The 144179-nt window shown below is 43.3% G+C and overlaps 1 protein-coding gene across 1 annotated transcript; it reads left to right on the top strand.

The window, feature by feature from the left end:
* Window positions 1-70792: 70792 nt before the first annotated feature.
* TET2 (tet methylcytosine dioxygenase 2) lies at window positions 70793-139167 on the top strand. The gene is made up of 10 exons (XM_082281376.1): window positions 70793-70869; window positions 118179-121566; window positions 123739-123829; window positions 127286-127379; window positions 128494-128702; window positions 129522-129672; window positions 131838-131927; window positions 134449-134586; window positions 135920-136277; window positions 137491-139167. Exons 1-10 carry the CDS (start codon window positions 70840-70842, stop codon window positions 138903-138905), a joined length of 5964 nt encoding a protein of 1987 aa, XP_082137502.1. The 5' UTR covers window positions 70793-70839; the 3' UTR covers window positions 138906-139167.
* Window positions 139168-144179: the final 5012 nt, after the last annotated feature.

The raw sequence follows: 144179 nt of genomic DNA, 5'->3' as shown, positions 1-144179 counted from the left end.
ATGTGACAAGCACTTCAGATATACCTTGACATATATATTTACTGTCACTCAAAATGACTTACAAAGCATCATATTTTATAAAATATTATATCTTATTCACACTTCTAATTTTCTTACAAGACTGTCTTTTCATACGGTTCTTACCGAACTGTAACAAAAACTGTCCATGGAACAGAGATACACGATTCTGGTGGATTCACCTCATTCACTAAGCTTTTTATCCTTTCAGAGAAAAAAGTTAAGTTAGTTCGTATTACTTACTTTTAATAAATCCATGCTGCCATCTATTTACCACCCATATTGCTGTAGTTGCTTCCAAACTGATTGCTTTACTAATAACTCCAGCAACGTGCTTGGTACTGAATTAAAATTAAATGCACTGATTTGAAATCATCAGATTGTCTCCTGTTCTCATTGGCAGGCAACTGCTGTTCACCTCAACAAACTGAAAAATTCGAGTAACAGCACCCGTGTATTTTACATTACTGCATGTGTTAAGTTCCTCAGAGGGATTTCCCAGCCTCATACATAGAAACCACCAAAGCACTTTTGCTACCACAATTAGCAGTGGGCAGAACAAATCTGTCAGCAGTATTTTGTACTGCTTGGAATACCACTGAATTTCTAACATAAAAAAAAGTTTCCAGCAGTTACAGTTTAACAGGGGGTTGAGTTAACAGTCCTTGAGTTACAATTTCTACAGGGAGCAGAGCCACGTTGTAGTGTCATGGTTAAACTACACAGAGGAGTGGTATCAGCATCTGGTATGTGGTACTAACCCCATTTCTTGCCCATACTCTCTGGCTATGCAGATGACTTCAGTAAAAGGCACTAGTGTGCTTCAGGTAAGCCAGCTCAAGTTAAAAATACTAATAATTGTGTATTTGGTTGCAAATAACTACACTTTTTTGTTATTTTTCTCTCATGTCTGTTTGAATCTATAGCAATAAATTGTATCAATACAGGCTGGTGCATTTCTTACATGGGACCTTTTTGCAAGCAACTAGAGTAACTGTACAGTGAGGGTGAGGCCTTTTAAAAACTAAGACCAAATCCTTGCTTTTACTGGAAAGTAAAACTGTACACTGTATGGAACAGGGACAGATGCCTTCAAAATGACAAGAAACAATACCAGCTCTGTCAAAACAAAATTTTTGGGTCCAGGGAACTTACCTACTTCAGGCACAGGAAGCAGTCCTGCATGGTAGTTAGCACTTTGACCTGAATGGAAGCCAGTCACAAGCTGTGGTAGTGCACATTTTATGGAAGACACTTGGTCCCTCATTCCCCCACAGACAGCAAAAACCATAAATCATATCCTCTGTAGAAAAAAATGATGTAAATTCATTCTGAACAAAACTAGAAATATATTTGTAAATGTTCAATTCACATGAAAAAAGAAAATTATCCCTTTTCAGAGGATTTACACAGTCAATATTAAACTACTGAGCAGAAGAGCTGAAGATATTGATAGCCAGTAATGCAGATAAGATTGCTGTTAATTGTTAACATCTCCTGGGCTACGCTTCCTATGTCCCTGCACAGATGATGAATAAAATTATTTACCTATTCAAATAATGAGAGCTATGCATTTTGATATCCACATACACGGTAACTCAGACCTCCTCTGAGACCCCTACCTGTAATTAGGAACAGATGTAGGATCTTGTTCCTGAATTGATAAAAACAAATTTCAGCCCTCCAATGATATATGGCTTAGTGGCACAGTAATGGGAAGAATACCTCTGCAGAAGAATTCCCCTTTGGGCACTGGATCTACTCAGCTTCCCTCTGGCTCAAGAACCCTACTACTTTAGATCCAGTGCTTTTCCATCACTGTTTTGGGACACTCACTGAAGCACAGGTGACACAGCAATGCATAGCAAGAAAGTGACAAGCAGTGTTTATATGGCTTCACCTCTGATAAAGAAAACCACATATCTGTACCCTTCAAAACCACAGTAATTCTCTAACACTTCTCCATGATGGAGCCATTTAAAATTAAGTATACACCACATTATGTGCTTTCAGCAACAATTCTCACAGCTCAGCATGTGCAGCTGGGGAACACTCTTCAAATTATTTCATGGGGGAAACTCAAGATGACATTCAGCATAACATACTCCATTCTCCAAATGTCACACTACTGCAGAACACACCCACCACAAAGGTTTCATGAACTGAAAGTAGCTGAATTTCTTACTTTGCATCAGCTGGCTGAAATAACCCAAGGGATTCAGGTAACCTGCCCATTCTCTTGCTCTCACACATAGGTACCAATAGCTATGTATTGGCCCAGCAGAGGAGTAAAGGCTCTGAAGGGAATTTGCCATCTATACATGCTGCAGGCTGACCCTTCCCCAGTCAGATGCATCACTTGGACTACCCCATGTGTACTAGCCCCTCTGGATACTCCAACAATAACAAGTCACTGAGGGCCTATGGCCAGCCCAACCATTCACAACACTAGACCTGGAGGCGTTCAAATAAGTTGCTGTGTTCATTTCCATCAAGTGACAAGTAAAGCTGCCTTCCTTCATGTTCCTTTCCTGACCACTAAATGTCCCTCACTTGATTTACCCTCATCCAGCAAAGCTTAAAATTCCCACTGGCTCCTGGCATAGGTGACTGAAATTATGCCTTGTGAAAACCCAGAAGAGCTGCATCTCCTCTGGTCTGTAGAATAGAGACAGAAATTTGTATTTACTGAGGTCACCTCAGTACAAGAAAGTTGCACCACTTTCATTTAAATCTGACTGAAACAATTCAAGTTAAACTGATGTGAATGCCTTCATACATCTTTATTTAAAGATGTTAAATGGGAGTTTACTTGATTTCAAACCTAATCCAAAACTAAAAGAAGTGACCAGATGAAATAAGACTGTCCATGCCACATTTTCCATTGGTTTAACTAAGCAGGCTTACCAGTAATCTTCGTGGAACTCCCTCATGTATACATGGTCTGAAAATACATTCGCTCCCAGCATTACCCTTCTTCATGCCAGGAGAATTTGCAGCTGGAAGGGGCTCTGGGGAATCTCAGTGCCTAGAAATAAAAGGATTGTGGAGGAGAATCATAGCTGCTGTGCTCACCAGCCCTCCACGGACATCGCCTAAATTACCGTAATTAATAAGGGGGAATATTTCTGCACTCCTCAGTAGTTTATAAATGTTACAAAAAAAGGAATGTTTTATATGTCCCCTGATGGGTTTTAAATGTTAATAAATGATGTGCAAGGAGGTATTTTACATCTCTCTATTTAACAGTGAGCTGACAGCTGCAATTATAGGCCAGTCTCTGACCCCAGGAATCAGGAACCTGAGGAGTAAATGGAGTAACTTTCTTCCAGAATAACACAGTGCATTGGGATGCTGACTCAGTGTTTAAACATCCAGACACAGAACCAAGGTGAGACATTTCTGACACCCTGGAATCTCCCTTGGCTGCAGTATGCATTTGCCAGTCACTGGTACCTGCTTACTTTGTCACCAGAGCCCAGTGCCACTCTTCCAGTGGTAGCAAGAGCTCGTCATCTTACAGGTACAGGAGAGAGAATAGAGCAACCAGTCAACTTGCTATATCACTCATCTGCTGTGGACTAGAAAAAGAGCAGGAAGACTTGGCACGTCCAGGATAGCAGAGGTAGACAGGGGCATTGCATATGTCACGCTTCACTTCATGTGCTCTTTCACTCTTTTGGCCAAAAACCTATAACTATTGAAACACTGCAGCATCCTCTCTGGTATGAGGTTTCTGTCCCTGCACACGTACCTGCTCCGGCATGAAGAGTCTAGGAGCATCCCTATCCTTTCAAAAGGTAGCAAAGTGACTGCTCAGTAATGCATGCCCCAGAAGAAAGCCCCACTAGTTTTCAGCAAGCCCTAGTTACTACTCTTCCCTTCTGCTCTGCCCAGCCCTCAGCAGAACAGAGCTTCTACGAAGTTAAAGGCAGCTTGAAGCAGGATTTTAGCTATTTATGTTTCAGGTTAAAACCTTTGTTGCACAGTAACAGCAGAGGAAGAAGAATCTTTGTTTTTGCCAAGGACCTAAATCTGCTCACAACGCTATTCCTGCATGGCTGTGTATTTTCATCTTCTTCTTTGTCTTACCCAAAAATAACCTTTGGTCTTGATCCTTAAACTGGCTGCATTCACTGTTGTTAGTGTGCACATTCATTATCCCTGTTAACCACTGAGGTACTGCCTAAGGCAGCACACAGCTGTTTTGAGGCACTTTAGTCCACGCTGTATGCGCTGCTTCACTCCATAGGAACTGCACCCCACTGACAACAAAAGGCAACTCTGACACTGAATGAAACCAAGCAGAACTGTGAGTAGCATCTTGCATTTCCACTACATCATCACAAAGGTTGAGGAATGGGTTTTACAATTCCATTAAAATCCAACAATGTAGTATTTTTGCCACTGACAACCTCTTGCTTTCTTTTATTTTAGAAGGGCAGAAGCCGAAAATGCAATATATTTGATTTATTAGGAAAACTAATTTTTTTATTATTTCGCACCTTTTTTTTTCCTACATGAGGGGTTGTAACTAATTTCTTTCCTCCTCCACTTTGTAGTGTTGGATTGGAATAGGGTTTGCTCAGCTATTAGAATTATAGTTTTCTTTCAATTACGTCCCCAAGTGCACCTCTGCAAAATTAGAAGAAATTTTGGGTGGAAAGAGCAAAGGTTTTTTTCAGATTTGGACAGAATTAGGTTAACATTTTCAGGGCATTTATGCTGTATCCAATTACAGACAAACACCATTTAACATCCTTCATATATATATTCCTTCTGTTTTGCACAAAGGTTTCTCAGCTGTGTCTTAGGCATTAGGGTCTTATTAGAGTCTTTAGTACAGAATTTCTTGGACTAAGTCATAGCTGTTCTTCAGTTCCTGTCTGCGTTTGGTTACACATTTCTTCTGGCTTGCATTAACTCATATATAAATGATTATGACCACTCTTTCATTCTTTAGAACTTTACTGTTATTGATTACGGAAGGGTTTCCAGAGCTTTTCAACAACAGGGACCACATGTTACTACTGAGTTTGTCTTAGGCATCATGTTCATCTCACTTGAGATGGCATATGTCAAGCACATTTATATTAAGTCAAATAACATTGCTTTCGCTACTACAGACATTATTTACCATGAAGCATGACAGTAGGTTATTACATTTGTCTGTCTAGATATTATAATTGCCTCGTAATTAAATTTAGGTAATAAAATGGGTAGAAGCAGCACCACCATATGGCTAGTCATGTCTCCATGGAACAACGGCTATAGGTACTGAAACTTAGCTTGAGAGTGAACAGCCACAAGTGTGTGGTAAAATCTTCTAGTGTCTAGAGACAGCAGAACTCGTGCAGAGCCAGGTACTGAAAGCTGTGGCACCAGGAGGGACATATGCCTGACCCTTGTGCCCTTCAAAGCCAAATCCCACAGGTGCTGGAGGTTACCCCCTCACAGGACCCCTCACTCAGCCCAATCTCTGAGAAGCAGCACATACAGCCCCTGCTACTTTCATACCTCTAACTCAAGGTGGGGGAAACCAATATTGTGCATGCCTCCTTGAAGGATTGCCAATCCCTGCAGCAGGAGATGAGGTAATACGGTAAGGAAGGCCAACAGCAGTTCAACAGAGAGGGCTGGATCTTCTTAGCCCTAATTATTGTGCAGCCCCATCAAACCAGCTGCTGTTCTGCTGTCAGCTACAGCCAATAGTCAAGACCAAAGAACAGAGATTACACATCCTGTCTCAGCTGCAATGTATTTTTTATGCTACAGCACTTCAGCGACATTCACAGGGTATGTCCTAAAAGTGTCTCACTCCTGCGCAATCAAGTTAAAGTAATTCAGCAATGGCTCGTTTGCTGAAATATAAACATGGCACATGTCTTATATTTGAAAGAGTGGGATTTTTCTATAGGGAAAAGTTATTTGCCATGGACTTGACTGATTTCGCAAGTTCTCTGTTTAGTAATAAAACACAGTTCTTTCACATTTACAAAATACAGTAATAATACTTACCATCTTATGGGCTGCTGCGAGGCATAATCCACTAATTCTTCTGAAGTGCCCAGAGGTCCTCCAAAGAATACAATCAAAAATAAAATTGCTGTTACAGTGCAGATACTGCAACATGATGTATCAGACGAGGCCCATGGAAAAGAAATATCTATGGACAGATTCATGGTAGCTGTTTCAGAGATGTTTATTTCTCCAGCCGCATGGCCGGGGCTCTGCCCAGGAACTGTTCCAGTCACCGGACCAAGGGTCCTTTTGCCCATGCAGGGAACACAAACCAACCAATGGGAACGAGGCTGAGCAGGGGCAGGGAAACTCCGTGTCTGTCCCCTCAGGGCCCCTCTCCCAGGGCTACATGGCAGGGGAGGGACCCCAACATCTCACCCATTTATTTTTAACAAAAGGAGATTTAAAACTTAACATTGAAAACAACTGGATAAACATGATATAACAAGGACAGTTTCAAAACAGAACAAGCCACCCTCCTGAGTCTTTAAATGTCCAAACAGATTCTCAGGAATATCTTAAGGCTGACAGAAGGGAGACAGGACTCTCTGTGCACACTTTGTTGGGGAACTGAGGCAGGAGAGGGTTTAAGTTCTTCCCTCCCCCTTTTCATCCCCCCCCTCGGCATCAGAGAGGAGTTGTAGGGAAAGGGAATTGTATAGGGAAGCCATGGGGTGAAAAAGGGATTAGGAATAAACTGGGGATGGGGTAAACTTAGGAAAGGGTTCATATTGGGTATAGGGTAAAAGGGGAAAGTAGGTTGTTGGTAGGGAAGCTGCTGGGATGGATATTGTTTATAATTTTGTGCGTAACGGCTGCCTTTGACCGGAATACCCCCAGGCCCAGTAACATTTGCTGCTTGTAATCCTTTTCTACCTTGCACAATTTTGAACTCCACCACCTCTCTATCTCCCAAGCTTGGGATGCATTTTTCAGGGTTATTTTTTTTAATAGCAGTTCTATGAACGAATATGTCTTCTTGGTTGTCACACCTCGTTATAAAACCATAATTTTGTTTAACATTATACCATTTTACTATTCCTAAAACCTTAGCTATGGTGATTTTTTCCTTTTTCCGAGTAATTGCCATTAGTACATATGAGGGATTTATTATATTCATCTCCATTCTCCATTACACTGGTGGAGATGACTGATTACAAATGACTGATTCTGTGTACGAGAGCAAAAGCTCACCACATTTTGGTATACCTCCGTGGTACCAGGAATCACATTACTCTTACCAGTATTTCTGCTTTTATGTTTTTTTCTCTAAAACAACACCTAAGAATTTCATTCAAAAATAGAAGCCTCGCTAGGCAAAGTAAATTTGTGCACTTGTCAAACCCACAAAAATTATATAATTCCATAATATGAAAGATGTAACAAGTGAATTTACACATTCACAAAGCAGTATCAGGCACTGCTAGACACATACTGAAGGTGATATGAACTGTTGCTTGGACACAACTATTTCTTTTCACCGGATTGCAGGAGAATCCACAACAACTAAGATCACTAGGCACATCACCAACATGCCTAACATTAGGAGGCATTTAGAGTCCCCAGATGCAACAGAAATTATAGATTTAAACCTACTTCAAACTAGACAGAGTACCTTCAAACAAGTTGAATGCCTCCATGGAAATATTTTACCAAATTTTGCTCACCCTTGAAGGTGAGTACATTATAAATCAGGAGAGCTAAGCTGGATTTCCATGTCTGCCACAAGACTCCAGTATGACTCCAAGCCAATACCAAGTAAGGGATTTTCTGGCATCCCAACCAAAGGTAGGGAGCTTGTACCACCTGGAAGCATCCAATCCAACCTGCAGCTTTAAAAAATTTCGTTCAATCCCTCTCTGCCCCTCTAAAATGGGTGTCATGTTTCTGTCTCTCATATCATGTATAATTGGGGTGCTTAATACATTGGGCCACTAATCTCAGCCCTTATGAACTAAGGGAGAACAAGCACAGTGATGACACCTCAACAGTGGCAACTACATATCCACATGCTGTCCACAGAGACAGAGAAAAGCCTGCCCCAAGTACACAATTTGAAGTGCCAGTCTTTGTTGAACAGGCTTGCAAGCTTAAAAAAATGCCCCTCCGGGCCTCCATGTTTCTTGTCCTTCAGTAATTTCAACATATATATTCACTACAAGGAAATCAGGAGTGGAAAGAGGGGGCACTAATTAAGCTCTCCTGCTCCCCAGTTTTTGTGAGAAAGTCAGCTCAAAACAGGTTTCTAGTCCAACAATTGCATTCTGTTTTTATTACATGCTTTACGCATTCCTAGACCTCACCTAGATTAGAAGTGGATGAGCCAAAGCAAACACACATGTGCACATACACACAGAGTGCTAGCTGCATTTTTCTGTGTGAGAGAGAGAGAGTTTGCTTTCCCAGTCTTTCTGCATCTGTAAGCAGGAAGGCTTAAAAACATTGCAAAGAAAGTGTGTTCCCATGAGAATTCCTGCCTCACTCTCTGCAGATTAAAAGAAGCAATCTTTGCCTACTGTGCATGGGAATCCCAGTATTTTGGCATGGTTTTAACATCAGCATCATTAAAAACATTGATTTATTTTAATTGTCACCTTGTATCCTACACTGCCAAATGCAGTCAGAATGTCAATTCTTTATCAATGTGAGCTGTTGACATGGAAACAGATCTGCTGAAATGGAAGCAGTAAGAAAAGATGTGTTACTCCTCCAAGTTATACTTAGAAGTGGTAAATCTGTGTGTGCCAAAACAGATTTAAATACTCAATAAACTACAGAGAAGAAATAAACTATTTGGGGTGACAGTCATTTTAGTTGTTTACATCATAGACTGCATTTAGAAAATCTCCAGTGTTACTATGGTAACAGCTTTTGCTTAAACGTAGTTGTGGACGCACTTAAGGTATGATCTAAATTAACTGAAGATGGAGGAACAAAACTGGGCAGCAACTGCTGAAAGAGTGACTGGCTGCTTCCTATCAGCCCGTCCTATCTGCTGCAGGCACTGGCAAGGGTACAGCCAGAGTGCTACGTAGCATAGACACCTTGGCTCATCCCTGTCCGTGCTCTCAGAGAGGACCTGAAGTAGCTGACAGACTGCACCAGGTAGGTTTTAGAGATAACAAAGGAAAACAGAGCTGCTTATCATCCCCACACAGCTTGTAGTACATCCCAGAACTGCTTGTTCTCTCCCTCTGGTCACCAGATAGGTGATGGGAAGAGGAGGCAGGCAAATAAAGGAGCCTTTAAGAGGGGCTGGAGGCCTCTTTGGACATCTGGCATAGTTTGTGGCTTTCCTCTTTGGGATCTCTCCCAGGAAAGAGAGCAGGGCTGCAGAAAGGCAAGAGTGCAGCACAAGCTTTCAGCCAAAATCTGTGACTTGGAACGGACACTGCCTCACAATTAACTTCACACAGCTAAGAAACTGTCCTAAAAGATGCAGTACAGACCTTTGACCAGCACTACATTTCCACTAGAAAGATTAAATCTCTCTGCTGCTAAAGCTAGTTTCATAGTCATAGGGAACAAGGCCAGAGGGGCCACTGTGATCTGCTGTTCTTAATAGGGATTAAAGGAACCTATGGTCTCCTGCACACCTGCCTCCAACCTGAAAGCGAACAACGGTGAGATGGAGATCACTCAGGAGAAAATTGAAGGAGAGGCTCCTCTGCCCTCTTGCCAGATGCCAGGGCAAGGGGCACCAGAAGGAAAAGACACATTTGAAACAACTTCTCTGAACAGGATCACGGAGGCATTGGAGCCAGACACTGTTCAAAGCTCATGGATCCCAGCAATGCTGTGAGGCAGTGCCGTTTTGAACTTGCCTAGAGCAACCCACTCCCACTCCCACTTCAACTGTGATATCAAGGCATGCAGATTTTTTTTCTCTTTTCTTCCCTTTTCCACTTTTCACATTTCTGCATGATTATAAACATCCCAAAAGCTTGTGGGTGGATTAACAAGAGAAGGAAGGACACACATCATTAATTACACACAGGCCTGCGAAACATGGACATAGGATATGGCATAACATTCTAAAAATAGCAGGAAGGCCTGCCTTGTTTAGGTCAAATTTTATTTGAATTCCCATAATAAAGCAGCTGATATTAAACAATGAAGCACCACTGTTTAGCTTCAACAGGTGTTCCAGACAGATCTGCTATAACTTAATCCACACAGCAAAACGCAAAGCCAAGGAATGTAGGTTTATGTGAGCATGAGACAAAATAGTGCTTTAAACTTCTACAGCATTTATCAACCCAAATTACTCTACATACATATACTAACTTAAATGCTTCCATCTGTATTGTTATCTTACTCCATCTGTATTGTTATCTTGTATTTTGGTGAGATTCATGAGGTGTTGGGTTAGATGCTGGGCCAAATTGCTGATATAGCTCCATGCAGTCAGATGAGGAGACAGGTTGCTGGCTGTCATAGTTGTTCACAGAATTCTGCTTTTCTTAAACAGGGATGAGGGAACAGAACTGGGAAAGAAAAGGACCTGCACTGCATGTCTCTAGGTACAACAGCTCTACATCAGCTTTGGCTTTTGAGTGGGATAGCATAATATTTCTAGATCATTGAGGCATGGATATTGGTGGCATACATGGAATAAGGGACATCCTCTGTCTGAATCTGCTTCTAGGGGAAGTGGAACACACTGATGAAGGAGGCATAAAAGCATTTTGCTTACACACACACTCTTCAAACAGGAAATAGTAATTTGCAGATGAGAAGAATGTTACAGAAAAAAAAAAAAACCAAAACCCAAACCACAATTGCCCCCAGGAAAAAAAAAAAATTCTCACATGCATCCACAAAGCCTCCTACTTTCTTCTTCATCCTCTGGAGTGGATTGTGACTCCCAGAAATACATATTGCAGAGGGACAAAGGAAAAAACTATAGTGGAACTATTAGTGCACACTCATACTCTTTTGAAACATGCCCCAGGGGCAACTTGGCTTCTAGTTAGAACACATAAAATCATCATATTCAAAGCCTCATTTGAAAACATAAATTATGATCTTATGCTATACTAACAGCAATAGAATCAGCAACCCTCTATCTGTGTCTCCATCTTCAACATTAGAAGCCAAAGGTACTGTTTTCTAATGTCCCTTATACATCTGAAAAGCAGATGATCTTGAAAGCTGCAGTCTTTTGATCCTACATAAATTGGATGCTTTTGACAATGTCACCCAGAATTTTCATGTCAGTCCAAGGAAAACAATCTCAAACAGAGGATAATTTTGATTTTCCTCCTGGCTCAGCACAGAAGATAATTATAAATGGAAAATTAGTGTTCTTGAGGGTAAATATACCTGCTGTAATCCTACTGCCAACTGCATTAAGGTTTGCCTGCTGCAGTAAGGCGTATGCTAACTTGGCTGGAGGAAAGCTAAGACTTGTCAGTTTTAGAAGTCACTGGTGATCCTTTCTATGTTATAATTCAGTATTTTAGAGCATAAAAACCAGTGGATGAGAAGGGAGGGACAGAGGTGAGAGAGGGATGAGGAGAGAAGGAAGGGAAGGAAGGGAAGGAAGGGAAGGAAGGAATTTAGTTCTTTCCTCTGCCTTTGGTTATAAGTGACAGCAATAAAAGAATCCAGTAGCACCACAAGAAACTGAGGAGAGTGCATTCTTTTCTCAGAATGGTTGTGGTTGGAAGGGACCTCTGAAGATCATCAAATGCAACACCCCTGCTAAAGCAGGTTCATCTAGAACCCACCTCCACATCAAATCCAAATTATTCCTCTTATTGACTGGTAACATGAAGCAGCTTATTTTCTCAGGTGCTCTGCAGCCTAACCATGACTTCTACCTCCAGAACTGAAAGAATTCCTTACATCAAGCAAGCACAGACAAGCTATCATTCAGCAGTGATAGCTCAACACTGATTGAAAGTCTCCTTCATTAGGGGGAAGAATTGCAGGGTTTCTTTTTAAATTAACACAGCGAAAGAAAAAGATATTTGTCCAGACCTACTTGCTTTTTCATTCCTCCAGCAGCTGCTATTTTGAGAGAATTTTAAACGGTTGGCCTTTATGAAATGAACTGGTAATCACAGCTCTGTGCCTCACACACAGCAGACTGGTAACAGGATAAAGCCTTTTCCTCAAAGGCTGGAGTTCAAATTCAGAATAATCCTTAACTTCATGAACACCTTCACTATATGATGGGCATTTGACTGTTACCATACAATGAATCAGGTGTTTTTCCTAGCAGAAAAGTATTCATGCCACAGACAACATACTAATTATTGTCAGTAATTAGCAGCACTCTTGGCAGTGGCAGTAAAGAGACCTGTAGAAAATTGCCCATTTGTTCATCCCTTGGGGGTTGTCATCTCAAGGCAGGGGGTCAGGCCCTTCAGTCATTGTGGTGATTCTTCTAGCTCTTTCCCACCCCGGGTATGTTTCGCAGATAAGCAGAGTTCAGCCTCCAGAGCTGCCAATCTACACTTTAATACTGCTAAATTACTTTTGTTTCAAATGCTGGAGGCAACTTTGAATGCCGGCTCTAATTAGATTGTAATTGTTTGGAGATCTGAGCAATTGTGGCAGATTTGGGTGGAGACTTTGGTGGCTTTTAATATTTGTGCAAATAGGTTTCACAAGCACAAAACCTGCAGCTGCTTGTAACACTGGGCATTTCCCTAGAAAATTTACACTACTAACCATCTAAGCCAGGCAGGAAAATTTTTGAATTTCAGTGTGCAGAGTGATCTGCAAAATCCTTGTGCAAGCAGCCAGCTTCACGGGTCAGGCAGTTTTCATGAGCCCAAGATGTTTTGGTACAAACAGAAGAAGATGAGTTCAATTAGGAACAAATATTTTTGTACAAACAGAACAAGGTATACTGACCTAAGCAAGAACCCATAGCAGAAAAGATATAGATAGATATAAATACAGACGACATGGACATAGATATAGATATAGATACAGATATAGAGCTCACCATATTTTCAGAACTATAAAAAGCCACAATCTAAAAAGAAAATAAATTTCAAATATACATAGGAGTAAATCCCAGCATTTAGCACTAGAAGCCTTATCCTTCCCTTAGGAGAAAAATACTTGTGAACAGTGCAGAAACTCCATGCCCTGTTGCTGAATACCATTATTGCTCTTCCTTCCTTGGGGAAACCATAGACCCCTCAACACTTTGACCCCCTCTAATATAACACAGTCCAGAGATCTGCAGGGAAATCCTAAGGATCTGAAAGTGAACATTTAAAGGCCAAGAAGCTTCTGCTAGGAGACCCCGTGCTTCCATGTAATCTCCTGAGGTCTACCCGTCATAATGACAACATTACCTCTTCATGCAGCTCCAGGGAGTGCTGTGCAAATATTGGATTATCTGGTTCAATGGCCAAACAAAAAACAATCATGGGCAGAAAAAATTTCAGTTGAATCTACCTGAAATAAAAGCTAGGGGGTGGTTTGGCTAAGGGAAAGAAAAACCAAACCAACCAACCAACAAAAAAAAAATACAACAAAGGAGGAAATGCTTGCCTTTAAAATAGTAAATACTCTGCTCCCTATTTTTTACCTGAAAAGGAAAAAAAACGCCCACAAAATTAATTTTTTTTAATATTCACTTCTATCCTTTTCTTTGATTTGGGGGGAGATTTTTTTGTAAAAAACTTCACCAAATTTCATGTCATACCAAAGTAGATCTGCCCTCCCTGAGAGAAAACCTCTTACTTAGAACACTTTGCTAAGATCTACCTATAGGAAGAACTATACAAGCTGAACTACAGAGATCCAGTAACCACATTTTTGTCTAAGAATCAAGTTTTCAAGTAAGAAAACTCATCAGTTCCATCACTGTGGATCAAAAATGTGATTGATGGAATTTTTTCCCAGAAAGAGGACCAAACACTATTCTGTGAAGGACAGACAAGCAGCCTCACATACCATAAGTAGTGACACCTTTGTTTAGTTCTCCTGTAAGCTCCAGCTGCAGTAGCTATGTGAAATGAAAGGTACAGATGGATTCCACTGGTGGCAGTAAAATCCATAAGATACCACAGGTACATTTCCACAAGTTTGTGTAGCTTGTTGTATGTGTGGCTGGCACTTGGAAACCACTCTGGGTCCTGGTTATCCTACAGCTCTACGAGGACTGGTGGGGTTGGTAGCTGGCTCCTTCACTTCCACAGAATCAGCTAAATTGGATTCAAGAGCTTCTGTAGCCAAGGTATTTCTGACTTTATTAAATACCAAGAGATACCCTCTACTACATACACCAAAATTAGAATTAAATTTGTTCAGGAGGACAAAAGAGAAAAAAGTTTAAGTCCTTACACTTTCGCATTCCTCACATATAGCACTAGTACTGACACCAGTAAAAATGAGCAGTAACAGTCACTAGAGGAAACAGATATGTAAATGCATATACACCAAAACTGATGCAAAATTTGCTCAGAATGACAGAAGTGGGTGTAGTGGTTTGGTCCAAAATACTCATTACTGTTTATCTGCTGTGAGATAAGAATTAGGAGAAATGCAAAGCAGGCACCAAACTTGAAAGAATATAAAGTTTATTAACAGACCTAAAAGAGGGAAGAAAAAAAAATTATACCACCTTCAGAACTCTCCTCCTCCTCCCACCTTCCTCCCTTCTCCCACTGACAATGTGAAAAAACAACCCTTAAGATGTTCAGTCTGTTTACCACTTCCATAATAACCTTGTTTAGTCCATTTAGAAAGAGAAGTCTCTTCTTGCTCATGCTATGAAAACATTATCACAACGAGACAGCCGCCCACTTCCAAATATTGTTCAGTCCATTTAGGAAGAGGAGTCTCTCTGCCTGCGTGTGAGTCCTTTCCCCTGACTTGCAGCTTTTCCCGCAACTGCTTTCGAGGGTCCACTCTTGAAGTTTCTTGGGGTACAATTTTAAGGTTGAGCCGTTCAGAAACAAAAACAGAGGCCCTTCTCCTTCCCTGGGAGCAAAGGGTCTTCATCATCTTCATCGTTAAGACTATCTCTGGGAGCATCTCTAGGGACTGAGGTTTTCTCCTTTCCCGTTTGGAGCAAAAGTCCTCATCTGGTTCATCTCTCCCTGTCCAAACTTCTCGTGAAATTACAGCTGCGTCAGCATCTGCCTATCTCAGCACAGGTGCTTTTGCTTACGAGTTGAACACTCCACCCCCCATATCTTCATGAAATTACAACAGGATACTCTGATGTATCATAGCTTCACAACAGAATTTCAGCTTTAAGCATCTCCTCTCTCTCCTCCCTCAGGTTTTCAGCTCTTCACAGCAGTAAAAGGGTTAATCTCACCTCGGCCTTGCAGCTTTGCAGCTGGAATGTTGAATGTTTCTTATCGCAGTGGAGAGGGGGGAGAGCCGAGCCGCTCCGGCTGCCCACGGCAAGGCAGTGGGGGGGGTTCCATGGCTGGAACAGGTCCATGGCTCCAGGATGGCCGTGGCCCGGCCCGGCCTGGCCCAAGCAGGGCCTGGCCGGGCCCGCTGGCCCCCACACGGGGCCTGCAGCCACCTGTGCCAGCGCCGGAAACGAGAGAGAGCTTGGAGGGGGAGTTTGCCTATTCTTAAATGTGGATCACAGAGGTGTTCACAACTTTAAGTGGCCTAGAGAATTGTCCATATTCAAACTGGCCAGCTGATAGGTTATATCAGTTCCCAGAGGAAACTGTAAGCACCCCTTAGCAAGGACATCCCTTCTGGGACTATGCTTGCTAACCCATGACAGTGGGAAAGATTCAGAAGTGTCCAGGTCAATCCCAAATCATACAGTCCAGTCCCCTAGACTTTATCAAGCCACTGTTGAATATAGCAGGGTCAAAGAAAGAGAAAAGCTATATCAATACAGAAAGCAGTTAGAAACCTCTGTCAAGCAAACCTCCTTAAGGTGTATGATAAACAATGTTCCCTAGGTGGCCACTAGAAGAAAAACAGAAGCATTTGAGAATGGAATACTCTTAGATGACAAGTTTACCTCAAGTCCAAATGCAGAAACAGAGGAGCAGACTAGTGTAGCTTCCCCTCATGCCTGTTCCAGGCTCATGTAAAGGTCAGAGATTCATTGTCCCAGTTCAGTACACAGCTATTTGCTGGGATCAGGGAGCATGTTAAAGTGAATGGATGGGAGAGACCTTCATCAATCCCACTAACACACAACAAGAGCCCAGGGAGTGGAAGAGCTGCCCAGACCTGTCGGAAATGGCACTACTACCTGTTGTAAAGGACTGAAAGAGTCCTTACACTATGGCACAAGCAATCAGTAGAAGGTATGGCACCAGTGATTACAGGACCCACCTAGAGATATAAATCTGCACCAAGAGCACAGAACTGCCAAAGAGTATGTCCATTAATCTTGCTTTAATAGCTTATTGCACACATCCAGAGACATGCAAAGGCAGGTAGGTCCCTGTAAAGCCAATCCATGTCTATAGCACGTCTGGCAGTGCATCTAATATTGTAATTCTACATCTAAGGATCAGATTGTGGGGACTTGGCCTTTAAGACATCATTAAAACCTGTACAAACATTCACGCCTCACACAGGCTCAGGGGACCTCAGTGCCTCCTCAGCCATGTTCAGCTGGAGACCAGCAGTCGCAAAAGGAAGAATATCTGCTCCTCAGAAACTCTGCATATTACAGCTGAAAGCAAGGTGCCTGGCTTATTCACCACCACATTATTTTCATTTTTCTGACAGTCAGCTGTATCTGTTCACAGAAACGCACAATGGTTTTGTGCCACACAACTCTTCTTTCAGCACAGTTAACTTTAGATTTACATCTGCTTAAAACGAATGTGGAAACAACCTTAGAGTCCAAACCTTTAACACTGATCTTGAACAATTAATATTTCCACTTCTGGCAAACCTGCAGAAGCACACCATCCCTAGCAAGATGAATTTGCGTGCTCACAGGGAGAGGAAAAAATGAGTGCCTACATGAACAGAGAGACAGATAGCAGTCATCTGATAATGCCAGCCAGAGAGAAGGGCTGGGAGCCAGCAGGGAAACCCTGGTATCTCTGCTTTATTGTCCCAAACACACGCATGCGTTGCAATGGCTCTAGCACTTGAGGTCCAGGGGCCCTGCACAGCCCAGGAGTAACATCGGCGTGTACCCTTTGTTCAGAGTGCATAGAGAAAAAGAACTCTACCTCTCAGCCAGAACCCAGGCAGATGCTAATGGGAGGGAAGAGACAGCACTTGGCAGCTTTTCCTGCTGTCCAGCAGCCATGCTGAACTCCTCAGCTCCTCTCCTGTGCCATGCCAAGAGCTCCGACACAACCTGGAAAGTCACTGGTATTGTTAATGGGAGCACTGGTGCGCACATATGCACGGGCTTGGAGCCTGACCCAGTTGCTCCGATTCTTCCCTCAAATACCACTCGGCCACAAGCAGCGTCTCCAGCAAAACACCGGCTGCAGCACGGCACAGGAACGCGCACGGCCTGCGCGGTGGCGGGCGAGACACCACCGACCTTGCGTTTACTTAAGGCAGGCTCCGCTGGTGCCCCGAGCCCAGCCGCTGGCCCACCGCAGGCGGAAGGAACCACATCCCCGGCATCCCTATCCTGCCCTCCGGGGAACCGCGGGCAGCCGAGGCATCCCTCGCCTCTGCGGGAATGACGCCAGCGCTCGCACGCGGCAGCGCCAGGGCTACGTGCGCCAATTAACGCCACAAAGGCGCTTTCGGCGCTCTGTTATTAACCCGGGGGCGGCGGGCGTCTCCCCCGCGCCTCCCGCTCCGTCACGCCAGGGGACAACATGGCCGCCGGGCCCCCCGCGGCGGGAGGCGGGCAGGGGCGGCGCGGCGCGGCCCGCCCGGCGGCAACACCTGCCCGGCTGCGGCGGCGGCTCCCCCGCAGCGCCGGCGGCAGCGCCCGCCCAGGAATTACGAGCCGGCGGGGGGATGTCGGAGGATTATGGAGGAGCCGCGCGTCGGCTCCAATTAGGATCAACGCGCCCGCCACCCCCGCGCCGCCGCCGCCGCAACGGCGGGGCCGCAGCGCCCCCTGCCGCCGCCCCGCCGCGCCGCCCGCCGCTCCCGCGGGCACATCGCGGGGAGGAGGGGGCGGGTTCCGTCTGGGGTTTAGCGATCTTTAAATTGAAATCTCAGGGCGCCCCAGGCCCCTCGCACGGAATGGTTTGGGCGGGAAGGCAACATAATGACCATCTGTGCTCCATCCCCCCGCTATGGGCCAAGGACGCCTTTCACTAGAGCAAGTTGGTCGAAGCCCCATCCAACCGGGCCTCGAACGTTTCCAGGGATGGGGCACCCACAGCTTCCCTGGGAAACCTGTTCCAGTGCCTCACCACCTCCAGAGTGAAGCATTTCTTACTTACGTCTAACCTAAACCTATCCTCTTTCAGTTTAAAACTGTTGCCCTTTGCCCTGTCACTGCAGGTCTTGGTAATAAGTCTTTCTCCATCCTTCTTACAAGCCCTTTTATATATATTGAAAGGGGTCAAAAAGGTGTCACTTGGCCTTGTTGAACTCCATGAAGTTCACACAGGGCCACCCCTCCAGCCTGTCCAGGTCCTTCCCTTCCCCCAGGCAAATCCAGAGCACCTTCTGCTTGCTGTCAACCACAAACCTGCCAAGGCAGCACTGGCCACCACTGTCTGTTGCAATAATAAAGATATTGAACAGTTCCAGTCCCAATACGGACCCCTGAAAGAGACCCCTTGTAACCAATCTCCATTTGGACACTGAGCCATTGACTGCAAAATTACTGGGGTGCAGCCATCCAGCCAATTCCTTGTCCAGTGAATAGTCTGCTCACCAAACCAATCTCTTTTCAGTTTAGCAACAAGAATGTGGGCAGGATCCTGGCCCGTTTGCCTATTGCTGATGAATGAGGATGGTGCTTGTGTGCAGGGACAACTGGCCAACTGGCTTTGGAAAACATGAGGTTGCTACCCCGAAAGCTTCAGCTAGAGCACTTGACACGCTGGCCAGGGCCACCATTGGCCGGGACACAGCTGGCTGTGTGGGCACAGGGTGGCCAGCCCCCAGCAGCATCCATGCTCACTCACTCTGTGTCCGCCTGCATGAGAAGAGTATGTTCCCCCCAAATTACTCAGCAAGTAACGAGCAGCAGCAGCAGCCACTACAGCAATATAAATCCACGGCAAAGGATTTTTTCCCTCCCTTTTCTGAGATAAAAATCTCAGAACAGCAGAGGCTACACCGTTGACTAGGCTATTAAAATGATATTTATGAGGTAATCACTTATTTTAACTGCCAGCTACATAAAATTTATCACAGAAAAAAAAGATTCAGGGAATTTTATAATTATAATTTACATTTTCTTAAGCCTATTTAACAAATCAAATTTGCAATCCCTCCACCCAAAAATACATCAGAAGGAACAGAGAAAGAGAGAGGCAGCAAATGGGCAGTTGACTCATCTCCATGCAGGGCTGCAGGGGCACATCTCTGTTTGTCCAAAGCCAGTCCCTCCTGTGCACAAGAATGCCTCTTTAATTGGGGCTAGAGAGCAGGGGATGCCTTGTGCAGGTCTGGTGCACCACAAGCAGTACTTTATGGTGCCCCCAGAACTCCAAAACCCAAAGGAGGAGACTGTGATACAGGGGAGAAAGGAACAGATGTGCAAGCAGTCAACAGAGTTGTTTTGCAATGAAATACACTGCTTTGTGCAATGAAAACACCTTCATTTCTGGAGGAGGGTTGTTGGCAAGGTAAGAGCAGCATTCTGACAGCTGCCTCAGGCCAGCTCATGGTGAACAGGGAGGGGTGAGAAAGTTTCGCTCAGGATCCTTCTGGGAGAGATTCAGGACAGGACTTTCCTGGATCACTTTAGGTCTAGTGGAAAAGAGATACTCTTAAGGAGTCTCTGCAGGCTCAGTGCAACACACAGGCTCTGCCAGAGAGGTGCTGGTTTTCCATACAGCACCCCCTGAACACGTGCTTGTAACATTTCCCAAGTGCAGATGTTGCTCCATAGCAGCACACTCCCGCAATACCTGACCACCTGCTCCTGCCATAGGCATTACACCTGTGTGCTTCCACACAAGGAAAGGGAGGTGGAAGGTTGTTGAGGCACACAGGTGCAGCCCCACAGAGGTCACCAGCAGAGCAAGACTTAGAGCCAAGGTTGTGGCCAATGCTTCAGTCTACACCAGAACACTGACGATGTGCAGCTTGTTTGGCAGCTGATAGGCTGGCGCTTGGGATCCTCTGCCTTGGGAAGGCAAAGGGAGGGCAAGGCAACAGCAATGAGAGTAGGGGTTAAATACAATCCGTCCATCCACCCCATGGACCACATGCTTTGTTCTGGTTTCCACTATCCCTCCTTCGTCCAGGAATACTCTCAGCGCACTGCCCCGGGGCCACCCGGTCTCTCAGACTTTGCAAGGGTGAGTTACAAATAACCAAGTAAAATGAAACAAGTTAAAACAAACACATGGTGTATCTTGCCTCGCTCAGGATCTGTTACACCTTCCAATCTTTCCCCTCAACTACTTTGTACAAGGTAGGCGTACTGGATTGTTCATTGGTTCTTGATAAGAAATTCATATTAATTCAGTAGGTCTGCAGAACTCAAAGTTTGCTATGCCACATGCTTGATCATACTTTTAAATTTAAATTGAAAGAAAACAACCATCTCCCAACTATGCAAATAAGCTATTTAGAGTGCCAGACTGATCATGGTATTTCTTCAATGTTCTCAGTGTCAGAGCACATTTTTGTCCTTTTGGAAAGCATTCCAATTATTTCTTGCACTTTTAAAAAAGATTTCGTTATCTTTTTAGTTTTAGAAGAGCTTCCTGAGTATGCTGTGTAGGTAGCAGCATGCTGGAGAGCAAGAAGTTTTGATTTCAGTATTCCTGAATCAGTTTGGTATTTGTGGTAAAAACATGTAACTTCCACGTGTCTGTTTACATGTAAGCATCCAAATATTCCGAGCAGAGTTTAATGCTTGTGTCGCAGTAGGGCTCTATGGGTCAAATGTGTCCCACAGGGACAAGGCATGGAAATGATGGCTTCAGCATGAGGTAGATTGTGCCATCAGTACACAGAAGTGGTAGAGTTCTGTCATTAATAAAAATATATAATTTACAGTAGGTGAAGCTACTTCAGGTATCAAACAGCCAGAAAAAAAACCCCAAACTTATTTCATTCATTCCTACTTCTGCTGAAGTGCACATTTGTCACAAGACAAACTTGGCTGTTTTAAAGGCATACTATTAAATCCTTGCAAAAGGGGATTTCATTCTGGAAGGAGGAAAATTGGGCAATACAGCTGTACGAGTCATAGAGAAGAGCATATAATGACTCATTATTTATCAACAAAGACACAGCCATGAGCAGGATGTGATGGGCTGGGATGTGCTGATGTCACAGCAAGGAGTGGGAAGACAAGACAATGAGACTATTATGACTATCTTAAACTACATAATACAATCAGATACTTTATTACTATTATTAGTCACTGCAATTCTGTAATTCTACAAACCCATTCCATCCATGTACAAAGTTGTGAAAAATTTATATAGCAGATCATTAATTTTTCTTACAAATTCCTTCTCATTTAGTTTTTTTAAGAGATGTCTAAACTGGGCAGAGAAGTTTTGGAAGAAAAGCTCTGAAGTTTTCCCTTAGGGAACAAAAAAATACCGTATAACCAGTGCAATCTGTTCAAAAGAATGAATCAGCCTCCTGGAGAAAGGAGTAGTTCAAAACATAGGACTAAATGAAAAAGCCTCCTCATATTCTTTATATTTGCTTCTCTTGCTTTGCATACTTTGGGCTTACACTTTCACCCTTTTCTTTGCAATCACGGCAGCTGGAAACTTCCTTTTTTACAATGGAAAATGAGAATCCAGTTTAATCACACGAAACCCAGAGCTAGGGCTTCAAGGAAAGTTCTTTCCCCTTCAGCTTGTGATTTGGCAGTGCTGAAGGTATAGACAGACAACTCTGAGACTGACAGGGACAGTCTGTAAGAGGTAAGCATTTAATAAGCAACCTTTGGCAATACTAATGGGCTCTATATGAGCAAATTTTCATCCCTCTAAGAAGAGCGAGCTGAGAAGTACAATCTAACTTTTTTTTTTCTTTTTGAATCATGTAGTAGAAAAATGAGGCAGACTGTAAAACCAGGCAGCTGGAGTATACACATCTTGCAAGGCTTAGCCCTTAAAGAAAGAGGCAAAGGGCTGTCCAAGGCCACCCTTCTGCCTTTGGGGAAGGACCACTCTCAGCCTTCTGTTCATGCACCAAACCTGGCACAAACCTGTCCTTACACAGCCCCTCTCCTGCCTTAGGTGGGCATCAACAAACCAACAAAGTCAGTATCTGGTCAAGCTCCCCCTTGGCCATCACTTGGGTATCACCCCTTTACCAGAGCCAAATCTTGGCTCATGCCCAAGTGAGCAGTCACACCACAGGGAAGGATGGGCTCTCCCAGTCTGTCAGGGACCTGACTCTTAAAGGCTTATGGGTGTTTGTCCTCCAAGTGAGTGAGGTACGATGTCTCTGATGAGGAACACTAGCAGCTGTAAGCAATTTGTGCTGCCCACTGCAAAAAACTAAATGAGGTTATTATAATTCACTTTTTCAATTAATTTCTCCACAGTTTTTTTAGACTGCTGCTGTTATCTTTCATATACATTTCTATAAGCTGTTTCCAGTTAGGTGGCTGATCCATGTGAAGAAGTTACAAACCAGTAACTCTTGAGAGGAAGTGGACACAGAAGGTCTATCAGCCCCCACTATGCAATAATCATGATTGGAAAAAAAACCCAAAATCTTAGATACTCTTTACCCAGTGAACTAGAAATCAGCAGCCCCATAAGCTTTAAAGCACAGCTTGTCAATACAGCAAGTTTCTCCCTTGTACATTACCCCAATGACATCCCCAACAGAAAAATAAATCACAAGCCTAACTTTGGGGAAGCACTCTGAATTCAGTGGTCATTCTCCCCGACGTTGGGCATCAGGGAGAGAATTACATGTCTGATTTTTCTCTTGCCCTTTCCTTCTGGAAGCCCACACATCTTTCCATTCTCTCCTTTCCTTGGGTATTATTTTCTGAAACAACAAAAACCTATAAAACTGAAGCCATTTTTATTGACTTCTGGAGCCACATATTACATCTGCTCTAAGCTTTTCAATTAATCAGTACATCTCTACATCACACCCCCTTTAACTCTACTTAATAAGTCACTGGCAACAAAATCTGTTTTACCATGCCTTCTCACAAATTTCCATGTCCCATCCAATTGTACACTGGCACCATCAGCTCCGAGCAGAAACTTAGGGCATTACATGGGGGAAGCAGGAACAGAGAAATTTCCATTGCTGGGTGTTTTGAGCCTGCTTGATTTCAGCACAGGGAATGCTTTATGTCAGGGGTACCTGGTGACACTTTCTGTGCAGCCAGCCCATGCGAGCCAAGGGAAGCTGTAGCAGTGCACCAACACAGGTGTCTCCTACTCCCTCCTGAAGCACTTGGTCTGGTTGGCAGGGTGGGCATGCCAGGACTGGGGTTGGCACGGGGGTCGTCTGGGTCTGGTTTCAGCAGATTTTGTTTCATGAAGCTCTTGGGCTGTTTTACAGTGCACATTCCCATCCCTCATATCCTGTCCTGGCACCAGTCACATGTCCCAGCCAGCAGGGAAAGCAGCAGCTTTTCTCCCCGCTGCAAAATTAACACGTGGTGGCACAGCACACGTCCCCAGGTACCAGCACGCCCGACCACTGCAAGTGCCATGATCTGCTGGGAGGGCACAAACTGCTGCCTGAGTCTACCCTGCGGGAAAGCAGCAGGCACATGAAATGAGGTTTTTCGTCCTTTTCAATTTAACAGTCTCTTGGTACTACTCAGGTAATTATACCAGTGTGTCTCTTTGTAAGCTTTTTTTATTGTCCCTAGTATTCCCCCTGGCAAAGAACTAAGGAAAATATCAATTTTCTAAAAGCACTCTGGCTTAAGCTGGCCACTGGTGATGTAACGTGGCCATCCCTGAAGTCCAGAGTGTACAACTATAACCAAAATTAAGTTATTCCTTGTTTCCAGAACAATTTCTTTAGCACTGTTAAGAAAGGTCTGTAGAATAGAAAACATACACTGAACCACTTTGCTTTTTTTTTCCTCCTTGAGTACAAGAAAGCATTTTTGAGGGTTTATTCTAAAAGGTATTTTGGTAAAATGCTTACCTAACAAAACTCAGTGTCTGCTATCTGGCCTCTACCAGTGGAGAAATGCATATTCTCAGCCTCAGTGCTTCCAGCTTTGTATTGGTGATGAGGACAGTTATTTTCATCCCAACAAGTCATTCTAGCATTTATTTGCAAATGACGGACAGAAGGGTTTTGTAGTGAAAGGAGCACAGCAGAGCAGCATTATTTAAGATGAATGATGGCCAGTTTTGAGATGTTCAGTAAGATAACGATACAGAGGTTCTTTTACTCATCTCGTAATAGATATTTGAAATTTCAGGAACCAGTCCTTCCAGTACAGGTACTAATGTTAATGATAAAGAATAAAATGTATCAAAGAGCTCAAGCTATTTGATTGCCAGAGTGTCTAATTTTGCTCTCCTGAATGAAGCTTTTCTTTCAATTTTTAAAACAAGCCAGACATCAAGCTGACCAAAGCTAATATATTTAAAGAAAACTTTTAAACTACAACAGCTTAACATGACCAGAAACAATATTCTGTGGTACCAGTACATTCTTAGTTATTTTTGTTTTCCCCTTTAATAAGCACATTGCTCCTGCCCTTATGGAGAGCAAATAAGTCTAGTGAAGTTAAATGAACTTACTTCTCTTAATAGTATAGCTATATATTTGCAGCCTCTTTAGTGTCCCCTCAAACTTCTAGAACTGTCCCTCTGAACTAATCCCATTCATTAAAACACTTTCCAAAAAGCCCAGGTAATTCCCAAACCTCATCCTGTGGCATATAGATTGGCCACCCTGAGTGTTACTGACATGTTTGTAAATGACCCCTTGGGTATCTTCACCATCAAATAATTTTGGAAGATAGCTGGGAGATGTGAATTCCCCCTTCTCAAAACTGCTGTGAATGACTCTTATGGTATAGGAATTGGGTACTGACCCATTTGTAAATGAGGATTTACAGTGACTTTATAGTTCCCACAAATCCTTACCCAGTCTTGGGAGCACATATGGCTGGTATATACTGCCCTGGAATCTGCAGGTGGAATTATACCCAGCCTCTGCAATCCATCCCACTGCTCCTCTGATCTATCCGGCCGCCTCTCCGCAGCCACCCTTCCCTTCACAAATGGCACCAGTCTCACCCACAGCAATTGAGAAATGGCATCGCCTGCTCCTCCAGCCTTCCTCTTGTGCTGCTTATAAAACAAATGTCTGCCCTACATAGGGCTCTACACTGTACCTCTTGGCTCCCCCTCGCTGGCAAGTCTCCAGTGTGCTGCTCTTTGGTCTGGCTTACGCTTACATATCGTCACTTTCTGCCTATTGGCAGGAGACCGTCTCCTTCACTCCCAGTTAACTCTAAGGGCAAACAGGTATGTGGAGAAGTTATTGTGACACCCACACAGCCTAAAACTCCTTCTCCCCCCTTTCTGGGACCCCTTAACAACAAGTTCATTTCATTCAGACTTAACTCCAGAAATTTTTCTTTGCTAGTCTCCCAGGCTTAATGCCACATGGTTTGTTTTCACAGTAACAGGATACATAGCAACTCAGCCCATCCCATCAATGCCAGTAAAGGGGCTTGGGCCCTTCAGCTCTTACTCTAAGGAGTACCCTCATTCTGAGCCATGCTCATCCATACCCCAAGGTGTGTCCCAACTACCCTCTCCCAAAGGTTTTTCTAGGTGGTGGAGCTCCCTCTGATAGTGACACCATGTCATTCATCACATGCAATGAGTTTTCAGTCAGCGTGCACAGCACCATTCAATACAGAAGGGCCTGGGTGAGGCTGGGTCCTCTCAGCAGCAGAGATGAATAAGCACTGCACAGCAGTGCTGTGCCGCTATACTCTCTCTTGGACACATAAAGCTCCACCCTATCAAAGCTATATTGCACCTAAAGTACCTCCTGTGGCAGCCCCCAGGGCTGGATTGTGCTGCGCAGGCATACACCATTTTTCCTGGTGTGTTGCTCCATAAACAAATTTGGGTTTGACCTGCACTTAAAAACAACAAACAAACAAACAAACAGAACAGCAAGGAAGAATCACTATTTAGGCTTGTTAAAGGCTTTGTAGTGTTTCCTCCTCTTAGCTGATTCTTGGATTTAAAAAAAAAAAGAAACCTCTGGTAGGTATAATGGGTTTAAATGCTCTATTACCCCTTTATATTCTTCCTCACCAAATTCTTGAAGAAAATATAAGTCTTTAGGCACTCAAAATGCTTTCCAGCCAACAGCAGGAAAACAGCCTTTGCTGAACTGCATTTTCTACAGCATTTGCATAAAAATATAGTTCAATTCTCACTATATGCTGCAAAAAATCTGACTCTTTTATTTCCATTAAGTTGGAAACTGTCCATGTTGCCATATGTAGCCATTTTATCTTTCCTTGTTCCTTTCTTATAAAGCACAATCCTTGATGCCAGCTTGCTTTATGTTTTTCCCACTCACAGGGAAGTGAAAAAAGCCAGCATGATTCCTGAAGAGACAGCAGCAGAACAATAACTTTGCTTACAACCTGGAACAGCAAAAATTCACCAAATCTAACCATTTAAGCCACCCCACCACAAAACCAAGGCTCAAAGTCTGTGTTTTCCTAGTGACTGCTGGTTTGCAAGTGGGCTCTTAAAATATAAGTGATAGCAATTTCCCAATGTCTCACAAAGTGGGGTGTCTAAAATAAATTTCAGTCATTTAACAGAACAGAGCTTCCTATTTCTGGTTTTATGTGATACATTGTACTTAAAATCTGTGTGACAGTGATGCACTTCTGGCAGCAAAGTGGAATATCTGCAAACATTTGCAATAATCTGGTATAAAGTCGGTTCCCTTGCTGCTCAGACTGATTTCATTCATACAGACACAGATCATAGCACCAGCTTTAGCAAAGTTACAGGAAAGACATTCAGCCCTTTTAGTTTGTGTTTACAGAGTCATACATTTTTTATAGTTTTACAGGCAGAGGGATTTCTGTTTGAAGCAGCATTTTTCTGGAGAAGACTACAGCACCATCACATGATTTCAAGGTGATTACATATAAATGAAATAGATAATTCAGAAGACAGCCCCTTGTACTCTTCACGATGAGCAGGTGGCAATGATACAGAGTGTGTTTGCAAAAATGTTGAGCTTGAGAGAAGAGTTGTTTTTACTAATTGCACTGATTTTGGTCCGAATGCCAATTTTGTGTCCAGCTTTAGCATCAACAGACTGTACCAGCTTCTCAAATAGTCCCATCTTCCCTGGTATTACACATCTAACAGCAGCCACTGCTACTCAGGAGTCATTAAGTCTAGTCCCATGTCAGCCCTTATGCCTTGTTTGCACTAAAAATTAATTATTTAAGCCTTAAAAACATCTAACCTCTGATTTTTTTGCTTTGACCACACTGTGACATTAGAGAACAGAGCTCAGAGGAAAACACTTCCATTTGACTCATTTCGTTCTAACACCCTTTCTCTTCACAGAGCTGGGGTTGGGGGGTGGGGAGGGGGAGAAGTGGGGTTGGGTTTTCTCCTGTTGGATTTTTGTTTGTTTTTAGGGAGGCAGAGAGATGCCTCCTGATCACAACCAAGCGCAGCTGGAGAAAGCAGGGGCTCAGTTACGGCACTGTGCACACGGCAAGGTGTAGGGTGACGCTGATTCCGGCAGCATCGTGCCGAGAACTCCGCTTGGTTTTGGACAAGTCTCTGCAAAATGACTGTCGTGTCCCTTGGACGTCTGCAGGGGAGCCCCCAGCTCCTTGCTGCTGCCCTGGGCAAGCCACCAGCAGGCACGGGCAGGGAGGGGAGCTCCGAGCTGCCAGTATTCCCGTGTGCTGGGACGGGGAACAGCCGAGCAGACAGAGAGGGCACCACGTCGTTGGGAAAGTGGAGTGGTTGGATGGGGAGGGAGGGAAAATGTTATTTCCTGAATGAGTCACCTCGAGTTAAAGCCTCTGGGTTGTGCACAGCAGCTGAGGCTGGTGCTGTCACTCAGTGAGTAATAAAGGAGATGCCAGCTCCCGTCTGAACTAATTTTTTATTCTGGCACTCAGGGAACTCACTCATCTCAGTAACTCTTTGCAGCTCTGGCTTGTCACACATACTGGGTGAAGGCTGCCTGTCCCAAAAAAGGCAGACACCTCCCCAGCAAATGGGGAAGCAAAGCCAAGCCCAGAGGAGAGGCGTTTCGCCACGGTGCTTGTTTCGGGATTTCACATCTCAAGTGCCTGTACAGGTCAGCAAACCCTTCCCTCCTAGACTTTCACTCAGGCACAGACTCATGCACAGGAGGCAGGGGGGAAAGATAATCTTTACCCAATCTTCACCTGTGCCACCTCTAAACTCTCATTTGCAAGGAAAATAACCATTTGCTCTCTCAGGCAATAAACGGCCATTATGTTTCTGGGGGTTTTCTTGCTGCTCTTCAGCAACCACCTACTTTCTCTGTAGGTAAGAGCCAGCCCTGCTTTTTAACACTTCTCATTGTGTCCTATAAGAACCAGCAATCTCTCCCAGAACCTGTCCAGCTTCAGCAAATGATGCTTGGATCCAGTGGCACAGCGTGAACAGGGAGCTGCAACCAGTGCCATTTGGCTCCACTCATTTTGGCACACTGGAGTCCTGTGGGCAAGGTTCCCGCTGCTGGTACATTTTCAATTTTTTAAATGAAAATATAAGTGAAACAGCATCCAAACTGCAAAGCTTCCCAAGGAGGCACATTGCCAGTGCTCCTCGTGGCCAAATTGGGCAGAGGAGCAGGAATATCCCTGCAGCAGCAAAGGCACTGAGACAGGCAAGGGCTGGATGAGGTGGATTTCCCTGAACAACAACAGGTGAAAATGGAGACTTGTAGAAAAGCAAAAAGAAACAACAAACAAACGAACAAGCATTCCCCCCCCCCAACCAATCAACCAAAAAATGCCCCAAACAAAAACCCCAAAACCAAACAGAAACAGGATCAAGGATAAAGTATATAAGTGAAGCTGCATAGCAGTAAGAAGGATTATACTGAAATCCTGTCTCACTAATGCCATCATCTTAGTTATCCTTTCTGCTTCCTTCAACACCTATCAGTTATCACATCCTCCTGCTGACTTCAGATCTTCAGCTGCTCGTCTTCCAGCAAACTCTCACCTGGTTAACTACTGGGAACAATCCCATCCCAGCAAAACAGAGCTACTAATCTTAGTAAGAGTTACCACCTAAATTACTATTTCAGGACTAGGGCCCTGGCACATGAAGCTTTCCAGGCAGCAGCTGCCATAAAACCATTCAGCATCTAAAGAGACCTATACAAATCGTTTAAGCAATTTAAAACCAACCAACAGTAACCCACTGGATTTGTGCCTGGTCGCACAATGCCAGGGCTGGAGCCCTTACCTCTGCCCAGCCTCCAGCCTCACAGCAGCCCTTGGGCTTGGGGAGCACCAGCCCTTCCCAGGGATTAATTGACAGAGCTTTTGAACTTTGCCTTTATCATCAAACACCTTAGCTGGGGGTTTTATTTAAATGTGTTAATTACTTATGTGTTGTAATTGCAGCACAGCTACAAGGACATCTTGGATTTCTGCCATGCTGGTGCTCATGGCCTTCATTTAGCAGGCTTACCTGCATGCTGCCTCTGTCCTGGTAATTGAGTGAGTAATGTGGAGCTCAGCATGAACGAACTGAAAGAGGTATTCTGGTCACTGAAAAAGTAATCAGAAAGCATTTTAAGAGTAGTTTGAACCTGCGTTTTCAAGAGAACAATCATGATCCACAGCTGTACTGTATCAGCAGAATGAAAGTGGTCTCAAAAGAGGTCAAGTTCCACCAGACAGATCACTAACCCTGGATTCTAAATAAATACAACATAAAAATACAGAAATCATTCACAGAGGGAGCCACAGAGTGAGAAGCTGAAGAACATCTTGGGTGCTCACATATGTTTGTGTCCAACAGAAGGAAGGTCACCACATTGCATTGAGGGGTCTTTCTCACATGCTGAGAAACAGTCCATGATTTCCATAATGGTAAAAGAACAAAGTCCTGCCTGGGTGAATTCTGAAGTGACTGTGCAGTCTCAGAGACAACAAGCAGCTAAACCAGATTTTGCCATGGGGCTAAATAACGAAGATCAGTGTTTAGCAATTAACTTGGGCAACAGCATCATCCATGTTTCTTTTTCACGTGACAGAACTGAACTCAGAAGAGTGAAGAAATGTACATTGAGTAATTTCTCCAGATGTAGTGTGCTGACTTTGTCAGCCATGATCTGGATCCCTGAAACCTCCATACAGTGTTTCAAGCTTGTTCCCCTGACAGCCAGAAGCATGAGCACACAAGGGCTCATGAGGGATGTTACTCTGCTGGTGGGACAAGCCTGCACCTCCCCATGCTGATGTCACAGATGCTCACCTCCTCTCCTCCACACCATCCTGGCCTGCCAGGCTTATGTCTCATCTCCAGCACTTAAGGGTGGGAGAATCTCCTTCTTTCACCTCAGGGTGAGCTCTGGTCTGCTCTGCTTGTGTGTCACACTCCCACCACCGAAGTGTGGGCTGGGCAACAGGCTGGGAGCTTGGAGAAGCACAGCTTTACTATTAAAGGCTGTTTCTTGTTTCCTTATCCTTCTTTCAGATGAGGATATTTTTAAAGTTTGGGAAAGGATTCAAGTCAAATGAGAAAAAAAAATTAAAACAACCACTTCTAGGCATATTTATACAACAAGTAGTCTCTTTTTTTTCTTTTTCTTTTTTTTTTTTTTCCTACTGGTTTATTTTTGCACAGGCTGTGCTTTCATAATGGGATCTTTTTTCTTGTTTTGAGGGTTTGTTTTGTTGCCTTTTTTTTCCCTTTCAAAGGAAACCAATGAAAAAAAATCATCATCCTAGTGGCTAGTAATTTTCAGGTTAGATATGAAGTAAAATTAGCAGCACTGATACAACTTTTTGGAGGGCGTACAGAAACAGAAGCGCTGCTCATTTCAGCTGCTGCACGGTTGCGCATTTGTGGCAGGCTGTGGTCTCGCAGACCGCACGCAGTCCTAACAGCCTGTATTTTTGGTATGTAACTGTAGATCATACTCTAATGCTCTGCCTTCCTCTCCAGAGCTGTTAAATGGAGCCAAGAGGATTTTTCTGTCACAGACTGGATTCATCAGTAAATGGGCAAGATGTTCTTGGGATAAAGACTAAAATTCCCACTCCAGCTTTTTATGTCAGTCCCTCCAGCAGCATTCAATGCACAAACTTGTTTCCTGGGAGCCTTGCTGATGAGCAGGTTTTCTGCTCCAGCCATAAAGCATATCTGACAGCAAGGAAGACCTACAGCCCTGAAGTCCCTGGGGGGATGCCACACGATGGCCCAGCCATCCTTACTCAGACTATTTGAACAAACCAGCCAGTCGCCCCTTTTTGTGAATTTGCCCCCACCTGAAGCAGCTGCACAGGATGCCCCAAGCCCATTGCTCAGAGGGTGCCCTCAGCCACCACACTGTGCCTGGCTCCTGCCACCCTAATGCACTGTCAGGGCTTGGGGCAACCTTTGACTGTCTTTGATGAACATTACACGTATTTGCAGGCAATGAATCCCTGCTGTGACAAAAAATACAAAACAAGGGAAATAAAATTGCATAGGTTGTTGTTTCAGCTTGGGATAATGACTCCAGCAGCATCTGCAGGCTGACACACTGCTTAGATTAATGTCGCTTTCAAGAACGTGGCTTGATTTTTCTTTCTAACATTTGTCTTTACCAACAAGCCCCTCACCTTAGCACCAAATAATTGACTCTGCCTTGAAGATACTAGAGCTTGTCACAATGCTTTAAATATTGGGCTGCAGCTCTCCTTAAGCCAAGGGAAGCAGCCAAGGGGCTGACAAGGCCTCACCCGCCTGTGCCGTGGCGGGTTTGGGTGTGCTGGACCAGATGCCCCGGTGAGGACAAGCAGCTCCTCACCACTGCTCCCAGACTTGACTGCTCAGGCTTCCCAAAACATATCAAAGCTCAAGGGTTTCGCCCACACCTGCCTGGTGAAAGGATAAATGGGAAGCACTTTTTGTCATCCAATCCCCCACAATGCTAGGCCAGACAGCTCATCATTGGTTTCTTCCTTTTTAAAATTTTTTAATATTTTAATTAATCATTTAAATATATTTAAGTTCACTGGTAAAAGTGACCAAGTGCTATCTCTATAACAGAGCCTTATATTCATTTTCAACCACAAACCAACCATCTTCCCGTGCAGAAGAGAACCCACACCAACAAAAATCATGTTGACTACAAACTACCTTACCACTTTCTCCAAAGAGATCTTTTTCAGTGATATTTTAAGCACCAAAAAGGAAAAAAGAGAGGAAACTCTTTAAAGTCAGCAACAGAAAGGTAAGATCTGTTCAGATAAACACAAAACACGATGGCACAATTTTCTTTGGTGTTCTTTCTATCAAATCTAAAAAATTATTTTTAATTGATTCTTGAGGCAGTTTTTGAAGTTCAATAAATGCTTCAGAAATCAGTTGGGAGTCCACAAATGTTAATAGTATTTAGCTCATTTCAATAAAAATGGCCTCATTAACATGCCAGCTGCTAAAATGTGTGATACCAACTGTGTCCTTCTGCCAGCCTGCAGGGAAGCATTCCTACTTACTACTCAGTTTTGCTTTAAGAGACCATTTAGAAAACATACCCATTTTACTGTATGCATGCGTTCAGATAATAATTACTTCACTACTGCCCTACCCCCAAAAATGGCTTTAAAAGTCCCTGGCAGCTCTTCCAACAAGCTGAGCTCAGGCTGGCTTTCTTTGTGAATATTTTTTCCACAGGCAAGTAAAACCTCATTCACTTCCCCATCCATCAGCACAGAAAGAGCCAGGTGAGCACTGCACCTGTCTGATGCAAGAAGCTTTTTATTACGGCTCTGCTTGGTGGAAATAAATAATCTTCGCTCAGCTCTGCTGCTGTCAAGCCACAACCATTGGATGCAGCTACCTTGACTGTGTGTAGGTACCCAACCTCCACCTTCAAAATTTCAAAGTCACGTTGCAGTTAGCATGAGAGCAAATGCGTGCTGCCTTCACCCATCTTCATGAACTAAGGATGACCCACATTTTGACTTTAGAAACATCTCTTCAACTAGTGTTTGTCCATTGTGGTTAGATTTCTGAGACTCTTGTAACAAAAGCCATTAGAAGCTTTCAGGAGCAGGGTGATGCCTGTGCTTGAATGGGCACAGCATCCAACCCAGGTTCCGGGCAGGTATAACATGTGGAAGCTCTTTTTGAAACTTAATTTGCTGCCTTAGGCTACTTAAGCCAACTAATGCTGCTGCCACACTCCTGGCCGGCCCTGGCATGGTCGGTAAGGGCTTGAGACACTGCTGCGGTGCTTTGAGGACACACTGACAGCAGCAGCATCAATGATGTGCCAAATTAAACCATGTCATTAGGCCACAAGGTAAGTAGCACTATACAAGTATTTCCAGAGAAAATGCGGGACACTATTCAATAAAGTACTGATCAAGTCAAAAATTGATTGGCAAAATCCAACTCAGAAATGTCATCAGCAAGTGGTAACACCAAAAATTTCCACATCTAATACATATCTCCAGCATAAAGCTGCTAATAGTTCAAGATCCCAGCTCAGGAAAAACAACATGCTGGCCTTTAAGAGTCAGGGTTTGATTCTCAGATTACACGAATGCCTCTTCCTCGTGCTTACATTTGTGGCTGTGCTTCCAGCTGGCGCCCTACCTGCCAGCAAGCTGTTCACGCTGTTAAACGGCGCTGGATGTGCCAAGCAATAGTCATTTTACCCAAACCAGCTTGGATAGCAACATACATGCCAGCCTGCCCGCAAAGCCGTGTCCCCTCTCCATGGCAGACCAAAGTAGCATGTGATTGGCTGTGCCACAGGTGTCCCCCAGTGCAAGCCCAAAGGAGAGGCCAGCAGCCATGCCAAGAAACCCTTTTCTCACTGTTTTAGAGCATCCCAAATGCCTTACCATGACAATTCTATCCCATAAGAGCCAGCATAGAGGCTGTGAAGTCCTCATCATGCTCAGCTACACCTTTGATGGGGAATCACAGAGGGAACTCAGCCCCCCATGGCTGAAGAGCAGCTGTGCAGGGTGCAACCCTAAAAAGCAGGCCAGAGCCTGCAAAAGGCAGAGCAACGATAAGCAAAATTAAGCAGCGATCAGGAGCCACTGCAGCAGCAGGTCTTACACACGGCAGAAGCTGGGCCCACAACTCCTTGTCATCCTGCAGCTCCTACCCTGGATGCTGACCCAGCAGGGTGCAGCTTAGACACTTCAGTGCAAGGATCTGAGCCCATACTACCAACGGAAGTGGATTTAAACTTAAACACGAGCCACCAAATGGGCTGATTTGCCTCTACTACCTCATGCTGCAAGGGGAAAGAGGGAAAACGGAAAGCAGGACTTTGCTTGAAGCACCACAACCCACCTGACTATTTCCTGAGCCCCTTGTGCAAGTAGAAACAGTGTCATATGCCTGCCTTCATTCTCTTTTTTACCTACTCGTTTTCAAATGCCATCTAGAACTGTTAAAAAGGTAATGGATTTTCCACTGCTCACATTAGCACCTTGCTGGGTCAGAGGCACAAGAAAAACCTCCCAGCCCAGCACCCTCAGACCCACCACAGTTTCAGGCTCTGTCAAGCACCAGAGACATCCTATCTGCATCCCAGATGTTCCCCAGTCTCTGTGAAACCTTGCCAGTGAAAAGATAAAGTTAACTGCTTCATCTCAGTGCATTTCCAAAATTTAGGCAAAGTACAGCACTCTACAGCACAGGGGGGACTGGAAAGGGAAATGTGTCCTGCAACCGTGGTGAGTACACAGCCAGCAAATCCCATCTGTGACTCTGTGAGGCCTCTGACTGCTTGGTGCCTTTCAACAGAGATCTGTGATTGCTGCTTCCCCCTGTGCTGAAATAAACCTCACAGTCCTGTGGCAGGCAGGGTGACACCTGGTGACTGGTGACACCCCGGTGTCTGTCACCACCCTGGGCAGCCTGGGCAGGGGAGATGGAGGCATTAGCCCCTCCCACAGTAATCAGGGCTTCTGAAATGACTCCACTTTTTTTTTTTTGGTGGGGGGGCAAGGGGAGATTTTTTTTGTCAGTAATCAGTCTCAGGGCATCTCAAGTTCACATATAAAGCATAACTAAAGAGAAAGTGACACAGACCACAGGCAGAAAAAGCCACAGTCTGGCCGAACAGGTTAGAAATACCCAGTTCTTCTGAATTCACTGTGAGATGCTGAGCCCAAAGCCTGGCGGAGATCCTCCAAGGCCACACAAGGAATCAGGGTAAAATCCTGGGGGCTACTTAATATGCAAAGGTTAAAACACAAACAACTTTCACTTCAGAAAGTGATTAGAGATGGTCACAGAAGGGCAGCCTGCTGAGACCATGGGGTGCAATTGCTTTCATGTTGTCCTTGAGGACATCCTTGATGACCAGAGCACGGCCTCATGTCCACTGCTGGCCACTCGTGCTGCCTGGCAAACACTGGGACCTCTACCATAACTCTTGGCAGTGGCAGCCCATGAAGGCAGGGGAGAGGACACTGGAGAGGCCCCTCTGCCTCTGGCCACCCAACCAGAGGCAAGAGGTGCTGGCCAAAGGCTGTGGTGGTGTGTGGAGCTACATAGTCCAACCAGGGATTTCAGCCACCGAGGACAACTCTGCGGAGCTACAAACATTTTGCTCAACAACTAAGTACATTTTTCTTAGATTTCACTTACCAGGCTCTGTAAAAGGCATCTCAATACCTGCAGTATTTTCAAATTTCTCAGCTAAGCTTCTTCTAAAGTGCAGTTATGGGGTTTTTCAGCATTACAGACTGCCTTGAAGGTGCAGGCAGCAGGTTGGTGCTCTCCAGACCTAGATGTTAGACTGCTCCCTGTAAATCATCGTTCCCACACTGTCCGTGGCACAAGCACCCCTCCTGGGGCACCCACCACAGACTGCTGAGTCCCAGGGGGTGCAGGCGCCCCAGCCACCTCCTTCCCCGCTTCATTTTATTTTGGGTCACCCACATTTCACTGGGGAGGTCAGAGTGTAGCAGCACAGCCGCGGCTGAGGCCCTTCCCGGAGGGAGGAAGGGAGCATGCAGAGCTTTTGAAGCAACGATAAGAGAGAACACTGCAATTAGGGGTTTGCAGTTTCTCTGGCAAATTTGCATTTTAAATTACATTTTGGCATAATTGTGTTTCATCTTTCTTTTCAGCCTGACTTCTGTAACTTTTATTATTTCCTAAGGACGGTTTGAAATGCTGTATCAGACTACAACTAAAAAAGAAAAGAAACAATTTTATATCAATATATTTCTTTTTCTCAAAATATTCCTTTGAGATTAACCATTGGGGGGGGGGGGGAAGTCATCTGAGATGAGGGGGCGCAAAATAAGGTGATGCTGAAAGGAATTTCACCCTGAGGAAGGAGCTGTGGATTCTGGTGCATTATCCCAAGCTCAGCAAAAAGCAAGGGGGGCTTTAGCAAAGATTTCACCCCAGCCACCTCCTGGCCGGGCAGACACCCTGACCCCACCACGGGGAGTAATCCCAATTACCAGCCCCTTCACTCCAGAAGTTCACAGCTTGGCCCCGAGTGCTAAATCTAATTATCTCTAGGTCCCATTAAGCAAAGATACCTTGACAGCTCTGCTGTCAGGATAGATTAACCCACAGACACAGACCCCTGCACTCCCTCCACGCTGCTGCTGAATGCATGAAAAGTCAAACAATACCAGTGTGGCCGATCTGTTGCTCCTTTATTTCCTATCCCCTCCTCACAGCTCCTTGCCACTCACCAAATACTCAGTGCTGCTCTTGAATTGGGAGCAGGAGGCTTGGTTGCTGACAGGGCTATAGAGATACTCAGCCCCCACAGCTGGCTGTCCATGCCTTGGGAGAGATGTGTGAATTAAGAGAATCGCCTCAGCTGCCTCAATACACCAAAAAAGAGGATATCTAGATCTCTCCAGCATCCTCTGAAGGTCAAAGAAAAGCCACTCAAGATGCACTTCAATCCATAATAAAACAACACTGCTGCCATTGTGAGGCATCTGAATGGAGACATGAAAATTAGATGAGCCTGTGTTACATTTAATGCTGTCAAATACTGTTTGAACACGAAGTGGGGTTTGTGTTGTTGCTGCACTCCCTGCCTGCAAGGCTGTCCTGCAGTCTGAAAGGACCTCCAGCATGTAATGGGCTCATTTTTTTCATAATTGCAGAATTCTAGTCAAAAAAATGATGGGGACTTTGTATTTGAATGTCACCTCTGATATGTCACGTTAATCTTCCTCTTTTAAGACCCTCATCTGGATGCTAATGCCAGATGATTATGTTGGTATATGAAACGAACGCAAGCAGGTCTAAGTAAAAGGCCACCAATTCATATCCCATCAGGAGAGTGGCCGTGGGTTTATTGGCACAGTGGTGTCTCTTCTGATCTGAGTTAAGCCGATATTAATTAAAACTAAAAAAAAATTTGATGGTGGGGGGGGGAAGTCCATGGCTGGTATTAATCTGCACATCTCCTCCAAAAGCAGTAGCTCTGCAGAGACTAACCCTGAGTGGACATGCCCATCCCAGCCAGTCAGGCCACACCCTGTTGTTGAGGCAGGGGTGAATACTGCTTTCAGCCTTGTTTGCAGAGCTTTTCTTCATAAGCTACCTTAGTTGTTTTATACACACTGTGCTCCTGACAGAGGGGGAAACAAGATGGGGTTTTCCTCACTCTTCCCCCATCCTACAGCACATGCACCAGTTTCACTATGTCTAGATTTTGCCACTGTAACAAACCCCACTTCTGGGGTTTGGTTTCTGGGTGAGGTTTTTTTTTTTTGGTGGGGGGGCAAGGGGAGATTTTTGGGTCTATTTGGGCAGGGAAAAGAAACAACTCAATAAATCAGTGCTCTGTTTTACTGCATTGGTTTAAGACAATATCCTTAGGATACCACTATTAATCAATGATCCAATCCTTATAGCTTCTCCACAGTAGGATCAAGTTGGCAGAACAGAGAAGCTCCAGATGGAGGAAATCTTCTGCATCAGATAAGGCTTTATGAGTGACAAGCCCCTGCCACTCATGTTTAAGACCACAGACATAAGCTGCTTGTTATGCTGCAAATCAGCTAAAAATGCCCTAAATAAAAGCATTTTTCTCCTCAAAACCACCTGTTACATCAGAAGCATTCAGAACATTCTGATTTGTGTGTAGAAAACACCTAATTTTTTTAATGAAAGAAAAAGTTTAGAGCAGTAAAAAATAAGAGGGGAAAGGATGAACTGCAGTCGCAGCCCAGCTTCAAACACAGCCCATTAAAAGTTCATGGAATAAAAAGTTATATAGCACTAGCAGATCACCTGCAAGATCACACTGGGTGAAATTTCAAACTGATTGACTCACCTTTTTTCTTTTTTTCCTGCAAAAACTGGAATTTATTCTCACTTCTAAGCTCTTTGGAGGATGCAGCTCATGTAGGTTTGATGCCAAGTGCACGGTAATAATAAGCCTAATCCAGAAGCCATCAGCAAGAGCGCAGAGCTCTCTACAAGAGCTCCAGTTCATGGGCAGGAGACCTCTAAGCCAGCACCTGAAAGGCTTCTTGAACCAGTAAAATTGGCTGCAAAACCTTTCCAAAAGAACAATTTTTAGCAGATTAAAATGAGGGCAGTAAAATCCGATACAGACTGTGACAGCAATCCATTCCCATATGAGCTGTACCAGCCAAGCCACCTTCCCACACCACTTTGGCCCTTGCTTCAGTACCACAGGGACATGCACGGCTCATCCTGCTCCTTTGAGTTATTCAAACATTTTGGACTTTTCCTGCATAAGAGGGGCCCTGGGTGAGCCAGGATCTCAACTTACATGGTCAGGACTAGAATTTGCATGCACCGACCCCCCAACCCTGAGTCAAACCCAAAACCCCCACTCACATCTCCTGTTCCTAGCTCCCACAATCCCAGTTTACTTAGGCTGTAGTAACCACTTAAGCCCTCTCCTCAAAGTTACATAATCTTCTGTGTTATTGAAGTGGCCTTTTTTTAACTGATGAAGATTAAGTATTTCATTTTGCCCCTTAAAATCTGTGCTCTGTATCATCTCATGGTTTTAAAATGCCTGGTAGGATTAAACTCAAGACTTTTCTCCATTAGGACCACTAAAGCTTTTTCAATTTGAATCTGTGTTTTTTTGAGAAGACCAGAGGATACCATATAAATCACTGGAGTCTGTTATTTTTAAACAGTGTCCCCCACCCCATCTTCAGAAAGGAAAGGATAATTTGAATTTTAGATTTTAAACACTGATCTCACTTGAGACTCCTTCTATCCCAGACAGTGATGTTATGCTTGCTGACTAATTAAGGAAGAGATGGATTAAGTGATAGATTTATCGCCTACCTTGGAAATTACCATAACCATTATTATAATAGTAATGTCTACATCCTGCAGGATCCAAAAGTGCTTAACCAGATAAAAAAATCTTGTTTTCATCACACACGTGTAAAAGCACTGGCATCTGGAATATCTCCAGGCTAAAAGAAAAAAAAGAAAAAATTAAGCCAGGATTCAACATAGTGTGTATTTGTGTCAGGTGAAAAGTACATCTGAGGGGTCCTCACTCTTGTGAGCTTTCAGTGTAATTCATAGGTTTAAAAATAAATGTGTACAGAAGAAACAATAGCAATCCGACCTCCACAAAGTGAAAGGCAACTAAAAAATAACTTTGCTTGAGAGGGGTTTAGATAATTTAGGCGCCTAAATCCACAGCCAGACTTTGACATTTCTCCTTTAGGTGTTGTAGAAGTCTGTATGCATCTCTTTAAAAAATGCAGAGCTCCTCAAGGGTCTTCCAGAGGGACAGAAGTATTTCAGCCATGGTGGAGATCATGGCTAGATATTAGAAAAATGTTCTTCACCCAGAGGGTGGCTGGGCAATGGAACAGGCTCCCCAGGGAAGTGGTCACAGCATGAAGCCTGTTTGAGCTTAAGAACTGTTTGGACAACACTCTCAGGCCTGTAGTGTGACTTTTGGGGATGCTCCTGTGCAGAGCCAAGAGCTGGAATCAATGATCCCTGAGGGTTGCTTCAGCTTATTCCGTGATGTTGGTGTCCTACATACACCGAAGCCAAAAAAGGGTAACAAAAGTATTAGCAGATAAATACTTATGTGCCCAAAGGCGCTGAATGAGTGTACCCTGTGAGGCAAAGCTCTGTGGTAGCTACTGTGACAAGACAGGCTCCAGAAGGGTTTCCCTCTAACCTCATCATTCTTTATCCTTCAGGCCACAACACAGCTGCAGAAATACACCTCCTTTGCCTGCTGTTTTGCTTTTCAAAGCCTGCATTTCCATCTCATTTCCAAAGATCATTTTAGAGGCTCCTTAAGGCAGCAACTATAAATCCCCACACCTCCAGAGCAACAAACCTCCACAACACCAGGCAGGAAGACAGCACAGGCAGGGTGAAGCTAACAGGGCAAGTCCAGACTGCCTTCATGAGGCTGAGACAACTCTCTACCAGAAGAACAATGCCTTAAAACTACTGGCTGCACCTGGAAGGTGGGTGCTCAAGAGGTGTCTGTTGTAAAAAAGAGGGAGAACCTAAATGATGCACTTAATCCTCTTAATTCACAGGAACTGACAGAGAAGGAGGTTTTTAGCCGAGCATGTAAAATGAGGGCAGTTTGCAATTGTAGCTGGCTTTATTGAATTGTGTGCTAAAATCAGTAATTCTTCCTGGCCAGGAGGAAGATTATCATCTGTTGTAAATTGTCATACTTCAAAATAGCACATTAATTGCTGTGATAATTTACACAGGCTAAGAATCTCCCAAGGGGACTGTGTTTATTACTCAGCTTTGTGTCTCAGACAATAGCAGTCCCTATCAGGGATGGGGTCCTGTGGTACTTTCATCACACTCATAATAATGGAAAGAGAGATAAACCTTCTGTCTTTCCATTTTGGGTAACAAATGCATCAACTGAATTGGATTTAATTGCATAACAGTGGAAGTGGAGTCTGGAAGCACTGATGGAAATCACCTTTGGGGGTTTTCTTCCCCTTACCCCTGGCTACCTTTTACTAAATGATCATCCACATATTTATAATGCTGTAAAAAATACACACTTATGTTTCAATGCACAAATAGCCAAGCTACATTTTTCCTTTCCAAAACCAATTTTAAAAGGCGTGTAGGGAGCAAATGAGGAGGGTGTGTTGGGGTTGAACTGCTCAGCACTCGAATTTACCCAACTAAATAGTGAAAACATTTTTGGCTCGTTTCCTTGCAATATGACCTGTCAGTTGTGTTCAACTTGATAAGGTCTTTTAAAGCTAGAAGTAGTTGAGTGGGTAGGGCTGACAACACCCTGCAAAAGTTTCTTTGGTTTTTCTTTTAAAAGCAGAGCCCTGCAAAACATTCTTTATTAATGCAGTAAATGTTTTACAGAAAAAAAAAAATTGGCAACCCAAATAACCACCCTATGGTGATATCCCAAGAAAAATGTACTGGTGGGGGTTGTGGGGCTGCCTCTCCATACATCCTCCACTCTGGGTCCCACATTTGGCCTTGCTATAACCTGGGGCAGGACCAAATCAAGGAGAGACACTGGCAGGGCTGGCAACTCCCACAGACCCCTTCCATGTCCCAAGCACCAGAGCAGGGGCTGCCCCACGCTTTTAGTCACACATTGTCTAACATATGTGTTTTCTGCAACTAGTTCATCTGCAGCCAAGCTGGAGAACACTGGAATATTTGCAGGAGCTCTTTTGTTCACTTCATGGCCCCTTTCCTCCTCCCCTAATGCAAGGAGGGCCTTGATGACCTGAACAGCAGCTTGGGAATGTTTAGAACAAATGTATTCCCAGCAGCTGTCAGAGCTGTCGCTGCCTGCCAGGCAGCTGTGGGGAGCAGGGAGGGGAGCCAGGTGGGGCTCCTGAGGATGGTCAGCACCTCTAGTGTTTAAAGATCTCCAGCTTTTCTGGAGTGATGGAGCTGCTTTTCCTATAACCCATGCAGGCTGGACTTGGTCAGCCTACATGCTGCAAGCTGCAACCTTGCATGCGGGCAAGTGGCCCCTTCCCAAAACAGACATTCCATCTGTGTTGTGTGTTTCCATTTCTGCCACACTCCTGGATATCAAGAGCAAACCTGCTGCCTAATGAAGTGGTGTTACTCAGCTTCCACACAATATTTGGACACAGCCCTAATCCAGCACTGCTACCAATCTAAACTCTGATGTCCGTATTTGGAAAAAACCTTTCTTGCTTGAAATTTGAAAAAAAGAGGAACTTTGAGGCATGCTATAAAATACCTGATATCAAGATAATTTCCTTCCAAATTTAGAACAACAGTAGCAGCCATAATTTGGCTCACCCTCAGTTCCCTTCACCACCATAGTAAAAAGCCTTTCCCAACCCCCCGCATTTGGAAGACTTGTTCTTGCAGCAGGCTGGGGGAGAGGACCTCACGGGGCAGTGTTCACTATTCCCATCTCTGTAAAAAACATCTCACTTGGAAAACACACTGCAAAGGACCTTTGCTTTTAAAAAATTCAAGGCACACAAATTTGCCAATATCCCTAAGTGGGTAATCGTCTCCAGAGACACCAAATACCCCAGAATAGCTGATGTAAAGTCACTTAAAATTGGAATGAACATTCATGGAAAGCATCACACTACATTCACCCACTTGCTATAGAGCAAGCCATTCCATAAATCCTGATCTCATTCCTCTGATGATGACCTGTCACCTTGCACTGCAGGTGACAAGGACTAAGTTGCCCTGCACCTTTTTTTTCAGTAAGAATCAGGTAATTATTAGAAGTTTCACTTACTGTTTTCAATGCAGCCCAGCCTGACAAGAAAACTGGAAATACTGGTGACATTCCAAAGTTTAAAACTTCTAGTTTTCAATAGCATCTGCACCAGCTGGTACGATCAACTTCCCCAGTAAACAGGCTGAGTTGTTTGGAAATAACATTTTGAGGCATGGGAGCTGGAAAAACAGTAAGGCATGAAATAGATTTCACTCCCAGGAGCCACACCATGGGGTTAAGGACAATTCTTCATTCAACAATCCACCTGTTAGGGATCCCCTCCCTCCCTTGCACCAGCACAGGCCCTTCTAATTAATCCAAGCTACAAGAACGGCAGTTTCATCTCTTTTCCCTCAGTGCACCACCACCAGCCCCCGTGGAGCTTTGCTGTTAGGAACGGCAGATTCTGGATCCCAATGGAGCGGGTACCACCAGTTTGCACTGCTGAAGCAAGGAAGATTGAGGCTGATGAGTGATGCAAAGGGCAGCCAAAGCATCACCACCTCCCCTGCCCACTTCCAGCTGAGTACAAGGCTGTGGGAGCAGCAATTCCCTCAGGTTTGTACATGCCTAATACTAGCAAGCTGTGGTACTCAGCAAATTGTTGGTCTCAGTCTTTTTATTCCTGGTTGTTGAAGCACAAATGTCATTCCCTGTGAAAACATGTGATTTTGCCCACAACCTGTTCATTCAGGCTTGTACTCCCGGTACTGCCTTAGCAAAAAGCTAGGAGGGAAGGCGGGAAGTGTCTATTAAGCTGCAGACGCCTTTGATCTGATCAACTATGTTTTATGAGGCTTTGGAGACAGACAAAAGTTAGGGCCTGCACCTCTCACCCACCACTGTCTTGGGAGGGAGAGCAGCAACAAATGCAACTGGACAAGCCCCCCACCCCATCCTATGGGCACCCTTTGGCCCCCTTGGGGTTGTTTGGAATTTACCACGGTCAACCTGCGGACACATGGTGGGAATTAGCTCTGGAAAGGCAGGGCAGATGACAACTCTACTCCATCCTAGCCATGCAGCATTTCTGGCAGAACACTCTCACCCCCTCTGTAGAGGAAGCTTTTGGGGGCTGCAAGGGAAGGAAAAGCAGGATGAGGCAGCAGGGCTGACAACAAGCCTCCCTCTGACTGACTGTTTCTTTGCTTGGATGGACTTCACCACCACATGACTGGTCTTGAAGCTTGGTTAAAAGACAGCATGTCTGACCTTGCCCAAATGCAGCCCATTCATCTCATGGGATTGTTGACACACTTTAACACAAATTGAAATGGTTCAGTTGGGTATTTTTAATGCGTGTCATGGTTTCCTTCTGTGCAGATTCCTACAATATAAATCTCCTTAAGAAAACTTACTTTCTATTTAACAGAAAGTTAAAACATTTTCAAGACACTGCACAGCAGGAAAAAAACAATAGAAAAGTGTCTTCAAAATAGCCCTGGCTACTGGGGGAGCTATTTGTGCACTTTAGAAAACATGACCTCCTTTGGGCCAGGAGAAATAATATGGTGAGCCCATTGCGGCAAAGAGGTCAGAGAATGTGGCTCTTTTCCTTCCCTTTTGTTTGAAACATCTACAAAGGCAGCTGCTATTTTTCTCACACGTCGGCTGTGGTGTGCTCAGCCCGCAGGCTTGTTTCAGAGCTGCAGAGGATCCCGCCAGGGCCTGTGGGAAGCCAAAGCTCCACACCTCTGTGAGCCAGCACCAGAATAACCGGCCTGATGCACATAGCACTGCATGTTAGAGGCTGCTCCCGAAAGTGTGGGGCTAAGGGATGATGTTCTCTGCTGCAGAGAACCATAAAGTCAAAACGAGCTTGGAATGTATTATATTGGCCTCATCTAAAAAAAACCCCTTCTCTCTTCTGTACAGCAAAAACAAGGTAAGCCCTCTCTGCTCCAGGGAGATGCTTACACAGAGAAAACTTAGTCTCTAAAGTAACATGTTCAGAGTTTCAGAGAGTTTTGTAGCATGCAAAAATATCCAACTCTGGTTATGTTATAAACACCTGCAAAAGCAGATTAGATCAGCCTGATAAAATGCTTAAATAATACCCCAGGTTAATTTCAGTGCAATTACAATTTCCTGCAGCAGCTCATTAATGGAGATGTCAGTGACATTTCACTGCATGGCATGTCTTGCAACAGCTCCTGGTGACCCTCACCACTGCTTCTCACACCAGTCTTTGCAGCGGCAGCAAGTTTGCATCAAAGCATCCGTTCCTCTGCTTTGGATTACATAAAATAACAAGGAGAGCATCTGAAAAAGGCCTGAGCTCTCTTTTACTTGACAGTCTCACACTGACACTATTGAGGATGACTCTTGCTCAGACTGTAAACCAAACCAGTAAGATGGGAAGTCTAGCAGGGGCAAAGCATGCCCTACAAACAATAAAAATTACAGCCAGCTGTCAATTAAACTGAACAATAAAAAATAATAATAAAAATACCTTTCAGACATTAGGCATATTAGTCTTTCCTCATCAAAAAGTCTTACTGACCTTGGGAAAGGGAAAATATCTTGTGTCTGTACTTGCCCTGGCTGATCTCCCTGGCAGGGAAATCCTCATCATGTCCCTAAGCTGCCCATCCCCAGAAAGGCAGCACAGGTGCCTGTCAGCAGTCAGCCCTGCTTCCTGTGCACTGCGGTGCCTTGATGAGAGTGTCCCCACCCCATCCACTCCTTCTCTGTGTCCTCATTTTCCCATGCTGGAGAAAACCAGAGCAGTGCCAGGCTCAACATCCCTTCCCATGCCCGGCACTCAGCTCAACCCTCTCAGTGTCCCAGTGGAAAACTCCTACTCCAGTGTTGGCCTGAAGTAACCCATCTGTCTTCTCCCTATTGAATAACAAGGCAAAGGACATATTCCCTGACTGAAGGGCACTGATGTTGAAAGTCTTGCTGTACATCCAAGGAAGGAGAGATGAACTCTGCCCATTTTCCATTTAAATTGCATCCATCAGAGCCGACTCTGCTGCCTCAGAGGTGGGGATGAGAGGTATTGTTTCTTTGTTTCTGCTCAGTGTCAGTGAAAAGAAAATTCTCATATAAAAAAAGAACATTTCCCCATGTACAAAAAAAGACTTGGCTGAAGTCTCTGGGTAAGATACATCTGTCGAAGTCCCTCCAGTGGATGTAGAAATTTGTTAAATATTTCCATCTGCCAAAGAGTCTGGCCATCAATTTGTGCTTGCAAATTCTTAAGTGGCACTGGTTTTCCAACACTGAAAAATGGGAAATTGTATTTGTGTGAATACCCAAACCAATAAATATTGCACAGACATGCACACGTGCACACAGGAAAAAAAAAAAAGGGTGGCAGGTAATGCACAGGCTTGCTCTTGCCAATTAGCATGAGGGGTTTAGGAGTACTCACAAACCCTTCATGAAAATGGCCTTTTAGACAGGCTGACATCACCCAGATGTTTTTAATTACAATGACTCTGGGACTAATTTCTCTGCTTATCTGTCACTGCCCTCCAGCACTGGTTCCTGTTGATTAAATCTGCCTCAGTAACAGAGTACAACTTTGGCTGGAGATATTCCGTTTCGTGGTGACTGGGTGTTAAGGCTTCACTGAGTTTTCACATAAGCTAACACAAATGAGGGAGGGCAGATTCATAGCATGCTATCTCCTTTGCCCTTACACAGATTCAGAGTGTGCTCCTGTCCCTCTCTCTGCAAAAGGAGCCCTATGTGTCCTCACAACCCCGCAGGCCAGAAGCCAGTGGCTATGGTTTCCAGAGGTGACCAGGACCCGCAACTTCCTGTTGAAGAGCAAGATCATCTTTGAACACAAGGTCCTCTGCCCTTAGTGGTGGAAATAGTTCATCCCACAAGTGCAAGCCCTTCTCCCTCCCACAGATGGAAACCTCACAGGGATATGTGAGATTCCAAAATCTGAGACCAAGCGTGTCTCTCCACCCAAGCCAGTGAAGACATCACCATTGGACTCAGCAGGGAGAGAGAAGGTTTATGGACTGAGGTCCCAGCTCCAAACTGGAACAAAGCAGCTGTACCAACATAGCCTGGTAAGAAAGCAAAAGCAGCGTGAGTCACTGGCAGCTCAGTGTCCCAGGAGCAGCCAAGAAGCAGTAGTTTTTCTTCTAAACCCTTAGTGATTCTCCAAGTTTCAGAGCACTTTAAAAGGTCCTTATGAGAGTAGAGCAGGATTTGGGCTTATTAAATTAAGTGCAATTTATTTTTTGTAACTCTCTGGGAGGACTTCACATCAAAGCCTGATCTTGAGAGGTATTTTCAGTCATTAATTTTCACTGGCATCACTGGGGAGGTGTATCTTGCATACAGCTTGGAAACAGTGTGAGCCACTTTAAGAAAGCTACAGGGAAGAAAAGTCTCTCCTGACCACAGGTGTCCCCTCATTTGATGTCCCTACTACATGGGATCTGGGGTAGTCTCTATGTCTGTTTTGGTCCAAGAAGACCCTTTTCATGGCAACATTATTAGCTTTTATGAACTTCCCTTTACATATTTAAAGTGACTGTAGTTCCACTAATGGCTATAATTGTTCCAGACACCCATTAATTTTGATTTATTAACTTATTCAATTTCCCGTATTGTAGTCTTGCCCACTCTGTAAGTAATTTACTGTTTTAATATTGTGGGTCAATACTAATCATATCACCTGTAAGTTGTTTAATTAATAACAATTAGCACCTCCCATCAAGAGCTCATTTTCCTGAATGAACACTGTTAATGCAATTTTTCAGAATCATTACCTGTACCCACTCCCAACTGACTATTCAACATGTTTCACCAGAAAAGACGCTTTAAACAGCTACAGTAGCTTGCCACGTCCCATGATTTTATCAAGAATCTTGTCATACTTACTTTTCTTAAAGCCTTTGCCTTCCAGCTGAGTAATATCATGTGTACCTCATTTTCAATGTAATAAAAAAGTATTGATACAGCATATGAGTGTAGGAAAAGAGCTTGCAAGCATAAACAGCAGCTCAAAAAACAATGGGTAAATAAGAACTAAAATGGTCTCTCTACAGATGTGTGTGTATATATATTCCTTTCCTTCTTATGAGTTTAAGCTGACTTCTGTTTTTTCTGAATCTACCCTTTTTTTTTTAATATCAGCCACTGGCATTACTGCAGCATTTAACAAGGAAAGCATGGGTATAACAGTATTTAAGTCCCTTTCGTAAAGATCTCTCCAACCCCTCCATGGTGTGGCCACTTAGTCTTTCATGTCAGCAACAAACACAGAAATTAATATTCAAATTAGTCAACATCTATTTGCAAACCAAATACTCATCTTCTATCAGTTTTTCTCCAGAAAATAAAAGATCTGGTTTCTGAAGTTGAACTGAAATTAACCCCCCCAAAACCTTCACATTAATATGCAGTGACTTGCCCAGTGACATAGCAAAGGCAATAAGCTGGTGCACATCAACAGACATGGATTATTCACACTCATTTTAACACAGGAACTAAGCAGGAATGGAAAGGAACTTGCAGGCAGCGTGTTGGAGATGGGAAAGAAACTCATCTGCACAGTGGCTGGCCAATCCTGGCAGTATATCCTCCTGGGTGCTGGAAGCTTACATAGGTTTGAAAGAAGTTTAGATGAGCTCCTGCAAAAGAAATCCCCTCAGCACCATTATGGGGCACCTTTACTGGGGAAGTTTCTGCTGGAAAACCCCACCATAGCTCTGCTTTCCCCTGGGTGCCCAGCAGTGCTTTGGCCAGAGGACAGCTGCTGCTACACCCCCACTTATTGCTGGTTGTAATTCCCACCAGCAGTCTTCCCCTGCTGGGAAATCCGAAGTGAAGGCAAGGGCTCAAAGGTCCTGCTGGAGGGTAGGTGCTACCTGAAGGGCTCAAACAAGCACTGCTAGTACAAAACCCCCCAGCACCAATGGAAGCAAAATAAAAGACAAAATATACACACAGCAAATTTATACAACATGATTATAACCCAAGTGATTGCCTCTCATCTGACTTCCTACTCAATTTCACTATGAGGAAGGTATCTGCTAGGTGTAACCAGCTTAAGTCACTCGCAAACCACACATCACTTTTGTTGCCACATTAGCATAAACCCAGACTTTCCATGTGGTCAACAGAAATGCATACAGGACAGCAGCCCTCTCACTCTCACTGCCTTCCGAACCACCCCAGGAAATGTGGTTAACCCCACACAAAGTACAGCAACACTAGCAGTGACATAGCGAACAACATGACACGGAAAAAAAATATATCAGTATTACTATTTTTACACAGATAAAGTAATGCAAAGAGAGGTGAGTGAAGAGCTTGAGTATCATGGAGAACCCCAGGACAGACCCAAGCCAGGTCTTTCATCCATCCTTCTTTCTTGTGCTTCCCAGCATGGGACAGTCACCACTCTTCACCACATCCTTGCCTTTCCTCCCCTGAAACTGGCTCTGCTGTGGCAGGTGCCCATTCCAAGTCTGCTCTTTCCCAAAGGAAAGGGAGGCAAGGGAGCAATTAACAAAAACAAGGATTCAGAAAAATACCAGACATGGGGGTTAATACCTGTCAAAAAGATATTTACCCCAACATAGCTGGAAAAGGTGTTACAATGCAATCCTTGACAGTCGCTTTATCTTAATCTTCTGTGTTAAAAATTAAAACTATATTAGTACAATCTCTGACTAACTTAATAGTACTCTTTTATCAAGTTGATATGATGGTAGCTAATTATTAGATGAGTTAATGTATGTCTTGTTATTTAATCTACCATGACTGATAGTGAACTGTGTCAAATACTTATTAGACACTCATTCCCTCTACACCTAGCTGACACTAACGTGGCCCACAATTAAACACCCGTGCTCCCTCACTGCCAGGCAATCACACCGCACAACGTGATCCCACTAGATATTCCTTGCTCCTATATGGGAGCCTCATTCTCCATTTGCCTTATACTGATGTTTCTTCATCCAGTTCAACATCAGCTTTTTCATTAAGGTGGCAGTAACTCAAATACGGACAAGATGCTTAAGAAACCCTAGGGTTCATCAGGCCCTGGGAACCTCACTGAAACATCCTTGAAGCTTCATTGCAAGAAGCTGAGCTGGAATCCATTCAGACGTGGCTTTTGCTCACAGCACTGCCAAGAGAGATGCTTCCTTTGACTACAAGAGGTCTTGCACTGCCAAAGGACAACTGTCCCTCATCAGGAGGCAGCTGCCACAAGGCCACAAGGTACTGCGCAGAGCAAGCAAATTCCTGCCCGTTCCTGGAAGTGTTCAAGTCCATGTTGGACAGGGTGTTGAGCAACCTGGTCTAGTGGAAGGTGTCTCTACCCATGGCAGTAGGGTTGGAACTTCATGATCTTCATGTTCACTTCCAACTCAAACCATTCTATGAATCTTGGGCCACACTCTCATTGCCTTTCTGACCATTCAGTCCACCCTGCATCAGCACTAGCTGGACACAGAAAAGCCCAGAAGTAAGCCACCTACCTACTCTCTTCTTCAGCCAGACCCACTGGCCACCCCTTTTGGGGTTGCTGTTAGGGCCAAACTGAGCCTCGAGACAGGAGCAGTGAATGCTGTTGTACTAGTGCAAGGCTACTGTTGTTGGGGACAGAACAAGTAGAGAAGAGCAGGAAGGGCAAGATGCAAAGCTCAACATACCTTGCTTTAAGTCTTCTCAAGCTGCTGCTCTCTCACCACTAAAAGAACAATTGCCAGTCAAACTGACAAGCTAACTAATATTGCATTCATTTCACACACCAAAAAATACACTCTTCCCGAGCAGAAACCTCTGAAATTTCTCACAATCACCTAAAACCACCAACAGAGTGGGGCAATTTCAGACAGGCAAGAGCTTTCTAAACACCTGCATGAGCCATCCTGCTAACTCCCAAACCTGCCCTATCAGCTTGGCTTTGTTTCAGGCAGCTGAAAGTGGGAAAGCAAATGCTTGGATTCATCACTCCATAGCGGAGCTGGCTTCAGCTCGTGTCCACTTTCGAACCTCCTGGCCAGGGGAGCGTGTCTGCAAGCAGCCCTGAAGTTCCGATTGCGTGTCAGCTTGCAAATGGGATTTAGCAAAGCGCCTCTGTGTCTGTTTATACCTCTGGAAAACATCCCAGTGGGCTTTCAGAGGAATCTGAAGGCTAGGAAAATGAAGGGTTTGAGTTATTCACACACCACTCGCTTCTCTGGAGAAGTTTTTATAACTTCTAGCAGGCTTAGGACAAATCTTTATGAGGGCTTTTGGCTTCTGTATTGCAAGGTGGCCTTGCAACATGCTAGGGCATTTTGGAGGTCTTTTTACTGGGAAAAATCAAGAGTGAAGCAACTTCATTTTATTTTATTTGCTGACTTACTTGGAGGAAAGGGCAGAAGTCAGAAAGTATAATATTAAAAACCTGTCATAACTTTGGCTCATAAACAGTCTCAGGAAAAGGCTTAGTCCTAAAAATGGAAGAAAGTTGTTTGTCTTCTCGTAAAGAAGTCAATTGAATATAGATTAAAATACAGACTGTATAAGAACAGCTTCCCACCTGCCTGTGAACGCCTAAGGGAAATTACCTGAAAATGCAGAAATTGTTATACAGATCAAACAAAAGCACTTATCTATAATTACTGGACTTATCTGTTTGTCTTGGGACTAGCAGCAACAGCTCCCATTGTCAGGAATAAACATGGTGCTGTGATTTGTATTCTCTTCTTCCATCTCTTCCACCAAGATCACTCAGGAAGGACTCAGTTTATTAAAAAAAAAAAGTTTCCTTAACTTCACTAAATAAAGGCAGATTGAAGAGATTTTCCCAGATAAATGAGGGAGGGAAAGAGAGCAAGAAGAATAGCCAAAAGCTCTTTAGAGAAGATTTTCTTTCCTTTCAATAACTTTAGAGCTGGACCTGCTACTATCTCAAAGATTTTGGAAAGTCACCTGGGAAACTCCTCACATTTCAGCAGTGTTCTGGCTCTCATCCTACTTATTCAATAAATTATTATTAAAGTTTTAAGTATTCACAGAGGAAACTTCCTGTTGCTTAGACTGAGCAGGCTCCTGCCAACTTGACAAGCCAACACTGCACTGATGATACCAAAGCCAGAGGATAATTATCCGGTTTATATGAGCTGACTGAAGGAGGTGAGTGCCCTGCTGGTTTGTAATCATTCGCTGTTGGCCAGTGGCCACAGGGACTTGTCTCCATCACACACCCTCAAGTTTACAGCTTTCTTCTGGGAAAAGATGTGCCTGTGCAGCTCCCGCTCAAAGGTGAAAGTGGTTAATCATGGTCTATTAACTATTACAGTTAAGGAGGCAATTTTAAATACAATAGAATAGAATAGCAGAAATATGTCTGTTATCTGCTAGGTATGCCCAAAACACACCTTGAAGCAGAGCAGGGTACAACATCAACATCCAGATCATCTTTCTGCGTCACATTTGGCCCCACATGCAGATGGAGAGCCTTCCTCCATGAGTGGTCACACCTCCAACTGCAAATGCTCATGACCCCTATGGCTGCTGAGAGAGGACAAGCCACTCCTGCCTGAGCTACTGCCCAGCACCACTAGGTCCCCAGTGTCACCAAATGCCGAGGTTCCAGGTGAGAAACGAGATGACTGCCCCAACTCCTGCACTCCACAGCCACCCCCACATCTGCCAACACCTCCCTTCCCACCCCGCAGGCTTCAGTGCCCAACAAGAGACCAGGCATGGCCCTTGTGCTGGGGCCAGGGTGGGAGGCGTTTGCCATCTTTATGTCACATTTACAGTGTTGCAATGAGGTTCTCATGTGCAAGCACAGAGGACAGAGCGTGGGGCTCAAGCAGTGGGGACAGATGAAGATGAGAGGCATGGGGGTGTTGGAGGGATGAGGTGGGACTGCCCCAGCGGTGTAAACTGCACAGGCTCGGTGATCACAGCTGCTCCCAGCAACTTCTAAGCCATGAAACTGTCATTTCAGAGAATGCAATTGCTAGAGAAATTGCTTATTTAATCATCATGGGACAGATCCATTATAAAACAAAAAAAAAGATGTATCGGCGGGGCTCCCAAAAAAATCAATTACTGGAAATGGTCTGCTGGGGCTCCCTGGAACCACTATTGGCTTAACTGATTATTTCTAATTTAATACAAATCACACACTCCCCCTCACACTTTCATCCACCCACTTCCTGGAAGCCAACCTGATGCCTGATATTCGATGAATCCCAAATCAGTGTTGCTGCAGCCTTTCAGAGATGAGAATTTAGCTGTTAGATATTTTTGAGGACTTGATTACGCTTTTAGGTGCAGCGCTGAGCTCCTCCTCCAGCCCTCCAGACAAGAGCAAATCCCAGAAAATGCTGAGCCCATTATCCATTTCCAAGGATAGCTCCTCCATCTTTCTTTCTTTTTGTCCAAAGATGATAGAAAGTTAGTACTAAGGTGCACCAACAGCAAACTGTGGTGCTCTTCCTCGGAGAAAGGTCCAAGCTCTGGTCATCTTCCTATCACTTGCTTCTCAGAGGAAAGCTGTAAGCAGATAAACACGTGTGTTGGCACTGCAAGTCTTCAGACCAGGGTTAGGATGAATTTCTGAATCAAACACCCTTTCAGGATAAAATTAGATTTCCCACCAAGCAATTTTTTGCAAACCTTTGGCAAGCTTGCTTTTTCAATAAACTATCTAAAATCAGAATCCTTGGATGAGGAACAGGGAGAAAGTGAGAAATTTTGGCTATAAAGGTTTATATTTTAAATCTCTCTCTCCTGGGAGTCCATCTCATGCTCCCTGGACAGATTTTCCATCACAAACTGTCCCACCCAACCCACCAGTAACCCTGGAGGTGGTGCACCTGCTTAGCAATGTAGTGCTGTACTACCTACACACAAGTGCCCGTGGAGAGAGGGAGGCGAACCCCACAGGTCCCTTTAGGGAGCCCCAGTTTCCCAGGCTGCAGCCACCATCTCCTCCTGCCTCCACCAGCTCTGAGCCCAGCCTTGGCTGCTAAGGAGGAGCACTTCATCATGTGCTACAGTCAGGGAGCTGACAGGGAAAAAAACATATGGGAAGAAAACCTGGATCCTGAGAGCTCTGGAGACTTTCTAAGCAAGTATTTTTGTATTTGTAAGGAAACCAGCTTCTGCCTGCTGCAGCTGTAATGGGTATTAGGGCCAAGTTGTGGCAGATGTAAAAACCATCAGTTTGCCTCGGCACTCTCCCATCCCATGGGTCTCAGCCACTCACCCGTCAGCCTTCTCACCTTGCTTTCTCCAGCCTGACTGTGGTTCCTTACAAAACAAAGCGCTGCACACTGAGACAAATTATCAAAATTTAGCCTTTTCTGGCTTTTTTTTTCAACAATGGCTACATTCAGAGGCCAGGTGTGTTTGTATGGTGAGAGTGCAGTAGGCTGTGTGATGTCAGTGTTTTCCCTTTCAAAAGCAAGTGATACTGAAACTAGCCTCTTCTTAACTTCATCTATTTTTTGCTACCTTTGGGGTTTTCTTAATATGCAGTAGGGAGTCTTTTAGGAAACGTTTTCTCTTCACAGCTTTTTTTTTTGTCCTACAGTAACCCTTTTTAAAATGCTGAGTATATGCTTGCCCAGATAAATGTGTATCTGAACACACAAGCAATTATCCTATTTTCATATAATTAATTTTTTTCAAGTTTCTATATGCATTTCCTGCTCATTTGACCATGCAATAATTAATTAGCATTAATTATCTTAGATTGCACCTTCTCCATCTACACAAAAATTCAATTAGAAAGGCAGGTTTTTTACAGCCCACTTCAGAGGGAATACCACAAACAGTGAAAACATATCTGTGGTGAAGACATATTTCACACCTGCCAGAGTATTCTGAGAAACTATTACTATTTTTCAAGAAACATTAAAATCAAAATCAAAGCCAGAAACCCATGTGGTCTCTGCTGCATCCATGCTATGGACTGGACCTTACCCCCTCCCTCACTGTCCCCCTTTTCCACATTCATGGGGATATTTTCTTCCTGGAAGAAAGGGTATTTCCTTCCTCTGGATGTATCAGTACTTTCAAAGTTCTCTCTCTGGACCAATCCTGTGACTCTTTGATGTCCTCTTGTCCATCTCCAGCCAGTACTTGCAAATACCCAGTTTAAAGCCCTCATGCCCCTCATTCCCATTACCTCCAGCAGCTCTTTCTCTCCATTTCAGGAGCCAGCAATTATGGCTGAGGACTAATACCTAACATTGCCAGCAGCTGAAAAGGTTTCACCTCTGCGCTGCTAAAAGCTGAGTATGTGTTTTTTCACACTGGGCGAGCATTTGGGTTTCCTTCCCCATGCCCACTCAATCCAGGGAGAGGCAGCTGGGGAGGCTTTTCTGGTAGTGTAAGACATTTTCAGCCAAACCATTTCACCATCTTTACACCAAGTCCTGCAGGAGTGAGACTGGAGGATGCCATGGTAATCACTGCCCTCCTAAATTATTAGGGATGAGGTGGCAAGGAGAATTATCACTCCTGAATAGCTAATGCTATCTGGATGCCACAAAAAGCCAACCATAAGTCAACATGAAAGGAAGGAGCAAAGCTCAAAAACCCCGACAGTGCAGCTTAGCACAGAGGAAGGGAAGTGGTGGCACAATTTTCTTTAGAAGACCAACCACATAAAACAGTGCCCCCGGGACTGAAGCTTTTGAAGTACTAGCACAAGGAGATTAATCATCTTGCCATTGAAAAAAAGAAAAATAGAGAAAAAAAACACATCTAACCTGAGACTGTGCAGATGAGCATCATACTGATGCTGGAGATGAATCATCTGCCACCTGTGCTGACTCAGAGCAGCACCACGAGAAGCAGCTGGTGCCAAAGACAGTGCTGCTGAGCCCCTGCACCCACACTGGAGGAGACCACCCTAAAGCTCGCAGGAGGGAGGGAGGAAGCCACGGATGGTGGGGAACATATGCCATGATGTGACATCTCTGTGCCACCAAGTCAAACCCTGTTCACTGATAAAAGTTTTGGGTGCACATGTCATACACATGCATATGTGTGTGCATATAAATCTGCATAGATATGCACGTACGTATGCGTGACTACCTACGCAGTCATACGTGTACCCAGAGACAGTACATGTAATTTGGCAGCTCTTGGCACTGAGGGATGTTTGTGACTTCTGAGAAACTGAGCATCCTTTAGCCACATGTCATAAACTTGTCACCTGGAGAAGGGAGAGGAGTTTCCCCTCAGGGCACATAAGCAGCTTCTCATCCTGAACCTTCCCAGCAGGTCTTGGTCCAGCCACTGTCTCCTCCACTGTCTCTGAGGAGAGGATTAAGTTCCCTGGAAGTGTTTTGTGGTGCTCCTGAGATCTCTGCTTCCTTGGAGGGGAGCTGGCAGTGACATAACGCCCCTTTGCCCCTTCCTTATGAAGCCCCTTTCTGTGGCAGGAGCCATTTCCTCCCCAAACAGATGCTGCAAGGAACAAACTTGGCCTGTAGGCACGGTGGCAGGTGTGCAGTCCCCACACCTGCCCACGCAGCTGGAGGCTCAGCTGTGGCAGGGAAAGCACCACCAGCACCCCTCTTTCCCAACAGAGCCAAAAGGAGATGGGAAGAGAGGTGGGAGAGACATGCAGTAGCCACTTTTCCAGTGTTTCGGTCCGGTTCTTTGCAGAGCAGAGGAAGCAAGAGATTTGTGGGTTGCCTGAGAAGAGCATGTTGAGGCTGTATTTTGAAGTCATTAGCCTGCTGTTCAACTGGTGGTCCTAACTTTGCTCCTGGAGCACTTCAGAGTATCTACCAAAACGTCCTTTGGTTCTCCTAGGCTTCCTACATCTGTCTGAGGATTTAGTGTGTGTCTCCCTGGGAGACATTAGGCAAGCCTGGCATTCGTTTGACTCCTCAGCCTCCCCTGAGACTGCTTTTGGCAGATGAGATTAAACCAAACTGCCCCAAACCACCCAGCAGTTCTCCTTTCCATCACACACATGGGGACCAGCCCCCAGGCCAGGCCCACCCCCAGCACACAGAACTGAAAGAATGAGGGAGGACGGTTTTCACATGTTGGTGGGAACCAGGTCAAAGGATTTGCCATCAGCTGGGATGTATCTGCATCTTATGGCTTCCCAGCCCCCTCCAAAAAAGCGTCTTCCATGGAGGAAATATGCTCACCAAAGCATTCCTTAAGTCCTCGAGCACAGCTTAGGCACATGTGATGGCGCTCCTTGACTGGGGCTGTGTGCAGCCCTCTCTCAGGAGGCAGTCAATAGGATAGCTGTGGTTCATTACAGACAAAAATGAGGTTGTCAGGCTTTATTTGCTTATAGAATTTAGTAGTGCAAAGCAGCACCAAGGAGCTAAACCTTGCTGGGCAAATGATTTTTCTCACACTAGGTTAATGATTTGTATACAGATAGATATGCCAGGACATGGTTACAGTTCATTATGTCATGGAGCCATGACCAAAAATTAGAAAATATTCCCTCAGGACAAAGTCTCCCAAATCCAGCAGCTGGGCAGATAGAGTTTGTATGAAGGTTGCCCACATCTAAAGATCCTTCCCGCATAGCAGACTGAAGGATGCAAAAGCTGCCCTCAGGGTCGGCATCCCAGCCAAATCCTACAGGAAACCTCCTGACACCTTCACAGTTGTGCAAATGAGAGACTTACACATAAGCATTCAGGAGGGGAAATTCAAGTCCCTGCACATTTTAAACCCTCTGGAAATGCCTTGCCTGTAGTAAAATGGAGTAAATGAATTAGTGTTTAATGCCACCACAGGCTGTGTAAGTAGCTGGCATTCCCTGTGGTGTCTCACACCTGTGGATGCTGAAATGGCAGGTGCCAAGCAGTGCCGCTGGCAGCAGCAGCTTCTCACCTCGGGCAGCCGGGGAAGTTTGCACACGGAAATCTTCCATGAGACTGAAAGGTGACTGCAGGGGCCAGTGCTGCCAGGTGTCTCCAGCAAACATCCCGGCAAAGAGGAGGTGATGGGGAGGAGGGTGGGAGGCTCGGGGGGAGCCCTGTTCACCCAGGTAGTGACTCACCACAGCACTGGGATGTGGTCCCGAGGGTCAGGATTGCACAAATGGCTGCAGGAGAGGCTGATGGGAAGAGGGGGCTCTCCCTGCTCCCCCATGTTTTGTGTCAGGAGGAGGAGCGCAATAGTTTGAGGAGGAAGAACTTCCCTGATCATGTTAGAAGAACAACTTCACTTCACTCTCCCCAGGAAGATTTAAGTTTATCCTTGTGCCTAGCCCAAATCTCAGCTCCATGAGACCTGGCTCCCCCCACGTCTCTCATGCTGCCTCCTTGTGCCACAAAACCCCCTAAAAAGGCTTGTGCCTCTCTGGGCTGCGGAAACGCTGGCATCTCCTTCTCCCGTGTCTCCTCGGAAAACAAACCCAATAACAGACAGGGACAGAGGATGAGGATGGAGGTGGGAGCAGCACACTGACGTCTCCCACACCTAACAAGGCTCACCCTTCCTCTCAGCTGTCCCTGCTGTTGACTGTACCAGCCCAAAAGCAAGCTGTTGCTGTTCAGCCCCAAGGGAGATCAAGCCCGCCCCCAGGCTGCCCTCTGGGAACCGTAACATTTTGTCAGAACAAGAAAAAAAGCCAGAGAAAAACCCAAAATGTCCCAAATGAAGTGCTCTCAGATTTTTCTAAATGAGAATTTATATGTCTGCCAGCCTATCTTCTGATAGCAGAAAGCAGATTGCAAGTGTAACAGGATGCAATCGAGTCAGACAATTCCAGGGAGAGCACCAGAAGGCTTAATATTAGGACTACTGGCATTCACAGCCTTTGCTAATGACTTAACGATTGTTTGTGCTGATTTGGGTTGGCTTCAACATTCAGAGAACATCACTTTCTGTTCAAAACTGAGAGAGACCATAAAGGCTTTTACTGACTATCTCGGTGGCTGCTTTCTTGTAAATATATGTTTTTCACACCTTAATGTAAAAGAAATACATTGACAAAATTAACAATCAGAAGTCAACTCCCCAGATTGTACTCTCAAAGGATGGACATTTTATAGGCAATTTTCCACCCAAAAGCATTACTTTGGGAGAAAAAACATACCTGCAGGACTCAGAGGGATTTAATGCCATTGAAATCCTGCAAAAAGCACCAAAAGAACACAAGAGGTTTCTCCCGCCTAGGGCTACCTGTCTCTTCAGGGAAATCCCTTCCTAAATTGCCCCTCTTGCAACCGGGAGCTGCGCTGCTCTCTTCAATTTGGTGCGTTAAAGCCCAGGCAGGCTGGGTCACACCATCACTCTCTGACATTGCTCCCCTGACTTTAAAGTGCCTATGTACTTAAATTCAGCTCCCAGACCAGATCTTCCCCTCCTTGCCTCAGGAAAGTTTGTCCGCAGTGAGACTCAGACTCTGATCTGTTCTGAAGCTTTGATGACACAATTCATTGCTCAAAAGCTGCGCCAGAGAAGAACAGTACGAAAGAGCCAGCACATTGTAGGGGACAGGATGAATGTTATCTGCTGGGAAAACATCATGTTCAAAATGTAAGAGGAGGAAATGAGAAATAAAGAGCTTGTTTTTCAACATGCAAAGTGTGGGTCTCACCTAAGCTTGGAGTGAAGGTGCATTATATTAATCAAATTTTCAAGCTGTCTTTCCTGAGAGCATTTATGCCTACGTATGATTACATTCCTGTCACTAACCTAGTACAGACATATGTACACATGTACAGGTGGTGTCTGCCTTCGCTTGGGATCGGCATCTTTGCCCTCAGTGCAGCTGACCTGGTGAAATCTCCCACCAGATGCCCAGAGCTGTTACAAACATCAGCCTCAGCAAACATCAGCTCTGCTGCCTGTTCGTTCTCTCTAATGCAATTAGGACAGATTAACATGGGTGACTAGATGTGAAAGACAACTGCACCTCACTATCTCCATCCCACCCACATTTATTAATTTGAGTCCTGCCCTTTTCACAAACTTGTTGCTCTCTTGACCTCCCTCAGATGGAGCACCCTTTTATTTCTTGCTTGAAAATTAAGAAGAGTTCTGGCAGGGAAAGACAGTCAGCTGAAACAGTCAAAGCCACAGGAGCCCCACAGCAACAGCCCGCAGTTTCTTTGATAAGCAGGACACATGCAAGAGCTTCATGAGCTCCCTAGTGGTCTAGAAGCCACCTCTCTTGACTCCTCTGTCAATACCTGGATTCAAAAGCCCTGGAAGAACTGTGAAATTAATACCATTACAATTCTTTTGCATGGGACATCTTGACTTTATCTCTCCACTTTGGAATGCCAGGCATCTGCTCTCTGAATAGACCTCCAACAACAGGGCAGAAATCTTCAGGTTTGTTTCATGCTTTCATCACAGTAAACACACAAATGGCTTAAAAGTGTGATCCACAGACTAAACTGGGCCACACAATCATCTTTTCTGACTTCCCATACAGCACAGCCTTTAGGTAACCAGCTAAAGCACCATTACACATCTTTTAGACAAACCCTTGATGGAAAGGCTCTGCCACTTCCCCTGCTAAATTATTCCACAATTTAAGAAAAAAATGCCACTTGATCTTAAAAACGAGAACATTTCAGGCTGAATTTCTCTAGCTTTAGCCTTCATCTACTGTGTTTTGTTTTGTCTTTGTCTGATTGATTAAAGAACTTGCAGCTGCTGAGAACATTTGCTTTTCTCGACATTTGAGGACCGTGACCTTAATCTTGCCTTTCTTAAAATAAATGGATTAAATTTATTTGCATCTCTCAGAGGGAGACAAGTTTTTCTGACCTCAAAACAAAAGGTCAGAAACTGATGGGAAGATTTCAGATCCTCTCCAAACCCTTCCCAACCTGTTAGCATCATTTGGATGCAACACCACAGTCTTCCACCTTCCAACGGGTTAAACTTTCCATTAAGTACTTTGAATGTCCCCTCCTCCTTAGGTATTCCCCATAAGAATTTTATTTCCTTGACTTTACATTTACGTATTTCTGCTGTATTTAAGTAGTTTTAAAGACTTTTGAAGCTTGGTTTTGTTGGGCTGTCATCTCTATACATTAAAGAACATTTTCCATTCAAGTCACTCCTCAGTTTACAATCAGCCATATTTTTTAATGTATATTTCAATATTCCAGGTTCAGTCCACTCCCTGGCATCCTAGCAAAGAGCAAGTTATGCCCCCTCCTTCACCTGTGACAATGTGTTCTCTAACTCTCCAAGTGTGGACAGGCCAGCAAATGGCACATCTCCACTATTTATCTTACTCCAAGCACCCAGATTTTATTTTCTGCATGGTCTCCAAGTGGGACACTGTTATTCTTCCTGAGACTCTTAAAAAAGTCCATCATTTTCTTGGCAAAATGGAAATATCGGTCTGTGAAGGACTGTAGGTGGTTTCTGATCCATCCCTGGCCTCAGATGGGTAGATATTTCCTGACAGACCCTGCCCTGCCTCCAGGCAACTTCTTTAAGTGCAGAAGAATCTTTACAGTCAGAAATTATTGTCCTGGCAATAGATGTGCATGTCTGCCAATTAGCCCAGGTTTTTCTTGCTTTATTTCCAGAGGATGTGAAAGACAGTCGATGCTCAGCATTTTAACAGAATTTAACATGGAGCAGATGACTTACCATGTCCTCACAGCTGCCAAAATCCAAATTCAGCAATTCCAAACCCTTCTGCTTGGGGGAGAGCTTTGCTGTATAAGCTGTCATTCCTGCAGACCATCTCTGAACTCCCTCCTCTAATATATTACTGGAAGCACAGCTCTCCAGCTGGCTGCAGTCTCCATCTGAAGCTTCACCAAGCAGTGAACACCAGAGGATGCCTCCCCACGGCAAACACGCTGTGGGGCACACTTTGCCCTTGGACAGCACCATTCGGCTGCTGGCTCCTGTTCTGCTGATGCCAAGATTGTGCCCCTCCTGGGGACCCATGGCGAGGGGGCAGGTGCCCTTCACTGCCAGAGGGTGACTGCTCAGCAGCTGCTTGTGCAGCACCTTCCTAAACATCTCCCTTCCCATCAAGTAACAACCCTCCTCTTGACACCCCCCTCTCTTTCGTCTTTATCTGTCTCCAAAGTCATTCAATAAATCTTCCTCTTGCTTCCTCACGAATGTCAGATAAAGAACAGCCTTTCCCAGTATTTGTCACAAAATTTAACCCCTGTTTTCTCTGCTTAGTTTTCCTAAATCAGTCATGCCCTTCCATATCCATCTTTCCAAGCTGTAATCTGTCCCCCAGAGTCTCTGTGGTGCCTGTTAAATCCTGGTTTACTTCAGTGCTGAGTATTCAAATACTTCCTGTTTATTTTCTGTACTTCTGGCACGATTTCTGAAGGAATTAAAACTGAATCTATTTATCTTTCCTAAATCCCTCTGCTGATAAGGGTATTAGTGTTCTTATTTACAAATAGAAGAGCAAGGCAAAGTAGGACTGGAAGTAAAAATCTCATAAAGTCCATGAGTTGCTAATTTGAGATGTCCTGAAAGCACCCAGCAGTTGAATTTTCTGAAAATGCCAAATAAATATCCTCTAAAATTCATGCCCCTTAAGGTGCTTCAGTTTAGGGACCTCCAAGCATCCCCACTCCCTTGATACTCCAGAAAACTGAGGATCCTGCCACAGAGATGGAGAGCTCATTCACAGCTTTTTCCTGGAAGGAAATAAGATAAATACATTGCAGGCTCTGTGGCAGTCAGAGTCCTCGGTCATAGACAACCTTCTTCTATCAGAGCAATTACTTTTTAATATGTCTCCTAATTTTTCAGAGATGGAATTAGCATGGTAGAGATCATCCCAACAGCTATATTTTTTTTTTTTAACCAGCTTCATAAAATTTTTTTTCCTCGTCTCCCAACATCCCATTAAGGGAAGCAGAAGACAGGGCAGGTTGTCACCACCAAGAAGCACTGCAGCTATTTTTCATTTTGAGAGGAGCATACTACATTAGAGGCAGTGGCTGCATGCAAAGGTGCGTGTTGCCAATTTAAGGCTGACCACTGAACACACTTTGGCCTCCAGCCCTCAGCCCTGACTCAAAGTACCTGCTGATGCCAGTGACCAAAAGCAAATTCCACCTGCATCACCCCGCTGCCAGCCAGAAAGGGGCACAGGTCAGTACATTTCGATGACAGAGGAAAACTTGTGATAGTGAAAGCTGACCCAATGAGCCAGGAAGGCAGCTGCCTCTTCCTCAAAGAAGAGAGAATTTGTGGTGTTTTTAAGCTGCTCAGGGTGGCAAGGGCTTCTGCTGGTACCTCATAGCTGCCAAGCCCTGATAGTCTACTCTTCTTGTTCTTCAGATCCCGAAATAAAAATGCACCTTTTAATATCATGCAGTGATTGTGGCTCTGATGCATGTTTGCATCTTTCAGCAGAGCTTCTCAACAGCTTTTTGAAGAAGGGGAGAAGGGCAACTGTATGTAACATCCCCACATTTACCCACAGAAAAAGGACTGGATGCACAGCTCCTTCCTTGAGCTGCAAAACCCCAGGCTACTGCCAGTTTGTGTCCAAATGGGAGATTCCTCAGCTGTCTTGCCCCCAGGTGTCTTGCCCCCAAGGAGCTATGGTGCTGACTCACTGCCCAAACCAGTAGCAGGCATGTAAGAAAAAATCAAAGCAAGCTGACAGCTCAGCTAGGACCACAGACAAACTGCTCTGCCAGTAGAAGGAAATCAAAAGAGACAAAGACAGCTACAACATTTATCTTCTTTATACATTGCCTCTAGATTAGAAAATCCACACTAAAGAGATCACGGGCACGCACACATTTACTTTGCTTTTGAATACTATTTAGCTGCTTAAATGCATGCTGCAAAGCAGTTAGCTTTGCATATAGCTTTCATTTACAGGGTAAAATTGATTTAAGCAGAATTTAACTCAATATAATTGTGCCTGCACTGAGGGTATGAACAAACATGACACTTCTGCTCAAGGGCTGAGAATTTCTGAGTCTCAGGGCAATGGCAACCCCATGATTAGGTTTGGGCTTCTCATCTGGATGCACTGGGAGAATGGAAACCAACCAGTAAAGTCCTACTGAGCTTGTTAAAAAGGCAAATGATTAAAAATGAAAAGGTAAAGCTCTTTGAGTCACACAACCTTGCAGCCCCTGCCTTTCCCAGCTCCTGCCCAGGCACACAGCTAAGGCTCCTTCCAAAGACTGGCATTTGCCGTATCACATCCCAGGTGTCTGTGTGTCAACCTGTTTAACTGTTTCATCAGTCCTTTCTAGTTTTCCCTTGGCACCTTTCCCTTTGCAAGACTTTCTTAGGAGCCACCTTTCATTATATGCCTGGAAATCACAGGCTGCACTGCAAAAAATGGCATATATCCCTGACTTCTCTCAGTTAACAGCAAGACCTCTTCCTTCCTAATTGAGAGATGAACTGTAGAAAATGACCAAATTCCTGATACCTAAAGCTGTATGTTTAAATACATACATTGGAAAATATGTAACTGAAAGGGACCAGTACTGATAACTGAGACTGTCACTAGTGTCACCAGTAGACATCAAGCTTACCCGGAACACAGCCACCCTTCCTCAGGGGTACAGACACGGGGAGCCCATTTTCAGACACCTTATTTGAAAATGTGGTTTCAGGAGATCAGTGCTCAGTCACTTCTTCATCTTCTACCATGATTTTCTGAGGAATATGGAATCAGTTTCCAAGGAGAAAAGACACTGAGCCCCTCTCAGGGCCCAGCAGCTGTAGGAATTTAGCCCTCCATCCATCCTGTTCAATTTGTAGTCAAGCAAAAGTCACGTTCAGGGACAGAGGAGAGAGAGGCCCTTGAAAACAAGCCACCGTTCAAACTGGGACACTTTTTGGTAAAGCTGAGAAGGCAGAGTGAGCACTACTTGATATCCACCAACAGAAGCACCAAACTCCCACAAAAGCCCCGCCAGCCCCACTTCACACAGGCTCTGCTCACACTGCTACTGAGGACTCATCATATGCAAGGGATCCCCCTCCATCACTGCCACCAGCAGAGACCAGGAAGAGCACACAGGAGACTCCATGGCCTCATCCACCTGCCTGCTCCCTTAATGCTGCTGCGGAGCCACAGGGCAAGAGCTGCCAACAAGAGAGGTGATACCGAGCAGTGGAGCAGACCCCATGGGCAGCACATAAGGATCCACGCCAGGATGCCACCCACAATGCTGTAGAAGGCCTTGAAGATAAGGAGAAAACCAAACATCAGTAGAGAAGGCAGGGGAAAAACATCAGTAAAGGATTTGGCAGCTGTATGCTGCCCTACCTGCTCAGTCCACCTGAGCCCTCAACTATTCATGCAGCAGCAAAATGCTCACAGTTCAGGGGTTATCAAAGGATTTTAATTCCTCCAACAATCAGAGAATGGATAGATACAGCTACCAAATGTTGCTCTAGCCCAGAAAGTCAGTGAGAGATGCACATTGTCACATACACAGACTGACGCTGGTGGAGCAGTCCTGGTCGCACATCGTTGCCCAATGATTCTGCAGAGGGCTAAAAGCACAGCTTTCCTCCCCAGAGCTGGCTTGACTGATGGCATGGCTTTGAACCACCTGATGGCTGCGTAATGCACTTGACAGAAACACAGCACAGCTCACCACACTTTGCTGTGACAGGCATTTGCCTGTGGGAGAACATTCAGCCACAGCAAGCCTGACTGATGGAGTGAGACTGGTTGCCCTCTGCTCACAGGGAGGTGTTTTGAGGAAGGGCAACCATCTGTTCTGCTCCTGCCCCTCTGCTTATGTTGGTCTGTGGTACTGGGTTGATGAACTTATTTTCCCAGCTTTGCTGCCTTCCCAAAGGTGCTGCAGTCCAGGAGTGGACATACATGAGAAATGCTGGCAGGCTGGGGAGTGGGATGAGCAGAGCAGGAAGAATTGACTTTGATCCTGAATGTCACCAACTCAGTTGCATCCAGGATCTATACACACTGCTGAGTGCTCTTCCTTTGCAGGTCAGCTTCTGGCCCTTTCTTGGAAGGTTATTACCAGAAGTCAGTAAGTGAAACACCACTCATCAGGAGTAACCACAGACCCAGTGTCCATTTCTCAGCCCAGACCTTCCCCTACATCCCTTGAGTAGAGTTTCTGCTTCTCTTGCATGGAGGACTCGAGATTTTGCTCCTACAACCATGAAAAAGCAAGCCTGGGAGCCCAAAAGGACAAGTAGTACCTTCAGAAAGCATCCTCCTGCTTCACCTCTGTTTAAGCCTCCCTTACCCCTCCTCCACTGTCCCAGGGCATTCATCCCAGCCATGATCCTGGGGGCAGGAATTGCCTAGCAAATATCTAGGGTGCCAAAATTTGGGCTTTCCAGCCAAAAATGACTAAGCAATCACATGGCTACAGTCACCTTAGAGCCATAAACACTGAAGAACAGCACAAAGACACCTACACCCACTGGCAAAAGCCAAGGGTTTAAAAGCTGAGCCATTTATATCTCTTAGGAAACACACATCTCCCACCCACAGAATGACAGCACTGGGCAGACAACACATCACAGCATTGATATCACCCCTGCAGGCATCCCAGCCACTGGGCACCTCACTCCCAAACAAACAAACAAAACTGGGCTTCCCACACATTTCCTCTGCAACAACTCATCTGTGCAGTCCTGGAAAAGCCCCTTTCTGACCAGGCTAGGAATGCAAAGAAATGACAAATAGTGGTCTTTGATAAATTCAGGGCAAAAAAGTGAGGTGGGATCCTGTCATTAATGTGAGTCTGGCAGGGCCACCTCCCACTGCCTGTTGGCATGGCTGCAGCCCCAGCATCAGTGTGATCCCTCAGTTCTAGGCTGGACTCTCAAGCTCGTGAATGAGCAGATTCTCAGGACCTGAAAGAGCCCTTCTGAAAGTATTAACCAAAACAAAACAATAGCTCACTGAACTGGACTTGTTGCCTTTCCCTCACTGTGTCCCTCTAGGGCTTCTGGTGGATGCTGCTGTGATCTGGACATGGGTCCATGAGATATCAGTGTCCCTCATGACAGAGACAAATATCTGTGTGGAGAAAGGACATGAGAGATTTTCTGCAGGCCTATCATGTCACAGCAGACAGTCCTCTGGGCTCCAGAGGTTTGCTCAAGGAGGTGAAATGGGCTATCTAGAAAATTTCTTTCCTTTCACCTCAATAGCTGTTCACACTTTATTATGGGGGCAAGACAACATGGATAAAAACAAAATGAAAAGCTGAAGTCTCAGTAGAAACAATTAAATTATGGCTCTGAACTGGTTTTTGCACAGAATTTCTAAGTCAGAGTTCCATTTGTCCCTGCAAGCTATGCGAAGGGGGTAGTTAATACAAATTCTGCAATGTGGGATACAGGATGAAATATTATCTGCACTGTATGTCTCTCTGGATGTTTCGTTTGGGGCTTTGAGGAGGCCAACTATGTTACATTCCTTCAGTAAGTCAGTCAGGTTTGCTCACTGCAGCTTTAGGAGGAAACTGGCTGCAACTCTCGTCCTGGCCACCCCGACATCCTTCATGGTGAGCTTTTTCTCTAGCAAAGGGCAAGGCCCAAGCTCTTTGAAACCGCTGGATTAATTGTGCACAATTACACACTGTACACACAAATGCTCTAACTGCAGGATGCTTTTTACCTGATGTTTTGCCCATGAAAAATGGTGTGGCTGGGATAGCTCTAGAAACAGCTCCAGAACACTGTTTGAGCTAAGTGCATTTCAGCACATTTCCAAGGAAGCTGCATATCTGCTTTCTACAGCAGACACTTGCTTTGAGAAATGCATACAACTTAAGTCAGGGAACAGGATGTTTGAGAGCTAAAAAGCTTTCTGCCCCCAACTCTTTAAGGGTGAAAAGGTGTGGGGGTTTTTATGTCCCTTCTCACCGTGATCATGTTCGGTCACTTTTCTCCCCGTTTGATAGATGCAGCAAAGCCAAACGGGTCAAAATTTCTCATTCAATAAATACATTGAAGCAAACAGAACTACTCCAAGGGAGAATTTAGGTTCATGTCCCTCCCATCAGGCTGCTAACAGATACCAAGTAACATGATTGCAGAGCACGCTACATTTGACAGAGGCATGCACAACAGAAAGCCATTGCTTTGGAAGCCAAAATATCCTGCAGTTTGTCAAAATGCAGCAGGACTACGGGATGGCACTGGGTCACTTAGGAGCTTTGTAGGTCAAGATAGCTGAGCACAAGCTGGCCGGGCAGGGGAGGCTCCGGTAAATGTGCCCTGTGCTCCGGGAGGCAAGACAGTACTGCTGGTTCAGCAGGACTGCTCCTGGGTTTATTGAGCCTGGTGATTACAACAGCCTGTCATTACGGCAGTAAAGTTTAAAGAGGGAGAGAGTGAGAGAGAGAAAAGAATAGGGAATGGAACCACACCTTTGTCAAGAAGCATTTAAAAAATGCACACGTTTCTCACATTCATACGTGCAGGTAACACATGCATGAGTGGTCCCTTATCTTCAGCACAGGAATACAGTCAGAAAACAAAAAGAATCCCACCTCAGTTTCAAACTCCTGCTTGTGGTTTTTGGGTTGGTGCTTGTTGAGTTTTTTTCTTTCTTTTTTTTTTTTCTATTTTACCCACCCCATCAGTTACCCACGTTTGCAGCTGCTTGCTCATGCAAAGGGAGGATAGGTCTTTGCTCCGATGCAGCAGTCTCCTGCCAAAACCAGCCACCTGCCTTTTGCAGCCACAGAGGGCTCACGGGCACGGGAGGGATCTGAGCCATGCAAAGGACGGTCATCTCTCACAGCGCAATGCAAATTGCTGGAGAAAAGCACAGAGAGAGAGGCCCCGCCAAACCCTGTCAACGCCGAGTCCTGGTTAGGCAGAACAAGACGGTGCAGAGGATGGAGGTGTCTACAGTGCCGTAAGAGCAGCTCAGGGACCAGACAGCACTTTGAACCCACTGAGAGGCTGAGCATGTTCGTTCCTTGTAATGTCAGCTGGATGTGCCACACCAGGGGAAAAGGCAGTCCCAGGCTTTAATAAAACAGGCAAACTTCAAAGAGTTTTAAACACTGATTAAAGGCTGCTGGAAATCAAGCAAGTGTTGTGAAAGCACAAAAAAAAAAAAAAAAAAATTTAAAAAGGCAAAATTGAGGCAGGCCTTGACCATTTTTTGCTTCATTTACTTTTCCAAAAAGAGAGAGACCTAAGTCTATTTGCATAGCTTTAGGCTGCACGAAATGCTGCAGAAGTCGGCTCTGCAGAAGTAAACACAAACATCTTTGTCAGAAACGCCATGCATTTTCCTACAGAATAGGGCTAGCCAGCCCAGCACCTTTCCAAGGGCTGGGGAGAACGAGCTGCCTTGCAAAGGTACAGATCTGACACTCTGCCACCATCAAAGAGCTGTTTTAACAAGTTGTAAGGGCAAACTTTTATCTTTAGTGTGCTTCTGAAATGTTTCACAGAAATTAAAGTAAAACCAAAACTCAGAGAACAAACTATAATATGAAAAACAAATTATTCAGTGATGACCTGAACTTCCTAGAAATCACTCTGATCTGCATCAAATGCACCGGATTTGTCATCTTGCTGAAGCCCGTTTTCACCAGCTTGCCTTTGCCAGGCAGGGGACAGATGGGGGGGGATTCAGCATCTCTTGGGCACCACTGATGAACGCAGCGCTTGTAGACCTTCTCCTGACACCCCCCGGGGTGAAGGACACACCGGAGAGGGGGAGAGGGTCTGGCCGTGAAACTAATGCTCTCCTAAAATCCTCCCTGGCCCCGCACGCGTCCCGGGCAGGCCGGAGGAAAGCAGCCTGAAGGCTGCTCTATTTGGCGCAGCGGGAAGAAGAGGGACCCGCTGGAGGGGAGGCCCTCGGCTTCGTCCGGCGCTCGGGACTCCGCGCGGTGTTTCGGCGGTGTGAAAGCCCACCGCCGGTTCCCAGAGAGGCGATTTTGCATACTTTTACTTCTGCTCCCCGCAGCTGCCCAGCTGGAAGAGCTCCAGCTCCCCCGGTGAAAGGTGGCGAGCGGCGCACGGAGGGGATGGCAGCGGGAACCTGTCCGCCGCCGGCGGGGGCTGGCAGGCTCGGGGGCCACCAACCTCCGCTCTCGGGGCTGCGGGGCTGGGAACGGCAGCCGGACCTCCTTCTGCGGCTCCAGCTGTCGCGGGCACAACACGGTTTCTCCTGGGGCGAGCCACGAGCCCATAGTTTGGGAATGGTGCCGCTAGTCCCTCTCGTCACGCACTGAGCCGCGGGGCTGCAGGCGCTCCCGAGCTGGGTGTTCAGCTCATCCCGGGCTGAGCAATCCCTCCCTGGCAGCCCAGTGTCTGCGGGGACAGGGCTTCATTTTGGGGAAGCCTGGAAGCCTGAGGAGATTTTGTCGATTCCCCCCCCCCCCCCCCCCTTTTCTTTCTTGGCTTTTCTTTTACCGTGTCAGCCGGCTACCGAGCACTACCAAGCTGCACCCCCGGGAGAGAACAGCCCGGGGATAGCAGACGGGCTCTCGGGGCCGTGGGAAAGCGCCGCCGGCCCCCGCGGACGGGAGGGATGCGGGACGGGGGGCGTCCCACGGGGGGTGGCGGGGGCTGGCGCTGGAGGGCGGTACCCTGCGCCCCGCCGTGTCCCGCGAACCCCCCGGCGAAAGCAGAAGAGGCGGGTGGGGGGACAAGAGGGCGGGGGGGAATCCCCAAAGGGCCGAAAGAGCGTCAGCAGCCGGGAAAAAAGCCCCGCGCGGTCGGGAACAGGGACGGCGCCGGTGACGGTGCTGGGGGCGCCCCCGCGCCGCGCGCTGGGGGGGGCCGGGGGGAGCCGTGCCGCGCGCGCGGGGCGGTGCGCGGGGCGGGCGCCGACGTCAGGGCGCCGCGCGCATATTGATGCGGGGGCCCGGCCGCGCTCGCCAAGGAGCAGAAGGAAGCAAGATGGCGGCGCTGTAGGAGCGCGGAGCGCGGCGCCCGGGCTGTGCGTGCTGGATGTCGGCGAGGCTGAGGGACACGGCAGAGGTCAGAGCGGGATTCCCGCGCCGGCCGCCTTCTCCGCCCGGCACCACCGGGAGGTGTCGCGGGGCAGCGCAGCGCCGCGCCGCCGGGGGTCGGCGAGGAGGGGGCGCCGCCGTGGGTACCCCAACATGGCTGACTGACAGGGCCGGCGGGGGCGCCGCCGCCCCCTCCCCGCGGGGCCGGACCCGGGCTTCGCCTCGCCGCCCCTCCCCGCGCCTTTGTCTGCGGACGGGGGACGGCGGCCGGAGGCGCCCCGGCTTTGTGCCGCTCCCCGGCCCCGGGCCGACACAAAGGCGGGCGCAGCCCGGGGAGAGGGCAGGGAGGCGGGGGGCTTGCGGGGCTTGGGGAGGGCGAGGGGGTGGTGAGCGGACCGCGGTGCCGGGGGGCTCGGGAGGGAGAAGTGTGTGCGGGCGAGGCGGGGGCTCGGAGCGAGGCCTCCCTTTTTCTGTGCAGTGAGCCACACGCGTGTTTTGCCCGCGTTGCTAAACCTTGCCGTCGGGGCACAATGTGGCCACGGGATGAAAAGGAGAATCACTTTCCCGAGCGTGTTCCCCTAAAATAACGCTTTCGGCGAGGTCAGGCTCGTTCCCCGCCAGATGACAGGCAAGAGCAACAACCTCACCACGCCTGAGTCGGACGCGCGGCAGTGTGCGCTCGCTCGCTCGCATCGCGGCGTGTATCGGCGTTAAATCACCCCCTTAGACACCAGCACTCATTCTCGTGCCCAGAGTTAAAAGGAGGCTTTTCGGCTCGCGGTCTGAGTGTTGGAAATTCAGCAGACTCTTTTCTGCTAAGTAATTTTCCTTTTCGGAGTGAGGTGAAGGGAAAAGTGATGTGGTCTAGCGTGCTTTCATCGAAACGCTGCAACCAAAGATCTCATCACAAGATTTGTTTTCCATGATGAGCGGCATGCGAACGTGCAGGCTTTGAGCAGTGATCGGCAGCTCTGAATATATGTTCAGCATAATTTTATTTTCTTCTCCTTTTCAATGTGAAGTTTAAGAGTTTCAGAGATGATGCGATATATACTGTCCCTAGTGAAAGCAGGTCAGTGGGTGTTGTTTGTCGGCTAATGAGGCCGTTCTATTGGCGTGTTAATGGCAGGTTGACTTACTGCAGCAGGGGGTGAGTGCAGTCACACATTCCCTTGTGTATCCGCATGTGTATTCCACTATGGCACTTTCTCTGGAGGCTGTAAAGTGCAAAACAGGACGTGGTTGCCGAAGAATCTCAACAGGAAGATGTCAGTGGTCAGTAGTCATGTATAAGGTAGAGTTGCAAGGGGGTCTGACTGCTGCTGTAAACTCTTTGAAACAACGTATCCATCTTGGATTCCACCCCGCAGAAAATGACCATTTGGAACCAATGAAAATAAATCACTGTTGAGCAGTATTTTGTCTCTCTCATGGAAAGTGTAGTATGAACCCTGCCAGTGAAGTCAGAAAACATTTAAATCTAGAAGCCAGGGTGTAGGGAGGAGGGAAAAAAGGAAGGCAAATATGTGGAAAATAACATTGTTTTGGTTGTGGGACTAAAGTGCTGTTTATGTGAGATGAACTCAAAAGTCATCTTTCAGTGGAAATAGGTGTTTCACTTTGGGAAGTGACATTGAAACAAGACCTTTGTGAATGCATCCAGGGAACCTCAGAAAGTTGTTTTGTGTTGCCCATTCCCAACAAATCTTCAAAAGAAGACAAGGTTGAATGGGAGACACTGAGGCACCTGAATCTACCGAATTATCACTGTTGGTAGTAAGGTTTTTAACGAGAACTTTGGCATTGTGGTGATTCATTGTGGTGGCTTTTAGCCAGGAAAACTGGTATTGTTTTGATATAGTGCACATGGTCCTAGACTTTGGCATGTCAGCATTGTTTAAAGAACAAGAAACGTGTGCTTGTTGCAGAGTTATTGAGGAGTTCTTATGATGGACAGATTTCCAAGGTCTCTTGTTGGTACCAGTGCTGCACTGGGTAGCAGAAATAGGAGGTTGTAATGTTTTGACTTCTGCATGCAGAATTGGGAGAACCTGTAGTTGCTGCTGGAATGGACGTTTCAGCTGCCAAAGTTGGATGGGACTGTTCCTTCTTGCCCGAAGCACTTCAGATGCTGGGCCTGTGTCTTCCACATGATTCCGTTAAATATTAGCAACAGTTAGACAGCCCAAAAGAAAAGGGAAAAAAAAACCCTCACCGTATTTTGGAACAAACCTGCTGCTCGGATGTTAAAAAACATGAAGGTCAGGTTGCATTAATTTTACAGGGTTACAGGGAGTACCTCACGCCTAAGTTACTTGCATGGACAGTAGTGTTTTTATCAGTGTGCCTAAGCAGTGACTTTAAATCCCTTGTTCCATTTTGTTCCAAGTGGAAGATGTATTTTGTGTTTCTACAGGAGCCAAGTAAGGTCCTTTTTAAAAAGCTGACAATTTGTCAAGGTGGAATTCCTGAAGAGCTGTCAAATTTGGCTTGTCACAGCGAGTGACCCCTCTGCCTCTCTCCCTGGGCTGCCGCACAGTAGCTCTAGGCATGGTAGCAGCATCTGTAAGCCAGCTTCACAACTGGAGCTTGAAAGTGGTAGAACAAAGTTGCCAAGTTTCAAGTAGAGTCAGTGGTTATCTTGGAAACTGCGCTGGAGAACACAACCACAAATTATTTTGGCAAATAATATACAGTATTTATTTAGTCCAGCTCTCTGATTGCTGTTAAGGCAGTCAGCCAGCAGCATTAAGTGTTGTGACATCATTTTGAAAGGCAATGTGCTGGTTCTGAAATGGAGTGGGATGTACTATGATTCATTATTAAAAAAAAAAGCTGTAGTCTGAACAGAGATAAAGCATATGACTGCATCATGGCTGAAAGCCAAAAAGAGAATTGTATGAATCAATCACACTTGCAGCATTATTCCCATCTCTTACTTCATAAGGCACTGAATACCATCTTACTCATTTAGTGATATTCTGCAGCAGAAATACGCTTTTGAACACTGAACAAATAACTACTAACAAGTTGCCATAGTTCCGGTTGTTACTTTATCATCACTGCTTGCTTACATGTTCAATTGGTATACCTCGTCCCAATAATCCTAGATAATAAAACCTTACAAATGGAAAGTACCATGAGTAATCATCCTCTCAGTCACCTATTGAAAAGAAATCACTTCTGCCTTACCTTAGGGTAGATAAGTCTGCTTTAAAGAATTATCTATATGTGAGTGTGTGTGTATATATATATGTATATGGAAAATCACCCATTTTGCCAAGGAATTGCTCAGTGGGTGGATGCAGAGATGGTGGGGTTAAGGAATAAAGTTCTGAACCTCCAGCATCAGCTGGACTAATCCTAAGGACAGCTGATGACTGACCCAAAAAGGCTGTTTGGATTAAAATACTGGGAATGTGCCCTGCATTACATAGCAGGGAGTAACAGGAGGAAGGTAGAGAAAAACAAGGTTTGAGAAATAGAAAGAACAGCTAACTAATTTCACCCACATATCTCACACTGTTCTTGAAATGAAGAAAAAAAAAAAGTCCTAACTTATAGGTGGATCTACTAGTTTTTCATAGTAAAGGATTTTAAATCTGGGGTCACTTTAAAGAAATTGCCATGCTTTGAAAAACACTTTAACAAATAAAATCATAAAGATTTAGATTCGTGTCTATCTTTTCAAGCAGGCTTGCTCATCTGTGTCAAACACCTTCCAGAACTCTGAATCATCTTAGTAACCTGAACAAAATTCAGGCTGTCTTTAAAAAGCAAAGTTTTCTGTGGAGGTGGGGATTCCAAGTTGGAGTATTATTGCCTTGTAGTATACATATGGCAAGAAATCCCAGAAGGATTATTCTTTCAGATAAATAAAGGCTTGCAGTATCTGACCTAATTTCTTGTGTGTGTGTTTTTCCTCTTACCAAAACAAAAATAATAAATGAAATACAGGAGGCATTTCTGTTGCAGTGTGGAAAGGAATAGGCTTGTTCTATGCTCAAGTTCAGCAAGAAAGGATAATTCAGCATTTTAAGCCTAATCAAGTACAAGTTTTGTTAAACCACAACAGACAGAGTGAGCAGGTGAGTGTTTAGATAGCTAAGATAACCAGGAATAGCTCAATAACCAAATACCCCTTGGAAGTGTCTTCCCCAGGTACAGGGCAGTACCATCGGCACTCTGATTAAATACTATGATGCAATTTAGACAATGAAATAATCTTCACATGTTCTACAGCATTACCTCTCACCTCAAATATATTCCACACGTTTTCCCAGCATACGAATATTGGTTTTACCAGGTGTATGCATGGCAGAGGAGAAGTTTCCAGGTTTAAGTTGAATTTTTGCAGCTGTATAAAAGAACATCTGCATTCTTCACTCTACATGAGCTACTCTGTCCCTAAATGTACATTTCAATGACTAAAGTTTAAACAACTCTTCTGCCTAATCTCCTTTCCAATAATGCATAAGCAGTACAAGTTTGTGTTCCAGTGTCCTGGCGTGAGCTACCCTAAGTCACACTGTGTTGGGAAAGGATTTGGCTCCATTGCAGCGAAACCCCAGCTTACCAAGTGGGTAGGTTTAGGTCAGGAGGATGACTCTCCATGTGGTTGCGTGCACGTGGTTTGAGTGTTTACAAACAGTGTCCCAGCATCCTCGGCAGCTGCCTTGACGCAGCCAGTGAGGACAGAGTTCTAGGAATGTCCCTGGTCCTCATGGACAGCGGAGGAGGGGGAAAGGAATAAAAAACTGCACAGTTTTAAGAACACATATCATAGTTTGGGTTTTGGCTGAGCTTTCTGCATCTGTGTTGCATTCTAGACCACTGTGTCCTTTGTCAAATGCCGTTGTTTTTATCCTCTGCGCTTCAGCGCAGTCTGGGCTGTGTTGACGGGTTTGTCTGGAACAGACTGACCCAAAGTATGAGATGGGGGCTAAGGGAATTGTCACAAAGGTTTCAAGTTATTTTTGTACCCCTCTTCCCCTTTTAAAAATGTATAATTAATTCAAGTCCCAAAAACTTTTGTGACAAAACAGCTCAGCTCTTTACAATACAAGAATCCTACTGTAAATGGTTATATATTTTTTCCTTAATTAAGCATGATTCACTGCCTGTTAGGATACTAGAACAATTCCCTTTTTAAAGAACAAGAAAGAAATCATGAATCCTACTAACTTTATGAGTAAAATCAAATAGCTGAAAGTCTTTATTACTTAATGAGACATGTTGACACAAAGAGGCGTTGCTGTTACGAAAGCTAATACCACTGCAAGGCAAGTTTTAGATCTGCATTAAATGTAAGAAGCTTGGTGGAAATTTCTGCATTTACCCAACCAAGTGAATAATGGCACCAATCTGTTGCTCAAAAAAAAAAAAAAAAAAAAAGTGTGGGGAGAAGTGGTGGTAATCACTGGGGGTGCCTTGCAGAGATGCAAATTTTGTGATTCTGTGAAAATGCACTGTAGCTGGTCAGAAGCACCCAACTGACAGCATGTTTCATGCTCTACCCTCTGGACCTAAACCAAACCTGTCAGGCCAGTTCTGGTCTTCAGAAACATTTGAAGCCTATGCCCTGCATGTGCTGTAGGACCTTATTATCAGAGGTTCTAATGCTCCTTATCCAGTCCCATGCACATTTTTTCAGACTTTCTTAGCAGTTTTGTAGGAAGCACTCAGAACATTGTGCAAAGCACATCACTTGCTTTACAAAATGAATCCTAAAATCTGTTTTCTCCTCATAGGGAGGAAACAGTTGGTACAAATGCCTCTTCCATATTCTGAATTTGTCTGGATGAGTCATGGTATTCACTGTCATGCAACAGAGTAGGAAGGCTGATCCCAGATCTTGTTATACACATGGCTGCTGCTAGCAGTTGTACGTTCACATTGGTTGCTCCCATTTTATGTTGATGTCTATTACAACACTGTAATTTTGTAATTACACTGGAGTGGTTTCTTGCTCACCTGTCCTGTCATTTTCAGGACAAAATGATTTGTGTCGTATCCAGAATCTGCTCCTGTTTCAGTAAGCTCTTTACCACCTTTCATTTTCTTTTCTGGCTTCTTTTTGACCTACAGTTCCCATAACTCTTGCACCAGCTGGGTAGCAGAAGGTAGCAAGCAAGAGTAAAGCATGTGAGAGAATATGTGACAAAGGCATTCCTGAGTTTGCCCTGACTATTTGTTCCTTCTCTTGCCACTTCTACGGTTGTTAGAGAGATCAAAGGGTAAACATTAACCCTGGGCCTGATTCTGGTGGGAGAGTTTTGCCCTCAACTTCAGTGTCCTTTAGTATCTTTCCAGATTTGTCCCTTGGAATAAAAGACAACAACTGTTCATGCAACACTCACCCCCATTTCATGCCCCTGATGCTTTTTTTCATCTTTGTTTAATCTGTTTGTTCTTTCAGTGCTACTTCACTTGTGTTTGAAGTCACATTCTTTGAAGTTATAAAATTTTTATACTTGCCAAAGGACACAAAACTCTTTCAGCTCTTATGTAAGCAAAAAGGAGAAAAGAATGATTGCGTATTTTCTCTTGTGTGCAAGTAGCATTACTCTCTTCATGGTAAAATGAGGAAAAGGAATTGCTGCAGTCAAACAGGAAGGAGTTTCTACCATTTTCCCAAAGTTAAAGACCACAGAAGTAAGGCATTTCCATGAAGCTTCATGTGCATGTACAGCTTAACAAAAGGAATGCCATTTATCCCTTAAAGAAAACATATGAAAGCTGGGAAATACATGGGACTCATCTCTTCCTGGGATATGGAGCAGTGGTGGTATGTGTGTGTACATATTACAGATTTTAACATACTTTCTTTTCAGGTTACCAAATTTTTGTTCCCTCTGCACTCCTTTGCATGCTTTTATATTTCATGTCAAGTCTGTCTGCCCAAAAAGCTCTGAAGTATTACTTAAATGGCAACACTAAAAATCAAAAACATGAAAGCTGAACAACTGGCAAGGGTCAGATTTAACACTTACTTAATTTTGTATATCTAGTAGACATTTTGGGGGAAGGAAAATGTATGCTAGTGTGTTTCCCATTCCATGCACAGATAGTTGCAAATGTACACATCACATACCTAGAGCAAGTGAAAATACAGACCAAATAGGGAAAAACACATTTATAAAGATGAAAAGCGCACAAACCAAAAAAATACAGCCTTTCACTCCTCTGTTGTTTTTATGGTGCTTTCCATACTCTACATGGAACATTTATTTTCCTTAAGTAAGTTTAGAATTGTACTTTTCTGCTTCCCTGTAATCCTTAATGCAGAGCAGCTTCTGTAGGTGTGAGAAAGCAGTAAGAAAACCAAGAATTGTGCTGATCTGTTTTCTTTCTTTCTATTATTGTGTGTAGTGCCTGACAAGTGAGAAATCAGATAGGAAAATACAGATTTCTATCTATTTTTCCACTGTGTCTTTGTTGTGAAGTTGACAATACATTAAGTATAGGTGGCTTTTTTTTCCCCCCATGTCAGCTGACTTGTGATCCTGCAAACTGCCATTTTCACAAAGCCCTATTCATTTTCCTTGGGCTCAGGAAGCTATACCAGAGACACTTGGAGCAGTGAGGCACCTAGTCAGTCATATACTTTGTAGTACTGGAAAAAAGAAAAAGTTGGTTTGGGGCTATTTTTTTCTTTTTTGAGGGGACAGGAAGAAGAAATGGATGGAAAGACTACAGGTATAGAAGCTAAAATCTAATTTTTACTTAAAAACCTCCAACTTTTCAAAGCAGTTGCAAGTTAACATGTATTTTGCTATAAAACATAAACTCTAGCAGATGAATTAAAAGTTATGCTTCTGGAAGAGTGAGTCTAACTACTCAGAATAGCTGCTTTTTCTTGAAACAACAAGCTGGTTGGAGATACTTCGTTGGACAAGTTGGAGCATGAGTCTAATTCAGGATGGCAACTCTGATGCTTCTAAATATAAGGAGAGTGGATAGAGTGAAATTAATTATTGCACATTAGGAGGCACCTCATATCCCAGCCATGAAACAGAATCCCACTGTGCTTTGGGCTATACAAACATAAGCCATTTTTGTTCTGTCTTACCATTTAATTCAGTAAAAGAGGCAGAGAAAAGGGGTCTGGCAGCACACAAGGGGCCAGAGTGTTAGTAACTCTTGTTTATAGCAGAGGCAGGCAGCTCCCTTTCAAAAAACTAAATATTTGCAGTAAATAAAGCAAAGCTGCTATTAGTGCCCGCTCTGTGCATGTGCGTGTGTGTGTCAGAGGAGTTCCTAAGCAGCACTGCTGCAGCCTTTTCCCCAGGGTGCTAATGTTAATGAGCAGGCAAAACACGCAAAGAAGGAGAGAAAGGGTATAAAATTAATAAGCAACAACTGAGAACCAAAGCACACAGAGATCATGCAATGTGGTACAAACCCTGCTGGAGTCATTCATTTCTGTGCCTTTTTTTTCTTAACCCTAGAAGACCTACAGGAAAGCTGTGGTATAGCTGGGAACTGAACCCATATCTCCTAAACCCCAGTGCTTTACCCATGATACCCTCCTTCCTGCTCATTCAAAAGTTTACTGATCGTTTGCTCTGCTTACTAAGATAACAGAAGTATCAATTTTAAGAAACAGAAACTAGACGCTTTTCACTTTTTTTCAGAATTTGGTTTTCAGTAGCATTTTCTGTTGACTGACAACCTGTTCTGGTTTTGCTGCACAAACTTACGGACCTCTAAATCAGCAGTGCTTACCAAAACAACTCAGCAAATTAAAATTGAACAAATCTCAGGGAAAAGGATGGCTTTTTGTTCACTGCTTTGCAGCACTGTTTAAACCCTCCACTCCAAGTGAGAAAGGATGCAGGGAAGAATGTTATCTCGGTTTTACTGGCACTGTAGGTGTCTACATGTACCTCCAAACAAATAATTAAAATAACAATAATTAAAAGTAGTATGTTTTGTCAGTTAATCACTGTGTGTGAAACAGTTATGACATTTCTATAAGTAGGTACTCTAGTTAACTCCCTTTAATACCCTCAATCCTCCTATTCATTCAGGCAAGATTTCCCACAGTCTGCAAACTGTTTATGTACATCAGCTCCAACCTACCACACAACTCCCATTTGATCTGTTTTATCAATTAAAGGTTTGTCAGGGTCCATGAACCCTCATGTTGACATCATACTTGGTAGCAGAGCTCAACAGAGGGAAAAATACCAAAACAAAACCAATTTTAATTTGTCAGAAATCTCTACTGGAGATGGGATGCACAAACCTGCAGGTAACATTAACTATAGCAGCATTCAAAGCTTTCTGTTCAAGAGTCCCCCTTTATCTCATCACAGGGATTGGAGAGGATAAGCTTTAATGTCTCTGGCCTTTGTGAATTCCTTTGCTGTGGGTCATAGTCACAGCTCAGCCTGCCTGGTTACATAGTGCATTTAACCAAGAGCCTACCCTATTTAACTTCAGAACATTCATGGACTTGTGATACAATCCATGATGAAATGCATTTGGTAATAAAATCCAATAGGTAATTTAGCTTGTGCAGCATCTCTGGATGCTGGCAGACGCAGTTGACTGTGAAGAACAGATGGATTTTTCTCTGCCATGTTTAGAGATACAATAGCACTGCAAACTACTTTGGAAAAAGATGGAGCAGAGCATTTGGACTTGCCTCCCGCAGTTGCTCCTCTCCCCACAGCAGTTTGGAGGTTCAGCCAGGCAAGCCCCATGTGGCTCACATGCACGTGGCCATGCTGTTTACAAACACCCTCCCAGGTGTCCCCGGGCACCACTGGGTGCCACACTGCAGCTTGTGAGAGCTCCTGTTTTTCACCTACCTTCTTGGCTGCTTGTAGCAGTTGTAGCCAAAGGCAGGTCTGTGATGGGCTGTGGAGCCTGCTAGCTTGTTCAGGTTTGCTCATTTTAACATTTAAGCAATATTCAGGCCAGGGGTTTAGAGCAAGGTCGTCCACAGTGAGTCAAAAATAGAAACTTCATTGCTCGATAGCATAGTAGCACTGGAGAGCGCTAGCTAGATATACACACAACAGTGAGGAAGGTACTTTTCTGCTTTCCAGAAACATGACTAGGGAATTGGGTAACGTTTACAGTAGGGCAGGATTTCAAAAAGCCTGTGGAAATGAATGGACGCCTTTTTTTTCATTTCCCACTAACAAACCAGGGACCATTTCTTCTCCAGGTTTAAGAGATGGGGCTCAACAAAACACAAGTAGTTCGGAGCAGCTACTCTGTAAAATCAGAGTTGCATTATCACTCAGAGAAGACTGCCTTAGTTCTGCTTTGTTTTAGCAAGCCATTGGTGTACAGTAAGAAAGAGGTTTGAACAGCTGTGTGTTGCAGCATTAAATGGCCTCCCATAGCTGAGGCACAAAAAGACAAAGCCTGTTCCTTTCCAGCTGCTCAGCTAAAATTGTATTGACTTGCTTTTGCTATTGTCCTCACCAGTTCAGAGTTCAAGGACTCATATATCTACCGTACCTTGAGTTCAGATAACAAGATATAACTGCATGGAGGGAAACAAACAGAAAAGTTCCTGTTCTTCAAAGACGAGCTCTTTTTCTGTACTTGTTCCCCTGTTTTGTTTCGGGGTGTGCACAGTTTATTTTTCTCCTTTTGTTTTACTCTCCCTCCCTGCACCCCCTCCCGCTCACCCTCTGCTGCGTGCACACCCTCTTCCAGCCGCCTCTCTGGCTTGCCTGGCCGAGAAGTGCAGACTCAGCAGGGACTGGTAACACTTTAACTCTTTGTCCTATTCTCAGCTCTCCCAGGAAAGGTCAAAGCAAATGAGACTTACAGCTGCACTTGAAACGGAGGAGAGGGATATTGACCACAGACTGTTCCCCCTCTCGCATGTTTTTTCTTTTTTCTTGAAGCATATAGGGTGTGTGGCAAGGGTGAGATGAAACTTTGCATAGGTTTGGGTGGTTGGATCTGCCTATTTCTCATCAAGAGGAAATGAAAGACTCGTGACTTTTGTTTGTACTGGCCATATCGTGCAATTTCTACTGATAAACAGAAATAATTTAGGAACTACTTCCTCAAATGCCTGAAACGTGGTCTTAATTTCATCAGTGCAAAGCCAGCAAAAAGCTATTACAGACACGAAGTCTCTGTTATGTGTCTTTGAAGTAATTTTGGAAACTTTGGCAATGTGCCCTTATACAGTTTTTTTCCCTAAGAGCCACAGTTTTGCATTGTGTTCTGGGACCATATGGGCTCCAATTTTAGTGACTTAGGGCAGAAAGGAGTTCCATTTTTCTTAAGAACAATTCAGCACTGCCATTTGCTTACACTGATAGACGAACCTGTGGGGCCACCATCAACATTAGCACACGTCCACGTGTGCCATGTACAGGAAAAAGGTTCCCACTTGCCCTTCAAACACCCCGCCGCGGTGTCTCACAGGGCTGCAAGGGGTGTGCGCCAGCCGGGGTGCTGGCGCTGGTTGGCTCAGCGACATCATGCTGGCGCCAAGCTTTACCTCTCGGCTTTGGCACTCCAGGTCATGCTGGTGTCTCGCCACGTGCTTATGCGCACATGGCAGCAGTGTTTACAAACATGACCCCAGAACTCTTACGGGCAGTTATGAAAGAGGCAGCGAGTGCCACATCTCGCGCACCAGACTGACCTAGATCGCCAGCACTGGGAACGAATAGTGAGGCATTCGTACCAATACAGGCTCTGAGAGACGTTCAAAGCTGATGATTTTGCTCCCAAACTGTTTTGAAGTATCATTGCCACCATGAGAGTGTTTTCCACCATAAACTAAAAATAGCTACTATTAACTAGCAGGAGCGGCGGGTAAGTGATTCAGCAACTCAGGGATAGAAATGACTGTATTCTTCAGCACTCTAAGTCTGTTTCTGCGTTGAACTAACTCAGCACATAAAATTTTCACAACGGGAAGGAAATGCAAAGCTGGCTTACTTCGGCTAAAAGAAAAGAACACTGCATGATCATGTAGTTCCTGATTGACAGTTCCTTTTTTATTCCTTTATTAACACTTGCACTCAGGCACTAATGAGTGCTTTGTAGTCAGGCTGTGACCATCCATTTAGGAAAAAAATACCTTAGTAGTTTCAAATGAAACACCTCCATCTACAAAATATGAGTATCGCTGTATGACTGATTTGGTTTTTTTGACATGGGCCTTAAGAAAAAAAAGCATAGCCGAAACTCTGTTTCAGCAAACCAAGCACTGAATGCTCAACTGTCAAATGTCCATGTTCTATCTTCACACGTATATTTTTTACAGTACGGTGCTACTGAAAAAAAGAAAGCATCCCTTCCTCACCCTTGAAGCTTTTCAAAGAAGTTTGTATTGTATGCCAAAGTACTCCAAAGCAGTTTGCTTTCTAGAAGTTAGCAGTTTATAGTAAAGTGGAGTACGTGGTCCAAGAATTAGTTTTGGACATATTCTAGCATTCTTGAAGTTGTCTCAGAAATACAAGTGTGTGGAGGAAGACAGGTACTATGACTGTGAGTGATTGATTAAGATAATCAAAGTTTTCTTGAAAAAGCTGCTAAATGAGCAAAAATAACCCATACTTAAAAATTACTTCCAGTTTTCACTTTTGGAATTGAAGAATTTAATCTCAGCTTTGCAAAAGCCTCCTAATGATGAAAAATTCTTTTTCCCCTCCCAAATAGAAAGTTTGACTTTTCAGAAGTAGATGAGATGGTAGAAAGATGTTAGTTCCATTTTGTATTAGTTATTGTAATACATTTCAGTGTTTGTAAATATCATAATGATAAAGCCTGTAGGAAAGACACACTGTGGGCCTCTCTACACCTCTTCTGCAATACAGTTCAATCCCTCTACTGAATAAAATTTTTGTGAGTAATCATCTTTTCCAACCATAGCCATGGCAGCTCTGCATTAGAGTTGTCAAAATTCCTGCAAAGGTTTTTCACTATGTAAACAAAATAAAACAAGAGAGGCTGACACGTGTTCACTCTGGCTTGGTTACTGACTAATTTCATGTGGTCTCAGGTAGCTCTGACCTGAGCTGGGGAAGTGCTCTGGAGGTCAGCTCCTGACCCGTTGCCAGTTTTGTTCAGTCTCCTAACTACTTTTAATCTTGTATTTAGAATGTGAGCAAATGTACTTGGTCAGTTATTGATGTCTTTTCACTGCTCAGTGTTCATTACACTAGAAATGTGAAATAAGACCTAGAAATAAGAATGGAAGTACTTAAAATAGGTCACTGTTGTGTTTTAAGAGCTCTTTGTAGCATTTCTCCTGCCTGAGGAAAGCAAATGTGAAACTGTACAAGTATGGGCAGAATGAGAGAAAGGAGAATTAGAGCCTTAGTATAAAATCGTCCCTTAATGTATATAGCTTTCCTCTTGGGTATATCACCATACATCCTCTGGAGTCTTTCTTCAGAAACCCTGAAGCACTCTTTAAATTGTTCTGAATCAGAAAGTACTGAGGTTTACAAGGACTGGATTATTAGTATTTATAGTGTCTGTGGGCTTTACCAGTACATTTAACTTAACCAGTGTAAGGTCTATACAGATACACAAATTCTGTTTGGTCCATCTTTGACTCAGAGAATCTTCCTATTGTTAGCATTTATAATATTTTCTTACTTTCTATGAAGAGCTTCTTTTAGTCACCCAGTGAAGGGAATATAAGCAAAGAAGTGCTGCTTATGATGAAGATTATTTTATTCAATGCTTTTAGTTGGGGCAGGAGGGAAGGGAACAGTGTAATATTACCATTGTATGCTACAGGGTGAATACTGCCATTGTGTCAGTTTAGATGAGTATCTGAAAATAAATACAGACTCTGTCATGGGTTTGTCCTCTACGTAAAAAAAAGCAGTGGAAATCTTGTTTAACAAGTTCAACAAAAGGCACACCTAAAGTTTAATTATGTCTTCAGATGCATGGGTGCAAGTCTTACTAAAGAGTTTTATTCAACTCCTAGAGAACAGACTTAGGACTTTTTACTTTTCTTAGATGGGTTGATCTACAGTCATGACAGTGCACAGTTTGGGGAAGAAAATCCCTTGGCATAATAAACAACTATTCTCAGCCATAGTCTCTCTGCCACCTAGATGTGTGGGAGAGAGCAAGAGATTATTCACCAGTTTATATTTTTCAGTCAATACTCCTCTTCCCTCACCCCTCTGAAAAACCTATCTACCAAAAAAGCAGGGGAAGATGGAAAAGAGGTGAAACAGCACCTCTGGTATTTACCTGAGGGCTTTGCATTAATGTCTCCTGGACCCGGGAATCTTGGATACTATCTGAACTGCACATCAATTCTGCTCCAAAAGTTGCAGCACTGAATGAGGCAGTGAGAGGACTTCCTGACCTAGAAGGTAGACAGACAGGGGTCAAATTGTTCTTCTGTCTCTCTTACTCATTGTTGTCTCAGCAGAAGAGGGTTCCTTAACAGACCAACTGCTTATTGTTTTTATGAGAATAAAATGTACAGAACACCTGCTGGAAAATACATTGAGTTACACTAACAACTGCCCACAGCACTCAAAGGCAAGGTGGGAACATGCAACAGGCCTCCAAAATATATGTTCAGTATAAACTACTGGCAGAAAATGTTTCCCATCACTCTAATTGAAAACATAACAATTCCTTAAAATTCAAGAGTCACAAGAACTATAATTTGTGAAAAAGAGAACAAAAGCAATGAAAGGAACAAGGAGCGTTTCAGATTTTTTACAGCACTAGGGAATGTGTGGGGTAAAATGCCCAGAGATGTACTTAGGAAAGCAGGAAAATCCCACCTAAAAGAGTGAGTTTAAAAAAACAAAAGATGGCTGAGCCGTACCAGCAATGGCTCTCCTTCATATTCACAGGATTAAACCAGTGAGGTGCTGAGGTTTCTTCCCATATCTCTCAGTCCTACAAGAAACTACTGTGCTTTGCCCTCCAGCCTGACTTTGGCCATGGCCAACCTCCAAAGCTTCAAAATATGATGAAAGACCTATTTCTAGTAGTCAAGTTATGTATCAATGAAAGTAAGCAGCTGCATATATTTAACAGCCAAGCTGCAGAAACCCTGATGTATGAATTCAACAGAGATACACCAGAAGCAGCAAAATTAGACCTTCTCTTCTACTCATGTTTCACTATCCCAGCAGCCTTTTTTTTCTTTTTCCTAATTTTTTATCCTTGCTGTAGGTCCACAAATGTGGAGTATGGTTGTCTCAAGAAAGACAATTTTCACAAAACTCCATACAAACAATGTCATGCTTCAGTGTAAAGTTTTGATGTGGAGAAATTCGGTTAGTTTAATCTTAAGGGGAAGAGTATCTTTCCTTTGTGAGTCCCTTTTTGGCCTGTTCAAACTTGCTTGCGCCCTTATCCAGGAAAAACCTCTGCAGGATATACTAAACAGCCTCGCCCTGTACCAGTGCACAGCAGTGAGAAAGATGCACAAGCTATTCCTAAAAGTTGTATGAAATAGCCATGGAAGAGACCATTTATTCCATCTTCTTCTCCCAAATCAGCCAAATCATAACTGGCACTTCTGATAAATAGGTGGATAATCTGCTTTAGAAGACCTCTGCTAGTAGAGATTTTATACTCTTCCAAGTCTTCTCATTTTGATGAACATTTTTTCCTTTTGGACAGATAAAGTATTCCAGTTGAAGCCCTGCCAAGGCTTAAGAAGAAAAGTAACTTAATATCTGACAAAGTCACACAAAAGAGCCTGTGCAAAAATTGCCTTTTTTTCTTAAAAAGGTTGACATAACTTCTCAGCTTGATGTTCACTCTAACTCCAGGAACTCCTGTTCCTCATTCAGTGTTTTTGCTCATGATTGTTCCTGCCTTGAGACATGGCCCTCAGGTTACCAAGGCAAGAAACCCCAGAAGAACTTCAGAAAAAAAGCTAGTGTGTGAAACAAAGAAGTTGGTGTCATCAAGGAGGAGGAACTGCATAGTGAGGGGATCTTAAGTAATTACACATTTTTGTGAGGGTCTGGTGATCCATTAGAATGTGAATTTCTTGGCCAAAGGACCATGCCCATGTTACCTGGGCACACACTGCTGCTATTCTGTGCATAATGCAAAGAGTTCTCTGCCAGGGAAGATGATCTGGACAATACAATGAACAGCTGAAGTGTAGGCACTTGCTAAATGTGGCAGTAAAGAGAAGTGGGAAAAACAGACGCAACACAGTACTTAATCTTAATAGTATGTATGGCTTTGTTAAGCTGTAGTGAATGAAGATAGAAACATGTTTCAGAGAATGCAAAACACTAGAAAATATTTCTCCTCATCTGTAGTGACAGAGGTGTATGGTTTGTCCATGGGAAGATCTGAATTCTCCTCCTCTTTGTTGTTCCTGTGGCATTTTCAAATGAAACTTGCAAATTATGAATGTTCCCATGTATTCTGACTCCAAATACAATAGCTTGTGCTGGATCGACACCTCAAAATGGGCAGCACAGAGTGAGGGAGCAGGAAGTAAAGCACAGTGAAAATAACTCCGGAGTGTGAGCTAGCTAACATACACTAAAGGCACAGAAGGGCTCTCAGGAGCTACCTTTGGCTCTCTAGCACAATTTGAAGAAAGCTAGTATTTGAAGAAGGCAGCAGCAAACATATTTCAAATTGCTGAAAGGAAACAAAGACAGCAGGTGTGCTTAATCTAAAGACCCTGCCGTCCCAGCCTGTCGCTTAAGCAGGTTCCTTTGTAAGTACCAGACATTTTTGTGAATTAGGACCACGTCTAGGCTCCTGCTCCTTAAGGATGCGATCTATAGGGAGTTTAAGCCTCATGGTTTTGGCTATAAGCTGTAGGTTGGCTGAATGTATTACTGAGTGATTATACATTTCTCTGAGGCATTTGCCCTTTAGCAGACTATGGTAACAACAGACAGTTGTTTGCTTCAGTGTGGCACTTCTCAGCTGCTGCTGGCTGTTTCCCTGTGTGCTCCTTCCTCTGAAGACTTCACCACAGTATGCCTGAGAGTACTGCTGCAAAAACAGGGTTCAGAAAATCTCTTATCAGGAACATATACTGACTGACCACCTACCCAAGCAGCTATTTCCTTCATTTGTTTGTTTTTGCAACGTCCCAGAAAGTTGTAGTTTATGCCACCAGCAGCAAGTGTGGCCACTTCCACAGTTCTTTGTAAAGCAATGGCACAAACGGTTAAATTATCTAAAAAGAGCAAACAAGTGTTGCATTTTTTTCAAAGATTAGATTGAAGGAAAAAGCTCTCTCCTGTAGTTCTCTCCTTTTGTTTCTAGTTTTAATATTTAATGAACATGTGATATTGTTTTAAGTTAGTCCTGATGGTCTTGTGAAGTTAGTATTTAAAGCAGATGGCTGCAGTGCTTTAATAAGATGGTTACTATAGAAACACAGTACTGTGAAAGCAAGAGTTTCTGTAATGCATGGTTCCCTCACTAAACACTTTAAAGACTCCTGTTCTACATGTAGCAGGCCCAAAGAGGACTAACCAAGAAATGGAAAAGAAAAATAATATGCTTGGAGTATTTACTTCAACTGGGGTCCACTTAAACCTAGCTGGATAGCTAGCATTTTTGTGGCTTGCTAAAGAGCTGCTTGAAACAACATGAAACATGAGAAGAGAGATAAGAAAAAATATTGATGGAGGAGATGACTGTGGGCAGAAGACAGATCATTTCAGTTATCTTTTTTTTAGAAGGTGAGTTGGACTCAAACATTAACACAAACCAATTTAAAAACACAAAACACCTCCAGACAGTTAGCTAATACACCCAAATATTTACTTTATAATCCTTGGGCTTTTTGGTTACTTCATCCTTGCATATCTACTGTTGCCTATCAACACACTTGTTGCAGCCTAATGCATGGGGAAGGACACGTCATGTACTTTTAAGGATTTGGGCTTTTTATTACTGCTTCTGTTTTTCTTTATTTCACCAAAACTGTTTTAACCTGAAAGTACCTAAATTCCTCTGCATGTGCCAAAGCATTTTATAGGCTATGACACAGACTTTAGAAATCCTTTTAAAATGTTAATTATATATATGAATATGATTTGAACTGAATTGGGACATTCAGGGGGGTAAATGACAGTCTTTTTGGACAGGTTATGGGTTCTGTGTGCGGAACTGGGAGTGAAAGTGCTACCTCATCTGATAGTGTCTTTCCCTCCAGAGAATTTAGAAGTAGTTTTCAGCAGTCGCAGAGGGTGAATACATGGAGATATTGGTTGTAGGACTGTAGAAACTATGAATCAAAGAAGGTTATCTGGGCATCCCGCAGAAACTCCTGTCTTGCACTATAGTCAGCAACAGTGCTGACCTGGACTAGGTTCAGAGGGAACTGGAAACAACCTGGGCCTTTTCTTTGTTTTATCCTTTCTTTTGTTTCTTTCTGTTCTCCTAAACTCAGCAGGTGTTTGTCCTTGCATGTTTTTGCTTCCCTTTGCACTTTAGAACACCTAAACTGGGCAGGTTCAGTTGCAGGGTTTGCCTCTGTCAGGAAGCTGAACACATCATCATTTCAAAAGCAAGAAGGGAAAAAAAAAACCTGTGAGAAACACTCAGCTAATAGGGTTTTCCTCTACCCTGAGACTTAAATTTTTTCCTCAGTTCCTTTTTCTTCATGGTCATGTCTGACTCCTTTATGGCCTTTTTCCATGACTTAAAGCTTTCAGAGAAAGAAAACCACATGTGATCTAAAATGCCTCCCACTTTTCTGCCTTCTCACTGTGACCCTCACCACTGTCACCCTCTACACACCAGTCAAGGTACATCTTACCTACTTTGCTGTGTCTTTTAGTTTCTTTCCTTCCAAACATTCCCATTTTATACCCCATCTCACTTACTTAGTAAGCTTACCCTGCCTCATTGCTCATTGTATTTCTTTCATGCCTGTGAACTATTAGTGTGAGCAGCACTGCCCACAGCTTTGCAAGTTTAGCAAGTCTAGAAGTCAGTGGTATTCCCTGCTCTGCTTCACATACCGTCTGCTTTGGTTTAGATATATTCACAGTGCAGCAATAGATCTATAGACAGATACTCAGAAACAGGTATCAAGCCCTTATTCATGATGTTTACTGTTTTAAATAATTCTTCAGTACAGCATTCACTCTCTGAGGATGAGGAAGCTTACCCCCAGACTATCTCCACATGCACTTACATGTACATTAAACACAGGCACAGCACACAAAAACAGACATCTCTGTCTCTATTTTCATAGCAGGAATATTTTTAGTTATGACGGATACTATGAAGGAACTCTGCCTGGCTGCACTCAGGATAGATGGGGCAGGCTATTTTAGGTTATTACATAGCGGTTCTTAAAAAAAAAAGAAAGCTTTGTGACTTGCAGGCAAAAGCTGAGGGTAATCTGTCCCACAGACACCAACAAAAGGAGCCCTAGGGGAATGGGTAGCCCCTTGGTCTGTATGTAGATTTAGCCCCGGACTCTTCTGGTGGCCTCAGGAGGGCTTGCATGATCCATGAGCACCTGTTTCCAGTCCTGGCCTTTGACTGCTGCTCCATGTAGGACTGTAGTCCCTGTACTGAAAAGCTTTTCCCCCCCCTTTTCCTTTCATGAAAAATAACATGAACATGAGTGCCTTTCCACAGTGGTGATTAATTAATCTCACAAATAATGTCACTGACTGCAGAGAGATCACATGTGAGAACGTACATGCATCCATGGAAGAACTCACTCTATAGCCCTTTGGGAAGAAACAGGTAACGGTGAGGGGAATCAAAAGAACATTATATATCTTTCCAGTGTCTAACAGGAGGCCCCCTAGTTCAGCAGATGCCTGAAGACATTCCTGTGGTACATAAATAGCACATAAATATTTTTTCCGTATAATCTGTTAATTATTTTTAAGTGCAAATACTGGGTAGAAGTGCAAAGCTTGGAAGTGGATCAAGTGATATAGTGTGAAGTTGGGAAAATCCTTGCATCCTAGACCTTAAAATTCTTGCTTTTATGGTAGAATGTAAGAGTCAGAAGAGGCAGAAAACTCTTTTTAGGAAGATAACAATAGAAAAAAAAAACAACAAACCATGCTTAGCATGGCTTGCAATAGGAACATTTTGTCACTTGTCTGTGGTGGCAGTGGCTTATCCTTCACACAAGCAGAAGTAGAAAAAAAGTCTGGTGATTCACAGCCTCTGGGAGATTATCTCATAGCACTATCTGAGTTAGTCCTAAAGGACTGGAAACCTTTTACATTGATGCAGTCATAATTAAATGTGATCCCATTGCATTTGTGGAATTAACTAATCACCGGTATGAGTAAGGGGCTCACAAGTCAGCCAGAAGTTACTGTGGGAAAACCTCTGTGGGTTAAACTGAAAGCTGTTGAGAAATGTTGATATTTAAATGGCACACACCGTAGCTCAAGAACACGGGGAATAAGCAACTCTGCTTCTAACATTTCCTGGCATATGACAGTTTTGATAAGGGGATTACTCTAAACAAAATTCTCAGTCTCACGTATGTTCATAGCTTTAATTAGACCAAGCGTAGATGGAAATTCACAGTCTGCTTAACCTATTTAAATCTCTCTGATATGTCCCCTTTGCACACCTGTTTGAAATAAAGTGTGAGTGGAAAGAATAACCTCATGGTGCTCTTTCCATCTTTTATTTATTGTACAAGATAGGTGGCTTTGTCTGCCTGAGTTGCCTAGCTGCTTAGCATTTAAAGTATTTTTTAGTAGACAACTGGGATCTGTGTGTGGGGAATGCTTGTTAGTGGGTGCAGCAGAAAACTGCACGGAGCAGGCTACAAGAGGATACTGTACTGTAACCTAAGTAGCGTAAAGACTCCACTACCTAAATCTCATAAATGGCCATGATCATGTGCAACTAATACATAATCCTGTCCCAGTTCTGTCTGCAAATTGTATTTTCTTCAGTAAAACCATACTGTTCACTCTTTCAAAACCACAAATTTGAATGTTACAGGCTAAGGGAGAGAGTTACTGCTGGTCAGCAGGACCTACCCTCATAGGTGAAAGTGTGAATATCAAGTCTCTATCTGTGATTTTACATTAGCTTTTCAAAATATTCTGTGTTTGCTAAAGGGAGTCTTAAGTCTGTTTAATTTTGAAAAAACTATATGCAAGGGGGCTGAAGATCCTTACTACAAAATAAGAAATCACTATTGTGTGGTAACATTAATATGGCAGCTGCCAGATTCCAGCATCACAAGGATTACACAGCTGTACCCACCACACCTATCAGGCTGACCGAGACCACAACCCGCAAGCTATGTTCTAAATTACAGGGGTTGCATATGTGCTGACACTCTTTTTATACCCAAATCCTAAAAAGATCTTCTCACAAGAAGATGTAACCACATGAGAAGACTCTTGATTTATAAAAAAAAAGAAAGAAGTATGCTCTGTGAACGTCCCTGCCACACCCCCATTAAAACGGTGCTTTTTTGAACTTCATTCTAAACTCACTGAAGTGAGTGAAACAAATCTGATTTCAGTGATCGTGGGATCATATCTTTAAGTCTGATTAAGCAAATGCTGACAAAGTGCCCAGGTGTAAGGATATGAAGAACTACATTGACTTTTTATTAGAAAGCTCTCATTAAATTCCCACCTGAATTATATTTCTAATAAGCCCACCAACCTTTGGTATCAAAGTTTGATGATTTATATTTTAGCAGCCAGCTTGCCTGAACACTTGAGTATTCTGGGGTTTTTGCCTGCCGACTTCTCTTCTCCCCTTCTCCCTCCCCTTTATTTACTCTGTTCTTTTCCTATCAGTACGTGCCACTGTACTGTACACGGTGCAGTTACATTAGCATTTATCTGATGGAGCTGAAAGCCTAGATCTTTCTCTGTAACTTTTGTGAGCCAAACTTTAAAAGCTTCTCCTTCTCCTCCCCCTCCCAGATCCCTTCAGGGAAGAAGCAATATGAACAAGAACACGCACAGATCTCTCAAGAATACAAATTATGTTCTGAACAGAAAGTTGGCTCATGCATGTCAATTACTTGTTATAAAGAATAAAACATTCACCTATAGTTAACCTTTAGAGGGAATGGAAAACATAAAGTTATTGCTTGCTATATGCTTTTTACTGAAGTGGCAACTGGCAGGATGAACTGTGAAGGGGAAAAAATAGTTGCTCTAGAGGATTCTGGGAGAGTAATTTTGAGCCAGCAGAGTCTTGCAGCAAAAGACAAAATTGATTTGTTGCCAGGGTGTGCAACATGGGAAGAAGAGACTGCTCAGCAGTGGTGCTTAATTGTCCTTTTTATACTCACTGCACTGTCTGTAGTCAGAAAAAAAAAAAAAAAGCCCAATCCTGAGTCAAATAATGCAAACACAGAGGAGTTTGGCCTGCCTGATCCAATGGCCCTGCTTAAGCTCATTTCTTATGTGTGTTACTAAAACACCTGTGGTTTTGGTCACTAGGAGATGTGCCATGAGTTATTTACCATGCTTGTTTCTGGTGTATCTATTAGTAGGTGCCTTTTCAAAATGCTTTTTGCTTTTTCATTTTTGCCCTCAACTGCATGTTCTCAAAGCAGTAGTGTATTCAGGAGAAGATTGCATTGGCCTGTAGTGGCACAGCTGTAAGCCTGTCACTCTCATTTGACAGGATCAGCATATTCCATGACTTACTAATGTAAATATATGGAAAAGTATAATTAGGAGGGCATGAGGAATAGAAATTGCTTGGCCAGAGTGAAAACATCAGAGCTGATGGACAAGGTAGTGAAACAAGCTGCAGAAATCAGATAAACATTTTTTAAGATGATGCAAAAATACCGTTAGAGTACCTAAGCTTGATTCTTTTTTTGTCCTCCAATATTAATAATAAACTGGACCTCACTCACTTCTCCCCTTGCTAGAAGTATTTCCTTGGGATCTCTCTGGTGTCTGTGTATGGGTATAAAGTCCAGTCTAATAACAGAAGCCAAAGGCTTCTCTGTTCACAGTTCAGACCCAAGTGGGAAGTTGACATGTGAGGCACTTTAGTAGTCTAGATCCTGACCTGATGATGTGTACCTCAAAAGCCACGAGGAATAGTTCCTCTCCACACTTGCTCCAGACACTCACATTCCTGACAGAGACGGGCTGGTGCTTAACTGTAATACTATCCATGGTGACAGTCAGGTGACGGGGTTGTGGCTGGGATTGCTCAGGTCTTTATATTACTCTTGACTTATGGTCACCTTCTGGAGGTGAAAGCAGAGCACTTGAGCCAGGCATCCAACTAGATCCAACACTGGGATGTCAAGGGGTATGGGAACTACATTAAGTCATTCCTGGTTTCTTTGGGGTGGAAGGTGTTAAACAAGGGCATTTCCTTCTTTGGGAAATGGGTACTTGCAATAGAAAGTTATTTTTAGTCACTCTGTGCTCCAGGAGTTGATACATAGAGCCGTGACCTGTCTGCTGATAACACATTACCTCATTTGCAGCTCCACTGTTGACGTGTGCTCCACCATGTCCTTGCTTGAACCTGGCAGGCACCGTGTGGTACAGTTGTCACAGCATTGTCTGAAGGATTAAACTGCAGCAACAAGGTTGCTACCTTTCAAACCGATGCAGAAACCCCAAATAAAGTCTCAGTAGCAACATATCTTAACAGGAACGCTCAAGGCACAGGCTGACATCTGTGTTATACCAGGAATATCTGGAACAGTACCATTTTACAGGAGTGCAGAACAGCCTCACTGTGCTAATGCTATTGCTCAGACCTTGAGCCAAAACTCAACCAGTATGACTCTGCTGAAATCAGGGGAGCTACCCTGATCCACAGCAGTGCAACACTTGCCCTTGTCTCCCCTGTTTCTTGCAAAATTCCCAGATATTTTTGGCCAAAGCTAACAGGGCATCCTCGGCAAGTGTTCAGTCTCGTTTATAAAGCTTGTCACAAACAGCCAGTGGCTCCCCAACAGACTCCCCTCCTCCTCTCTGCCAGGTTTTCACTGCTGCCAGCACAGTGCCACATCCATCTGGACAGGCAGACAAGTCACTCCTTTTGGAGGCAGCCCGACTGCCTTTCCACAAACTGGCGTGGGGAAGGCATGGCGGCGTGCCGATGGACTGGAAGCCTTCCGCCGGGAGTACGCGCCTCACCTCTGTGACACGCTTGACATCCCTTGGCCTGAGGCCCATGGCCTGCAATCCTGAGTCAATGCTCAAACTAGGTTTGTCACCCAGCTAACAGTGTAGTGACCTTACTCCAGCACACAGATTTGGTTCCACGTGCCACAGAAAAGATATCGTATAAACCATTTGATCATTTTGAATGGGGCGTTCACAGCACACATTATGAACTAACTAGATGGGTAAATTCATCCTCCGGTATTTTTGCCTCACCAGAGACCTTTTTCGTGTGCCCATAACTGTTACCATTTGGTCGCAACCCCCCTAGCTCTTAGAAGGAAGGAAGAACAATGACTGTCATTTATAGAAAGCTGAACTTCACTATTTTGCTAGATTAGTTTTAAAAGAAAACAGAAAATCTTATTTATTATCTCATTTTTTGCCTCTATAAACTCTTCTTCACCTCTCACTTGCTCTGCTCACTTTCTGCAACTTGAAAAATATCACTGCTTTTTTTCAAAACATGCTTTTGTAAGCTTTTTGTTCCACTATCCAGAACCTCTTTTTCCATATCTAGCCTTCTCCATTTCACATTCTCACTCATTGCTTCTTGCCCTCCTTTAGAATCCTTCCTTTGATCTCACTGCTTTTTTTCCCAAAGAAGGCCAGACAGCTGAATAAGCTAACCAAGGTCTGCATCTGTATCTGGATATATACAGCGCTCTCCTTACTCAATTCTTGGCAGCTGCTTGCTCCCAAAGCACCTACACATTTTCTGCCTGTGTGACTACCCTGCTTCCTTTCACATCCTTCAAACTTCTCTCTTCAGTGCCTGCGACCAAACTTTGCAACTATCTTTAACTGTTTCGAAAACAGTTCCCTTCCCAAATTAAATATTAGGAAGGGACTTCTTCTAGCAAATTCCCAGCTTTCTGTCCCTTTTAGTTTTGAGGCTCTCCAGCCTTTCACGTATGTGTCACTTTAGTGTGTGTGAATTGTTCTCTGGGAAAACTTGTTGACTGGCACAAAATTCCTACCCTGCAGTTGCATGACTTAGCATGCATTAAAACAACACAGAATTTTTCTACACTGCACCACCTGTCTGCCCTTCCTCCTGAAGCATTGCTCTGGGCTTTACTTCTGATTTACTTTCCCCAAAACATTACTTATCAAGCTTCTCTCCATAGAAGTCAAGAAAGCTGTCAATCCAAACTCCTGTCCTCTAGCCGGTCAAATTACAGTAAGTCTGTTGCTTCAAAAAGGCTTGCTCAGTTTCACTTCTTACCTTCTCACCTCTCTCTGTGAACCCAAACAGGGTGTGTCTTCCATGAACCTGTTCCACTTGCCTCCAGAGGAGCTCCTCGCATAATCCCCACTGAGGATTGCGAGGTTCAGGACTTGTTTAAAATTACCAGTCTCTGTTGTCTCCTCTCTACTTTCAGTTCTTACAGATAGTGTTGCCTAGTGTCCTCTGACTTGTGGTTAAGGTGCTGTGTCTGACAGCTTTGTGCTGTTTGGTTTGAACATATTTCCCTTATCCATGAATACCAGCGACTGTTCTTCTCACTACCACAAGCTATTGCAGTCATACATCCCTCTTGTGACTAGAAAAATATATATTAAGCTAGTTCCCCAGCACAGGGAATAATATGGGATGATACTGTGCATATGCACATGTCCATCCCCCACAAAGGAAGTCTGATTCAACTGTCTGCTTTCAGCCATATATGACAGATTTAGTGCTTCAACTGTTGTGAAGATCAGAAGCTGAGAAAAGGAAAAAGACCCTGTAAACATCCCAGGGAGGGAGCAACAAATGCATAACTTCATGTGTTATTAAACACCAAAGAACTGCCATGGGAGAGAGCCCTTAAACATGTTCCAGCCACAGGAAAAGCTTCCTGTGAAGCAGGAGAGTTTCACTGCTGAAACTCTCAGTCACCCAAGAAAAGCAAACCCAGGGTAATCTTAGTCTTCCTGAGGCTTGGTGCTCCTGAAACTACCTGCTTGGAAAGCATGCCATGGGTCCCAAATCAGGAATAGTTCCCACTCCAGTCAGAATCATTTAGCATTTGCATTTCAGCTCAGGAGTACCAAATACTAGTTCACAGCATGTGTTCTTCATGCTCAGAATACAAATAACAGGAACAGTACCGAATGCCCTGGAGAAGACCTTACCTCTCAGGTTCACATTCGGCTCTAAAAAGCTCTGTAAGTAACTCAGGATAATGATAGGTATGTACTGATTCTGGAGGAATCATCAGCCTGTTGGGGTTATTGATGTACTGATCCCCATGTCAGAGCACACCTACTTCTTCAGCAATGAGGTTTCTGTATAACCTGCTCACTGCAGAATAATCTACTTCAATGGGATAGAGATACAGCTTTACAGGACCCTAATAAAAGTTTATTATGGGGAAGCTTCAAGACAAACTGGGAGGTTTTGAGGAAGTCTCAGACTACATAGTATTCATACTGAAATAATGACTATAAAAGGCAAGAAAAAAATCTTTTACATAGTGCAAAAGTGATTTAGAATAATCTACTCAAGGCTATACGGAAGAAGGAAAGCATATGGCTTAAAACACTCAGGAGTATTCTGGCTTGCACACAGTGTCACGCTCACTAATAGATTTATTCACATTTCTATATATAGCTCTGTGTATCCCCAAGATTGTCGAGGTGTTCTGGACAGTTTACATAAATAAAAACCCAACATGTAGAGATCGCTCTTTTCAGTTCCTGCCCTTTCCTTACTCTGAACAAAAATGTAGTTAACTATTTCAGAAGAAGACAGATTTTTGTGCCTGTAAACCAGGCGACTTCATCTTTCTGTGTTGAGGGTTTGGAGCTAACATAAAGGGAAGGTGGATTTACGTGTGGAAATATGAATCTTACTTCCTGTAGCATTTGGCTTTTCCTTATGACTAAGTTTATTTACCTGCTTAGCAAGGGAGGTCCAGTATCAAGATGAAATTGCTACTGCACTTTTTCTTTTTCTTTTTTTTTTTTTGCATAACGCTTTGACCTCAGCTTCATAAGGCTGGTTCTGGCAACTGTCCACATATTGGCAGGATCTTGTGGAGGTCACCAGCAGTCCCACAAACTACATATGGGACTGCTAACTGAATGGCACAGGCTGGTGTTATGGAGAGTGGGCTACCAAAACACGAGCAGTCCACAGCAGAGCTCAGGTATCCTGCAGGACAGTTGCTTTCACAAGCATCTGAGCTGTGCATTTTATGGTCACCAAACCTGCGTACCTGACTTCTGGTCAAACAGGCCCTAAGGACCATCTCTCCAGAGGCATTCAGATGTTTAGAGAGTCAGACTAGTACTTCTGTAATTCCACAGAGTTTCTATTTATGTTTGTAAATCCCCATGATGTGTCCATCTGCATGTCTATGTGCTTAAACACCACTGCACATTTTGGCCCATCTTTCATTCATTCCGTCTCACACTCAAGTTTTGCTGAGTGCCACACTGCCGTCCCTTCGTAGCCTCAGCAGGAATAACCACGGCTTCCCCTCCGTGTCCCTGTGCACTGCGGGCACTCACCCAGCAGTCTGGCTGTGCGTGGAGAGCTGCTTCCTCAGCAGCTGGCTCACACCCAGCGAGGAGGCTGCCTCCAAAGCACGTGGATGCGCATGCAGCTTTTTCCAGCACAGCAAAGCTGTTCCTCTCCAAGTCTAGAGATCAAGGTCCTCAGAAGGAGCCAACTTGTTTCTCCCTTAGGAGTTTGTCCATTCTGCCTACAGGAAAACTCTTATGTGCTTGAAAGTTTCACAGCAATTATTCCCAAGTTTAGACAACAATGAACACACATGCAGTGGAGTAGCAGTGAAATCAGTTCCTCAGCATTTCATGTACACACAGAGCTGATGTTAGTCACGCACAGCAGCCAGATAAAAATCCAGCCTGTTGCTTCACAATCTCTGATCACTGTGGAAATCATTCTGTTGCCTGCTTTGCAGCAGTCACCTCACCACTGTGGTTCTTCTTCTGCATTTGCTGGTTTTCCCCATTACACAACCCACTTAGCCATTTTTCCTGAATTAAAGTTACTCCCATTCCTTGCATGTTTCCATGATTACACTATGATTATCTATGATGTAATTAAGAGCTCTGCCCATCTGGCATGGTGTATACTTTCTGGAGTAACGCAGTACTCTGCACTCCTACTTGGTGCCTTCTGGCTTCCAAGCAAGGCCATGGGAGGACAGACATTCAGCTGAGCAGCAGAACGCAAAGGGTTTTCTCACTGAGAGCTAACCTTCCAGGCTTCATGGAAAATCTGTTTATTCTCCTTGCAAATACCCAAAATACTTTTGGAACAACAGAAACAGAATTCTTCTGCTTAAGCATATTTCCTCCTTTTTCACTATAATTAAGAATTGCCTGGAGTGACTCACCTTTCCCCTACACCCCCCTCTTGATGACTTCCTCCTGGACTGCACCCACCCAGCAATGCTGGCAGCCATCAGGGTGTGGAAGAAGAAAGGGACAACCACCCTTGGTATTTTCTTCAGACAAAACTGTTCCTGAAGTGTTCTTTCTTTGGTGTGTTCATTATTGTTGTCCATAAAATAATGAAAGGAAAAACGTGCCTATGTTAGCCTGTCAAGGGAAGGAAGCAGGGCAAGAGGCCTGTTTTTAATTAGTAATTTTGTGAACATTTGTGCAAGGACAGAGTCTGCTGCCAAACAGCATCTCAATTAGCATGTCCCTGTGGGCAGACCTTGCTTGGATTGATCTGTGGCTTACAAAGGTGACAGAGAAAAGACGCAGAAAGGATTCATTTGCTTTTTTTGTTACCCCCCTCTTTTTTGTGTTGCTAGGAGAGGAGACTGGTACAGTGGGTGGTGTCTAACTGGGGGCAGTGACCCAGTTCAATAAACCTGGCTTGGCTCCCGTGGGACTGGAGTGAGACAGTGCAGAAGAGCAGGCTGGGACCACATCAGGCACAGAGCAAGAAGCTGTTTCTAGTGCTTTGTTAGGGAAGAGAGGTGAAACATGAAGCAGTAAGGCAAGGATGATGAAGGATTTGAGAAAGTAAAAGTACACTGAGCAAAGACGCGCAAACCCAGAAAGAGCAGTTGGTTGCTAATTATTTGCAAAGTGTTTATCAAGTTCTCCAAACATGGAGAGGATTTTAGGGAGGGCTGCGGGAGAGTTGAAGGAAAGGAATACTTTTTTCTTTAGAAAAAGTTAATGAAGAGTATTTTTTCCTAGTGAAAATAAGGTGTGCATCCAGGCTTTAGAAATGCATGGTATTTTACCAGAGAGATATTTTAAATGTTTTGGTGTTTTTGTCACACAGCAGAACAGTGTTTTGCATCACTGAAACTCCCTGAGGAGTGCAGTAGCATTTCTCAGCATGTTAATTGTCACATAGTGCAGCGGGTAGCTTCTGCTCAGGAGAGGGGAATAGCAGTGAAGAGATTAAAATGATGATTCAATCAGGAGACTCTCAGAAATCTGCCTAGTGACAATTTTTTTTTAAAGACTCAGGCTCTGTGGCATAGTTACAAAGGAGGAGTCTTAATTAAAATTAGCAGGCAGACGAAGCATTTGAATGGGCATCTTTCAATTCTTTTTCCCTTTCAGCTCACAGTAAACGCTCTTCTCCTTTTCTGTCTTTTCTCACAACAGCTTAAGTTTGCTTGAACAGTTTTGCTTGTCCATTTTCTTTCCATCACAAAAAAAACCCTTTAAATTGTACTCTCTCTAGAATGCCATGCAAATAACTTGGCATTTCTATGATTCCTTTCAACCAGGAACAATTTAGCGGCAGTTCTGCTTATCAGCCTGTGACTTAGTCTGTGTATCACTCACTATCCTGTTTACAGTTTGTGAAACAGGCACAGAAATTAACTTAAGGTCTGCATCACGATTAGCTCTTGCTGGGTGTCCCTAACAGAAGTTATACATGGTTTACTTGCAAGTTTATCAGATCAGAACAGAAATGGTGCTCAACTCTGGCTCCAGCTGCTTCTGTTTCTAACACCTGTTGACAGTTAGGGATAAAATTTTATGCACTAGGACAGACAAGCAGAAACACAAATTGTGAAGATCCTAAAGCTAAAATAAGCGCTTCAGCTTTCATGCACACACACACATATATAAACCATGCAAGATTTCACTGCTACTAGCAAAAGTCATGCCATACTACGTGACTTCAGATATAGGTGTTATAAATGACGGTAATCAACAATTTAATTTGCACCTCCTGTTTCACTACCTTTTCATCATGCAGGAAAAGCAGGAAAAGTTCCATTGCCTGCTTTCACCAGAGAAATGAAAACCCAAACCCATTTCATATCCTTAAACCACATTTTCCTGACAGAGCAGATAGCAAAGAAAGCACATACTCTTGAGTAAGTGACAACATTTAAAGGACAGACAAATGAAATCTATTTTTTGATTACCATCATCATATGGTTAGACAGAGCACGAGGCCAGGTAACTTGGCTTTTAAGGTTGTTACATTCCTAGATTTTGGAACAGCTTTCAGCTCAGCAACTTGCTATGTGTGTACTTTGCCAGACAGAACAAGCCAGCTTGCTGTATTTCTTGCAAGGGTTTGGAATTAAAATGTAGATTCAAAGCAGATGGGGATGTTTCTGCAGCAGCTGAATAGAAGTACACAGAAAATGAGAAAACTCGTCCCTCCCCTCCCCTCCCCCTCCCAAACAAAGTCAGCTATCATCTCCTTCTGACAAAGGCCTATTCTTCTGCAGACCACATAAAATTATCTATCTGGTGAAGATCTGAATTTATGTACTATCAGGGCCCTTTGTGAAGTGCTGGTGAGCCCTTGGGCCAGCAGAGCCACATTACTCACAAGGCCGCTCTTCGAGAGGAGCAGATCAACCTCTATTCAGGAACTCCTTCAACACTTGTTTTACATACAAAGGGAAGGGAAAACAAAATAACGAGAACCAAAATCAGTGAAACAGAAAATGATTTCCTAGATGGCTGGTACCTCATCTGCATTCAGTCTAACCTGTTCTGTATTGGAGCAGCACAACAAAGCCATCCTCCTGGATTAGAGGTTAGTAAGTACAGACAGCTGGTCTCCCCCTGGATCTCTCCCCTACACTGACCTTGCACAGGGAATCCCTCCCTCCTTTATCCTTAGATAAACTCCCATCATCCCTGAAACTGAAATAACCGTGCCATCTCACACTCACATTGCTTCTGCATCTGTCATGTATCATTGTGAACCACCTTTTCAGCAGGGAATTTCAAGTCATTACCTGCTTAAAACAGGGTTCAATCAATGTTTTAGTGACTCTGAGAGTTTTCTTTACTGAGGCACAGGAAGATTTCTTGTATTTGGATTTTTCTTTTCTTGACTATTAACTAAGCATTTTATCAGATGATGACTTAAAAAGCCCAAACAAAAACAAACCCAAAAACCTCATCCCCCCCCTTTCTTTCTGTAGAAAGCCAGCAGATCAATTCAGTTTCAAATCAGAATGCTAATCTCTGCCGTTCTACCCTTGGTGGGTGCATTTTACTTCTACAGGTTTTGGATTCCTGTCTTCACTGTTGTTCTTTCTTTTTCTTAGTCCTTTCAGTGTAATTAGTCTCAGCTGTGATACTACATATTTCCTTCTTCCCCTGGGCAAAAATCCCCCCCAGACAGTTTCTGTCTGTTCTTTCTCTCCCTCTTTAAACAGTAATTTACCTTTTGAGAAAACACAACTGCCTCCCTCTGTGATACTGTCCTTATCTTCTCCATGCACAGCAAGAACAAGAATTTCTACTTCTTGAGAAAACACCCATAAGCTCCAGGAGAGAAAAGGTCAACTCCTATCTAGAAAGATTCCTATTTTATGTCTGAACTACAGAACTAGTGTTTACCCTTACAAAACCAAAAATCTTGCTATACCACTTGTATCACCTGCTACAAGGTGATGATACTGTTCTCCATTATGACAAAGGCTTGTTTTTCTGAATAGCTAAAATTCCATTTAAAGCTAGGAAATAATCCCTTTCCTTCACCCCTAAAGATAGCCAAGAAAATTCTTAGCTCTGTTTTAAAATTGGGAGGAATAAAAGAAAAAGGGATACAGAACATTTTCTGTGAGACACAAGTGTAAGCATGAGATTGGCCTAGATTTTCTTTCTTCCTCACCAGCTCTCAAACACAACTAAAGTTGAAATGAAAACAATAAAAGCAACCAGCTGTGAGGACTGTAGAACTGAGGAAAGAAAGATTTCTGCCCATCCGACAGTGATTCCGTTTTCTGCTGTAAAGCATTTTCCAATTAGGCTTGTGAGACAGACGCTGAACATGGAGCAAAGTCAGATGGGGTATGAATTTACACACCTTTCTGGGTATGGGGAACCTTTCAGGAATATACCTCTTATCTAAGACCTTGTGCTGTCATTTGGACTTTCCTGAGCTCTGCCTCAAAAGCTCAGATGCTAAATACGCATTCAGGATCACCATCGTACAGGGCAGGAAACTAACAGATCTACCTTGTGCATTTTAAAATCACCAAAGATTTTAAGTGAAGAAGCACAGTTTCTCATTTTTCATCTGGGGTGACTTGACTTTAGCTAAGTTTTGTGTCATGAGTAGAGATAATAAGTGAGAGAATTGTGTAAATCTTCCCAGTAGATGATCTATTTGACAGCCTAACTTTGTCAAATGCACTGTCTAACTATAACACTGAAAGAGAAAGCTGATGATCTTTGCTCTTTTGAGGTGTCAGGTACTTAATATTATCTGTCTTCTTCATTCAGATACTATAAATCTATTTTTTTCCCTTTGAGAAAAGAGAAGATTAGAATGAGATGAGAAGATGAGAAATACAGAAACTAGACTTAAAAAATAAAGGGATTTTTTCTGTTATTTTTTAAAAAGGCTTACAGAAGAACTTCCCTTCAAGCAAAAAATACAAAGAATGCAAAAAAACATTGTCAAGCCATGAAAGACTCAGTATTACAACAGAAGAGCACTGTGGGAGTTACTGGGGCATGACCAATATACAAAATACCACCACCACTACTTTTCCTGTAGCCGATGGTAACACCTGTAAGTTACTAGAATCTGTAATGTTTCTGTGTAAAAATCTGATTTCTGGCCTAGTCAACGTCAGTTTTTCCATCCATTGCACTGGATGCAAAAATTTATGGTCCTCTTTTCCATGTACAGTCCATGGAAATGAAAGTATTAATAAAGTAACAAATAATTTTGCACTTAGGTAAATTGTTGTACCTAAAACTAAATCTAAATTATGATAAGGCCACAAATGCGAACAAGTTAATAACAGATGTTACAGCTGCTCCTCTTTTCAGTCAGCTTATTGAAAACCCACTAAGTCTCAAGTCAAGTAAGTTCATTTAAAACTTAAAAGCTTAGCTGTTTGTTTTACAATGCCTATGAATAGTTCATCCCTGAGCTTCCGGTTGGAAAAAAACCACCCTGTATCCTGTCCTATGTGCTCAACATTTTGCCACGCCACGCTGTACACAGCTCATGCCTGTGGCCACTGTTTTACAGTGTCTGGCCACCCTGACTCCCTCAGGAAGGGTTACTCAGTTATGCTTAGCATTACATGCACTAGTCACTGTTCATGTCTTCATGTGTGAATTGCAAAGCTACTCCTAAAAGGTCATGTTGGCAGTTCTTGCCTTAATTAACCTGGTTCTGTGTATTATAAATACGTATCTATAGCTTTAACAGAAAGAGGCAACAATGACACTCAAAGTGCGTACACAAAGCGTTTCCTGCATTTTGTGCGTTGTTATGTATTGGTTACTGCAGTTCCCCGCGAATCTCTATCTGTGCTTGTGACCTATATGAGCAAAATAACTGGCAAAGGCTGCCGCCCTGTTGCACTGGAGCGTGAAGGAAGGCGAAGCGGTGTCACAGGCAACCCCCAGTATCATTCAGTAACTCGCTGTGGGGAGCCGGAGGGCAGAGACAGCCTCAAAGCAGTGGCTTCACAAACCCCACAGGTGGGATCTCAGGTCAAATGAGTGTGTGCTGGTGCCAGGCTAGATGGGAGGAGAGTACTCCAGTGCAAGTAAGCAGAACTGGGAAGGCATGCGGAGCTGCTCTGGACTGGGAGGGGTCAAAGGGTCGTATGGGCCAGTTTCTATAAAGACTGATTTGAATCAAAGTTATTGCAGTTACTTGGAGATGAGTGCCATAGCTGCAAAGCATGAGCTTAAACTTTCAAATAAGTCAGTGCAAACTCTGCAGTACGTTCCTAGTGGGCTAGGTCCCAGGGGAAGCCTCTGTAATTAACACCCGACAAAAGGTCACTGCCTGTCAATTCCAGGGTTCAGAGGCCAATCCCCACAGGTGCTGCAGGAGCATCCCAACAACAGAGACTTGAAGACTCTGTTGGTTGTTAGTCCTTGGTAACTTCATCTCTAAAAACTACTGTCAGTGTTTGTAGCCATCAAAACTTTTAGCCACAGTCTCTAGATGCTGCACTGCCTTCCTCCACCTTCAGCTTCCTGCAGTTCTGTGAAGCACATTCCCTCATCCCCATCCACTTCCTCTTGTTAACCTTGTAATGGAAAATCTCTCTCAAAATCTCTCTCTCTCTTTTCCTTGTTGCTATCTGAACTACACCAATCTTTCCTCCAACACAAATACAATCTGACACAACAAACAGAGGGAGAGTTATTACTGCTGACCACATATTTAATCTTTTATAGCAATTTCCTTTGGAATCCTGATTGAGCTTTTCAGTATTTGGTAGACACAGGCTGTTCCCAATGTGTCTCTTGTAAAAGGGACTGCAAATCCTTGAGCTTTGTATTTCCCTCCTTTAATTTAAAGCAATAGCAGTGCTTACCAGCATCTAGTTATTTCCATGATAGCCTGTTTGACCAAGTCAGGATTTAAAACTGAACATCAAAGAAGCATCTTCTATATCATGGAGGTTTGATTCATTTACAAGGCTGTGCACACTTTTAGAAAGCAGTTCCTCAGTCATTAGCCCACAATACCAGACTGGTTTTAGCATAATCTTAGGATCTTTTCTCTAACTCATTGGCAGCAGCACCACTAGAGTTAAAATGTTTTGGTGTCCTGTTTTAGCTCGAACATCTTTTTGCTGATTTCTGAGTATCTTGTTTTACAATAGCCTCCTTCAGGCAATAGAGTCCAGAGCAAAATTTAATCTTCAGAGAGCATAACAAAAGGAATCAGCCTTCGTTACCAAAAGATCATTAAGTAGTACCAGCTGTTTTCAAGACATTGAATTTTTTCAATGAAGACAGAAAAACTGAAGCACAGACTGAGACTTTTGTGCTGCCTGGTTATATTGCAGTGTATGAGAAAACAACTAACAACTCTGAAGACATCTCTACCTCCACAGCTCCAGGAACAAGGGCTGGGGCAGGGAGCACAGGCAGGGGAAGGTTGGGAGCCGCTGGGATCCCCATCAGTTTCCAGGATGGGACTGGGGGCCTGCTGCAGAGTGCTGACACATGCCCTATATCCACTGCATGTTTGGCTTGCCTCTCTGCTGGAAGAGAGGAGCACAGTTTTGTTGGGACCTCTCAGTGAAAGGACTTTAAAAGTACCAGAGGGAAACGGTAGGAAATAGGATGGGCTTGGAGCCATCAGCACCCTGAATCATAGAGTCCAAAAGCTTCATGACGTAATTTCTCTCTGTCATGCTGGACAGTTGATGCACAGCAGTATGAGGACATATTCTGTCTCTAGCACTCACCTGGTTTGCTTTAGTCTTCCACATGTTTTTTTAAAGGTTAACTGAAGGTACGCCAGAATATTTTTTTGCCCATCTTGTTCTCAGTTCTAATTTTAGGTGCAACTAACTTTTCAGAACATTTGCTTAATCACCAATACCTATCATAGACTCTTAAGACAATTTTGGTTGGGAAGCTGAGGCACACATCTGATTTATTAAACACCATTTCCACAGACAACTTTTGTGAGCTAGATGAGGCTGTTAGGAAGGTTTGTTTACTGGGGAGTAAAATAAGCAGATAAACTTTGCCATTCATCCTTGTCCCCCACCCTTCCCACAGTAAAATTACCTCATTTTCTCATAATCGACCTGGCTGACCCTCAAAGGTTAACAAACCAAAGATAAAGTGCCCTTATATGCATTTGACAGTGGTATGCATGTTAGCTTAACTGACTGCATTAGACATTAAGTATCCTGATAGATGTCTCCTCTCTTCTCCCAACTCCCCCTGGTTTGTTTTTTTATAAGAAAAAGCAGCTGTTCATTGCCCCCAGAGGCTGTATAGAAGTAACACTACCAATCACAGACTGCGCTGTATTTCTTCTGAGCAAAAACAGTTGCATATATCAGAGCTTAATGCCTATCATCCTTGCTTTGCCCCCAAACCTGTTCTCTCCCTGATGTGTTTTGGGGCAGCAAGGGTCACAGAGGGAGTGTAGGTTTGTGTTGGCAAGAAAAGCAGGAACTGTGCTGTGCAATCCACTTGGTGTTTGAGGACACACACACACTGACAGGAACTCAAGCACACAACACAGGGCATTCTTTCCTACACCTGCATTCCTGAGCTCAAGACCACCGCAGCTATGAGGCTGCTGGCTGAAGGACTAGCCTGGCAAACACTCAGCACAACCTTGCCAGGTAGAAGCAGTTCTGCAGGGCTTGTGGGATCAAGTCCTCATTGCTGGAGGTGTGGATTTAAAGAATGAAAAGTCACCTGACTCTTTAGAGGAGAGCTCCCCTGCTTAGGTCCTCAGGAAGACTAAGGAGAGGCATTTAAAGCTTCCATTAACTTTCGTCTGTAGGAAAGATGTTGACTTAAGCTGAAAAATGTCTCAGCTATGATTTATGAGTTTCATTCAAAGTAGTCTCATATCTTACATTCGTTTGTTGTTCCCAGCTTTCTAAATCCAGTTGAGTGTGTACTTTACAATGGTGAGCTTTTCATCCACACTGCTGCTTTGTGCACTAAGAGCATGACTGTGTTGTGGACAGACAATAATCAATTAGTGAAACGGTATCTCATGACTCAGAATATGAAGTGGGCTTTGCAGAGGCTGACAACAGCTCTTTTAACTCACCCGTTTCTGTATGTCTCTTAAATATCCCAAAATATCAAAGGTCTTTCATTAGAGCTTCAAACTCTCTCAAATCCATGCAGGCCACTAGATACCTCAGAAGACTATGAACTGATGTGAGCCGGCAGCAAGTGGCGAGTTGCCAGAACGAAGAACAACCGACTGTTTTCAAAGCTTTGAAAATATTTGAAAAGGAAGGACAGAGAAAGAAGTGTTGCAGTTCCCTTCAGGACTGCTCAAATGCTGCTCTTCCAAGTGTCAGCTGTGGGAGTCTAAAAGTCTTAGTGAGAGTTAAATCACAATCTGCCAGTTCCCCTGGCTCCTTTTAGCTTGGCAGCAGTGAACTTTCTGCCTCTTCATGTTGCATCCCGCCACAAAGGGAAAAATTTAAACAGGAGAAACAATGTTCCTTTGAATTACTGGAAATTAAAGGAAAGCAGGAATGCCAGCTCGTTCTGGGGTCCCAACTGTTTCTCAGCACAGCAATTCCAAGCTTTTATCCAGTCTTTTAATTTGGTTAAAGGGAGAAACTTTCATGCTACAGCTGTGTTTTGAAGCAAACATCCCATTCACAAAATCCAGACTTGTTACTGGTTTCCAGTTTCCCTGGAATACTGAAGGGATAATCCAGAGAAAGGAAAAAGCCTGTATCCTTGTAATAATCTTTTTTCTCTAGTAGTTTTCTTACATGTTTCTTGTCACAAAATACATAGAACTCCCCATATACTGCCCATTTATGCTTAAATACTAAGAAGTTTTAAATGGCTATACATAAACCCCACATCCTTTGTAAGTGGGGATAGAACAAGGTAAGAAGGAACTGAGAAATGGCCTCAGTTGTGTGGAAGCATGAACTGGAGCCTATCACTTTATCCTCAGAACAAGATTAACAGTGGCCTTCTAAAGAAAAACCTAAAAACTCTATCAGCAAGCGATATAAAGCTAAAATTAGAAAGGGAAGAAAATTACTGTAGCCAAGATGATAACCACAGAAAATGTGTTTTTCAAGCCAGGCTTAAGAAGCTAGGCTGTGATTTCTCAGTAAATGCTGCCATGATATGAAGCTGGTGTCTCTTGACTGACAATTTGTTTGGGTCCTGAGCCCTTTTATCTAAGAAGATCAATGACCAAGTTCTTCCCAAGCTTGTATGTTGAGTATTCAAAATGAAAATGCAGTCCCACATCTTCATCTCCAGCCTAAAGCTGAAGGGGATGGCAACAGTACCCATGCCAAGCTCCCTTGTGTGCTCGGAACTGTGGTAAGGCAGCACCAGCTCCCATGTGCTGTTTCTCTCCCAGTTTTGCTTTTATCAGGATTAGATCTCAACTACTCTTAGGTCGTCAGCTGGCTCTGGTCATCAAAACCACCTTGTCTTTCATCTCTGGTACATCTGGAGAGGTAACTATAAGTGTTTTCTCAGATCTGGATTTCAGCACAATAATCCGTGCCATTGTTGTGTGTAGATTGCAATAACCCACATGCAAACTGCTCCTGAAGACCACACACGAATGCAGAAAAGCTGAATGGCAACCACAGCTCCAGGGAGCATCTTCTCATAGACATCTAAAAATGCATTCGATTCTTATCTTCTGTGGTGCCTCAGCAACAGTGGGAGTCAGAAGAGATGTTTGTGCGAGTAGCTCGAAGACTTAAGCACACAGAAAGATTTTAAGGAAACAACCTGTTCTATAAAGCTCTGCTAGAAGTAACAAGCCTGTTCTGTTGATTTCAGTTTGATTTATACAGTGAGGGAATAAAACTGCTTAGTTACTGAGGGGAAAGTCAAGGTAATTCATACAGGTTTTTCGAAGATTATACAGATACATGTTACAGCTGAATTTGAGAGAAAATTTAGCGGAGTGCAGGATGTGCATAATGTCTCCAGAGAACAGACTGTGGATTTGCTTTGTGACCTCCAAGCATTTGGTCAGGGAACAAATGGTAAGGATACAGATCCACCCAGGGAGGAGATCAGATGTCACGAACTGGTTTGTTTTTTCTGTCTAAGGGGGGAGCATTAATGACAGTCTTCAGTTACATGGGGAGAAAGAAGCCATAGCACAGAAGGGAAAAAAAACCTGCTCCACATGTCTGTGGCAGATGGGATGAGCTGATCTAAGGTTATGTTTTAAATGGTAGAAGCTTTCTAATAAGTAAGATTAATTACTGCATGTAACTGTGTTATTATGCAACCCTCATCATCAGAGACTCTTGAAAACAGGTTGGAGTGGACTGGTACAGGTCTGGCTACTGTTGCCCTGAAGCCAAGGAACAGGGCACCAACAAACCTATTTTTCCCATGTGTTTATGAGCAATTGGTCTGGTTTGTAAGTCGCGAAAGGCACAAATTGGGAGGAATTAAATGAAATCACGAGTGGGAATGAAAACACATTTTTAAATTAAATCATGCAACAATTAAAACTGTAAGGTATTTCCAAAGCGAGTACCCTTGTTTTGGCTCAACTCCTCCAGCTCCACTGTGTGGAAGTGAACCCCCAGCAGGACATGCAGTGGCAGGCAGCATCTCTCACAGGGACACAGGGCATCTCGTGGCTCACTGCCCCTGCCGGGGATCCCTAGAACCTGCCCCTCGGCTATATTGGCACATGCAGCATACACTGTGTAGTGTGGGAGCTGCCTCTCTGGCTGCCTCTCATTTCTCGAAACATAGCAGCCAAAAGTTAAGTTCACCACAACATCCCAGACTAGGTGTGGCACAGCCATGAGAAAAACAGAGGAGGAATATGTAGAGAGGTGTAAAGGCTACCATAGTGACACCAGTGAAAGGGCTGAAAGCTCTGCTTTACCACCTGGACATGTAGGAGCACCAGTCAGAGTACACCTTGGAGCCATCAACCTTCTCTTTGCATTCTCCCCACTCTCCTCTCAGTATGATCTTCAACTTTTAAAAAGAAATTTAAGAAAACTGCATTTTGTAAAAAATTCTGTTTTCAACAGAACTGTGAGACCAACAGGATTTCCTATTTGAAGTTCAAAGGATAATGGAAACCAGGGCTGTGTAAATAGGTTTTCTGAGGACGGTGCAGCCCAGAGTGTTTTATTCTCTTCTATCAGTTCTTCCACTCATATGCCTATTTTCTAATGTTACTGTCCCAACACGATGAAATCTTGAAAATTTTAGCTTGCTGGTGGTTTTTCTTTTCCATCCAGGGATTTTTCACTCTGCTAAAAGCTGTGATGAAATCATCACGGATAACTGACCTTTCACTGGTGCTAGGAAGTCATCAACCCAAGAAATCCATGCTATATCCAGGTCTGAAGCCAAATGGACAAAGATCACAGAAACTGGAAGATAAGGATGACAGTGACCTCTTGGTAACCGTCCCTAAAAAGCAGGTTGATAACATCAAGTGTGTCTTGAGGAATGGTTCAGCCACCAACGCTTGTTTATCCTGGTGTTCTCACAAGAGGCTGCACTGCAGAGCTTGGCCAGAGCAGCAAGAGCAGTCAGCTGTTGCTCTCAGGGAGCTGATTTTAATCAGCAGCCCGTATCATCATCACCAGTTGACACATGGGGTAGCTGAAGTACTGAGAGGAAAATCACCCCTCAAATAACATCCTTTCTCAGAAATCAGAAACAGGTCAAAGCACTAGTTGTGCACCTGATTAACACTGCTCAACACACCTAGCCTAGCATAATGGATTAAGACAAAGAAAAAGAGACTTTGTTCTGTTTTCCAATACCAACATCTTTGCCAGTGTTGAATTCACAGGTGCTGGGGAATTACCAAATGATGTCCTGTGTGGGTCACAATTTGAAAGAATTTTGCTGGTCCAGACTTCACAGAGAAGCTTCTCATTATGCAAAAGCATCTCACTCAACACACACTTATTTGAGCACCCCTGAGATTTAAGGCTTTAACTCCCTCTCCCTCAGCCTTCCTATTATAATTATTAGATACAAAGATTCTCAAAAAAACAGCAAAGATGAAAGGGTGCTTTAGTTCAGCTTCCCTGTATTTGTTAAAGACATCTGATAGTCAAGGTGGTGCTCAAGAAATTGAGTAATACTGGACTTAGAGTATGTTGGCATCCCAGCAGCCAAGGTAGCACCAAACAAGCTGGGGAGCTTGTGGAATGGTCTGTCAGTACAAACTACCTGGATCCACCATACTCCAAACCTAAACTACAGAAAAGAGCTTACAACCAGCAAGAACAGACATAGATGCCAACCTCATCTTGAATGATCTGGTTATTGCAATGGCAGGGTCCTTTTGTTTCTTAAATTCAACCTGGTTCTGAAGTTTGACCTTTCGGGAAACATTTCTAATCTGGTCATACCATGTTGGCATTAAAAGCAACTACTTGAGGAGCTGTGGTGTTTTGCTAGAAATGCTACATAGTACAATTAGGTACAAAGTTTGTATGGAAGATAAATCACAAAAAAATGGGAACTGGAGAGCTGTATGATGCGACATTATAATTTCTGTTTACTTCCATTTTATAATCCTGAATTCATTTCCTTTGCATAATTGCTTTTTTCCACCCATATTGTAGAAGTATTTAATTTTTACTTCCCTTGATTTTTTGTAATTGTTAAAATAGTACAATTTTTTCACATCTGGGTAGAAATTACACAGTATTCAGTCTTGTTGATAGTTATGTAATGTAGCAAGGGGAAATGACTGTTTAGCTTTACTATCATGCCCTCTCTGTTAAGGTCAAAAAAAAACCTGATTCAAGTGCTTTTGCAATTAGACCATTGTATCACTGAAATGTAGGAACTGATGTCAGTAAATTGAGGGGGGGTTAGTACTAGTTGATTTTAAAAATGCATGAATTTTGAAGCGTCTGGCTTGGATAAGATTTAATGAATTATTAATCCTCATATGTCACAAATCCCATGCTCTTCATTCCCTTACGTCTGCTTATATCTATATTCGCTAGTCACCATTTTCCCTGTAAATGAAGGATAAATTAGCTATAAATTAGGTAACGAATTTTATCCATCCCACATTTTCTTTTGTTTGACACAAAGTATTGAAGATCTAAATGCCAGAGAAGACAATTATATTCATGTAATATGACCTTCTGCAGAATACAGTCACAGAGTCATTGAGGAGTTTCTAGATTAACCCCTTAACTGCTCTTTAAAGCTACAATAAGAAAGCAATATGTATATTTTAGGAAGAAATATACCTTTAACTAAAAAACTTCAAGGGACAGGCAAGGCATGGCATCCTTACTCAAGTTTTTTCCAAAGCATTGCTAATGCCCTAAATAAATAAACTATCCAAATGAAGAGACAGCTGAATGAAGTACAAAAGGACCCTACTGTAAGCCATTAGAGCCCAGCTAACAACAGAGTGTCCTTGTCCTTCTGGGGCCTCCTTTACATCTGCCCTGAAGTTTCACTGTGTTTTCCTCAGCCACCACATATGCAGAGTGGGGCAGCAGTGATGCTGCTAAGGAGCAGAGCAAATCCTTAGGGGATGTTGTGGGGTTTCGAGCCTCAATTCACCTTGGATATGAATGCAATCTCTCTCGAATCTCTCCTGGTCTTGCCTCTCCTCTAAGTTTCCATGTGGAAGCTCATGTTGTTTCTCTGTGTACAAACTACAGTACCTTAGGTGCAAAACATATAGGAAATCCTTAAACTATACTACACGTGTTCAACTTTTTATCCCAGCAATAATGGAAATGTCTCACTAATAAGGAGCTTTGATGTGTTACGCCACCCCTTAGCCATCTGAGTTAACTGCACGTCTTTTCTCCTCTAGGGACACTGGCAGTTGCTTACAGGTGTTAACCCAGGGCACAGCTGCAGCAACCGGTCTTTAGCTAGGCCAGAGAACCACATCCCATAATAACAAATCCTGGTACTAAGCGTCATTGTAACTGCTTACACGTCTTGTTCCAATATTAAAGAAGAGGAAACTTTGTCACAGGCTAACTCAGAAACAATTGTGCAAGTATGCAAGTCCAGAACATTTAAGGTTTTAGAGCAGAAATTGAGCTTTCTGACAATGCCATGCATGAGTGCCCTTACCTAAGTAATAACCACTTGTGCCTCTTCTCAAGTTTTCATTCAGCAGCGAAATAGGAAAAAAACCAAACCTTTAACTTCAGGAGCTTTTTCACTTCAGGAGTATTTAGAACTCTTTACTAGATGCATGAGCTTCAGTGGAGAGATGCAAATGCACCACAGCACATAAGAATACACAGCCACAAGTGAAGCCAGCTCCTCTACACACACAACAGGAGCAGGAGAGTGTAAGCACAAAGTACAGTTTACCAAATGGGAGTTTGACAAAACATATGGGTAAATTCACCTCCTGTCGAGAAAGGGCCAGAGGGGTTTCTTGTCTAGGAGCAATTTAGACCTCTGTGTCATCTGGCAGTGGCAGAAGGGTGCCAGCAAGATGGAGACTGTGGCAACACTCCAGGAACAACCCAGTGAGCCATCAACAAGCTTCTGGGTATCTGACTTCTGCTTTCCTGAGTCTCATCCTGATAATCAGTTGAGCACAAGTCAGGCTGTGATCTGAGGATGTGTATTTCTGCTGGGGAGAAAAACCTCTGAGGACATAAATGTCTGTCTCAAACAACCCATCTGACACTCCACCTTTTGGTCCTTTTAGATCCACAAGTCCTCTACCACAGCTATTCCCCCACCTACTTTTTCTCCTGGGAATCTCACCCAGTTTTGCAGAAGATTGTACTCCCCTGCAGCAGGTGTATTTATCCATTCATTCATCTGAGCTGCTTTGCACTCACAAACTGCCCAGATACAGCTGCTATAGGAAATAAGCTATGAACCTCTAGAACTGGCTAAAACTAAAGAAAAGTTTTCTGTGAAAGAAAATAACACAACTTCTGTTGCTGCAGAAATGTGTGTTGTGCTTGTAACAACACCTTCCATAGTATAGTGATAAGAGGTGGCAGAAACATGCCAAACTTGTCCATAAAACAAACAACACAAAAATCTCAGGCTCTCATTCAGTGCCTAGTTTCCAGTTTGTGCCCTACGTGTGGCAAGAAACAAATGTACATACATCAATTACATCTGAAAAAGTCAAACAGTGGTAGTCTGAATTCTAACTTGAATGCATATTGGTGGGATGAGATGCTGATCCATTTGCACAGTAATGTACTATATTAAAGTCACGCATCGTGGCATCTTCAAAGAGGCCAGTCATAATTATGATGGATTAGACTGCAGAGTCAGTCCTAGATGCAGTAATTGTTTCACAGATGCTGATGATGTGACTTGAATTTCTAATGGATTATAGCTGAAGAGAAATATGTGGAGCTTCTAAATGGTCTGGATAAAATACAGCTATGGGAAAGACCAAAAAGACTAACTGCTGCACTTGGGGAAAGGTAGATTTACTTTGAGAGGCAAACAGTCCACCCGACAATGATTGTAAGGACAACCACAAAGCCTTTTTAAGGTGCGAGCAGGTAGGAGTACTACTTCATGGTGTCCCAGTTAAAACCAGTAATAGGGATATCGTGGCCATTTATTTTTTGCCAGTTCTACATTACAAATTACATTACTTTACATTTGCTGTGACTTGTAGGTGCTTGAGGAAGATTTTTACTCAGGTCTGACTTGAGGATAGCGAATAACTTGAGTGTAGACAGAGAAAGAAGTATAATGCAAAGTCATAGATGCATTTCAAAGAATGCAAATCTGGCACTTTCAATGCATGAATTAACTTTGTATTTTAAAGAACCAAATGATTCCCATGTTCTTTGCAATGTATAACACCAGTGCCTTTTACACTGAAGGTTGTCAGAATTTGGGGGAACATACCATGAGGTCTTTCGGAATGACATGAACAATAATTCATGTCACAAGATAACCTTGTGGATTTTGAGGACAGCATGAACTTAAGACTCTTTACTGACCACACATGTACTCCTTTAAGGAGTTTGCAAGCTAAGTTTAGAGAAGTCAGGGAGACCCCACTTCTAAAGGAAATGGTGGGTTTATCTGATAGACAGTAAGGAGTTGAGAAGAAAGATTGCCGGGGAATTCTCGGAAGGAATTTAGTTGCAACCCACAGGGTACACTAGAAAAAAAGCAGCAAGGTAGGCTTTGAGAGCCAGACAAAGTTTCTCACAGCTTAGTTGCACAGACTAAAACTTTTTTTAAAGAAATAAATCTTTTAGAAGCAGCTTGACAGCATGGTGTTAATTACTATGGTACCCTTTATTTAATTTCATACTTGTGAAATGCAGCAGCCTACACACTTGTGTCTGAGTTGTGGTTCACCTGCAGTTTTTAGGAATGAAAGGTGTGAAGGGAAAGAATGGCTTCCAAATTAGGCTGGCATTTTACTTTTGAAACACTCTAGGAGCATCGTTCTGCTGCCTGGCCTAGAATGACACATCAGAGGAATCCTTTCCATACAGCTTTCTGCTAAGCACGGAACATCATCTCCCTGGGAAAGCTGCAAATGCTCATGTGTTGTGGTACTCTAAAGCTAGGGTGGATAATACTTCTAGAAGGGAATAAGCCTGCACTACCATGTCAAAAAAACCCAGGCAAGATTGATAAACATTTTTTTCATCTCCCTGTTCGTAGCTTTCCCGCCAAAAATCCTTTTTTAAACTACTGTTACTTGCAGAGAGAACTTCTCTACTTCTGTCATAAAAAACATAAATTGAGTAAAGGAATTAAAAAAACAAACTTCAGGAGGTCAAAAGTAAATCTAAAAACAAGTTTGGGATTCGGAGGAAATGAATCCAAGTTATCATATAGGTGCTTGCCAGTCAAAATGTGCATTTGAATTGTCCTGGTACTGAAATTAGAGCTGCAAGCAGAGAGAATTCTGCTGGATGCAATGTATTTAATGAATTAATATTACTTTTAAAAGCATTTTAGAATCATATTACTAAACTGAAGAAGGCAATACTGCATTGAAAACTGAAAAAAATACATTTAAATAACATTTAAAATTACATTTTATTAACATAAAAATATTAATGTAGGATAGATACAAAAGCAGAGCAACCATGATGGGAGAATGTTTTCCGTATCATAGTTCTTCCTGTGTAGTGGCAACACCATGTATAGAGCCACACGTAGTGCTTCTCTTGACTTTGCAGTCCAAGCAGAGCTGACCTGGTAATGGAGAATCCTTCAGATTCTCCTTTATGCAAACCAGAAATAAAAGTTGCAGACAGACATGCATATGTCCAAATTTTCTCTGTGCAACTTCATGTCTGTAAGACTCACTGTCAGTCTGCCTTCTGTCATTTGTGACTGGTTGAGAACCATAAACTAACAAAGAATAAATTACAAGCAGAGTCAAACAAGGGCTTTATCTATGTTAACTGGGTCTGTGAATTCTAGGAAGATGCATGTGAAGAGGATTAGCTTGTCACTGTATGGAATTTGCTCACTGCACATTGTCAGTACTATTATTCAGCTAAAAACTTCACTTTGTAAATAAAATATAAAGAGTATATGAGAAAATGGGATTTCCCATCCAAACAAAGAAGAAAAAAATCCTAGCTCCACAGCTGCAGAGCTCAATTCAAAACCCAAATGCATAGTTTAAGCCATGCTTGATGTCTAGATGTAAATTTGAAAGGATATTAATACCAGAAAAAAAAATTCCATCAAACCTTTCAAAAATCACTCTTTTTCTATCAACATTACTGATCTGTTGATCTGTAAGAGTTCCTGTGAACAGCAGGCAAGCATGGCTTTGTCTTGTGCAGTGCCACTTGCATGGTCTTTAGGAATGCCAGTTTTAAAAGACCCTGTCAGACAGCTGAGGACAGAAAAAAAATGTTTTCCCCTCTAAGTGGAAACTTGGTGACCATACTCATTCAAGTCAGACAAAAGAGGTTTGGGACACTTAATCAAATTACAGGATTAGCACCAAGTCTGGGAACCATGGTTTCAACATGACTTTCTGCCTTACCAAGGGCAAAATGTGATGACAGAGGAGTCTATGTAAATCATTCAAAAGAAGAGAGTATTTTTTGCACCACTACGAGCAATTTCTTCTGGTAAAATACCTTGTATGTTAAATGGTGTAAGGAAGCCACTCTGCATTTTCACTCTCTTTTCATCTTGAAGAACAAACCTTTAAGAAAAAGGGAGACCTGGGGCTGCAAGATGTGCTAGGATAGTGAAACGCCCCTCAGGTGTGCCTGCAGGCTCACTCTGTGTGGGAGCTGGTCAGGGCAATGGATGCTTGAGTGCTGCAGGCATTGTCAGTAACTGGCTGTCCTTCAATGGAAACTAAAGCTGACTTAGATTCTCTCCTGTTTCTTTTCTCTTTCAGATACGTTCAGAGGGTAGCCTTGTGGATGGCCCCGGAGCAGGCCAGATGGAACAGGACAGAACCAACCATGTTGACGGCAATAGATTGAGTCCATTTCTAATACCACAGTCTTCTCACGTTTGCCAGGCAGAGGCTTCTGCAGTGAAGCTACAGAATGGGAGTCCAGCAACAGAGAGGCCTGACGTGGAAGTAAATGGAGACCGCAAGCCGCTATTCAATAAAAGCAACTTTGGAGTGCCCCACCCGAAGGGAAGTCCAAACAATTGCGTTAGCCCCGACCTTTTACAAGAAAAGAAAGTCTATTCCAAATATATGCAAAATGGTGGGATCAAGCGCACTTATAGCGAGCCCGCTCTGTATGGACTTCATGACAGCAAGAAAGTGAAACAAGACAAAGAGGTAAATGGAGAAAAAGCTGAGCCAGAGGACAACAGTGAAAAACCAAGTGTCTCCAATTGTTATAGTGAGAAGAAACCCGAGAATTTTACAAGACAAGAAAAGGATGCTTCAGATTTGATTCCATCTACAAGATACAACAGTGTTGGTTCAGAAAACCCTCATGACCTTCTGATTCAGGATGAGCAGGAGTGGGAAAATATTCATTGCCATAACAGGGACATTGTCTTACTACTTAAGAACAAGGCAGTGCCAATGCCTAATGGTGCTACAGTTTCTGCCTCTTCCATGGAAAGCATGCATGGTGAACTCCTGGAGAAAACACTGTCTCACTATTATCCAGAACATGTTTCCATAGCAATGCAGAAGAACACATCTCATATCAATGCCATTACCAGTCAGGCTACTAATGAGTTGTCCTATGAGACAACACATTCATCCCATACCTCAGGGCAGATCACTTCCTCACAGACCTCAAACTCTGAGCTGCCTCAAGTGCCAGCTGTAGTGGTTACTGAGGTCTACAACACAGAAGACTCCAGTAAACCACCTGTATTGCCAGGTAACTGTTCACTTCAGAAACCAGAATTACAGCTACAGCAACAGATTGCAGGCTATGATCCTCACCAGTTACCTGTAGGAAACAGTAAAATTCATGGAAGCATAGGGCAGGTTCCCAACCAAGACCTCTCTCTAAGTTCCAGCAGTAACCTGCAAGCTCAGAGCACTGCTCTGGAAAGGTACTCTGAGCAAGCAGAAAATAATGGTGCTTTCTTTACACAGAACTCAACGTTTCACAAAGATTCCTCCACCCCTCCTGCTCCAGAAATGAACAGTGCACTGTCTGCCGTGGTGCAAGAAGGACACCATTCCTATGACAACAGATGTGATGAAACTCTTCCTGGGGAGATAAAAAATGAAGGGCAACAGGAGGGACCAATGTCAGAAAGTCCCAGCCTCAGCCAACAACAACTTCACCCTCAGCAGAGCCTTCTGCGACAGGCACAAACATCACAACAAGATGTCAGTGAAAGCAACCCGCAAGCTGCTGTGGCCGCCTCAATTCTGCAGCGCCCCGAAGAAGTGACACTGGCGTCAGAACCTCCCCTCCAAAACCTACACGCACACAGAAGGGAGGGTGAGTTGCAACAACACTATCAGCATTTCCCAGGACAGAGAGAACCTGAGACTCCTCCTGACAAAGAAAAGGACCAAGTGAAAGAGCCTGTACAACAGGCTCAACAATATTCAAAACCAGCCTGGATAGAACTGGTTTCCACCCACTTCCTCCAGGGAGAGCCTCCCCAAAAGCCCAGTGAAGCATTATTGCGGTCAATTCTTCAGTACCAGGCAAGCACAGCCCAAACAGTCTATACAAAACAGTATGCTGGAAGTCCTGATTCATTAAAGGGGCCTTCAGGACAGGCCCAGAGCCAGAAGATAATGCAAAAGGAACAACTTCCTCCACTGTACAAAAGCGAGAGCTCCCAGCTGCAGCCGCATCCCCCAGCTGACCAGCAGCTGCCATTCCACAAACACTCACCGCAGCCACAGCTCACAAAGGTGGATTCCCTTCTCAAGTCGCAAGTGCAGCAACAGCCACCACAGCAGCTCCATTTCCAGCCAAGATCAGAACAACAAGCTGAACAGCATTTAGGGGCCCCCTTGAAACAGCAGCACTTGAATCCCCAGCCAGGGGAAAAGGGGCAATTCTTGCATTCACATATTTTGCAACAGATGCTGCAAAAACAGGCACATCCAGTGCAACTGCCATGCAGTCCACAGCTAACCCCAAACCAGCAGCAGGCTCCGCAAATGAGAACTAAAGACCTGCCCCAAGCCATATCCCACCCCCAAAGCAATGCTGAGCAGTCTCTAGACAGGAAGTCCTTCAATCAACTTAAAGCAGATGAATGTTTCCAGACTGGGAATAAGTATGGTAAATCAGCTGCATTCCCACTGCCTAACCATCAGCTAGGCCTAGAGCAGGTACAGACCGTGAACAACAAAGCTCCCCTTTACACTCAGCAGGCAAACGTCAGTGTCCAGCACCCTTGCCCAAACAACAGGCACGTGATTTCCGAGAAGAAAGGGAACGCTGCAAATATGGAATGCTTTGGAGCCAACAAAATGCAGGACTTGCAGCACATGCAGTATTTTTCAAATAACTTGACCGCAAAGCAAGATGTGAATCATTGTTTTCAAGAACGAGAGCAACAGACGCAACAAGCCTCAGTTCTGCAGCTGCCACCCCTCCAGCCCTCACAGGGCTATGGTGCTAGTCTGAACCAAGACCTCCCGAGCAAACAAGCTCCCCAGATCCCTCAGCAGTACTTACCACACAGCCAAACTGCCCCCCACGCCCAAGACCAGAGAGGCTGTCATTTGCAGTCCCAGACCTCTAAGGATTTTCAAAAGCACGCTGCTCTGCGGTGGCATCTCTTGCAAAAACAGGAGCAGCAAGCATACCAGCAACCCAAAACTGAGACTGGTCCCAGTGCAGCACGCAAGCCTATAAAAATTGAGGCTGGCACAAAGTCTAATGTCTGCATGCGCCCATCAGCTGGACAGCTGGAAAACAAAATGTGGAAAAAAACAATTAAACAAGAGAATCAGCACTTTGGCTGCGAGAACACACAACAAAAGAGCATCATTGAGACAATGGAGCAGCAGCTAAAACAGATACAGGTCAAATCACTGTTTGATCATAAGACTTTTACTCTCAAATCACCCAAACATGTGAAGGTTGAAACAGCAGGCCCTATTACCATCCTATCACGAAATACCAGTGCTACAGATTTTGACACTCAAACCCCAGTCTTAGATCAGCAAGCAAACTTGTCTGCTGAGAAAACCCCGACCAAAAGAACAGCTGGAACTGTTCTCAATAATTTTTTAGACTCACCTTCCAAGTTATTGGATACTCCTGTAAAAAATTTATTGGACACACCTGCCAAAACCCAGTATGATTTCCCATCTTGCAGCTGTGTTGGTAAGTGCTGAGATGTACTAAAAACATAATAGTTCACAGGAGGGAAATGAGCTTTCAAGTTGGGATCACAGGGTTAGTTGGATGTTTTTGCTGGAAGATCTTTTGGGGTTTTCTAAGAAACACAATTAGTGAAGACTGATAAAACTGGAATTTTAAACACTTATGCCTACTCCACTTACCAATCCTGCACATGGGCCCTTTCTCAATAGTTCATAAAGCAATTACCTATTTGATTTTTCAGTCAGAATGCTTATGGCCTCACATCCATTCTCCTTGAGCAGCAGACGTAACAACAACATCCTGATAAAAAGTAGGTCATAACTTTATGACCTAATTTACTTGTCAAGGTCAGATACAGCTTTTAAAAACCCGGTCCTAGTCCAAAACTTATGGCCATTTTTTGCTCTAAGAGTGAAATTGCTGAAGTTGCCCCTAGTCAAGCCTAAGCAAAAACAGATGTCAGATTATTCCTCACTTGTTGCAAGAGTTTATCCTCCCTTTCAGGCATTTGTCTCCTGTAAGGCTAAAGAGATCCACAGTTTCATAGAGTAGCTACACAAGCAGCACCAAAAAAAGCAGGGGGGGGGGACCCTTGTTGTTGCTTGATGGCATACCCTGTCTCCAAAAGCTGGAAAAATAGAGCAGAGGGAAGTAGGGTGACAGGCATGGCCCCCTAGCCCAAGCTTCCACACAGTACTGACACTGCACATAGCCAAGTATAACAGGCACTTTCAGACTCTGCTGATAAACTATTCAGGCTGAGACAAAAGGTTCAGCACCAAAAATGGGGGGGAAGAAAATAAAAATCCTTGTTACAGTTTCAGTTACTAGGATTTTGTATCAACTATAAAAGAGGAAAGTTGAATCAATGCTCCTCCAAAATGCAAAATGGACCTTTTTGCCTTTTTGAATGTTGGGGCTATGCTTCAGAGATGATCTGTGGGAACAAAATCAGGAAGTAGTGTATTTCTGGAGCTCCCAGGAAGAACACTGGAAGTCAATTCCTTGTTTTATAAGAAACAACCTTCAAAATGTAGGTTTTTTTGAAAACACAGTTGTTATTTGTTGGGGGTTTTTTATATTGTTTCTTCCATATAGTTAGCACAAGTTTTTCTAGCAGTCATTTCCTTACCCTCTTTTTTTTTTTTGTACTGAAACCACTAAGCAAACTTAAGAACTTATCCTCCATTTACATTTTAATTCTTCAGTCCTGGCAGACACTAGGAAATACAGGAGTATGAAACTTTCTCTGAAGAACCCAGTGCCACAGCATAATCTACAGGTTTATTGCTTTTTCTTATCAATATTGTCCTTAAGAAGATTAAATTAAGCCATTCCCCACTGACACGTTCAGATTTATGCCATGCCTTCATCATGCTTCCAGAGGCTGTCTGTCAAGAGCAGCACCACCTCATCCAGCCCTTGGAGTTAGCATGGCAGAAAGCATCCAGCACAGCTCCACCATCTCCTGAACCCAAGCAGGGCCTGGCCGTTTCTTTCACACCGCTGGAGCCAGCCTCCTGGAACCAAAGCAAACACACAGCATGTATTGTGACTGCTGATATGGTCCTACCTACACACAGAAAACCGAGGCCACATTCTTGGCATACAAGCATTTTGACCAGGCCTTGTGCACGATTTCTTTCAGCAAACTTGGGGTTTTGTTTCTCATTTCACAGTCTTTCTGTGGGTTGCAGGAATTCTCTGTGTAACCTCACTGGCCAGTTTTTCAAGCTGTAAGTTCCTGCACTGTAACATGTCTGCTGAAAAACAAGTACAGTACAGCTCCCTAACATCAATATTTACCACTGTTATCCCATTTATCCTCCTTTCTATATACTGGGAGAGGAGGAAGTGGAAGAAGGAGAAACAATTGTTTGCTGATAACAGGAAAACGCCAATTTGAATGTCAGTGTAGAGCCTGCGATGTGGAACAAGTGTTTGTGTTAGGGAAAGGCACACAGTCCCTATCATGGCTGTTTGCAGGATTAGCCATTGCTTTGCATGTTTCGTACAAACTGTGTGGGCAAATACCTTAGACATAAGTGTTTGAAAACTGACCCCAGGCCCATACAGCAGTCTTCCAACAAGCTAGATGTAAGCTTTGCAATGTGACATTTTACATGAAAGAATTAAGCTTCAAAGTAATAACCTTTATTTTGTTTTAAACAGAGCAAATTATTGAAAAAGATGAAGGTCCTTTCTATACCCACCTAGGAGCCGGTCCTAATGTGGCAGCTATTAGAGAAATCATGGAAGAAAGGTAATTAGTCCAAAGGCACAGAGCAGATTAACGTTTATCCTTTTGTGGATGTCAGAATTTTTCCAGCTTTTGCACATAAAGAAATAAACAACTGCAAATCAAGTAATTACTTGTAGGCTTAGCTACTCCAGTGTTGCCAACATTACGCACCCTGCTATTCACCAGAGAGTCACAATATTTGACAGGGCTAATAGTCTGCTGGCTGGCACGGGCTGTGCCCTTGGAGACAGATGCCAGCAAACCCAAGCCGGAACAAGTTCTCACCAGCCTGCCAAGCAAGGCATCTGGCAGTGGCTGCAAAGGCAGGCATGGGGCTGGTGTTCCCTCTGGCTAGGAGAATGCCAGTGGAGAAGGAGGATGAAGAGCAGAATACTGAATTTCAACATTAGTTTCCTCTTGCCAAATTACCAACTATCTAAATCTAATTAATTCATGTCCAGAGGAATGCCACAAAATTGTTGGATGGGATTTCAGCCCAAGAATCAATAAGTAGTGTTGTGAGAAAACATTCCCCTGCCTTGGAGTACTGCACAAGCCCAGTCTTATCTTGATTGTGGACAATCCCTGTTATCATGTTGCATCCTGTGGCGTATTTATTACATCAACACCAACCAAAGCAGGAATTTTTAAAGGAACAGAACACATATATGATATGTGCTGTTTAAAAATATGTGTTAGCACAAACCCCACCAGCCTAAGACACATAAATTAAAAGCTGTCACAAAAGTGACTTCTGCACTGTGAATTCTGCATTACTTGTAGCCAATAATGACCAGATTTTTAGAGGTATCTGGGAATTCAGTTCCCCTCTGAACAAAGAAGCAAACAAAAAACTCTTTGGTTAAGTCAGATTCAGATGGGAATTTGATTTGTTAGTACCTTAAAAATCTGGACTCCAGAACAACACTGAAGCTCCAGCTAGTTGCAGGAGCAAAAGCAAGTGGGCATTGTTGCAGTGCTGGGTCTGAGCTAAGGAGCACCATTTCTTAGCACTGTTAGCTTGTGCTCATCACTGCACAGCCATGGGGCACTTAGAGCCTATTAAACCCTTCAGATTACCTCTAAGTCCTGAGGTCCTTTCTCTTTCTTAGTACCTCCTTCCCTGTGACTCTTGCCCCAATAATTTTCAGCTTTGAGAGCAGCTTGAGTGCATGTAAACTACATAAATCAGCTTCGTTCTGGGAAGGGAAAGTGAATGCTGACTCTCTGAAGAAATTCTTTACAATCTGTTATCTCCAGAGTTAATTGTTGAGGATTTACAAATAATAAATAAAAGAGGACAGTCATTCATGTTGTAATGTCAGTTATAGAGATGACTTTTTTTTTTTTACTTTGGAATGTAATTTTTCATTCTTAATATTGACCTTACCTTTTCTTTTTCTTTAATTTAATTTCATTTCATGTTGGCAGAAGGAAATAATGAGAGATCATAGGTAACATGCAACTACTCAGCCAGGTTCAGCAGAGTATAGGGCAGCTACTTGAACAATACCTAGTGTTAAACTGTATGGTATGAACTGTGAAATTCTCTGACCGAAGAACTCCAGAACTCATTAGCTAATTTTGTATCCCTAAGTAAAGAAACCCAAACCCTTCACTACAAAGATACTCTCAAGCATACATATGCAGCTGGTGACATTAATCACAACTGAAGTGCTTTTAACCTGGCTTGCCATGAATATGGATTGACTTTTAAGGTATCAGCACTGCTAAAGAAGCCAGGATTTGGATTTAGACTTACAATTAATATTTTAGCTATACCAGAACTAATTTCTTGCAGAATCCACACCGGATACAGACATTTTCCCTCTTCCTTCTCCCAATTCCTACTTCATGTTCAGTGAGTTTTGCTCCAGTTTTAAAGCCAATCAGCTTTGGCTTGAAAACAAGCATGACAAACATCAGGCACAAATTCCATTCTGACAGTTGAAAAAATTTGAGACAAAGTCCATTTCATTTCCAGTGTGTAATGTACAACATATTTCTATAGAGGCATCCGCACAGTTGTCCTGCAATCCAGATTAGAAAACTGATAGAAAATGTTAAGATTTAAAAATGGGGTTTTTTATGTGGTTAATTAAGGAAACAAATAAATACTAACATCTAAGCCTAAGCAGGAAAAAGTGACCTAACAGTTGCCTGCAGAATATGTGTAGTACAACTTGATTTTGTTTGTATAATTTCCTGTGACACTGAAACTTCACAATGAGATCACATCTAAAAATAAGCATTTTTCACTTCCTTTACAGGACAAAAGTTTAAACACAGATACCAGCCCTAAAATATGTCACCAAGATTTTAGTGCAAAAACAAGAGGGAAAAAGGTCAAAAGTTCTTAAGGCATCACTAAATGGCTGCATAAAAGGAACATACCTTGACTGCTCTGTAGGTAAAGGCAAAGAACAAGGAGAATGATTTAGTCAGTCCCCACACTTGGCTATTAAAAGTTAACACCAATGAGAGTGGCAGAATTCCAGAAATGGTGATGGAAGTGCAGTTTGCCCAGTGCCCAAGGAGCAGGCGAGCGGCCAGGGCAGCTCAGTCTGTAACACTGCAGCCACTGTCGTTTCTGCCCCTGTCCTCCCCTGAGCCCTGGTGTGCTCCCGGGCTCAGCAGGTGGGCAATCCCAGAGAAATGCCTGGAAATGGCTCAACAGATCCAGCACTTTCTACTGATTCAAGATTTGCTTCATATGGCATTTGCCACATATTTCCACCTGGAAAGTGGATCCTCTTTGCTCTGGCAACAGCACTGCTTGCACATGGGCTAGAGTCTGCCTTGAGAGTGTAATCCCCTGGATTAAATGCTTCAGCACGAGCTCAGCTTGCCCACCTTGGCCGCAAAAAGCCACACAAATGGCATTATTGGAGGGCACCTTGTGTTCTTAACTGGAGTATTGAAGTCGAAGTAAATAAGTAACAATTTATGAGTGGATGATAAAGGAAAAAAAAAAGATAAGATGCAAATTAATCCTGACTTAACTGATTCACACTGCCTAAGCCAGAAACAAGCACAGAAAATTAATAGAGTGACTGTTACATGCCAGTTGTTCCATGACAACTTAATTATGTACATTTCAGAGAAACAATTTCAACCCAGAAATTAAAAAAAAAAAAATTCTTCAACAAAATAAAGAGACTTCTTTTTTTTTGAAAAGTCCGCTTTTCAAAATGTCATCTGTAACAAATGCTCTAAAGGCATGGTTAAAATGTTTGGTAATATTAATGTGGTATTGATAATTTTTACCCATCTGGGATGTATTAAAGACATTTGCCTCTCTTAATATATCATTCCACCACTGTAATAAAATCATCAAGATAAACCACATTGCACATCTTTCCCTGTAATTCATAGCATTTATTTTTCTAAGATAAGACTGGGAAATGTGCTCCATCTTTTCAGTGTTCACAAAGAACCAAATGAATCTGCTATTTGTGTATTTTTGTTTTGTTTAAGATTTGGACAGAAGGGTAAAGCTATAAGGATTGAGAGGGTTGTCTACACTGGGAAAGAAGGCAAAAGTTCTCAAGGATGTCCAATTGCTAAATGGGTAAGTGATGTAAACAAATTAATCTAGTTCAGTATGATGGTTCATGTAGCTGACAGCAGTGACATGTCCTGTTAGCTGACACTAGGAAACTTAAAACAGCTCAACAGCAGCAGTAATATGGGGTGCCTGTAGCCTGCTCCCACCCATCTCTCACTCCATTTACTTGTTGCACAGAGAATAGCAAGAATAAAATTTGATTTAAAGGTACAAAACCTAAGAAGAAAGGCATGTTTGCTTAGATTTAAGTTTCACACCACCTGACATTTTTGTTGCTGTTTAATTTCAGCCTACAAATAAGTCCAGTGCACCACTGGGATATCTTTAAAATACCCTCCCAGTTTGAGAGAAGTGTTAGGACACCCTCTTAGCAAACACTTTGGAACAAATTGCTGAGTGGTTTGGATTGCTGGAGGAAGACAGGATGAGGAAAAACTAATACATTATTACAGTGTTTATGCATGCCAGACTGCATCCTTTTAAAGAAATGCTTGGCAGAGCTTATGCTACTGGAAGGACACTTTTATTTGAAAAACATCTACTGCTTTCCTCTCAACACTGTAATGTTTGTATGTAATAACAGCAGGTCACAAAACTGTGAAGCTGGTTATGAGTATAGCTGCTTAAGTTTGGAAGGAAAGGGGAAAAAGCTCCCAATGTCCAGTTATTTAGTCCCTTCCTTACTACCTGCCTTTCCCTGCATGCTTCCTGCTCTAAGACAGGCGTCCACTACCCAACTCTGTGCAGGGAGACGCCTCATTGCTCACTTCCTCTTGCTCACCAATCAATCTGGACCACAACCGTAACACAGATTCAGGAAAGGATCCCTGCTGAATCTGAGCATGGAGGATACTTTTACAAAGCTGGTTTCCACCACCATGGCTGTCCATGCCATCAGTCAACCTCTTAGAGTCAGCTTCATTAAACACAAAGGGTAGCCCTGCCGTATCACAGTGAGAAAAACAGACTGAATTGCCAGAAACAAAGAGGAGGATACAAGTAGAAGTAACCTCCCCACACGCACAGTAATGCTGAGGTTTCCTATTCTCTTGCTCTTCACATTAAGAAATGCATTGTTTGTGTTGGGGCTCTGGGGTGTGTGTTGCTGTACATGTAGGTAGTCCGCAGAAGCAGTCAGGAGGAGAAGCTGCTCTGCTTGGTGCGCGAACGAGCGGGACACACATGTGAGACGGCCGTCATCGTGATTCTCATCCTGGTCTGGGAGGGAATCCCAACCAGCCTGGCTGATAAGCTCTACTCTGAACTCACCGACACCCTGAGGAAGTATGGCACGCTCACGAACCGGCGCTGCGCCCTGAACGAAGAGTAAGTGGAGAAAAGGCTGTGCTCACCAAACCTGCAGCCCTGTCTTCAGCCTTAGACCCAGCACCTCTGCTCTGCTCATGCTGTTATCCTGAAACATCTACAACCTTCCCAGCTATTTCAGGTGGTTTGAAAACCCACAAACCTTGCAGGAAACCCAACGTAAACACTCTTACAAATAAGGAAAAACACTTTCTCAGAGTTGTGAAGCATCTCAATGTATTTAAAAGAAGAGATCTCAGCAGGCGCCAGGATAGCTGATACCTCAACCTTGAAATAAAAGCTGGGTGCACTAAATCATACTTGTGTAAGCTGACACTGACTAGCCTCAAACTAAAGAAATTGCACTATATCTTTTTCCCATGCCTTTCTGAAAGAAAAGAACATTAAGACCAAAATTACCACAGCTATCACTGTATGTTACTTGGCTTCATGGGTAGAGTCATATTTCAGGAATTATTGCTTAGTCCCTGTCAGAGGGCTCCCACATTCTTGCAGTACTGTCAGCACAAGCCTCTGAGGCACCATGAATATCAATACCTAACAAGGCACCACGCAATGTGCTCTGAGCTGAGCAAAGCTGGGTTTCTCACACAAGTGTAGAACCCCCAAAGACCCTACTTTGTAACCATGAAATTATTCACTCTGATAAATTCTTCTGTTACGATGTGTGTCTCCCCCTAGCATTTCTTCATTATTTACTGATGGAAGATAATCCACACCGCTGATTCTCTGGAGCACTGGCAGAACACCGATGCCTACTGCCAGAGCACCACAGGGGGACCTGCCTGCTGCTAACAGCTGTGTTCTCTTATCTTTTAGACGGACTTGTGCATGCCAAGGGCTGGACCCTGAAACTTGTGGTGCTTCATTTTCCTTTGGTTGCTCCTGGAGCATGTACTACAATGGTTGTAAGTTTGCCAGAAGCAAGATTCCAAGAAAGTTTAAGCTGATGGGAGATGACCCAAAAGAGGTTGGTGTCCATTTCTAAAATGAGCTTCATTTGCAAAGAAGTGTTTTCTGTCACTCTGTAAATAGAGATACAGTACAAAAGAGCAGGGCCTGAGGCCTCCCTGAGTGCTGTACATGTAGGGTAATTAAATAACTGCCAGTCAAAACCGATTGATTCCAGTCACTGAGCCAGCTGAATCGACTGTCCAAATTCTGACAGCTGGTAAAAGTCCTGAGACTTGAAACCATGTTTGCAGGCTTTCACAATTAGAGGAGAGGGCATGGCCTGAATAATTCTGGCTGTTATTAGGCCTGCAATTGAGCATTCCCCAGTGGCACAATGGAAGGTTTACCAGCTAATGGCACATAACACTGCAACTGAGAACCAGAGCAGACTGGTTCAATGGAGATAAACATGATGAAACTCTGAGATGACAATAGGAAGAAGAGGTTAGGAAGACTCATTCTACATACCGTCCTGCCCCACTGAATGTTTCCAGACTGGGCTCTGTGTTACAGCAAACTGGCAAATGTTTAAAATAAGCCAGAGTAATAAACATTGACCTTAGCCTGGACACAAGATAGCCTGAAGTTATGACTGCAATGATTCCTGGACACCTCCAGCAAGTCATGTGAAGCTCCAGTGGCCCAGTCTGCTTTCTGGCACGGACACGCAAATTTAGTCCCTTGCTTGTGTACTGGCACGTAAGACCACAGTTTCACTGTATTCTGGTGTCTTACTCAAATCCAAGCATTCCTCTCACATGATCAGAGAGACGAGTACTTCTCCATCCTGCAGTCTGTGCTGAAAAGAGTGCATCATCACTAACATACAGATTTTCCTGCCCACTGCTCTTCTACAGCACCAAGAACTGCAGAATAGCTCTCCTCCAAACATGCTGTGGCACAATGCCTTCTTTATCACAGCCTGCAGTCCTAAACTACCTACATTTCTAAGATGGATATCTGGCCAGAGCACACCAGGGCACTCTTCCAACTTGCATTCTTGCATTTACTTCCTACGGAGGCCAGATTTGGGCAGGAAAGAGGGTTTTACCCTCCAGTCTTGGTCCCAAAGTTGGGGTGAGCCAAAGCATGCATCCAGACCAGGGGCTGGGTTCCATAGCATAGATACAGTTTATAGACTGCACAAACAGAATTCTCACCGACAGAACTAGAAGCTGCACTAACAAATGCTAACCTACAGGCCATACCAAAGCTCCACATTCTGGCAGCAGCCACAAGGTCACAGCAAGATATTTTTGACAATTTCATGTCAAACCAAACTAGGATATTGCCCTGTAGTATGGGATACAAACTTTAAACACACCAAATACATACCTCTCTGAAACCTGTTTTTTCACAGCTCTTCACATCTTCCAAAAATACAAAAACTCCTAAAAATGAGTACACCACTCCAGTATGCCACTGTCCTTTATGCACTTAAAATTAAAGATAAGGGCCTTATATAAGCGAGGTTTTGAATTTAGGATTCTCATCCATAGAGGATGGGGAACAACTCTGGAGTATGTTATTGCATTATTTTTAAAGAGTGCTTTATTTTGAGAGCATACAATTCAAAGAAAAAATGAGCTATGGTAATTCCCACCTCCGTATCTCCAGTTACTAGACACATCCATGATTATTCTGCATTGCTTAAGGATTGGGAACTTTTTGAAGGCTGCAATATTTAAATATTTTTAAATTGCTGCATGTAAAAATGTCTCAGTATGTCAAAGTCTTGTCATTGCAATGTGCAAAACCCTTAAAATTAGCCAGATTTACTTGATGGACCATTCTGATGTTATTTCTCTCAAGCTATCTGAAGATAATTATTTTCCCAAAACTCCAAAAAGGAAAATAATGAGGATTATCACACTTAGATCTAAAACATATCCATGTTGAAGAATGCGATTTATCTTAATATAAAACAAATTACAAGAATAATACATGACGTCCTATTGAAGGTATCCCACTACACTGCTGTAACTGCTCCATTCCTTTAAAGGCCTTGGAACAATAAAATTAAAAGGAGATTCACAACAGTTACTGTCTAAACACCAATGATATTGGTTTATGCCTTTCCACAACTATCAGTGTGAACATAATTGTGTAAAGACCCTAACTTGCTGGATCCCAGATGTACAGCATGGAAATGTCATTAAACCCTGTTTCATCTTCTAACAGGAAGAAAAACTAGAATCCAATCTGCAGAATCTGTCAACCCTGATGGCACCTACCTACAAGAAGCTTGCACCTGATGCATATAACAACCAGGTATGATGGGGGAAAAAAGGAATATGAGCAGTCATGGAAATAACCTGATTTTTAACACACTTCCCAATGCTTCAGCCTTGCACCAAAACATTATATACATCTTGTGCCAACATTTCTTGGACATCAGCATGAAGATAAATAGAAATGAATGATTACACTTAAAATTCTCTCACAAGTAAAACTAGCAGGATTTGGTCCACTAAATAGAACTCATCTTTTCACCTACATCAACACAATGAAATTATTTCACTTTTCAGCTCTAAAATACAAATTTCTTGATTTAGCCTGACTTACCAGCCAAACCAGCAAAGCTGCCATGAATCTGGTGAGATTGGCAACAGTTTGCACTCAAGCCCTGAAGCCACAGTTTCAGTTCTGCTCTCTCAAGCAGCAGATGAATTTAGTTTTCACCAAAATAGCCTTTATAAAAATGCTTTCAGAGTGAAGTTTTATATTTGAACACACTCATCCCTGCATAGGCACACAAGTGCCTGCATCAACCTTCTTGCATGAGGGGACCGTGTGCGCCTGTTTTCCGTGGATCGGTGTTCTCAGACACCAGCACGTTCAGAGCTCTGATGAGGTTCCCAGTGTGACTGCAGCTCAACATTTCATTACAAAATGTCTTTCAGACAGTTACACCAAAATTTGACACCACACCACCTGCAAACATGTAACTGTTGGCCTTCATTCTCATTGCTCAGGTTTACTACTGTTAGGAACGTTCACAGAACTTACAGGCCCCAAACTTTGAGCATCTACTGCAAACTGGGACATCATCCTGCTTTCCTGTTGACAGCCTTGTACAACCAGCACAAGACAGATTTTCAGCTTTAACAGAAACAGTAAACAAACACAAAACTGTCCATTATTATCTGCTGTAAAATTTACTCCTTTACTGCATTTTTAGTAGCGGCAAGACAGGGTAAGCAGGCTCAGTGCAGACTTACCCAGTTTCACTTACCTGATCAGATAATGTCTGGAGATTCATTATGGAGAAAACTGTGGCTGTGTGCCCACTAGCTGTGGTTATCTGTCCAAATATCTGAGAGACATTCTGCAAGAGAAAAAGGGAAGAGGAAGAAAAAAAAATAAGGTGGGGAACAATAAAATGTTTCTTTGCTTGGGCTTCTTTTCTTTTCCCACAAAAATTCACTAAAGAACTTTTCTCCAAGTAAGGTGTGGTTCTTCTACCCAACGTTTGTTGAAAATACATGCTTTTACAAGCTTCAATTTTTACCTTATGGAATAAGGCATGTGTACAGCTTGACCTATTTCAGGAGGTTCATGTAGACCTTGTATTTGTGGGGAAACTGTACTCGAGCTACTGTCAGTGGCCTTAAAGAGAGATGATTGAGTCCTAATTTGTATGATATTATAAAAGGTTCTAAAACCAAAAAAGCCCTAAAACCAAATTTCAAATTCCCAGATTTATTCTAATCCAAATCTGGACCACTTCTGGATTACAATCAAGAATCGGAAAGGATCTGTTTTCCCAACTGGACCAAATGGAACATCTTAGAGAGCAGCTGCACCAGTATAGTTTGATCAGATAATTATAGTCTGGCTAACATTTCAGACCACTCACATTTAATTCCAATGAAGTTTAGACAGTTTCTGTTCTGCTTTTATTTTCAGATTCCAGGGAAATAAATAGTCCAGATTTGAAAAATAAATGTCTGTGAGCAAACTAGACATATTTTTAGTGGTTTTGAATGAAGACTTGGCAAAGCTTCTAATTTGACCTTAACTTAAAAAGGGATCCATTAAGTTCCATTAAGTGTAGATGTTCTGTGCATTCATTTGAAAGGTTCAGGAATTTCAGCAAAGCATTTTATAAATGTGGTTTCATTTTTAATTTTCTAAATATAACATGAAACTATCGTTTTTCTAAGGATTTATCTTCCATTACAAAATCCTTACTTGTAAGGTCTATTGTTGCATTATGAATTCTTTGTAAAGCTCCTTAATAATGACTGCATGGGTACAAAGCACTGTCTTGACTGAATTCTCTCTCTTTTCAGTCAGGGGTTAGATTTGACTTAAACTAATGAAATACATGTTTAGGATGCCAAAATATTACAAATATAAAAGCAAATTATTATTTTTCATTAAGTCATTCTGAAGTCAGTTTTCTAAAGCCATTTTCCCTTAATAGCTTGGTATACTTCCAGTCTACACAAACATATCACTCTCACAGTGCCAGTCACGGAAACCATGCACTGCATTTGTCATGTAAAAACACAAACCCCCGGCAGAAAATCAGGAGTAATACACAAGGAAAAGTATTATTGGCTAATTTCACAATCACACCAGAGAAAGAAGGTACCAGGGAACAAAGAAGCGAGGAATGAAGCATGGATACAAAATGGCCATTGAACTGCTGTAGTTTTATTTGCTTTCAAGATGTGTTTGTTGTCACCTCCAAGATGTGAGGGAGACCTGCCCGTTGTCACAGCAGAGCATTCCTTGTGCACTCGGTGTCCTGGAGCACCCAGTGAAACCTGTCCTGTCTCTCCAGATCGAGTACGAACACAGAGCCCCCGAATGTCGCCTGGGGTTGAAGGAAGGTCGCCCATTCTCAGGGGTCACTGCCTGCCTTGACTTCTGTGCTCATGCTCACAGAGACTTGCACAATATGCAGAACGGGAGTACTCTGGTAAGTCTGGGATGTGTAACAGCCTCCTCACTCCAGCACTCAGCTCATGGCTTTGATTCATTATCTCCTCTCTGTTTAAAGTTATACTGCATAATGCAGATTAGTAAAAAAAAAAATTAGGCAGTAACTGAGCTAACTTATTACCCCCTACACATTTTTCTTTCAAATGAATGAGCTTACAGTGTATTAAAGAACATTTTAATGCAGAACTGGTAAAAGAAGGAGTGTGGAGACAATGGAAAGAAGGTCCCAGCAGAGCTGAAATGCCTATTTCAGTGTTCCTGGCACAAACCAGTTTATATTTATCCTCTTGAAACACTTTTTTTTTTCCTAACAACTTTGGAGACTATCTTCTAATAAAATAAATTCTTTCTGAGACAGTTTTGGAAATTTTGGATTTTGTTCCTGTTTGGGATGAGCAGAAAGTCTGCAAGTACACGCACCCTTTACTCTCCTCAGTTCTGATTTCTGGCATGTACTGCAGAAGCTTGGTAGAAGATACTAGAAAAGGAAGCTGGTTTTCAATGTGTATTGGATTATTTCCGTGACAAAACAGTTGGGGCAAACATGAGAAAGAATACTCTCCAGTTATGAAAAATCATCGTGGCTGTAGTTTGAAGTAGCTCCCTAGATTCACAGCTCTTATTACAACCAAAGAGAGTATCTGCCCTTTTAATTCCAACTAAATGTTTCCAGGGTCTGACTTAATTCACAAGTTAATCACCACCAGTACAACGTATATTTCCAGCTGAGGTTTTTTCCCCAAAGTTGGGACAACAATATATCTCTATTGGCATCTTTTTCCACAAAGATCCTCCTAATACCTGTTCTAGCTGGAACTAACACAAGCCTGCTGCATAACAACAGTAACTTCCCTAAATCTTGTTATTAACATTACTGTGACACTGTAATGTTATTACACTGTAAGGGAGTGTGAAATACAACACCAGTGTGTTGTATTGCACACTGTCTCTAATAAGTAGCTACCTCATGTATTGTAGTGAAAGACTTTTCAGGTGAGTACAAAGCCCCAGATTTTACTGCTTTATCTCTCTGGCCACTATACAGTGGATTGGAATTTATTTCACATGAGGGTAATCCCTAACTATACTGTTCATTTCAGCACAGGTAAAAGAAATAGGTATCTATACACCTTCTGTTTCTTTTAACAAAGTAATGGAAGAAATTACATTTGCAGGCTTGTTGTGGTACGCAAAAATTGCACAGAAACTCACCACTTACAAAGAGCTTGCCAGATGCCAGTGCTGACAGTGGCAGGACAAGGCACAATGCAGAGGTAGAGTTTCACATCTCTAATACACCTTTCTGACAGGTTTGCACACTGACTAGAGAAGACAATCGTGAAATTGGCCAAACACCAGAAGATGAGCAGCTCCATGTGCTCCCGTTATACAAAGTCTCTGATGTGGATGAGTTCGGAAGCACTGAGGGCCAGGAGGAGAAGAAGAGGAATGGCAGCATCCAGGTCCTTACCTCCTTTCGACGAAAAGTAAGGATGTTAGCAGAGCCTGTTAAGACCTGTCGGCAAAGGAAGCTAGAAGCAAAGAAAGCAGCTGCAGAAAAGCTTGCCTCCTTGGAGAATGGGTCTAGCAAAGAGAGAGAGAAGTCTGCTGCAGCACGCAACAAGCAAGGCACCTCTGAAGCAGCAGGTCATGCAAAGCAGCTGGCAGGTAAACACAGGAATCTGAGCAGGGTCAGCAGTGGTAAGCATCCTACAAATCAGGGCCAGTTATAAACAGACTCAAGAAAACAATTTTTTTCAGCCCAAGAATGTATTGAAGTAAAAAGGCAAGAGAATTCTTGAAAGTGAATATCAATATTATATAAATACTAGAGTGCCAAATTTGGTACAACTCCTGAGAAGAAAAAAAAAAGCTGCACTGAGAAATCCTTTACTGTTGGATAGTTAACACTTGTAGAAATCTAAAAGCAAACTCTGCTTGCCATTCAGTGTATTGTAAAGTATCTTTAAAAGACTAGTAGTGCTAGAAGCCATGAAGAGAAGTGTGTGGTGCTGCTGCCAAAGAAAGAATGACTTACACATCACTCAATCTGTTAAAGAGAACCTCCTAATTTGAGGAGATGCAAGTGTAACCTCTTTACCACTATTTATACTCTCTGCCTCAAGACCAAAAGCAAAGCAGGTTTTCCATAGTGGAGTTTATGGCAGTTCTCAGCAGCAGATTTGAGAGTCCTGAGCAAAGGAGTAATCAGAACTATTTTATTATTACAGCAGTTTTCAGAGAGGAAAAAAGGGATATCTCCAGGGCCACCCAGAAGGTCACTGAAATACCTATGAATAGAAGTCAGCTGTCCCATAACCCAGGCAAGGGTTGTGACCATTAAATGATGCCATTGCACTTTAATGAATGGTATTTTTGCTCTTATGTCGCCAATTGATTTCACTTATTACTGCGCTGTTCTATCAGTGAATGTTGGTTTTAACATACATTTCTTGGAGACAGTTCTGTTCATGTAGATGAAAAGAATTATTTATCCTTGGGGAAAAGAAAGTCACTTTGTGCACGGCTATTTGGGAGCACTTTGATGCTCCAGTTCATGGGCTACTTAAAAGATGATTCAACTCTTTGGATTTTGTGCATGTGACTCTGAACAGACTGCACTGTCCTCTTTTCCTCACTGCCACTAGCATCTGATCTCGTTGGATACATGCCAAAAAGGAAGAGTAGCCTTAGTATTTATTCAGCTTCTTAAAGGATGGTGTTTGAGATATGAGAAAGGGAGTGTCTGCTAATGAATCTACTTTTCTTATAAATTTCATATAAAGTATGTAATTTCTTGGGTGGTTGTTTGGTTTGGGGCCTTTTTTTTAAAGCCTGTTTGTTGTGTGGTTGTTTGTTTTTTTCCTTTTTACATCTACAGATCTTTTACGTCTTTCAGGACCAGCCACACAACAACAGCAGCAGCAGCAGCAACATCCACAGCGCACTCTCCCTAACAACCCTCAGTCAAATCCCATTAACTCTTACTCGGGTTCAGGTTCTGCAAATCTCTATGGAAGGTTGCCTAATCCAGCCAATGCTTATCCAAACTCTTCGTACACTTCAGATCCATATGGAGGGTCCAATCCCATGAACCTCTATACAACCTCATCACAGTCTGTGGGGTCCTATTTGAATTCTTCCAGTCCCATGAACCCTTATTCAGGGTCTTTAAGTCAAAATAACCAATATCCCCCCTACCAATGCAATGGAAACATAGCTATGGACAACTGCCCCTCTTACTTGGGCTCCTACCCTTCCCAGCATCAGCACATGGACTTGTATAGTTGCCAGAGCCAAGACCATATGTCTAAACTCAGTCTACCACCCATTCAAACATTATACCAGCATAGGTTTGGGAATAATCAGAGTTTTGGTCCCAAGTACTTGAATTATGGAAACCAAAATATGCCAGTAGACTCCTTCAGTAACTGCACCATTAGACCAAATTTACACCACCTAGGGCCATTTTCCTCTTACTCCACCCATGATGCCAATGGCCATTTTATGGAGGTTGCCTCAAGGTTAAAATCTAATCTGAGTAATCCAAGCATGGATTATGCCTCCATGAGTAAAACAAATGAACATCATCACATGCAACCCCCTCCACATTTACCACATGACTACCATTCTGCTCCAAGTATGTTTAGTGGTCTTCCTAATTCACTGCATCTCCAGAATAAGGATAACGAAATGATTTCACATGCAGTTAATGGTTTGTCTAACATGCTTCCAGGTCAAAACCATGACAGGACTACTCCCCAGGGTGGTTTAGATAAAACTGATGTGCTGAATCCAGAAAAAGCAGAGGATCCCGATGAAGTCTGGTCAGATAGTGAGCAGAACTTTCTGGATCCAGAAATTGGAGGAGTGGCAGTTGCTCCATCTCATGGGTCAATTCTCATAGAGTGTGCAAAACGTGAGCTCCATGCAACGACTCCCTTAAAAAATCCCAACAGGAACCATCCCACCAGAATATCCCTTGTATTTTACCAGCACAAGAGCATGAATGAGCCAAAACATGGTCTGGCTCTGTGGGAGGCAAAGATGGCTGAGAAGGCAAGAGAGAAAGAAGAGGAATGCGAGAAGTACGGCCCAGACTATGTGCCTCAGAAATCCTACGGCAAAAAAGCCAAGCGGGAGCCTGCGGAGCCCCACGAGCCCTCTGAGCCAACGTACGTGCGCTTCATCAAGTCCCTGGCACAAAGGACACTGTCGGTCACCACGGACTCCACAGTAACCACATCTCCATATGCCTTTACACGGGTTACAGGGCCTTACAACCGATATATCTGACTTCACACCTTGGTTGGTTACCTCATTTGAAACAACACCTTGTCACTAGGGTAGTAGTGCTTTAGATTTCGGGGAAGGCAAGGATGGAGAAGGAAACGGAACTCATCAGTGGAAAAAGCCTCGGCACACCAGCAAAAAGAGGTAAATCTCACTAGAGCACTTGTTTTCCATGGATTTTGAAGTGGTCACAGATAGCATGTAGGAAACAAGACCAAAGCATCCTATGCAAAAAAAAAAAAAAAAAAAAAAAAAAAAAAGAAAAGGAAAGGAAAGGAAAGGGGAAAAAAAAAAAGAGAACACAACAAAAAAGTGTTTCACAATTTACATTGGAAAACACTGGCTGTATTACTGAAAGAGATAATCTGCAAACGGATTTTTTTTTTCTTACAGTTTTGCACATCTGTGGCCACTTTTAATGTCATCAAGTTTGCATAGTCATGGAACAGGAGCAAAAGAAAACCCTAAAAAATAATACTGTAGTATTACAACTGCAGGAATCTTAAAATAACATCTGGTGCTGAATCTATGATGTACTGAAATACTGGAATTATGGCTTTTTAACATGCAGTTTTTACTGTAATCTTAATAGTCTTTTGATTTTATTTAACGAAGTAGATAAGTATAAAACAAATAGACAGCAAAACACTGAATTTGTTTGAAAATTCTAAAACCATGGTGCTATCTAAGAGAATGGTGTCTTTATTTTATCAGTTAAACAGTTAATGCCTTTATAACAAAATGTCAATGATGTAGTCAAATGTTCTTCGGCAACGGGGAGGACCTTTTCATTCATGTATGTATTGAAGTTACCTGGTGTTAAAATAAGCTTACTTTTTAACATATGGGAAGTACAAAGACCTCTGGATTTTGCTCATCCAGTCAAGTCCTAGAAAAGGACAATAAAATAGAGAGAAAGATATTTTTTTTTAAATAGTGTTTCAAAAGCACTTTGTCTACCTAAGCTTGGCAACTTGAACAATGCTAAGGTACTAAGACATTAAAAAAAAAAAAAAAAAAGAAGAGTTTACTTTGATTTTAAAATGCAAAGATAATTTTTTTAAACTAAAAAAGCTTTTAAATACTTTTGGTTTAGCCATGCATTAGCTAGTGGGCTACATATCCATTTTTAATACAGTCAGTTATGGTAAAAATGGGGCTTACTGGATATAAGGGAATACTTTAGTACACAAAACACATTTTTTCTGGTGCTCATCTCACACAGCTATACTGTAAACTGTTTTCTACAATTATTATGACAAGTTCATTGCTCAAATATGTACAGTTTTAAGGAGAGAATTTTATATTAACCACAGGTAATAATTAGCAGCATGCAGCAAACTACACCTAGTTAGCTTGGGCTTCTGCTGTTTCTCGAGATCTGTGCGCTCCCACTGGAATGGCAGAACTGCTTTAGTGTTGATAATTATGTACATTGTGGTGCAAGTCCTTTCTCGGTGCAAGTGGCCTCTTTTCCAGGAAGACTGAGCAGACCGATGCCTACACAAGGTGAATGAAACAGGGTTAGTTCTGTGCGATTCCGTTGATTAAATAGAAAAAAAAAAAATAGGCAGCTGGCTTGCTGTGGTGGTTTTAAATCGTTAATTTCTATTAAAAAAAAAAAAGCAGGAGAGTTGTATAGTAAATTAAATTGTAAACAAAACTTTTTTTAACGCAATGCTTTAGTATTTTAGTACTGTAAAAATATTAAATCTATATATATTTGGGTTTTGAGCTGAATTCACATCATGGTGCTACTCAGCCTGCTACAAATATATCATAATGTGAGCTAAAATACATTAAAAGGTTTGAGTGATGTTCCTACTTGTCATATACCTCAACACTAGTTTGGCAATAGGATATTGAACTGAGTGTGAAAGTTTATATATTGTATAACATCTTTTTCCCCCAATAGCCTTTGAAAAAAAAACAAACAAAAAAAAAACCTAAACAAAAAAACTCTCAATACTTGACATTTTAGCAAGTATAACTTGAACTTCAACTTGTTTTTTTTCTTTTTTTTTTTTTTTTTTGGTTCTAAAAATTCAGGGATATTTCAGCTCATGTTCTCCTATGCCAACGTGTCACCTGTGTGTATGTAAAGCTGTTGTAGGTTAAATATATTATTCTTGGGGTTTTTTTGTTTTGTTGGTTTTTTTTTTTTCAGGGATTTAATGTTTTTCTTTTGAATCCCTTCTCTTACTTTTCTTGTACATGTATTGTGTAACTAAAACTAATTTTGTAAATTCGTTAGCTCTTTTTATTGTAACAGAAGTGTTTAAGAGATTTAGAATGTTTTGACTGTTTCAAATGAATAAACAAAAAGAAAGTAGAATGCACTGAGCTGATTAAAGGGAAAAATGTAAGGCAGGGGTTTGGCAAGTGACTGTTTGCTAGAGTTGTTCAAGTCACTCTCTAAATAAGGCTTCTTAGATACTGTAATGAATAAAATAAGATATAAAAAGGTACAGTCTGTACAAGGGCTTCCCTAAACATGCAAACCTCCATGTCCCAGCTATATTTTGTGCAATATACTGTAAGATTAAGTTTGGTCGAAAAAAATTCTATCCAACAGAATCACAACCTAACTCAAATCAAAGGAGGCCTTTGGGTTTAATGGTCAAATATTTATTATGGCAATTATGTTTTTTCTCAGTCTGTGACTTTACCCACTCATTGAAACAAAAGTTTCATCTTTAAAAAAAAAAAAAGATGGTTATATGTCAGATTAAGTAAATCATTATATATCTTCATCTTTTGGTGATTTTTTTTTTTAATCCTATATAATTCATGTAATCCATAGTAGATTTTTGGTTACTATGCCGTGCACCATCATTTGCCAAACTGCTGGCAGCAGGAGCAGGAAGCTTAGTTGGTGAATCAGTTTTGTATTGTAAATACCTGAGCTGTAATTTTTGGTGTACAGAACCCTGCCTCAGTTGGAACGAATGACAAAGCAGACAGAGTTGCTTGTATAGGATTATCAGGTTGACTATAGCCATACTTGAAGATGCTTCTGAGAGTTGTCAACTTTACTTGAATGAATTTTTCATCTTGATTGACGCACAGCAGTATAAAGTTCACTTCTAAAGCTAGTGGTTAACTTGTGTAGGAAACTTTAGCAGTTTGACACTAAGGTAATGAACTTCTGTGTGCATTTTCTATGCTTATGTTCTACTTTTTTTTTACTTTAGTTTCATTCATTTTCATGAGATGTTTGGTATGTCTATAAAAAGAATCTGAGGATGGTTATAAATACTGTAAGTATTGTAATGTAATGCAGGTTATTTGAAAGCTGTTTATTATTATATCATTCCTGATAACGCTGAGATGTGGGTGTTTTTAATAAAATTTATATTTATTTAATGCACTCTAAGTCTGTCTTGCAGAAACGTGTCTTTCCTTGTCATTTTTGCCAGCTGACAACAAAGCAGGCATCATGCTCAAACAAAGTACATCACTGGGGACTTCAAAACAGGAGGCCTAAGCATCACATTTACTCCTAGCTCTGCTTTGACTCCTACCTCTAACAGGCTGGGACACAGGCTGCTGAGCCCAGGCTACTGCTCCATAAAATCTGTGTTTACAGGGAAGGAGGGAGGTATTTCTATCGGGAGGAAGAGGCAGTAGAGCTTCACTGCTGGTTTTCCATTGGTGTTTGTGTACACAAATGAATCTGGCATATTCACTGTTCCAGTGGCCTCACTGCTCAAGTAGCAGCCACAAATGCACACCTGGCAGAGGCAGAACAAGGGGGAGACTCTAAGCATTCATTGGTTTGTTTAGGGTATTTACCTGTACCTGGTTAAGCATTTTTCTACCTGATTTCAAATCACTCCCAAATGGTGGAATGCTGCAACAAATAGTATTGTGCCACAGGAGGGTTAGACTGGATGTCAGGAAAAATTTCATCACCCAGAGGGTTGTAAGCACTGGAAAAGGCTGTCCAGGGAAGTGGTTGAGCCACCATCCCCAGAGGTACTCAAAAGACCTGCACATGGGGCACCTGGGGACATGGTTTAGTGGTGGACTTGGCAGTGTAGGTTTACAGTTGGACTTAATGACCTTAAGTGTCTTTTCCAACCTAAACTATTCTGTGACCAAGAAAAAACCCAAAATTATAAAAGCTTAAAACCTCAGGTATAATCTAAATCACAAGCTCACAAGCTAGAGAAAAGCAGAAGCCGTAAGAAAGAGTGTCTGAATCAATACCAGGACATACGGTCTTGGAGGCATCAGACAAAAGCTTGTTCTGGTCCCTTTGTTTAATTTCAGGGGAAATCAGGACTGAATTCTGAAATAGCCTATTTGTGGGAAGAGACAGAAATTGCTCTCTCCACAGTTACAAAATGTTTCTGTGACAATTACAAGAATTCTCAAGTTTCCTTTATAAAGAGTCCGAGTTTGTTGTCAGTGCTGGTTACCCCATCCATCAACGCCACACACCTTGGAAAGCCCCCTGCTATGCACATTCAGATCACTCAGTGTCTTGGGAATGCAGTGATTTAATGCTCAGCAATCCATAACATTCCCCCCAGCTCTGCATGTATTCCCAGATGGGAATGTCTTGAGGCAGGGCAGCACCCTGCAGCAGCCAAGTGTTGCTCTTTGCTGTGCACAGGTGCACTTTCCTGCATTAGATGGCTGAACAGACTGATGCACAGGCTTAAACAGAGCTCTCGCACCCCTTTAGCCTTCCTCAGAAAAGAATCCTCAGAAAAGCCATTAATGAACTTTCCCATCGGCTGCCTTTCAGCATAATTTCTTCAGTGCACTTCCAGAGATCTCATTCCAGAGGCGCTGCTAACATGGGCACAATGCACTCGAGGCCAAGACCACAGAGAGGTCAAACCAGATCTGCCCACAGTGCTTCCCCCAGGAGCACAGGCTCTTCCCGAGACCTTGCTCCTGCGCCTTGGGGGGGCCGTGACAAGGCACCGCTCACCATCACTACCCAAATCACTGGCTGTAGCCCCCATACAGTAGTTACAACCAGGAATGCCCAGCTGAGCATCCATCTGCCTCACCTTTCTTCTTCACTTCCCTATCTATTCTGTCATTTCCCCCCTTTTGACGTCTCAGAGACAACAATACAGCTTTTTTATGGGAATGACTGAAAAGCCTGTGGTGACAAGCCAAACTAGGGTGAACAAACCCCAAGCAAGCAAAAATTAAGAGCAACAGGTGATGATGCTCAGAGATATGGAAAAGTATCCAACACAAAGAGGAGGAAAGGAAAAACACAACAGATTTCTCTTAAAGAGGCAAAGCACTTTA

Source organism: Coloeus monedula (genome assembly GCF_965178545.1).
Source record: "Coloeus monedula genome assembly, chromosome: 5".
Classification (NCBI taxonomy): domain Eukaryota; kingdom Metazoa; phylum Chordata; class Aves; order Passeriformes; family Corvidae; genus Coloeus; species Coloeus monedula.
The sequence above is the reverse complement of the archived record's forward strand: the minus strand, read 5'-3'. Positions and strand labels throughout refer to the sequence as shown.

Bases quoted from the DNA above. Each gene is read 5' to 3' on its own strand.
- TET2 (XM_082281376.1), top strand. From the start codon at position 70,840: ATGTCGGCGAGGCTGAGGGACACGGCAGAG. The intron at 127,380-128,493 runs GTAAGTGATGTA...CTGTACATGTAG, and splicing joins GATGTCCAATTGCTAAATGG to GTAGTCCGCAGAAGCAGTCA. The intron at 136,278-137,490 runs GTAAACACAGGA...TTACATCTACAG, and splicing joins TCATGCAAAGCAGCTGGCAG to ATCTTTTACGTCTTTCAGGA.